The sequence below is a fragment of the Populus alba genome, chromosome 11 (genome assembly GCF_005239225.2).
Source record: "Populus alba chromosome 11, ASM523922v2, whole genome shotgun sequence".
Lineage (NCBI taxonomy): Eukaryota > Viridiplantae > Streptophyta > Magnoliopsida > Malpighiales > Salicaceae > Populus > Populus alba.
Window position 1 is genome coordinate 21,242,389 of NC_133294.1, and position 140,580 is coordinate 21,382,968.

The 140,580-nt window shown below is 33.2% G+C and overlaps 15 protein-coding genes, 2 long non-coding RNA genes and 5 other non-coding genes across 32 annotated transcripts in view; 13 read left to right on the plus strand and 9 right to left on the minus strand.

Annotated features, from left to right (window-relative positions):
* The window catches only part of LOC140956121 (uncharacterized), a 3,935-nt gene extending 2,024 nt beyond the window's left edge, over positions 1–1,911 (minus strand). The window contains exons 1-2 of one of the 3 annotated variants that reach the window (XR_012171179.1): positions 1,710–1,911; positions 89–1,235 (exon numbers count right to left, since the gene is read on the minus strand). This is a non-coding gene — a long non-coding RNA (uncharacterized lncRNA). Of the gene's footprint in view, positions 1–88 lie in introns of all 3 variants that reach the window. The other 2 variants (XR_012171180.1, XR_012171178.1) reach the window with 2 other exon arrangements.
* Positions 1,912–13,502: 11,591 nt separating this feature from the next.
* LOC118040712 (protein PAT1 homolog) lies at positions 13,503–20,123 on the plus strand. 3 transcript variants are annotated; one of them, XM_035047718.2, is made up of 5 exons: positions 13,503–13,904; positions 14,451–14,596; positions 15,282–15,338; positions 16,487–16,538; positions 17,344–20,123. In XM_035047718.2, the coding sequence occupies exons 1-5, from the start codon at positions 13,847–13,849 to the stop codon at positions 19,428–19,430; spliced, it is 2,400 nt and encodes a 799-aa protein (XP_034903609.1). In that variant the 5' UTR covers positions 13,503–13,846; the 3' UTR covers positions 19,431–20,123. The 3 variants fall into 3 exon arrangements, with proteins under 3 accessions (XP_034903609.1, XP_034903608.1, XP_034903607.1); XM_035047717.2 differs by having other exon boundaries at positions 13,504–13,904; positions 14,454–14,596; positions 16,478–16,538; XM_035047716.2 differs by having other exon boundaries at positions 13,505–13,904; positions 16,478–16,538.
* Positions 20,124–28,012: 7,889 nt separating this feature from the next.
* Positions 28,013–29,404, plus strand: LOC118040714 (xyloglucan O-acetyltransferase 3). The gene is made up of 3 exons (XM_035047722.1): positions 28,013–28,142; positions 28,248–28,531; positions 28,625–29,404. The coding sequence occupies exons 1-3, from the start codon at positions 28,013–28,015 to the stop codon at positions 29,402–29,404; spliced, it is 1,194 nt and encodes a 397-aa protein (XP_034903613.1).
* Positions 29,405–31,355: 1,951 nt separating this feature from the next.
* Positions 31,356–33,844, plus strand: LOC118040715 (uncharacterized). Its single transcript, XM_035047723.2, has one exon. The coding sequence runs from the start codon at positions 31,739–31,741 to the stop codon at positions 33,440–33,442; it is 1,704 nt and encodes a 567-aa protein (XP_034903614.1). The 5' UTR covers positions 31,356–31,738; the 3' UTR covers positions 33,443–33,844.
* Positions 33,845–34,781: 937 nt separating this feature from the next.
* Positions 34,782–36,029, minus strand: LOC118040716 (uncharacterized). The gene is made up of 2 exons (XR_004686177.2): positions 35,765–36,029; positions 34,782–35,124 (listed from the first exon to the last, which is right to left on the minus strand). It is a non-coding gene; the product is annotated as an uncharacterized lncRNA (long non-coding RNA).
* Positions 36,030–39,706: 3,677 nt separating this feature from the next.
* On the plus strand, positions 39,707–42,369 carry LOC118040717 (uncharacterized). 2 transcript variants are annotated; one of them, XM_035047726.2, is made up of 4 exons: positions 39,707–39,995; positions 40,714–40,866; positions 41,054–41,108; positions 42,036–42,369. In XM_035047726.2, exons 1-3 carry the CDS (start codon positions 39,782–39,784, stop codon positions 41,086–41,088), a joined length of 402 nt encoding a protein of 133 aa, XP_034903617.1. In that variant the 5' UTR covers positions 39,707–39,781; the 3' UTR covers positions 41,089–41,108; positions 42,036–42,369. The 2 variants fall into 2 exon arrangements, with proteins under 2 accessions (XP_034903617.1, XP_073268563.1); XM_073412462.1 differs by lacking the exon at positions 40,714–40,866 and having other exon boundaries at positions 39,859–39,995.
* A 724-nt stretch (positions 42,370–43,093) lies between these two features.
* Positions 43,094–43,181, plus strand: LOC118040867 (small nucleolar RNA U31b). The gene has a single exon (XR_004686213.1). It is a non-coding gene; the product is annotated as a small nucleolar RNA U31b (small nucleolar RNA).
* A 74-nt stretch (positions 43,182–43,255) lies between these two features.
* On the plus strand, positions 43,256–43,343 carry LOC118040864 (small nucleolar RNA Z195/SNORD33/SNORD32 family). Its single transcript, XR_004686210.1, has one exon. It is a non-coding gene; the product is annotated as a small nucleolar RNA Z195/SNORD33/SNORD32 family (small nucleolar RNA).
* Positions 43,344–43,430: 87 nt separating this feature from the next.
* Positions 43,431–43,518, plus strand: LOC118040865 (small nucleolar RNA Z196/R39/R59 family). The gene has a single exon (XR_004686211.1). It is a non-coding gene; the product is annotated as a small nucleolar RNA Z196/R39/R59 family (small nucleolar RNA).
* A 36-nt stretch (positions 43,519–43,554) lies between these two features.
* Positions 43,555–43,702, plus strand: LOC118040866 (small nucleolar RNA F1/F2/snoR5a). Its single transcript, XR_004686212.1, has one exon. It is a non-coding gene; the product is annotated as a small nucleolar RNA F1/F2/snoR5a (small nucleolar RNA).
* A 1,555-nt stretch (positions 43,703–45,257) lies between these two features.
* LOC118040718 (uncharacterized) lies at positions 45,258–54,180 on the minus strand. Of its 2 annotated transcripts, none has more exons than XM_035047727.2 (15): positions 54,093–54,180; positions 52,976–53,008; positions 52,643–52,715; positions 51,884–52,037; positions 50,653–51,029; positions 50,314–50,497; positions 50,097–50,198; positions 49,687–50,016; positions 49,042–49,125; positions 48,786–48,944; positions 48,200–48,283; positions 47,447–47,584; positions 47,022–47,134; positions 45,989–46,128; positions 45,258–45,624 (listed from the first exon to the last, which is right to left on the minus strand). In XM_035047727.2, exons 2-15 carry the CDS (start codon positions 52,998–53,000, stop codon positions 45,524–45,526), a joined length of 2,064 nt encoding a protein of 687 aa, XP_034903618.1. In that variant the 5' UTR covers positions 53,001–53,008; positions 54,093–54,180; the 3' UTR covers positions 45,258–45,523. The 2 variants fall into 2 exon arrangements, with proteins under 2 accessions (XP_034903618.1, XP_073268434.1); XM_073412333.1 differs by having other exon boundaries at positions 48,786–48,965.
* A 6,431-nt stretch (positions 54,181–60,611) lies between these two features.
* LOC140956098 (uncharacterized) lies at positions 60,612–65,480 on the plus strand. Its single transcript, XM_073412296.1, has one exon. It carries the CDS (start codon positions 60,612–60,614, stop codon positions 65,478–65,480), a length of 4,869 nt encoding a protein of 1,622 aa, XP_073268397.1.
* Positions 65,481–65,920: 440 nt separating this feature from the next.
* Positions 65,921–73,276, minus strand: LOC118040719 (uncharacterized). Its single transcript, XM_035047728.1, has 9 exons — positions 72,852–73,276; positions 72,698–72,759; positions 72,491–72,605; positions 72,291–72,414; positions 71,845–71,925; positions 71,385–71,726; positions 69,881–70,047; positions 68,960–69,795; positions 65,921–67,989 (listed from the first exon to the last, which is right to left on the minus strand). The coding sequence occupies exons 1-9, from the start codon at positions 73,184–73,186 to the stop codon at positions 66,512–66,514; spliced, it is 3,540 nt and encodes a 1,179-aa protein (XP_034903619.1). The 5' UTR covers positions 73,187–73,276; the 3' UTR covers positions 65,921–66,511.
* A 1,035-nt stretch (positions 73,277–74,311) lies between these two features.
* Positions 74,312–75,947, minus strand: LOC118040720 (DNA-directed RNA polymerases II, IV and V subunit 12). The gene is made up of 3 exons (XM_035047729.2): positions 75,790–75,947; positions 75,593–75,685; positions 74,312–74,579 (listed from the first exon to the last, which is right to left on the minus strand). The coding sequence occupies exons 1-3, from the start codon at positions 75,827–75,829 to the stop codon at positions 74,557–74,559; spliced, it is 156 nt and encodes a 51-aa protein (XP_034903620.1). The 5' UTR covers positions 75,830–75,947; the 3' UTR covers positions 74,312–74,556.
* Positions 75,948–77,708: 1,761 nt separating this feature from the next.
* Positions 77,709–80,936, plus strand: LOC118040721 (PI-PLC X domain-containing protein At5g67130). Of its 4 annotated transcripts, none has more exons than XM_035047732.2 (9): positions 77,709–77,916; positions 78,023–78,075; positions 78,252–78,307; positions 79,230–79,367; positions 79,461–79,559; positions 79,649–79,952; positions 80,042–80,265; positions 80,378–80,464; positions 80,729–80,936. In XM_035047732.2, exons 2-9 carry the CDS (start codon positions 78,069–78,071, stop codon positions 80,759–80,761), a joined length of 948 nt encoding a protein of 315 aa, XP_034903623.1. In that variant the 5' UTR covers positions 77,709–77,916; positions 78,023–78,068; the 3' UTR covers positions 80,762–80,936. The 4 variants fall into 4 exon arrangements, with proteins under 4 accessions (XP_034903623.1, XP_034903624.1, XP_034903622.1 ...); XM_035047733.2 differs by having other exon boundaries at positions 77,709–77,906; XM_035047731.2 differs by having other exon boundaries at positions 77,709–78,075.
* Positions 80,937–83,524: 2,588 nt separating this feature from the next.
* Positions 83,525–86,797, plus strand: LOC118040723 (3-hydroxy-3-methylglutaryl-coenzyme A reductase 3). Its single transcript, XM_035047734.2, has 4 exons — positions 83,525–84,747; positions 85,307–85,488; positions 85,584–85,930; positions 86,120–86,797. Exons 1-4 carry the CDS (start codon positions 83,759–83,761, stop codon positions 86,366–86,368), a joined length of 1,767 nt encoding a protein of 588 aa, XP_034903625.1. The 5' UTR covers positions 83,525–83,758; the 3' UTR covers positions 86,369–86,797.
* A 2,246-nt stretch (positions 86,798–89,043) lies between these two features.
* TRNAK-UUU (transfer RNA lysine (anticodon UUU)) lies at positions 89,044–89,116 on the minus strand. The gene has a single exon. It is a non-coding gene; the product is annotated as a tRNA-Lys (tRNA).
* A 1,189-nt stretch (positions 89,117–90,305) lies between these two features.
* Positions 90,306–91,956, minus strand: LOC118040724 (thioredoxin reductase NTRB). Of its 2 annotated transcripts, none has more exons than XM_035047737.2 (2): positions 90,883–91,956; positions 90,306–90,768 (listed from the first exon to the last, which is right to left on the minus strand). In XM_035047737.2, exons 1-2 carry the CDS (start codon positions 91,940–91,942, stop codon positions 90,752–90,754), a joined length of 1,077 nt encoding a protein of 358 aa, XP_034903628.1. In that variant the 5' UTR covers positions 91,943–91,956; the 3' UTR covers positions 90,306–90,751. The 2 variants fall into 2 exon arrangements, with proteins under 2 accessions (XP_034903628.1, XP_034903627.1); XM_035047736.2 differs by having other exon boundaries at positions 90,306–90,586; positions 90,883–91,954.
* A 13,307-nt stretch (positions 91,957–105,263) lies between these two features.
* Positions 105,264–109,734, plus strand: LOC118040726 (serine/threonine-protein phosphatase 7-like). The gene is given in 6 exon segments (XM_073412364.1): positions 105,264–105,401; positions 105,403–105,705; positions 107,454–107,948; positions 108,437–108,583; positions 109,228–109,335; positions 109,439–109,734. Coding segments are annotated over 6 exon segments (1,197 nt in total). The 5' UTR covers positions 105,264–105,338; the 3' UTR covers positions 109,520–109,734.
* A 517-nt stretch (positions 109,735–110,251) lies between these two features.
* Positions 110,252–117,945, minus strand: LOC118040725 (AT-rich interactive domain-containing protein 6). The gene is made up of 13 exons (XM_035047738.2): positions 117,637–117,945; positions 116,425–117,202; positions 116,287–116,326; positions 115,745–115,797; positions 114,828–114,873; positions 113,611–113,748; positions 112,098–112,205; positions 111,955–112,006; positions 111,794–111,863; positions 111,615–111,681; positions 111,476–111,526; positions 110,849–110,941; positions 110,252–110,577 (listed from the first exon to the last, which is right to left on the minus strand). The coding sequence occupies exons 2-13, from the start codon at positions 117,192–117,194 to the stop codon at positions 110,476–110,478; spliced, it is 1,590 nt and encodes a 529-aa protein (XP_034903629.1). The 5' UTR covers positions 117,195–117,202; positions 117,637–117,945; the 3' UTR covers positions 110,252–110,475.
* Positions 117,946–127,649: 9,704 nt separating this feature from the next.
* On the plus strand, positions 127,650–130,904 carry LOC118040727 (protein PIN-LIKES 3). The gene is made up of 10 exons (XM_035047739.2): positions 127,650–128,038; positions 128,154–128,335; positions 128,437–128,516; positions 128,607–128,853; positions 128,945–129,142; positions 129,277–129,369; positions 129,572–129,672; positions 129,964–130,016; positions 130,143–130,328; positions 130,483–130,904. The coding sequence occupies exons 2-10, from the start codon at positions 128,201–128,203 to the stop codon at positions 130,605–130,607; spliced, it is 1,218 nt and encodes a 405-aa protein (XP_034903630.1). The 5' UTR covers positions 127,650–128,038; positions 128,154–128,200; the 3' UTR covers positions 130,608–130,904.
* Positions 130,905–133,993: 3,089 nt separating this feature from the next.
* On the minus strand, positions 133,994–137,338 carry LOC118040728 (protein PIN-LIKES 3). Its single transcript, XM_073412325.1, has 8 exons — positions 136,566–137,338; positions 136,149–136,228; positions 135,921–136,045; positions 135,373–135,494; positions 135,048–135,263; positions 134,774–134,866; positions 134,282–134,382; positions 133,994–134,174 (listed from the first exon to the last, which is right to left on the minus strand). Exons 1-8 carry the CDS (start codon positions 136,698–136,700, stop codon positions 134,060–134,062), a joined length of 987 nt encoding a protein of 328 aa, XP_073268426.1. The 5' UTR covers positions 136,701–137,338; the 3' UTR covers positions 133,994–134,059.
* Positions 137,339–140,580: the final 3,242 nt, after the last annotated feature.

Consider the following 140,580-nt stretch of genomic DNA (forward strand, 5'->3'; position numbering starts at 1 on the left):
CAGATGTGAAGAACAGCACTACAGCAAGAGAGGTCTTGCTTTGGATTTTACACTATAACAAGAAACAGCCATGAGGAGTGAGTCCCACCTGGAATGGAAGGCTCGGACGGCTGCCTAAGCTTTCATGGGTAGCTGACAAAATCTGTGATCGTGGAAATCTTGTCACAGAGCCAAAACCTCGACCTTTCCACATGGCCTCTGCAAATCGAATTGGCTAAGAGAATAGACGGCCAAATTTTATGAAGATCACCTGCGAAAAAGCATCTTGGTACCCTGTACATGCTACCTAGGCATGGGATGTTCTGATTCCTTGAACCTAAAATGATTAATTTGATTCAATGCTAAAAAAATAAAATTGTTTGATATGAATTTAAGAGTATTTGATGAGATATATATGTTCTCTGTTCTATGCTCCTGTCCAAACCTAATCTAAAGACATGCATGCTCTGGTTCATCACTGACCTAACCAAGAATGCCACTTGTCTCTTGACTCCTACAGCAGTCAGTGTCATGTTGGGTTCTTTCTAAATACAGAGAAACCTAAAATCAAAATCTAGCTCAGCCACACCACATTGTTGAGCACCCATTGGGTTTTTATAACCCTTTCTTGTAAAACCAGGGGCAAAGTAACATGGCAATGAGCCTTGGCCATGAAGACTTGTAGCTTGACGTGTTATTTTTATTATTATTATTATTAATATAGGTGTTTAAATTAGCTTACGTGCATCTTAATTAATTCTATAAATTTAACATTATTTTCTTAACACTTGTAAAGACCTGGATTTGAGTATTCCTATATTATATTAAAAAAAAAGAACAAAGAAAAAAGAAAAGTTGTATTGAGGGAAGAAAATGAGTGTAACACAAGGCCTGAGGGTATTCTTAGAATAAATGTACCTGATTGATCATTCTCTAATAATGGCTTAATTAAAAAGAAAAAAAAAAAATTCAGCCATGAAAGTTTTCGTAAAGCATAAACCCTCAATTCTCTAAAATTTGAGTTGACAAATTAAATTAAATATTATCATCTCCTCCTCCTTACCATCACTTATGCAGTTGCCACCATTTCTATAATTTTATTGTGTTCATCTCAAAATCAACCAACAATCACACACACCTCATCAATTTCTTGACATTTCTTCTTCTCCGTACGTATCGCCACCATTTATACATATTTTTCCTTCTTCATAATCATATCATGACGGAAGAAAACTAACTCTACAAGTCATGATAATCTGTAAAGAACAAGTAGAAAACTAATTCTTAATAGTAATTAATAAGAAGCAACTTGAAACAAAGATCAATGCAAAGGTCAACAAATTAAGTGCTCATGGCTGCAGCTATAACTCCCTATTTATATACTCTCATGGTGGTGTTTCCTGCAACCTACACTTGAGTTCATCCCACCTGCTCGCCCATCCTCTATAGTAAAGCAAACCCTAGTATTCATCCCTGATTTCTTTCCCTCCATGCTAGATATATTCAATTGTAGCAAGGATTATCAAAGGCCCAGAAAACAATTCCTCCAAGGCATCAGACTCTAAGTAAAGATTACAGAGAAGTATTGGCTAAATGATAGATAACATTATTTCTCCTTGACTGACTGAAACATGAAATCATCTTGAAAGAAAACACAAGGTGCGTATATAGGGAAAGAAAACACAACGATGGATCATATATCTTGTAATCAAACACGCAGTTATGCTTGCCTGAATATCTGTGCTGTGAACAGAACGGGTATATGCACCGGCACTTAAAACCCGTCAAGCCCACTTTTCTCCTGCAAAAGTTACACCTGTTTGCCACCGCCATCGGCCGTGGACACTGTTTGACACAGTGTTGATTTCATATTGAATAAAGTTAATTGTAGATTAAAAAATAGGGTTTACGTGAACTAAGAGGTTTTTTAGGTTTTTTTCTTTAAAAACAATAATTCAATTAAAGATTATAAGTATGCTGTAAAGAAGTTTAATGAAGAGTGGATTATTGAAAAGTGAATTATTGAAAAGTGGATTATTTAATTTTTTATGTAAGATAGTATCATGAAAAATATATTATAAAAAAATAAGCCAGATCATTTATTATTATTTTTTTATTTTTTTAAAATGTTTATAAAAATATATGAACCAAATCTTATTGATGAAAAAGTTGGAGGATGGAATCGAAAAACAAATGTAATTTTATAAATTATTTTAAATAAAAAAATAGTAATAAAAAGAACGGGGACCAAATTTGGCATGAAAAAGTTGGAGGAGGAAGAAATTGTAAAAAAAAATTATTTTATAATTTATCTCAAATAAAATAAATAATAGTAAAAAGAACAAGAATTAAATTTAAAAAAAAAACCAAATTTAAAAGATGCTTTGAAAATTTGAAAGGTCAAACGAAAAATCAAGGAGAAAAAAGAAAAGCAAAAGGTTGTTTTCAGTTTCACGTGCATGCCACCTAAACGTGGCTACACGTGTGACACATTAGCGCATCGATTGCATCTGCTAATCATTTTTATATTTTTAAATTATAATTTATATTTATCAAAATATTATTGCCCCTCAATCAACTTAGTTAGTATTGAAAAAAGAAAAAAGTAATATGAAAACATAAAAAAACCCTTGAATCCAGTTTAATAAATTTTAATTTTAAAAATAATTTTTTCATTTCACTTTATTTTGTTTTGTTAAAGATTTAGGCAGTATTTTTCCGGAGTTGAGAGAAGGAAAATACTTTTCTTTGGAATGACTTAAATTGTTTTTTGGACTCGAAATCACTTTTTATTAATCAAATTTTAAAAAGTTAAATAAACATGAAAAAATTTAAAAAGTAGTTTTTGAAAAGGTATTTTGCTCCAAACAAAACATGCCCCGAGTATTATTAATTTTTTTTTAAAAAAAATTATTTTTTAAAGTTTTGTTGGATCGAGATTGACAATCATTGTACAAAAATTGAAAGTGAGGTTTTATCGGGGAACATTGCCAATACAAACTAAAAAAGGCACTAGGAATTTTGACATCTCCATTTGTGAAAATTATTGTTCGTGTTTAATCTTATATGCCTAACTTATGCTGATTTCCAGATTAGAGGATAATTTCGAGAGATAAAAGAAAATAAAAAACCAATACAAATATATAAATAACAAAGAAAACGATAAATCAATTACAGAGAGAAGATTTGTGTTTAATTTTCTAATCACAAAAAAGGAGAGAACAAGTCGCTGAGAGGGAGAAAAGAAAATTGAAACTATGCATTTTCACGTAATTCGATTAAGTTTAATAAATTCAATTAATTTAATAATATATAAACAAACAATTCTACTTTAATAATATAAAAATCAAGTAAATTCAACTAATCTTTTACACTTGAGTTAATCTTCTTATATCGCAACTCGTAAAATCTAAAACTCAATTTAATCAAGAAACTTAATTTCTAATCAATTTAATATTAAAATATAAAAAAAAATCAATCTAAAAAACTTATCAAAGCAAAAAATAACAATAAAAAAAGAATGATCAAACAGAATAGGAAAAAAAATGGAGGATGAAATTGCACAAAAAAATCAATTTTAGAAATTATTTTAAGTAAAAAAATAATAATCAAAGAAATGAAGACTAAATCAAAGAGATAAAAAAAATAAAAATTGGAGGATGAAATTGAATATAATTTTCAATTTGATGTAATTTTTTCAAATAAAAAATTACAATTTAAAAACAGAGACTAAATATAAAGGAAAAAAAAATTAAGAGCTAATCTATAAATTTAAAGGGGCTTGACATGGATTTTAAATAGAAGAGAAAAGAAGAAGGAGAGAAAAAGATGTTGGTGCCAAACCGGAAATCTGCTAACCACACACATCATCTAGAGAGAGAGAGAAAACATTGAGACAGATCAAATGACATGAAGAAACAATGATTTTGACAATTAGAGTCAATCGCACAAGTCGTTCGAAGTTAACAGGATAACTGATGCATGGATGCATGCATTATCAACTTTTTTATTAATTTTTTTTATCAAAATATTACATTTCCCTTGGAACAAATAATTATTATGAAAAAAACTATTGTGAAATTACATAAAAGTTCCTGTAATCAAGCTTTGAAAATTTTGATTTTAGAGCAATAAAATAATTACATTATGCTTAAAAAAGTGAAATATCAAAAAGCTGAGCTAAGTGTTTTTTACTTTTAAAGACAATCAAGTTATTTAATTGGGCAAAAAATTGCAAAACAAACTAAAAAGCCCCTAAACAATTCTAAAATGATAAGTATTTTACCCTGAAAACTAGTTCTTTATGATTGTTTTTTGTTAAGGACAAAACCATGGATCCATTGATACAATCCACCGTGATTCACGGCATCTTTACTGGGTTTTTTCCACATCCTTCAGGTTTTTGTAAAGATTATTTTTGTACTATTTTAAGGTTGCGAGTATAGTTTCTTTAACGACAGAGGCAAACCATGGAATCTTACTTTCATAATTTCATCGTCACTGATGTTTTGGTCTTCTGGATAAGCAACCCAGTAAAATATTTTCAAACGTTTTTCTTAATATAATTTCATTTTTGACATTAAATTTAAAAAGTTTTTGTGGTGCTAAGCTGCTAACGAATTTGGGCAAGGAGGTGCTCAGTGGCATTGAAGTGTAAAGATCATTTGATGACAACCAAACAGTGATCACAAATGAACCAGCTAATAATGCTAAACGAGGGTGACGAGTTTTGAGGATTGGAAGCAATGAAACTTCTTTCCAGCTTAGCTTCCAAGTGACAGATGAAGAGATTTGTGTTAGCTTAGAAGCAAAAGCATAATCCATCACAATCAATGGAGAATCTATGATAAGTCAAGGTCCCACTGTCACAGCTAAGAGCATAATCAAATACAAATGATGCTATCAGTTGGAGACAATGACAATTGACCATGAGTTTGTACAGGTTTGGAGAGGCTTTCACATCTGCAAGTTAGGGCAATTGCTTGTGCAAAATTGTGAACAGATAGCATTATGTTCTTGACGAGAATTTCAAGCTTTTGACCAATCTCAGCCCCTGATGATGCAGAATGAGCTTGTCAACATGCCAAGAATCATATATTTGAATATGGAGACCTGTGGGGATAAAATATAACCACATCCAGTAAATTCATTTTTTTCCCTCTAAGAAGCAAACGTGATAGCAGATTCAGAACCCAGAATCAGCAAGAAAATGCATCTTCTGACTTCTGTCCAGCGCCTGAGGTTACTCAAGATGCTGTCAAACCTTGATAGCATCTTATCTAGACCTTGTTCTTGTACAATATTCAAAGAATACTTGTTAGGAGAAAGTAATCTTCTTACTAATTTACATCCGTCGGTAAATATCACCGTAAATTATTGACAAAAAAAGATCAAATTCTGCTGGTTTTAGTCAGATTTCTGGTAGTGATGCCATACTCTCAACTTATCTATAAACTAATGATTAAAAACAGTTGAGACTGACTCCATGGCACAACTTATACATGCATCCCACATATAAAAGACTTAAACGAGTAAAAAAACACATTTTTCTCTCCTACAACAGTCGATCCAACTGATTCTCAAACTCCAGTAGAACAAAAGATTAAAAACATGTTTGAGATTGTGATAAAGATTGTTTTTCAAAATATTTTTTGTTTGGAAATATATCAAACTAATGTTTTTTTTTTTTTTTTAATTTCATTTTTGATATAGCACATCAAAACATTTCAAATATACACAAAAAAATTATTTTCAATCTAAAAAATGTAAAAATTTTCAAAAGAACGATTCAACCACAAATATTGCCTAACATTTGCTTCACTGTGTCAATTTGAAATAAGAAAGTTCAGCAGACAGCAAACTAACCTGAAAGTATGGTCCAAGCTTTTGTTTCCTGCAGAGAATATGAAAATACTCCTTCAAATAATGAATACATAAAGTACATTCAGAAAACCTTTTTTCAAATTCTCCAGAAGCAAAGTGTGTACGCAACCCCAAAGGCTATATGTTGCTCTGATGAGGTTCCCGAGGCAACTTTCACTAACGCCAAGTGAATTAAAAAAATTCACTTCGTTCTTCAAATGGCAGTTCTGTAAGCTCTGATTCATCCTGCAATAACAAGAATCCTCAGATTACCTGCTTCATGCAACATCTGAAAATCGACAGTTTAAAGGTCACAACAGGTATGTTGATCTGAAAAAGACAGCACAACACATGTATTGAGGTTAAATTTTCTAAAAGGAATCGCCACACCTGTGCAGAAATTGTCGCCAGTCCAGATTGTAATTCAGATGCAAGATTCATCACTTCTTTGACATAAGGATTAATTTCAGAATCAGCTAGGTCAGATTCTGCAACATTTTCCACATATATGACCGGTTTCATAAGTAAGCAAGCAAAGATGATTCACTGCATCCTTTTCAAAATCTGTTAATGTAACAGATCGTGCTGGTTTTCCATCCATGAGGGCATCCCGAATCCTTTCCATGGCAGACTTTGCAGCGTCTTCCTAAAATAAGAAAATTGCATTACTTTGTATATTGAAACAGCCATACTTTATCCATCTATCAAAATTGAAAGCTGATAGGCTGCTTGCATAGGCATTGAAAGCAACAGGACGTTATTTGACCTGGAGTTTAGATTGTGAATCCTTTGCCTCCCCTTTCTTAAACTTCTCTAATCTTTTCTCGATCTGCATTTCTTGTAAAATGCATGAATTAGTTCTTTCAGCTTACTTGACAATGATTAACAGATGTAACTGTAACAAACAAAGGTTATCTTCACAAGGAAATTTCAAGTAAATGCAATTGAAAGACAGAGGACACTGCTGAAGAACCAGAGTACAAGATCCCATTTGAGCACCCTATTCGCTTTATTTTTGCACCAAGTAATGTGTTAGACCTTAAATACTATCACTAAAGTAAATCAAGATTTAGGCAAGGATTTAGAAAATCCTCAAACTATGTAGGACAGCAATAAAATGAAGTCCTTGTATAAACTTCCAAAAAACCAAACACTCATACCAAAAAAAAAAAAAAAAAAAAAAAAACAGTAATCGGTATAGAAATGTATGGCTATATTTGAGGAAGCTACAGGCATAAAATTTGGTCAAAGGAAAATGAAGAAACATTGAGATTTTAATTGCACAGCATCTTCCCGGTACTGCTGAACACTGCCATGATAGATGTGTATTTTGAGTTTTAGATATGGCAAATTGATAATGATATCCCTCACTGCTGAGTATTAACATGCTGGAGAAGCAAATTTCCTAGCTCTATTCAGCATATATACCTGTTCCAAATCTGAGAAAACATGCTCTAAGGTGATTACATCAAAATCCCATTTAGGATCGACTTTGCCATTTACACGAACAATGTCATTGTCTTCAAAACAGAGAACAACCTGGAGCAATAGTGAACAGGCCTTCAATACACAGATGAAGAACATAAAAACTATCTGTACTTATTGTCTAGCAATAGCCTTCAGGATTTTGTGAGAAAGTAGCCTTCGATTGACATTCGAACTAATAAACATGGTTTTGTAAGCTAAACAAGTCATTCAAACTAATCTTAGCTTCGAACCTAAAATGGTTTGGGATTCGAAAGGCAGGTTAATTTTACCTCCAGGGCAACTTCTCATGTCCCAAATGCCTCCATAGGGCTCTTGAGATCATCGCTGCTCAAGAGGCCAAAAGGTATCGTGAAAAATATTTAAATTTAAAGGTCTCCGCAAGGGACAAAGGTTGTCTTGACTTGCCAGTGGACAACTGACGTAGCTCAGCTGCTCACAGAGGCAGCAGGACATCAAATGGTCGTAGCATAGGTCGTAGTTCAATTTTTTTTTTTTTTTTTTATTTACATGGGTGTCCGGATCAGCTTGCGCGCACCACGATTAATTCCACGGTTCACTGAACATCCTGCAAACTCAATGAACATATAAGATATCGTGGGGATGACAGACATACATACTAAAACTTGAATTCAGGATGCATTGACAAGAAAACCCTTATCATCACTGTGCTACAAGCCTGGTGTTGATTGGAGTATTGTCCTTAAATGGAGGGGGGAAGTCCATTTCCCGAGCTTCTTTCTGCTCCTTCCACACTAACTTTTTCGCCTAAAATTTTATGGCGGCAACGTAGAGTGGAAGTAGCAGCGAAAAGCTTGCGTGGAGCATTCATTTGGTAGGCAAAGTCAGGGAGGACAATTAACTTGTTGGAAGACTGTCTTGCAGCACCTTTTTACTTTAGGTGTTTTTGTGACAATTTTTTTTTTTTTTAAGAAAAGGAGATGGAAAGAAAGTGATAAAAAAAAAAAAAAAAAACATAAGTTAAGGTTATTAGAAAGAAATAAAAAGGGGGTGTTTTTGAAAAATCATTTTTAAAATTAAAATAACTATTTCAAAAATACTTTTTTTTTTTAATCTGAAAGATTCTACCCGGTGGATTATCTCTCACTAGCTTTTCTTGGCTATTCGGTGAAAGAGTAAGATCGTCCGGTGTGTGAATGAAGAACTTCTCCATGATAATGTCAGTAGCTCGATACAAACCAACCAATAACCCACCATATTTCAGCCACCACTCATCTGACCTCCACTGCACAACCATCTTCTCTACCATAAACTCAACAAAACCCATAAATCAAACCCTACCCATCTCCCCCCTCACTCGCATGCCGATCTCCCTTTTCCCTTACATAACCATACGCTAACCCATATCACAACCCACCATCGCCTAACTTACCATCACCATTGCCCTCGCCTCTCACAACATGAAACCACTAAACCAGCCTCTATCTAAAACCAATATAGAATTGGCCTAAAATCCCAGCCACGCACAACACCATCAATGCACGAAAACAATAACACGACCCATTATATTCTCTCTAGCTGAAAAAGTGAATTCATACATTGATTTTTACTATAGTGGTTTAATTGGCTGTGTTTTTCTGCCAAAATTCAGGGATTTTGATATCAATATCATTGTAGAATTATGTTTTCACCCTGTGAATTCATTACATTTATGAATGAGATTGATGGCATACTTGCTTGTCAGCGGTGGAAAGGGATTGTGGTTGAAGATGGAGGATGAACGGATCAAATGCACTCTTGTGAAGGCAAGCTAAGGTTTTGGTGAGGTCAACAGGGACGGGGAGAGAAGTTTCGGTGCTGGTAATGAATTTGAAGGTGTAGGTGGCGGTGAAGCAGTGGTCCTTGAAGGAGTTTATTAGGGAGGTAAAGGAACACGTGGTAACCTCTGATATGGTAGGTGGTGTTAATGATCAATGGAATAATTTGAATGTCTTAGGCTCAGTTTGTTTGGAGAAAAATAAATTTTTTTTGGAAAATAAATTTTAAAAAAATATTTTTTGATGTTTGATAGTTTTATGGAAAATAAACTGGAAAATACTTTTCAGTGTTTGGTTGTATTATAAAAAATAAATTAGAAAATAATTTATTAATTAATTAATTTTTTTTCAAATTTATCTAATATATATAAAATATTTAATCACTTGCAATAAAAAAAAAAAATCTAAAATGTAAAATGATGAATTTTTTTTTATTATATCCTATATTCATACATAGCTTATTTTATAAAATATAACTATATATATCATATTATATTATAGAGAAATAAATTTGTGAAATATTTTTTATGTAAAACTATTAATATATTTTTTTCAATTTTAAAAGCTTAAAATAAGTTTTTATTTCCAGTTATGATGCCTGTTATCGCAGTAGACCATGCACTGTAATCCTCAATGCCACGTGTTGTAGTCCTATAGTAGAGTCCACCTATCAGGTTCCTTTGCTAGAATGAAATGGGACCCAGCTAATAATAAGTCTCTCAAATTTTTGACTTGGGATTGGGCCCACCTCTGACCACCATTGTCTTTATGAAAGGAAAAAAAAGGAAAGTGTTTTCATTTCTTTAACAGAAAAAAAAACAATTTTTTTGGCAACGTTATAATTTTTTCATTACTGGAATTCATTTTTCTTTGACTATTTTTCCTTGTTGTCGCCAAACATAGAAAAAGCAGGAAAGTGAATTCCAGAAATTCACTATCCTGCAATCAAGCACGGCCTTAATGTCAAAGTAAATTAAAATAATAAAATAAAGTATTTTTTGAGTTATTTTGAAAAATAATATCGTTATTTTAAAAAAGAAATTAAATGTGACACAGACTTCCAGGTAAAAAATAATCTTTTAAAAATATGATTGTAACTATATTTTTTTTTACATTTTTTGATGTGTGTGATTTTAAAAATAATTTTTAAAAAATAAAAAAAATATTATATTAATATATTTTAATATAAAAATACTTTAAAAAAATAATTGTTGCTATACTTTCAAATATCCCATAAATCAATAAAGAGAAAATGTCATAATCAAGACATCAAATAAAAATACAAATCAGTCCCGTGTTGCGGTGCCACTAGTAAGCCATTATAACTGATAATGATATCACTCCATCAATTTGTAATAATAATAAAAAAAAAATAGAAGGTTAAAACATTGTGGCCATCGATATATTTTACTATTTATTATGACAATATAATTATTATTATTTTCTCTTTCAGGGGAAAAAAAAAAAAACAAAGGTTTTAGTGTTGAGGGTATCTTCATCTTTTTGAAAGATTCATTGGTTATTACCCTAATAATTAAGAATAAATTGTTTTTTTTTTTTTTTTTTAAACATGCTATATTGATTTAATTATTTTTAAAATCAAAATCTTTAAAACTAGCATTTAAAGACTTTTTTAGTCCTCATTTTTTTAAACACGGTAAAATAACTCAATTACTTTTAAAAACAAAATTTTCAAAACTTGAATTGGTGAACCTTTTCATCTTTTCATTATATATTTTTTTTGTTTGTTATTATAATGCCAAGTATGGAAAATTTGACTTTATAATAAATTTAAAATATTATTTAAATGAAAAAGTTGATGGTGCTTGTAATACAAGCATTAGTGTGTGGGAGGTGTCTATAATATTTTGGTAGCACCTTCTAAAGGTCAAAAATTACCTTTTACAATGTCATTGGAATTGTCATTGCATCTTCTTCTTGGTGGGCCAATGCATGACGACGATGACATGATGATTTATCGTAAACAGGGCTTTTATTTGTACTTTCTTTTCTCTCTCATCCATTCAAAATTCATGTTGCCCATTCAAATTTTTTAATTTATATTTTAATTTTAATTCTTATTATTTTGATTTCTACTTTTTGTTCTTGATCTCTTTGTAACTTTTTATTTATTTTAAATTGCATCATTCAATTCTAATTTATAATATTATGTTTTCCAATTTGGTTTTTATTTTTTTTATTGTTTTTTTCTTTTGTTAAATTAATTTTTCTTTTCAGTTTTATCCTTCAAATTTTTTTATAGTTGTCATCTAATTTGTTTTTTATTTTAATTTCGATCCTCATTCTTTAAATTGTTATTTTTTTTTTGTTATGGATCCTTATATAATTGATTTTTTTTTTAATTTTACCTTTTAAAATTTGATTGGTTAGGGATTGAGTTTTGTGATTTTTCAGGTTATGATGCTTCTGGTTTAATGATCTAGGTTACGGGTTTGAAAAATTAATACAAGTTGATATATATATTTGTTTACTTCTTTTCAAATTCAATTTAATCATCCGACATTGTTTTTTTTTAATGGGCTTTGTGGGTTTTTTTCTTTTCTTTTCTAGAGAGTTATCATTATCTCATGACTTAAGTCATAAGTTTAGCAGATTAATTCGGGTTAACTCACCTTTTATTAATCTAGTTGTAGGGTTGTCATGTTAATGTGGTTTACTCATATTTTTTTTTGTCTTTTTCTTTATCCAACTTATCATTCTATATTTATTTAATTGATTAAGAATTGAGCTACATAATATATATATATATATATATATATATATATATATATAATTTTTTTTTGTCTATTTACTGTTATTTTTTTTTTTACTGTCTAATTAAAATTAGTTTATTTGACCTAATTATGTTTATAACCCAAGTTATTTTTTTTTTTCTTTTTAATAGGTGTTTGCAATATCTAAATATTATTTTCTTACAAAAAATAATAATTTAGCCTTGTAATGTAGGGCAATCTCACATGTAATATTTAAATAAAATTGAATAAGTTTACTTGAATAATGGCTAACGTGTGTTGTCCTTGTAGACTAACAGGGTGTTATTGTCAAGGTCTGTAATTAATATTGGTGGACAAAATTATACAATAATTAATAATTGGTTAGTAAAAGGATTTTTGTTTTTGTGGTTGAAATCATGTTTTGTGATTTTTATTTTTTTAATTAAAATTATTATATTTTTGTGGTTTTTAATTTTTTTAATGTGATAACATCAATAATATTTTTTTTTTAAAATAAAAAATATTATTTTATGTATTTTTAAATAAAAAAAACTTTAAAAACAACTACTACATCACTTCTAAACACAAATAAATACTTAATTTTCAAGGAAACGTTTCATTAAATTCCATAATCCTAAATCTACAAGAAACATTAGAATTCACGACTAATAATTTAAAAATTAAATATTACTATAATTGTCACATGCCGAACATCCTATTGAACCTTCATATCAACATATCTATTCTTGAAAATTAAATCTCTAATGGAAGAAACCCTCTTAAAATCAGATCAAGAAAAATCTCTGCCTACCTTTCCCTGGAGCACAAACCGTCCTAATTTTTTAATTAAAGAAATCACTAATCCAAAACAATCAACAACATAAACCTATCTCCATCACAAAGCTCATGACACTCACATCTAAATAAATAAATAAATTTGTATTTAATCACATCATATTTTGAGCTCCACCATCATCTATACTAATTATTTGGAAACATGTTACAAACAGTGTTTTTTAAAATTAATTTTTTTTGTATATTTTGAATCGTTTTGATGCACTAATTTTAAAAATAATTTTTTTAAAATAAAAATATATTATTTTAATATATTTTAATATAAAAATACTTTAAAAAGCAATCACAACTACACTTTCAAGTATAGAAAATATAACAACAAAACTTCTATTTCATAAATGAAAAACACATAAAATATGAGTAGATGCCCCTTTACCTTTCTCTTTACACCAAAAAGCAAAACCACCACACCTAAAAATACACCAAACAAAACCAAAACCACAAAATCAATAAAAAAATATATTTTAACTCTAATTTTTTTTTTTCTAAATAAATCATTAAGCTATTTGCAAATCATTCAATAACTCAAAGATCATTCCAAAAAATATTTTATCACCCAAAACCATCCAATTTTAGAAAGAAAAAAAACCCAAAGACACTAAATTGTTGTGAAAAAAAGACAACAATATTATATTTTTAAAAAAAAACAAAGAGAGAAAGAAATGGATTATTCTTTTTTGACAAATACTCACCGTCCTCTCTCTGTATGGTCTATTTATATTTCTACTCTCTATCATCCATCAATGAAATTATAATAATAACTATTATTGTGGGGTTTAAATAGTATTATTAATAATAAAAAATATATTTTTTAAATATTTCTAATCGATTCGTTATCTCTTTCTCTCTAGGGCTCCTCTCTTCCTTCCTTTATAACCCAAAAAGAAAAAGGAAAAAAAAACGAAAGAAACTTTATAGCTTAATTAATCAGCATGAATTATTGTTGTCGTCTAAGCTGCACCCAATTCTCACTGTACAGAAACGGATCCTTCTCTCAAGAAAAACCCTTTAAGGGTTTTTAGCTTTCAGTGCCTTTGTTTTGTTAGATTTAGATTTTTTTTTTTGGATTAAGAGTTTTGCAGTTTTTTTTTTTTTATTTTTGTGGGGTTTAAAGATTTAAATAGAAATAAACCCAAAAGAAAGAAAGTGTAGATGATGATGGACGGGGGTGGCGTCGAGCAAACTCCCAAGATTGGAGATAACTCTACAGGTTTGTTTTCTTGATTAATTTTTCGAATAGTTGGAGATCTGTTTTGTTGCTGTTTGTGTTCGTTTCTCGATAAAATGAAGGAAAACATCATGGGATGCTGTGTAAATGGTTTGTTTAAGTTGTTTGGTTTTGTGGGTCAACGTTAAAAAATTATGGGCTAACTTTGAATTTTAGCATGATTTGTGTTTATAGGATCTGCTTTGTTTTGAGCTTAGTGGAACTTGATGGGTTTATTTGAAGTTAAACTGAACAGTTGTATATTAGCTTTAAATAGTTAAGTTTGTCCTTGGATTTTGCAAATTTTGTTGTTGCTTTTGTTGTTAATGGCTGATAAGGGAATGCTTTTTTTGTGATTTATTAGTTAAGATTAGCTTCAAGGCTGAGCTTAATGTAAATTATTAATGCGTTCTTGCTCAAACACTTGCCATCCATTTGTTTGATGCATTTTTGGTTTTGTAATGTGAGTTTAGCTTCTCTAAACATGGAGCGTGCACCATTTTATTGGAATTGACCTGGTTTTCTTACTTGGATTCTTTTTGTGGGCAGAAGGCACTGTATTTGATGCATCTCAATATGCATTCTTTGGTAAAGATCTTGTTGAGGAAGTTGAGTTAGGCGGATTGGAGGATGATGAGGAGGAGTTGCCTGCAGTTGATTTAGAAGAGGAGGAGTTTTTCTTTGATAAACAAGAGGTTCCACTCTCTCTTCGTTTTGATATTTTCTCTACTTTTTATTTGATTATTTGATTTACATTGAAATGGAACCATTTTGGTTCCTAGGAATGTTTACATATTTTATCAGAAGAATTAGGGAAGTGTTCCATTTTGTTGTGGGTTCTTAATATAAGAATGAGGATCATCTGTGGTGTATGAGTGTCACTCTGTACTCTGGCAGCGTCAAATTACCAATGAAGTTTAGACAAGGGGTTGAAATTAGGATTATAAAATCATGTTGTGTGGAATTTTGAAATAGGTCCCTAAACTAATGAATTAACACCCAACGCTTCCATTGACTTTTTGTTATGTCATCATTCAAAAAGTGAGGCCTGTCAGTTGTTTTTGTTGCACTTCATGCCAGCTATATTTGTTGAAATTGTGGACTAAAGAACTCCCAACTACTGATCGGATGTTATATTAGAAGTTTTTGTAGTTGTGGGATGTAATTCCAATTGGATAATTATTGAGGGGCCACAGTTACAATCTTTCCTATTTTCTTGGTGGCCTTTTCATTCTGAGGAGGTGGGGTTCAAGATTGGGTCCTAAACTCTAGAATAATGTGTGAATCCCTAGTCAATTTATAAAAGCTAGCAGTTGATCTCTGTTTCAAAAGTGGTAGCTACTTTGATGGTGCCTCTAATTCTTCCTTTCTTATTTGCAGGGTGAGGTTTTAAGATCCCTATCTGATGTTGATGATCTTGCAAGTACATTTTCAATGGTCAGTCTACTACTCATTTATGCTATTGTGTATGCTATGAAGGTTGTCAAAAATAAAATCTCGTTGATAAACTTGCATTACTTGGATGTCTTTAATTTATCATTCTTTTTCATGTTTCTAAGTGTAAGTTTGTGTTTAGTTAGAGTCCTTTGACATTAGGGATAGATACAAAAGGGACAAAGATAGAGACATGAAAGCAAATCTGTCTCTGACATATTTTTGGAGTGAATGCCCTTTAAATCCCCTTTATCCTAATTGTCTCCATTTTGTCTCTTCTGTGTTGAGATAGTAACTAAATACTATTTAAAAGTATCTAATAGGCAAGAAGACAACCATCTTATTCATGTGTTAAGTGCTTCTGACAGTTGAAGAAAACAAATAGTTGGATATTTAGGCAGAATTTTCATTGGATTTGAGTTTGCAACTATGTAGTTAATATGTTTTTAGATCACCTTTTATTTTGGCAAGTTTCAACTTGCTTTATGCATGCGATTCCTTTTTACTCAATTCTCCTGCACAGCAATTGGCCAATTAGTCACATGTTTAAGGACCAACCTTTGGGTGAAAGTTCTTCACATGAGGGATTAGTATTTATATTAGCACCAGACAACATTGGTCTATACATAGCTTCTTGAATGCTGTTACCTGCCAATAGCCCTGCCCCCATATCTAGAGAGGAAAAATGGAGAGCAAAGAAGGAAAAAACCCTTCTACTTATGAACAAGTGTTTTCATTGATGTCTTTTCTGAAACAAAGTTGAAACGTGCAGGTTTATGTGAAATTTGAAAGTCAGTGTATGCTTTGATACTTCGACAAGTGTGGAGAACCTTTTGTTTTCTAGAGGATGGTTTGAATTTAAATAAGGAAAACAATAGTGATGTTGATTTTCAGTGTTGGGCCTCTACTCTGTTTGGTAAAGGAATGGAGTGTTATTGGGGCATATTGTAAATTTAATTCTTATCAATTTGAAAAGTGAGGGGAAAGGTAAATTAACCAATATTTTGTTTACTTTGGGTCTTATTGGCAGTAGTAGGTATATTTGCTGTTTCATATCTTTGTATCAATGTGAGAATATTTCAAAATATTAGATTATGACGGGTTTGCTTAATTTTGTATGCTTGATTACTCATTTATTTCAGTTGAACAAGGTTGTGAGTGGACCAAGCACTGGGATAATTGGTGATAGGGGCTCTAGAGAAAGTAAGTATTTGATTGCATAATTTTATTTATTAATGTGAAATATAAGATTGTAACTTAATCAATCCATAAATTATAGTTTTTTTCCCAGCTATTTTTAGTATTCTGTTAAAACATTCTTTTTCATTCCTGTGTTTTGTCACTTTGTCATGCTATGGTTTTTGCTGAAGTCCAGCGATTTACTTTTTTGTGTTTAAGATTGCATGTGGATGAGGCTGTTCTACTGCACTATTGTCCTAGCATATGTTATATGATGTGTGCAGTATGGAGCTCTTTTGTTATGGTCAAAATAATAACATCAAATGTAAACATTGGAGTAGAAAGTTATTGGTAATTTCTTGTTCAAGATGTATACTTTTTGCAAAATGAAAAGCAAACATGTACCCATGTCACTTGTTATTTTATAGAAATGTAACCGATATTGCTTTAGTTTACATGAATGTTTCAAGAAGATTTTTTATATGTTCCTTCAGCCTTATCAATTGCATTTCAATGGAATGGGATAAGCTATGTAATTGCAGTGCAAAGTTATACCAACAAGGTTGTAGATTTACCATCATGAGAATAAAGGGAAGTGATCTGGCTAGTTAAAATTCTGGACTTGGCTGAACTGAATCTATATGCTTGACATTTGTTCTGCATCATGATATATCGAAATTCTTTATGATGATTTCCTTGTATCCCATTTATTTAATCAGTGTTCAAAAATTTAGTAAAATGTTAATCCTTAAATTGTTTTAAAAAAGAATTTTCCAAGTTTGGATTTGTGTAAAAAATATAAATGAAACCTGTGTATAAAACCTTCCAGGTTCATCTGCTGCTGAATGGGCACAGGGAGAGGAATTTCCTAACTGGTTTGATCAGCAGCTACTTGATCCAGATGGCGTTCAGGATGGCAAAAGATGGTCTTCACAGCCATATTACTCTACTGCTCACCTTGCAGAATCAAAGCCTCTGCACAGAACCTCTTCATACCCTGAGCAGCAGCAGCACCAACAACCACACCACCAGCACTACTCTAGTGAACCTATTCTTGTGCCAAAATCTTCCTACACTTCATATCCTATCCAAGGTGGACAATCTCCACAGGCTTCACCAAACCACAGTCATCTAAATATTCCATATCTTTCTGGTGGCCACCAGATGGCGTTATCTTCACCAAATCTCCCTCCCTTCTCTAATTCTCAGCCTCTGCTAAGCGGCTTACATCATGGATCACCCCATTATGGTGGGAATTTGCCTCAATTTAGTTCTGGTCTTTCTGCTAATAGCCGGCCACCAAGCCAATGGGTCAACCATACAGGCTTATATCCCGGAGATCATCCCAATCGCATGAACAATATGTTGCAACAACAATTATCTCATCAAAATGGGCTAATGCCTCCACAGTTGATGCCACAACTGCAGTCACAACAGCATAGGCTGCACCCCTCAATTCAGCCATCATTGGGCCATCTATCAGGGATGCAGTCTCAAGTATTTAATCCCCATATCCCTCCATCCCTGCCTATGATGAACAACTTCGACACAATGCTTGCTCTTGCTGATAGGGATCAACGACCAAAAGCTGCTCAGAAAGTTAGAGCAATTATGCGATATCCTCAGCAAGGCTTTGATGCCAATGGTCAGAAGATTGATATTGGCTGGCCACAGTTCAGATCCAAGCATATGACCACTGATGAAATTGAAACTATTCTCAGAATGCAGCTGGCTGCAACACACAGTAATGACCCATACGTGGATGATTATTACCACCAGGCATGCCTTTCAAAAAAAACAGCTGGGGCAAAGCTCAAACATCATTTCTGTCCAACTCACTTGAGGGATCTTCCTCCCCGAGCACGTGCTAATAGTGAGCCACATGCTTTTCTCCAGGTAGATGCTCTTGGGAGAATTCCTTTCTCTTCAATTCGTAGGCCTCGCCCACTTCTAGAAGTTGAACCTCCAAATTCATCTGTTGGTGGCAATGCTGAGCAGAATTCTGTTGAGAAGCCCCTAGAACAGGAGCCAATGCTTGCAGCAAGAGTCACAATTGAAGATGGTCTCTGCCTTCTTCTTGATGTAGATGATATTGATCGTTTTTTAGAATTCAATCAATTCCATGATGGTGGAGCTCAGTTGATGAGACACAGGAGGCAGGTCTTGTTGGAAGGGCTGGCAGCATCTATGCAATTGGTCGACCCGCTTGGCAAGAATGGGAATACAGTTGGACTTGCTCCCAAGGATGATTTTGTGTTCTTGCGATTAGTATCTCTTCCCAAGGGACGGAAGCTTCTTGCAAGGTACCTTCAGCTTCTTTTTACAGGCAGCGATCTCATGCGGATTGTTTGTATGGCCATTTTTCGTCATTTAAGGTTTTTGTTTGGAGGTCTCCCATCTGATCTCAGAGCTGCAGAAACCACAAATAACCTTTCAAGAGTTGTATCTTTATGTGTACGTCGCATGGATCTTGGTTCACTTAGTGCTTGTCTCGCTGCAGTGGTTTGCTCCTCAGAGCAGCCCCCACTTCGCCCCCTTGGAAGCTCAGCTGGAAATGGGGCTTCCCTCATTTTGATGTCTGTTTTGGAGAGAGCAACTGAACTATCAAATGATCCTCATGATGCTACCAACTATAATGTGACAGACCAGGCACTTTGGAAGGCCTCATTCGATGAGTTTTTTGGCCTCCTTATCAAGCATTGCGTGAATAAATATGATAGCATCATGCATACTCTATCAGATTCAGATCCAGCCGAAGCTATTAAGAGGGAACTACCTATGGAGCTCTTACGTGCAAGTGTTCCCCATACTAATGACTACCAGAAAAAGCTATTGTATGATCTTTCTCAACGTTCCTTGGTTGGTCAGGATGGTGGTAATGGTGGCCACATCAATTCTCAAGCAGTGCTGAGTTAATATGAAGCTGCATGAAAGTCTAATACCAGTTCACTGAGAAACATAGTTCTGGTAATGTGAATATGGCAGGAATTCTGTTGGAGCAGCAATATCACTGGGGATTTGCTTTTAATTTGATGTCCACATTGTGACTAATTCAGAATACACGAACTAAATGAAGCAGCAGGCTTCGGGAGCAACCTGTCATAAGAGTCGGCTTAGTTTTTTAGTTTCATTTTTTTTTGTCATTTCAAATCAATTCCGTCCTACTGCCTCGACAAAACCTGTATAAGGCCTCTCCTCTGTTGTGATAGAATTCTGTTGGTTTTTGTCACTTTCCCCATCCTCACAGTTCCTTTTGTCTCGAGGGCCTATTTTGATGCTCTGTTGTGAAATTCCTGATATTGAGATGTAGTGGGGTAGTTTGTACAGGGTCTGCAAAAAGGTTTCCCACTTTCCTCTACTATTTGTTATCAAGGAGGTGGGGTGGATATGATTTTCATGTTCTAGTACGGGCACTGTGACATCCTAGTGTAGTAGACGGCAATAAAGCCAGGCAGGTGCTGGTGGCTGTGTCGTCGAACACGGCAGCTATGGAGTTTGAATTCTTCGAGTAATTACCAAGTTGAGCCTGTTACATTGCCTGCCAGTTTTTCTCATAACAATCATTTATATTGCATTAATGATATACTGCATGCGTTTCTCCTGTTGTTATATGATTCTTCCATCGAGCCATGTTTAATCTGTGGAGAGATATCGTCGTGGTTTTTTTTAGAGTGCTTGCTGGTGTATGTTTATGGACAATCAGAACTGACAAATGCTTGCATTCAAACTTTCCTCCTGTATTTGATGGTTTTAAAAGGGATTGTTTTTTTTTAAACTTAGAAAATGGTATTCTTTTTAAAGTAATTTTTATAGAAAATAAATTTTTGAAAAGTAAATTATTTTTTGATATTTGAAAGTGTTATGAAAAATAAGTTGGAAAATACTTTTTAGTTTTTGGCTATATCATGAAAAATAAGTTAAAAATAACTTATTAATGATTTATTTTTTTTCAAGTGTATTAAAAGAATGAGGATTAAATCTAATAAATAATAAAATTAAAAAAAAATAATTTTATAATTTATTTTAAATAAAATAAATATATTTAAAAAATGAGGAACAAATTTGATAGATAAAAAATTTCAATCGATAATAAGATAAGAAAAAAAACAAATAATAATCAAAAGAATAAAGATGAAAGTTAATATAAAAATCAAATTCTATTGGAATTTTTTTTTTTAAAAAAAATCAAAACAAAATATATAACAATAAAAATAATGATGATCAAATTTGATATAATCAACATATAACAAGATATTTTTGAATTTTTTTACAATTTTTAGAAAATGTTATCCATAAAAAACAAAAAGAAAATACTTTTTCTGTAAATCAAAATAATTTTTTTTTTAACTAAAAAATATTTTTCATTGAGCTAACTTTTCTAATAATAAACAAACACATGAAAATTTTAAAAAATAATTTATAAAAAATTACTTGCTTTAAAAGATAAACATGATGAATCTTTTGATCTTTCTATTTGCTGCCATTTTTCATTTCTATGGTTTTGGAAAAGAAAAATGTATTGGATTGTTGAGTTTTTGATGCAGTGGAAACACAATAAAAATAGTAGTAAGCTTAGAAAGAAGAATGACCACTCAAACTAGGGTTAAACCTTGATAAAGTAGAAAACATTATAATCTTAAAATAAAAGTGAAGGATAGCTAAAAGTATGAAAATAGGGTTTGCACCACGTTCTATGTTTTTGCCTTTGTCTCTGTTAGTTAACTCATGTAACGACTTGATACGTCTATACGAGACTGGTTCAACAGATTGGTATAAGCCTTACAGGTGAACGCATTATTGCTCCCCCGCCTGAAAAGGAAAAGGGTTATGATTTGGACTTATGTGCACTTAGATTTAGGGTTTTTAGATGTCATCAAGATTTTGGAACAGGAAATCTTGGTAATGATGTTCTTGAAGCTGAGGAGAGCACACTTACAGTAAGTCTTGATATGGCGATGATTTCGCAAAGTGATCAAATTGAAGACATTCCTTCCACATCCTGCCTGCAGAAAGCTAAAATGCGGCTGCAGACTTCCTGATTGCTTGGTGACTTTCAATGCTTTTTGGATCACATAGCTACCAAATTCGTCTTTAGAAGCATGCAGTGGTTTGTTGGTTTTACTAAGAAAATCCTCAATTACCAACTCTTCTATTCTGTATCCAAGCATTTTTGGGCGATATGACTGCCTCCTTTCTGCAATGAGATGGTTGCGTAATAGCCTCAAAGCAGATGACATATTTCTTTTGTTTAGTGATATGACCTTCTGAACCACATAGTTCCCTTCCGGAGCCTGTGAAAGGAACACTGCAATTATCGACAGATATCCAGGAGTCGATATCTTTGCAGACCTTGGATGGTGTTAACGAACCTGATTAAGGCTATGGATCCTTCATGGTCTATTGCTAAATCAAGACTACATGCAATGGCTGCTTCATTTAATAACCTGTTATCTTCAGCACCCAGCTGGTTAAAGTACTCTGACACAACATATGAGCCTATCTGATTGGTTATGATAAGATAAAATGCAGCTCACAGAATGTTTGTCACTAAAGAAACCAAAGTTGATCTCCTGAGTACTCGAATGACCTTCTTTATCGAGTTTAAACCATGTGTGTGGACTGTTAATGCAACAAAATCGTATGAGTCCTTGGTCATCTCACATCTCACAATGTAAGTTGATCATGCATGAGTTCGAAAACAATGGGGAGTCATCTTGATGACGAAGCCAGCACTTTCTTATATATCTCAGACGTAATGTCTGGGTTCCTCGACCTCAATCAACCATGAAGTTGTTTATTTAGGTTGAGGAACCAAGAAAAATCCTTAAATTGTTGAGCTCTTCTTGATTCCGCACCATACTGAAATCAGTGCCTCCTAAGTTTGAACCTACTCTACTTGTTCCCTCGTAAAGGACAGAACCACTCAGAGAACTGAGATTCAGAACAAAACTTCATGCGCCGGGTTGCAGTATTGAACCTTGAAAATCCCCTCCATTTCCCAAACTGTTTGATCCTAGATAGTTTGAGGAAACAGTGGGAATGGAACTAAAGTTGAACTCGTGAACTCGGCCGATATTGTTGGAGCCCATTCATCCTGGTATCTTGAATGCTCGGCAAAGAACCACCAATGTCAGCCAAAACATAGTTTTTTGTGCCACGTATCCCTTTTTTCAACGCAAAGCATAAGATTTTCGACAGGAGAGCCTGAAGCAGCAGCAGACATTGAGTTTGAGCTTTCAGGACCGTTACGGAAGAACCTGAAGATTTCTCCATTGAAAAAAATATGCAGAAAAGAGAGCAGGAATACAAGAATTGCAATACAAAGAAACACAAATCTGAGTAAACAACAATTCTCGTGGTTTCATAGAGGGAATTGTAGAGGAGAGAGCATTAGTCCTTGTTGGTTTAGGATTCCTTGTTTGTAAAGAAGAGTAGGTCTTTGTGTGTATGTGTGTTAAATTAACTTTTTTATTTCTTGTGGGACAACGTTTCCTAATCTGGAAAGGAGAAGGTGTTAATTTTCAGGGTTGGGTTTCTGTTAAACTAGCTAGTAAAAGCTATAACAGAAATCAAATCCTTGACGAACATTTATACGCATTAATGCTATGCTTCATGTGTTTCTTTTATTGTTTCAATTATGATTATTCTTCCACTTGGATTATGAACTTGCAACCACTTCTACTTGGGACTTCCTTGTTTTTGTATGTTTTCAAATTAATTAGTTCCGACGACGGCTTGATTTGTCTACGTGAGACTGGTTCGGCAGCTTTGCATGAGTTCAATTGACGATCTGACCTCTATACAAAAAAATACTTGCTTTTGATTTTGACAGCAAGCGATTAAGATTATATCATTGCCTCCTTTTCATGGTGATATGGGCAAGTAGATATTGGTGTTTTAGAGACTCAAATTGTTTCTGCTGTTATAGAGATTGATCATACTAATTCTATAAAAGCATAATCTTGAACAGAAATTCTTGTTACAAAGAATCTATTTCTTCTTCTGCAACATCTATGGCTTGTCAAAGTTGTGAAGTTCTCAGAAAGGAAATTCTATTATTGTGCAACGAAAAACTCTGTATAATCCTGAAGGAGAAATGATATCTATGCAAGGCTAAAACCTGAAGGAACATGATCTATCATGTTTGTTTCATGCAAAATTTCTAGGACATGTTCTTCTTATCAAGATTATCAAAAAAGAAAAATGTTTCTCATCAGATCGATTTGTTACTTCCTGTAAGCAGTGATGCTTCGTTTTTCTCTTGTAAGTATTGGACTTTTGGAACTATATAGCTTGATCTTATGCAAGGTATAGTCTCCTAAATCATCCTTAATGATCATTAACTTCCAATTTCATAGTTGAAGATCATCATCCAACAGCTAGGGAGTGCGCGCAGATAAGAACGAGCAGATAGCAATGGCTGACTTTCCCACTTGATGCAATTACATTGAAACCTATTGTATCTCTTATCATATTCATATATTGCAAGGCTTACTCTAGCCATTAACAACAAAAAGACAACAACTACTTGTGTTAATATTTTCATTTAAAGTGCTAAACAACATTGTATTACGAATCCAACGTACGTATGACAAGGACTAACAAAATTGCTTACAAAACTGGACAGAAGGGGGGGGGGTTTACAGCCTAAATTCTCTGAAGGCAAAAATTATTTCGTCAAACACTAAAAGACACTAACTCTTACATACGAAGTAGCAAAGTTAAGACACAATGAGAACAAGACAGAATCAACACCAACCTACACTTTCTTAACTGACTTTCTTCCGGTGATGAAATTGAAGACATTCCTTCCGTATCCTGACAGCAGAATGCTAAGATGTGGTTGCAGGCGCAACAAAAGTTGCTGGTAGAGTGGATTGCCTGATTTCTTGGTGACTTTCAATGCTTTTTGGATCACATAGTTACCAAATTCGTCTTTAGCAACTTGCAATAGTGTGGTGGTGTTGCTCAGAAAATCCTCAATTACCCAACTCTTCCATTCTGTATCCAAGCATTTCTCGGCGATATGACTGCCTCCTTTCTGAAGTGAGATGGTTCCATAATACCCTCTGAGATGATAGCATATTTTTTGGGTGAATAAAGGGTTATTGAGTGATATGACCTTCTGAACCACGTAGTTCCCTTTCGGGTCCTGCGAGAGGAAGGCTGCATATGTGGACAGGATATCAAGGAGCCGATATCTTTGCAGACCTTGGATGGTGTTGATGACCCTGATTAAGGCTAGGGATCCTTCATGGTCTATTGCTAAATCAAGACAACATTCAATGGCTGCTTCATATAATAACATATTATCTTCAGCACTCAGTTGGTTAAAGCACTCTGATACAGCATATGAACCTATCCGATTGGTCATGATTGTAAAAAACGCAGCACGCAGATTGTTCGTCACTAAGGTAACCAAAGGCGATCTCCGGAGTAGTCTGATGACCTTCCTTATCGAGTTCGCACCATGTGTGTCGAGAGTTAATGAAACAAAATCGTCCAAGTTCTTGGTTATCTCATATGTAATCGATTTCAACTGTTGATAGTTCAATGCATCAATTAGTTCACCAAAGACATGCCATCCATGTTGATCAAGCATCAGCTCCAAAACAACAGCGATTCCTCTTGATGACAAGGCCAAAACTTTATTATATATCTCACCTGTAATCTGCGGGTTCCTCAACCTCAATAGACATTGAATTGTTCTTGAACCATGTTGGTCTGAACAATAGGTGACAACGCTATCTCCTTGAAGCAAACCAAGAAAAATCCTTACTTTCTTGAGCTCTTCTTGATTCTGCACCATACTATTATCAACGCCTCCCAGGCCCGAACCAGCCCTACCTGTCCCCTCGTCAAGGGCAGAACCACTCAGAAAATAGTAATTCGGAACAAGACTTCTTGCCCGAGGTTGCAATCTTGAACCCTGAAAACTCCCTCCATTGCTCAAACTGTTAGATCCCCAGACAGATTCTGAAAACAGCGGTGGTGGGAGCAGCATTGAATTCTCAAACCCGGTCTGATACTGTGAGAACCCATTAATCCTGGTTTCTCGAATTCTTGGTAAAGAACCACCGTTATCATGCAAAAGATAGTTTCTTGTAGACAAACCGTGATGGTTATTTGTACCAGCGCTCCCTTCTTTCAACGAAAGATTCTCAACACAAAACAACAGGTTTTCAACAGGACAACTTGCCGCAGCAGAAGAAGACATTGCGTCTGAACTTTCAGGAGCAATGTTATCAGAAAAACCAGAAGATTTCTCCATGGAAAACAAAACAAGAAAAATACAGAAAAGAGAGGAATATTCAAGAAAGGGAAGAGTGAATAAAGAACAAGTCTCTCCTGGTTTGTGTTTTTATAGGGGGAATTGTAGAGAAGAGTGCATTAGTCCTTGTTGGTTTTGGATTACTTGTTTGTAAAGAAGAGTATTTCTTCCTGTCTTTGTGTTCTGAGGGAAAGGTCTTGCTTCTTGTGGATTAATTTTCGGAGTTATAGGAGAAATTGAATCCTACTGCAGTACTGCATTACGGACAGAATAATAAATAAATAAAAAACAGAAGAAATTATTTTTTTTTTATTTTTTTTCATTAATTAAAGGAGAAAAGGATTAACAAAAAAAGTGGGTTAAAAAGGTTAATTATGAATACAAAATATGTAAGACGGGGTTTAAAGAGGTTTTTAATGCTTAAGATATCCTTGTGTTTTGATTGAATTCAAACTTGAGATCATAATATTGAAAGAAAATCCTTTATTTATTAGAGTAAATGCATATAAAAAAAAAATTGCGGTGATTTTGAATTGATTTAAGGATTGAAAAGAAAAGGAAAAAGGAAAAAATAATAATTTATCAGCATAAGCATAATTCCACCCAAAAAATGTCACATGACTCGTATTCAATGCGCATTCTTCTTAAGGAAATTTTGGATCTTTACATATATAAAAAGATTTTAATGCACAATAAATGCAGAGATAATAACCTCCAACAATTTCATTTTAATTTTAATTAGTTCTCGAAAAAGTAGGTAAGTTTGGACTATTATTAGAGATATTTAGATGATGGTTTTTTTAATGGTTTCTGTTATTTTGTTATATTTGTTGATATGTATATCTATTAGGGAAATTTATTAATTTTGAATTTTTTCTTCAATCATGGGAACACGCTTAAATAAATTTTTATTATGGACTGAAGATTAAAAAAAACTAAAACTGGTGGGTGTTTCCTGCTGCAATTTTTGTAGCCTATCTCTTACATAAATTGTGGCTTTGCATAATGTCATTGTTTTTTTTTTTTTTTTTCATGTGACTTTTTTTTCTATTTAATTTAATCCTTTTATATATGTTGATATGTTTTGCAATTGGACTTGGTAGTGTAAAGGAAGAAGAAACAAATCACATTGTGGAATCCAAGAGAGTGAGAAAAAAATACAAAAAGAAATGGAAAGGAAAGAAAAAAAATTCGTCGGTTTCTCATTATGAAGAATAATGTTACAAGTGCTATTAGAAAGGGAAAGGAAAAAAGAAGTGATAGTTGTCTGATTGATTAAGCACATTATACTTATGTCTACAATCCGAATCATGCATTTAATGTTCATTTTGGTTGACCATGTATGATCTAATATGTTGTCATTCAAATATTAAAATAGAAGAAAAATATAATTTTTTTTAGACCGGCCCACATTTTCTTATGTCATCCAAGATGGTTTTGGACTTACCAAATCATTTGTCTTTCATGTGGTTTAATTTGAATCTAAACTTAGACAAGCATTCAGGTTAAATATTTTAAGGTTCGGTTGTCCATATTTATTGATATTGCCAATGAGTTTCTCAATACCTGTCTATTTTTTTAGATTTTTTTCATGATAAATGGAGTTTGATCATTGTTGACTAATGGGCATGAGTAACGAAACTAGTTTAAACTAAAGTAAAAACTGATTTTTTAACTATTATTAGGCCTTCTATTTGAATCCTTTTAAAGCCTCATGTAAGTGAAGGCTTTACATAATGCTTTCAAGCAAGGTTTGGATGCAGGAAATAGAGAAATAAAGGACATATTTCATATACTTCATAGTTTAAAAGAAAAAAAACCACTTTAAAACTGTCGCTGAAAAAAAATTATTTTATGTCTTCATTACCAACACTACTCAAAGGCAACCTGGTGATCAAAAGCTATCATCGAAGTTTTGGATTGGTCCAATTGTGCATGTTAATGTTTGCAGAGTTCTGATCTAAGATCTTCTGCAAAAAGAGGGACATAAATTTTATTCGGAAAATGTATGGACAATAAGCATTGCCCTCATTTTTGGTGCAACTTTCTGTATATGTTCACTGCCACAAATGCTGTTCGATCACCTTCCATGTCGACTAAAAATAGGAATCCTTGATAAAAATTATTTCCCATTTATAGCATTCGTGCTTAATAAAGAAAAGCATTTTTCCCTTTACATCCATCAGCCATTGATGCTCTCTTTTCTCCATTATTTTGATTCTCCGACATGAATCGTTTCTTTTATACGGTAGGGTTAATATTCCTCTTCAGCTTCTTCATACTCTACTCTCCGAAGACATCCGACTTGTCAAATAACGTGGACCTTCATCAACAGCTATTGATTTCTCTACAGAAGGGTAAATTTCTGAATTCTGATGTCAGGAAAGGAAAAAAGAAATCCCATTTCTGTTTGTTGATTTTTTTCCTGTCAATCCTTTTCTTCTTCTTTTTCAATTCCTTAGAAGAAGAACGATGTGACTTGTTTAGTGGACACTGGGTTCAAGACCTGAGAGGTTCTCAATATACAAATGTAAGCTGTTCATCTATCCCTGAATCGAAGAATTGTTTCATGCAAGGAAGGCCAGACTCAGGATTTTTGCAGTGGAGGTGGAAACCTGACGGGTGTGAGCTTCCAAGATTTGATCCCGGGACATTTTTTGAGATTGTCAGGGGAAAGACGATGGCGTTTATCGGAGACTCGGTCGCTCGAAACCATGTAGAATCACTTCTCTGCCTCCTGTCATCGGTTAGTTCATGTAATTCTTTTCCTGTAGTTGACTTGGAACGGAATCCCCCATTTTTATGACCTCTGTGTCTAACAGATTTTGAACTTTTTCAGGAAGAAATGCCACTGGGCATCTACAAGGATGCTGAAGATCGTACGAGAACATGGTATTTTCCTCACAGTAATTTTACCCTAATGGTCATCTGGACTAGATTCCTAGTACTTGATGAGGAGAGGGTGATTAATGGTAGTGTTACTGGTGTTTTTGACCTGCATCTAGATAAGATGGACAAGAACTGGGCAAGCAAACTCCCAGAAATAGACTATGCAATCCTATCGGATGCTCATTGGTTCTTCAGGAAGAACTACTTGTACGAGAAAGGCAAGAACATAGGATGCATATTCTGCAGTGAACCAGGCATCAAAAGCTTGGACATTGATTCCGCCCTCCAGATGGTAATCAAGGTTGTGCTCAATTATATCAACAACTGCAAAAAGTGCAGGAATATTTTGACTGTGTTAAGGACATTCTCACCTGCACATTTTGCGGATGGAGCATGGGACACAGGAGGGAGCTGCAACAGAACGCATCCACTCGGTGAGAAAGAGATCGACTTGGCAAGTTTAGACTGGAAAATCAGAAGCATTCAAGTAGAAGAAATTAAAAGAGCAAGAACAGTAGCAAGGAGAAGGAGAAAATTTGAAGTTTTGGATGTCACCAAGGCGATGCTGATGAGACCTGACGGGCACCCTAACTCCTACTGGGGTAACAAATGGATGAAAGGTTACAACGACTGTGTCCATTGGTGCATGCCAGGACCCATCGATGCATGGAATGATTTCTTGATAGCATTGCTTAGAAGACATGCATTTACCGATTTCACCTGGTCATGACCTACAGGTTTGCATGGGGAATAATGATACTTCTGTCATTTCTTTCCCAGATATAAAAATGATAGTTAAATTTCTTTCTACCATGCAAACTATATTGAACACCATGGCAGAAAATGCATCCATCCTCTCAAAAGCTCCTGGAAGCATGAAATCCTAGGTGCTAGTATAATCCAACTCTTTAAAAAAAAAAAATGGAAAGACTAATGCAAACTCAGCAGTGTCCTTGAAAAAAAAATTTTAGATTCGAGATTTGCAAATAAGGACCCTCCAGGCTCCATCAATGTAGGGTCAGTAAGTCATGAAGTAGTAGCGCCTAAATTCAAGAAACACCATCGTCTACTGCTATTTCCAGAAATGCAAGAAACGACGACCCTGATTTTCCCAAAATCATCTGATGCAGCAGAAGTACATGCAAAAGTCTAAGCTGATCATGGATATCCATTTATGGAATTCGATTAATCATTGGTTAAGTGAAATGATTCGCAGAAGACCAAGTATCAAAATCTTACTTCATAAAAATATGACTAATCCAACTATACATGAACTCACCAGCAGCTAAACACATTTGTGTACCTCTGTTCCATTGCATTTGAGATTCTAAGTTTCAACTTCTCTTATCCTTGAAAATCTAAACCATCCGAGGAAAAGTAAATCAATTTGAAAAGTATCACTGCCCTTCTTGAAGCATCACGAATCATATCAACTAGCTCTTCATTTAGCGCTCCAAGATCACCAGAGTGGCATAGCTGACGGTAGAAAGGGGTAAGGTAAATTGCAGCAACCTCAGCCAATTTCCAAGGAGAAAATTCTGAAGCAATATTGATTATTTTAGTAGACAGGTGTCTGGCTGAATCCAGAAAAGATACAATCACTTTGTAGCTGAACGTTTGGATTCCTTTTTTTTGGTTAAAAATGTTTGAAATCCAACAACAAGACTCACACAAAATCTAGATTACAAATTAAGAGAATAAATTTAAATTGTGTAATAAAACAATATTTTTTTTTTTTTTAACCAGATAATCAAGCCATTCATCTTAATGGATTGATGAATTTAACCTGATCAACTCACTCCCGAGTTGATCCGCCAGTGAAGTCTATAACAATAGGATTTGAAAAGCATGGAACAAAAGGCAACCTTAATTTAGTCAAATTAAAACCATTAATTAACATCAACTTGATATTATCACTTCTTTTCTCGACTTTCTTGAAGCAAACAAGAAAAAGAATACAAGAAAACGGTCCATTAACATTCCTCAACCTTTGGTGGACGCAATTGTTGATCCATATCATTTTCATGGTGAGGCTGAGACTGGTCAGGGTTGGACATTTTGGATGTAGCAGTATGGGTAGGCTTATTATTTCATGAAGTCTAGAAAAGATAGATCAGGATCGTGAGATTATAGCTTTGCCTTTGCAGTTCCATGATTTGCTTACTCTTTGCCATCTTTCTCTCTATGATCTGTCTGATATCTGTAATTTAGGAAATGTTTCTCCTATGTCTTTTAGAAGATGCATATATTTTTTTTTTTTATATATATATAAAGCTTGTATCTTATTTTTTAAAATATTTTTTATTTGATATATGTATTGAAATAATATATTTTTTAATTTTTTAAAATTTATTTTTAATATTAGTATATCAAAACAATGTAAAAATAAAAAATTAATTTAAAATAAAAATAAAAAAAAAAATATTTTTTAAAAATTCGTATTTAAAACGTAATACAATGGAATTAACACTAAAAAATTTAAAAGAAAAATGAAACGATTGACTCGCTTACCCATAAGTTAATCTTTAGACTTTTTCTAGTAAGTTTCTTACCAGGTCTGACAGCTATGCAGAGGACTAGTAATTAGGTAAACGACAGCGCGTGCCCTACACCACGAGCATAGTTTGAAAAATAAGAGAGTGGAAACGTCTCTCTCTTTGGTGTTTTTGATGGTATCCTCTACAGCATACACTTGGAGGAGGATAATGAAATGAAAGGCTGCAAAGTTACGGATAGAATGAGACTGGACTGAACCGAACCTCAAGAGCAGCACAAGAAGATCCTCCTTCAAACACAGCTAGCTTTCTTCTCCTCCCTCAACCCCAGTCCTCAATTTTCGGCTTCAACTTTTTGCATGGTATAAGTGATACTCAGTGTATGTTAACACTTTTTGTTTCCTTCAATTTTTTCCTTTTTTATGTTTTTCTTTTAGTTCGTTATTGCTTAAAGTCTAAAGTTTCAAGTCTTCAATCACTTAGGGAAACCACAAAGTTTTGATCTTTTTGGTCTGTGCTAAAGAGCCAAAGCTGAAATTTTGAATTTTGCTTTTCATTATCTGTTGGCAATGGCAACTTTGGTGAATTCGGTGTCTCCTTTAACAAACCCTTCTCCAGAGACTGCGCGAACAGCTTGTGGGTTCTTTTCTAATGTCCCAAAATTCCATTCTTTTTCACTAAACAAAGGTTTCACTAGAGTTTTGGCATCAACCCAGATCACAATTTCACCTAAAGACTCTGTTTTGACACTGCCCAATTGGAAGGTTGGTAGGAATGGCACAAGAAATAGGGAGATCAGGCTTAATGATGCGTTTTTCCATTTGGAGTTTATTGTTGAGAAGGGTCATAAACCTGATGTTGCTCAAGCAACACAGCTATTGTACGATTTGTGCAAGTCGAATAAGATGAAGAAAGCGACGAGGGTGATGGAAATGATGATTGAGTCTGGTATTATTCCTGATGCAGCTTCTTATACTTTTTTGGTGAACAATTTGTGTAAGAGAGGAAATATTGGGCATGCAATGCAATTAGTTGAGAAAATGGAGGAAAATGGCTATCCAACCAACACGGTTACCTATAATTCGCTTGTTAGAGGGCTTTGCATGCATGGAAACTTGAATCAAAGCTTGCAGTTATTAGATAAGCTGATGTGGAAAGGGTTGGTCCCGAATGAATTTACTTATTCTTTCTTGCTTGAAGCAGCTTACAAGGAGAGAGGTGTGAACGAAGCGATGAAGCTTTTGGATGAGATAATTGCGAAGGGCTGGCAGCCTAACTTGGTTAGTTACAATGTTTTATTAACTGGATTATGCAAGGAAGGCAGGACGGAAGAGGCCATTCGGTTCTTCAGGGATTTGCCATCAAAGGGTTTTAATCCGAATGTTGTGAGTTATAATATTATACTCAGGAATTTGTGCTATGAAGGAAGATGGGAGGAGGCAAACCAGCTCCTGGCTGAGATGGATTCTGAGGAGCGTTCACCTTCTCTGGTTACATACAATATACTAATTGGTTCGCTTGCCTTTCATGGCAGGATTGAACATGCATTTGAAGTTTTGGATGAAATGGTTAGGGCATCATTTAAGCCCTCTGCCACAACCTATAACCCTATAATTGCTCATCTTTGCAAAGAGGGGAAGTTGGACCTTGTGATTAAGTGTCTAGACCAAATGATTCAGCACCGCTGTAATCCCAATGAGGGAACGTTTAATGCCATTGCTGTGCTTTGCAAGCAGGGAAGGGTGCCAGAGGCATTCTCCATAATTCAAAACTTGGGTAATAAGCAAAGGTCATCCACCCATGACTTTTACAAAGGTGTGATTACGAGCTTGTGTAGAAAAGGGAACACGTATCCAGCATTTCAGCTTTTATACGAGATGACAAAGTTTGGATTTGTTCCTGATCCTTATACCTATTCATCTTTGATTAGAGGGTTGTGCATTGAGGGAATGCTGGACGAGGCCTTGGAGATTTTCAGGCTATTGGAAGAAAATGACTATAGGCCTATTCTTGACAATTTCAATGCCCTTATACTTGGATTTTGTAAATCTGGTAGAACAGATTTGTCCCTGGATATTTTTGAGATGATGGTTGAGAAAGGATACACACCAAATGAAACAACTTATACCATTATAGTAGAAGGGATTGCCCATGAAGAAGAAAAGGAGCTGGCAGCAGAAGTTTTAAAAGAGTTGCTCCTCAGACAAGTCATGAGACGAAATACAGCGGAAAGACTTGTTTTGCAATACAACCTCGAGGCTTTACCAGTATGACATTGTATGCATCATCCAGATTAAGAACACGAAAGGGGAACATGGAATGAAGATACTTTGAGCAAGCGCGTTCATCAATACCAATGTCCATGCCTCTTCAGAAATGTGTATTGCGACATTCCGATCAAGACTGGGAAATCAAGGATTCTGCGTATTGAAATTGAAAGAGATTGTCACAACACTGGAATGTGTTGAATGTTTTGAAAATGAGAAAGGAGCACAGGTTCAAACAATAGGATTCTTGGCTATGTACTTTTATTCCTGTATTCGCTTCACCCTGGGTTCTGTGAGCTGAACATTGTACAGAGAACTTGCATCTTTATTTTATGCTGTGCAAGTCAAATTTCACGATTCATCTGGCATATGATCGTACAAATTATTCATTATGACTTGGGTTTTTCACTCGTGATCGAAAATGCTTGTGGCTCCGCTCCCCTTATGTATGCAGTATGATCCTGGCTGACCCCTAAATTCTTGCAAGGTTCTGCATCTGATTTTGTGCCATTTGTGTTGATGTAAATTACTTTGCTCTGCAATATGATAGCATATATCATAGGAACAATCTTGTCTGCGTGCCTCGCGCATTTTACTTGTTCGTGTTAATGTTCATCTTATGCCAGAGAGGCAAAATCCGTTGATTTCAAAGAGAGCGAACAAGATCCTGTTTCACCGCGGCTGGCCATCAAGTTGACAAGGCAGGATCACCCTTGCCATATCATTGCTAGACTCGTTCCTTTTGCTCAGTATTCACAATTCCGTAACTGAGATGAGAAGCCTGGAAAAGCATTCTCCAAAATCAATCCAGCAGTTTACGCCACCATGGGCAGTAGTTCATGAGCCTTTGCCAACATAATTCGAACATCTATCACCATTCCATGTTTGTTTATGTTTTTGTCTTTCCATGGACAGCAGTTTATCAACTTTCAGAATCTTTTTGCGTTTTTCTTTGGGGGAAGGCTTGCATAAACTATCCACCCAAACATAGCAACTCATGAATCCAAAAAGGCTTACATAAGCCATACAACACAAACAATCCTCAGACCACTCTAGATTCCAGCCACTTTGCGTAATGGGGTAACAACTAACAATTAAACTCAAATTCAAAGCAGGCGAAATTCAGTACAAGGCAGATGTAAATCAAGAAGGTTTGTGATTCCATGGCATATCTAATGGTTAAATCCACCTTCGGATGCCACATCTTGCATTCCTACTGTATTAGAAACCTATCGCCTATCAGAAAGGTATGTTTAAAAAATAAGCCACGAAATGATTACCTTCCAGCATTCGGACGTCAAGACTCTAAACCATGCTCAAACTCTAGTAAAAATCTTGATAACCATTGTGGAAAACAATTCATTGAAGTTCATTTCTGTTTTAATCATTTTCTAACAAAGTTTCATTCATCCATCCATAAGCAATATTAAAGTAAAGAAGTCAAATACAACACAAAATTAAAGCCAACAGAATACTAAAAGCAGAAGCAGTCTTAAAACCCTACAAGATGAAACATTCCCTAATACACATCCCTCATCCCCACAGCTTCACGCAGCACAAAGCCATAAGCATCATAGGCATGTACCAGTAGAAAAAAGATCCATCTTGTCCAAGCCCGCAGCCTACTTGGATCTCTGCCTCATCTTTCTGCGCTTCCTCTTCAACCTCCTCATACGCTTCTTCTTCCACTGAAAGGAACAAAAAATAACAAAACAATTAGCCTCCTCGCAATGTAGTCACCAAAACACAAGGCACCAGCAACAACACAAACACAACCGCAAACACCTTCCGAAACAGATCCCAAGAATTCCACAGCGGTCACAAACTCAAAAACGCTTTACATGTTTAAATAGGCACCAAGTCTTGAAAGAATCAATGGATCTCAAATCAAACAAACCAGGTTAACGAACAAAGACACTAAAACCAGCAAAAGAAAAAACTGTAAGGCAAACTCAACATCGCATAAAAATAGTGTCTAAATAGAGCATTAATAACATTTAAATTCCAAGACTAACGAAATCATATAGCAAAATCTCTTGTTTCGTTAAAAAAGAAGCAAAAACAAGCATTCTTCCAACCTAACAAATCACAAGCTTTAGACTAGAAAAGCACACATATTGGATTATCTAGCTAAAAACTACAACCCCAGGTTACAAACATAAAGAAAGATTCCACAGGAATAAAAAAGAAACGAACTTGAATCAGAGTTTAAGAAACCATGATAAACATTCACTATATATACCAGATTAGATAATCTAAACAACACCCGTTGCACAGAATCATTATGAGTTAAAACCCATTAACGGTAATAAAGAGAGGAATACGTACCTTAGCTCTCATCTTGAATCAGAGGTATCTGTTTCCTTGTAGATCTCTTTCTCGGTTAGCCGATGTAGAGCGGATGAGATTCCTGGAGAGTGAATTTTTGAGGGAAAGATGGGGTTCTATGCATTTTATAGGCACAGGGTTTTTAGGGTTTGAGAGTCACGGTTGAGGGGCAGTCTTGTCCAATATGTTTGCTCTTTTTTATTTCTTTTCCTTTTCTCGTTTTGTGATTTAATTAGCAATTTTTGAAGGAATTCAACCTTGTCAATTCTATTATGCTTTTATGTTGTATTTTTTAATATTACCAAACATCTAGAAAAAAAAAATTTTCAATTTGATTTTTATTACAAAAATAATAAAATTAAAATTAGATTCAAACCGACCGATTTCAGGTCGGTTCGGTTTTTTAGAACAAAAATTGGTTTAAATTGGTTTGATTTTATTTTTTTGGTTTGGCTCGGTTATTTTCAGCTTTGCTTAATTTTTTTTCGGTTTGGTTCGGTTTTTTTTATTTGGATTTCGTTCGTTTTTTTTTGGTTTCAAGCTTATAAAACTAAAATCGAACCGATTGGTTTTTTCAAAATTTTAATTGATTTAATAGGTTTTTTTTATGATTTGATTTTTTCAATTATTTTTTTTTCAATTTTTAAATTTTTAGTTTTTTTAATCGCTCCTAAACACCACCATTATCTAATCTAGTGTTAACATTATAACGTTGCAAGTGTGTTCAAGGATTAGATTAATAAAATAAAGCTCCTGAAAAAAATCTGATTGCATGAAATGTATAATATCATTGAATTGAATTAGGTTAGATTTTGCTAAATTATTTTATCAATCTAGTTCCATATAAGGATTAACTTACTATAATCAGCTAAGATCGCAAAGACTTTTTAAAATTAGGATTAGAAGGTATTATTTTATTATTTTAATTTATTTTTAGTTAATTTTAATTTTAAATTTTTTTCTAATTAGCTTTGAATTCTTTTAGTTAAGTGGGTTTTTCTTTTAGGCTGTATTTATTTTTTGGAAACTGGTTTTTGAAAAACACTTTCCAAATTTTCCTGTATTTGTTTGATAATAGAAAAGTTGGTCTACAAAAAATATTTTCCGGCTAACAGAAAACACTTTCCAGTCAAAAAAAAATTGACTTGTTTTCCAGAAAGTGTTTTCTTTTTATTTTAGATGGAAAACACTTTTTGGAAGTTGTGAAAAATTTAGAAATATCATATTATTTGCTAATTATATCAAATTTGATCGTCAAATTTTTTATTGTATATATATTTTGTTTTGAATATTTATTTTTGAATTTCATCTCTTAGAATTTAATTTTTATATTAATTTTGGTCCTCATTTTTATAATTTTATTTGCTTCTTCCTTATCATTTTTTAATTGAAATTTTTTATCTATCAAATTTGGTCCTCATTCTTTTGATTATTACTTATTTTATTTGAAATAATTCATGAAATGTTAATTATTATTATTTTAATTTCTTCATCTTTAATTTTTTTTATTTTTTAGATTTGATCTCTATTTATTTTGATTATTATTTATTTTATTTTAGATAATTTATGAAATTACATTTTTTTTTCAATTTCATTTTCATTCAAATTTTTAATTTGTAAGATTTGTTTCTAATTATTTTAATAAACTTGAAAAAAAATAAAACATTAATAAGTTATTTTCTAACAGCTTATTTTCCATGACATAACCAAACATCAAAAGCATTTTCCAACTTATTTTCCATTACACTACCAAACATCGAAAAATAAATCACTTTCTTGGAATTCACTTTCAAAAAAGAAACTACTTTCCAACAAACAAACGAGGCCTTAGTTAAATAGGTTTTTAACTTTGTGTAAATAATTCAAAGAATTTGTTTGAATATATTAAATTTTTATATGTATATAATCATATAACTTCATAGCCTTAGTTTCTATTTATGCTTTACATTATGACTTGTACTTATAAATAGCTAAAATGTATATTGAATATTATTCATTTACTAAGTTGGTTGAACTTACCCCTTTATTTTAAATATTTCAGGCTCTTAGCTTTTGTTAGCAGGTAGACTTTGTTGAGTGTTCATGCTTCTTCAGTTTGGTCGATATGCTTTATTTATTTTGCGAGGCTTTCTTTCAGTTTTGATTCAATATTTTAGACACTCTATTATTACATTGTTTTATTAAAAGTGTAGATTCTGACAATGTAATAAATATTATGGATTATTTGTTTTGTTTTGATGATGAAATATTTTGGAAGTTATTAAATGCTGTGAATTTTATATAATTTGTTTTATGATATGTACGTTCTGATACTTAACATAGATTGAGTGTCTTTATGACACTACTTCTACGTTGTTGATCATAGACTTGGGATTTAGGTTATGATAAAGGTGATATCAGAGTCTGGTTATGTTAAAACCCCTGTAATATGCATGATAAAGGTGGTATCAGAGTCTGGTTATGTTAAAACCCCTGTAATATGTGGAGCTTAAGACCTGTCTTGTTTTGTTATCATTCCTCTTTAAATTCTCCAAACATTATGTTTAGTATGTAGTTCATGAACTCTCGAATAATTATGTTAATATACGTGCATTATTTTAGGAATATGCTAAGTGTTGGACGTGTAGTTAATGTTGACCGTGTCAATAATGATTATGAGGACATTGTTATTGTTCAGCTCAGGAATGAAAGGCGAAGAAGGAGGGGTAGAATCCCTTATCCTCAATCTATGGAGGCAGAAGTTCAAAATGATGTTGAGTTTGAGGAAGACTATGGTTTGGATGTTGGTCAAGACCAGAAAAAAGAATCCTATGATAGAATGCCTAATGCTGACAATGCTCTGGATAAGATTGGATAGGTCATACAGACACTGACTAATCTTTTAATTGAGAGAGAGAAGGAGAAGGATAAGAATGCATCTTTAATTTCTCATATTATGCATGGATTGAAGGTGTCATTATCAAAATTTCTTAAGGTGACACCCCTCACCTTAGGAGCTGGTAACTCTAAGGACCCATTATAGTTTTTTGATGCAGTGTGATGTAGATATAAGGTCATGGGATGCATGGATCATTGTGTATTGACTTTTGCATCCTTCAAGTTAAAAGGTGGTGAGGTGATTGTGAACTGATATGAGTCTAAAAGGAATATAAAGATAGTAAATCCTCTATTAATGGTGTGGAAAAAGTTTCTAATATGTTTTTGGAGTACTTTTTACCTAAAAGTGCAATGGATGGCCGACTATATGAGTTTGAAAAGGAGGTTCACGGTTATTTGATCATGACAAAGTATGAGATGGAATTCACGCGGTTATCCAAATATGTTGATATTTGGTACAAATTAAAAAGAGGAAGATCAAGAGGTCTATTCAAGGTCTTAATAGCTACAAGTTTAAACCTATTGGAGCTCACAAGTTTAAAACGTACTTGATTGTAACGGATCATTTATTTTGAAAAGCAAAAGTATTTTTCACAACTTATATATTATGGTAAAGAATACTTCTAATTAAAATTGATGAATATTTATAGGTTAAATCTAGAACTACATTGATTCATTTTTTAATGAAATGATTATCCTTTTAGATAAAATAAAAAAATTAATCAGATCTTATTTAGGTTTCGCTAAATTAACTAAAACAATTAAATTTGAACAGATTAATTTTCACATCAATTTGAAATAAAACATAAAACTCAACATTGACCAAGGTTCGAATAGCCAAGTTATCAAATTGATATTATTTAACCTGATAATCAAGCGATACAAATTCTTTTTCAAATCAACTTTATATTGCTACCGTCAGAACAATTTTCATTTTATCCTCGGTGGAGATCTTTTTTTCTTAAATAGCCCATTTTCAACCCTAGACTTGCCCATAATGGGCCAGACCAAATACTCAAGAAGAAGCCCATTAGAAAATCCAATTCCCTCATAAATGCCATTTCCTTCCCCTGGGAAAGGAATTCCACTCCGCTGAAACAGAGCAAAGGGAAAGGGCTCTCTTGCTGACTGGCATCATAGATGGACCCATCAGTTTCTACGGGTGAAAATCCGGATTCCAACGAAAACAATCCTCAAGAATCTGAATCTGAATCCAATAACAGCCGCAGTGATGCATTAGGCAAGGCTTTATCAACGATGCTGGCCAATGTTATTAAGGATCTCGACTCTAAAGCTCAAGACACTCTCAATAGCCAAGACAAACTTAATTCTGCTATTGATCGTCTTACTAGAGGTAAATTATTCTTCCTTTTTAATCTCATTATGGTCTTGTAATTCTATGCTTTTAGAAAAGGTGCTTGAAATAAGATAAGTAGCTTCTTCTCCTCGGCTTTTTTCTACTTGTAATGTTTGCAAGTCACCTGGTTTTGCTATAAAATTTTATTCTTAGGCCATCTTAGGTTGCTAAAATGAGACCCTTTTGATGGGTTTTTGTTTCCAAAGTGATTTATTTTCGTTTGGAGAAATGCTTTTGATCAATTTAGAAATGGACCCAGTATCATAAATGGTCAGTTTAATCTGTCTCTGTAACGTGATTAGTAAAGATTTTGCTACTACTCAGCCCTTTTTTTTATGCTACTGAATACACAACAGTGATTTGATAGTAGCAACAAGTGGGATAGTTATCAGAGTTTCTCATTTTCTTTATCAATGATAATTTGATGGATTTAACATGAGTTTTTTCATGCCCACATACCTAGTTATCTTTAGGAGCATGTGATATTTAATAAACAAATATACAGCGACAACATCAATAATTATATTGAAAGAATGGAGCAGCTCATTTAGCTCCAGTATCAAGCAAATCAAATCAAGACGGACAAAGCTTCCCACAGTGGATGCAATTTGAATTGGTCTTTATTCTTTTTCTGCATTGATCCTTAAGGTGTTTAATTATTCTATGTTATTGAGCATTTGAGTCTGGATCGTCAATAAAAAAATTGTGTTTTCAGAGCTTGATCAGTTGTTGGAAGATGCACCCTTGCCGTTTATCATGCAGCATGCAGCAAAGATTTCAGGTGTTCGAAAGAGAGTTTCATCATTGAATTCTGTTCTAAAATCAATACAGAAGCGTGTTGACAATATAGACCGACTGCTATCTGCAGGCATGTAGCTATATCTTTTCTTATGTTACATGATCTATTTTTATATCATTCCTTCAAGTTTCTTCAGCTACAAATTCTATTGTTACATGTTAGTGCTTATATCAAAATACTTTGCAAATTTGTTTATGTAGTTTTGTTGTTGTTGCGTCATGTGTTTTGAACTCATAAAGTTGGATATAATTTGCAGGGAAGACAACTCTGGACAGCTCATCGCAACACTAGTACTAGTCTTGAAGGCTCAGGTACCTTATTTAGTTATGGTTTCCTATTGTGTGGTTTGTGCATCACTTTCTGCCGTAAGGGGCAGTGACTATAGGATTATGAACCAGTATATCTCCCAGAAGTTTTGCTGCTAAACTAAGGTTTACCAAATGCAAATGCATGTGTTTTATATGTTTAGATGGCATCCAGTTCCACAAGTTAAGATCAAGGGTGAATGCTTATCAATCAATATCAACAAAACTCAGCCTTGACTCAAGGACATGCTATTAAATTCCATAGAATGTTTTGATTTTTGTTGATTTAATTGAAATTACTCTGTTGATTTATAAAATCCAATTAATGCTCCTCTCTAACTCTACCTATATCATCAGGTTAGCTTGTAAAGGGCATCACAACATAAAGCATTTTTCACAGAAGCTATGAAAAGCCTCTCAATTTTCACCATTCTTCTGCTTGTCATCTTCATTCTTCCATATAAATATTTCCTATTTGGTTTTAAAACTATGTGCACACCTCTTTTCAAAAAAATAATTAGAAGTGGAGACCTCTATAGAGGCTATTTATTTTTACATTTGAAACTGTACTGTTATAGTGTGTTTTTAAAGTGAATTTGGTATGAAAAAACATTAAATTTGTATTTTTTTTAATGTTTTCTGATGATTCTGACGTACTTGATGTTAAAAATAAAAAAAATCTGAAAAAAAGTTTATTGTAATGTATTTTTAAGGGAAAAATACTGTTGAAAAGCATATGCTATAGAGCCATTGCAGGCTTTATAGCCATCCTGCATAGCAATCATGTTTTTTTTTTTTTTTTTTTTTTTCTAACGACTAGCAAGGAATAGAAACTCTCATCTAACAATATTTCGATGATTTTGTAAACACAGAACTCCATGTAACTCACACAAGCTTGTGGTAATATTTGTGGATATTGTTGAATCCATGCAGGCGAGGAGGAGAACGTTGAAGGTGGTTCTAGCCTTGTTATGGGCGACGAGAAGCTATGGGGAGGTGGCTGCAATGACTCACAATGCCATGCTGCTTGTGTACAAAAAAGACCGGCAGAAGGTGCTCATGGGTTTTGCTTGACAATTGAAAACCCTAACGACTCCTGTATTTGTCGTTACCCTTGCTAAAAAAGTTACCAACATGTTTATGCTTCATTGAATTCTATCCCTCGAAGGAGCTGATGTTAAACTGAATGCAATAAATTTTCATAAGAAAATTGCATTGTAATGGTAAATGTAACTTAAAATCAATTCAAGAATATTTTTACTGTTTATATTATTATTATTATTATTATTATTATTATTATTATGATGTAATGAAAGCAACATTTATTGTTTTAATTATTAGAAAATTATATAAATTAATTTTTATCTGACATGATATCAGAATTGTTGACCAAATGATAACGAGTTTAAATTTTATTAATTTATTTTATTTAATAAAAATTAACCATAAAATCTTGTGATTTTAAACAAGTTTTAAGCTCATTTTATTCTATTTAATAAAAATAAATTTATATAAATTTAAAAAGTTTTCATTTAAGAAATGTGAAGAAAAACTATATAAAAAGTTTTCTCTTTAAGAAATATGAAGAATAGTTATAAGGCTATTATATGTTTTGGGTAATACTTTTTTTTTTTTTTTGAGTAAACAAGATTTTACTTGTTATTTATTTTTTAAAAATATTATTTTGTTAGCATTTTATTTTTTATTTATTTATTGAGAAATAACATATTTTTTATAGCATGAAGAGTAAATAAAATATTAGCCATAGGCAGGCCTAGAACCCATAGATTTTTTCTGAACTTGGGCTTGACAAACCCACGAAACCTCCAAACCCTAAAAACCCTAATATCCCTCTTTAAATACACCCTCCGTTTCTTGTTCAGCCACACAAACCTGTCCGCAGGTCATCTCTCTGTTCTTGCTAGATCAACCGTGTCTTTCTCGTCCATCAACGTTTTCTTTGCAATGTTGTGATGCGTTTTGATAAAGAAGAAAATGATGATAGTCATTGTCGCCCCAGTCTTACAAGCATCAACTCTTTGATGCTTTATGGTGTTTGACTACTCATATATCTGATTCTCTTCTTCACATAAAATTTTTTTTCCTTTACTTTTTGATTTATTGTTCAAGTACTGCTTGTTGAGCATGCAAGAAAGAAAATATGATGATGTTTATCATAGAAAATTCTGTCATCAAACTACCATGATGATCTCAAAAACATGCACTACCATCTGATTTCTCTTGCACCCTCTTGCTCTCTTCTTGTTTCTTTTTTACTATATAAATCTCTTGTTGAAGATAAAAACTTTTGGTTTTCAAACGTATTTATGCAATCTGTGATGTAATTACTTACCCAGTAACTGATTTTACAGTGATTAACATATTTTACAATCACCATCTTTCGACTGAGATTGCACAATTTGCAAAGACAAAACCCTGTGATTTGATTTATGTATGCCTGAGGTATCTAATGCCTAGATTTCATTTACATGGCTAGGTGTTTCGTAAAGAAGGCAGAAAGAAAACTATACAGAACAGGTCTTGCGACACAGTTTGCTTCTTATTATAAGCTTGCTGTTACTTTAACCCTGTTCACATTCTCTTTCTCTGTATAGGAAATCTATGCAGAACTTTGACAGTCCTTCCTTGGATTCGGAGGATAAGTTTAGGTATTCAAAAGAAGAAATTGACCATCCCATTATTATTTCCTTGCTCAAATAACAAAGTTGTACAAATCCTGCAGAATGAATGTTGTCAATTTGTTTCAAATATAATATCGTACAAATATAATTTTAAAATTAAAAATATTTTTAAATAATTAAAAATTAAATAAAATTTTAACTTAAAATATTTTTAACTTAATAAATTATAAAAATATTATAAAATTAAAATGTTTTAACATTTAAGTCAATATTGCAAGGTTAATAGAATCTAATGCATCATTATTATTAAAAAATAGTAGTGAAAAAAATAATTATTGTTTAATTAATTAAATTGAACTATATTTAATTTAATTTAATGACTTTTCAAAACCGGAATAAAATATATAAAATGAAATAAAAATTTTTTAAATATAATGTAATTGAAAAATCCAGAAGATTTTTACAAAAATAAATATTATATTTTGTTTTTTGAATTGACATAAAGTACTTCAGCCATTTCAAAAAGCTTCATTTGCAAAGAACAATTGTAAATATCCAGAGCACTTGAAAAAATGATGCAACAATTCAGGTTTACAGCAACAGTTATAATTCTCAATCTGATCGTTGGATCGGGCTAATATTTTATGTGAACTCTCCAGACATATCTTACTACTTTGGTTAGGATTCTTTTCCTACAAGAATATAACAGTTGGCTTTGAGAATTTCCTAGTTCCACAAGGATCTCCAGACATATCTTACTACTTTGGTTAGGATTCTTTTCCTACAAGAATATAACAGTTGGCTTTGAGAATTTCCTAGTTCCACAAGGATCTTTAATAAGGTGTAATATAATCTACAAGTGTGGCAGATGGTATTTAATGACAAATTATTTATTTTTATTATTTTCTTTAATGTTTGGACTTAATTAAAACTTTGTTTTGAGTTAGGGAAGGCTTATTTGGATGCTTTCCAGTTTAGGGTTTTGGGCCAGTTTTGAGTGGACCTCATATAAGTCCACATAAAGGGTCTATTAGGGTTAACTTTTCAAGAACTATTTAAACTCATGTAAGCCACAATTTCAGAAGCTTTGATGATTATTATTCTAAAATTTTCAGTTTTAACGTGTGAGAGTGATTCTTATATTCTTCAGTTCTTGAACGAACTGAATCTGACTTATCGAATATTAACTGGCTTCGTGGCGTTATTCCATTTATTCCAATAGTGTTGCTGCCTTGGAGCAGGTTTTCATTGTGTCACACTTCTATCAGGTCTATTTCGGTTTTCCAGAATCAGATCTCAATCTTGATTGTGGGTTGCGTGACCACGTGATTCGCATAAGAAGTGATGATTGGGAATTTGTTCCTTACCATGTACTAAAAATTGTTACTGCAATGAAAACAGGAACTAGATGGGGCATGTTTGTTTCTCCCCAGTCCTTGTCTCGGCAAAGAACAATTGTAAATCCCACAATACTTGAAAATGAGTGATGATTCGGAAGTTGTAACTCAACATGTACTGCAATAAAAATCAGTTTTAAACCTTAATACGAGTAAAACACAAGGAACTAGTGTCTAGGAACAGGATATTGTTCTTCTTTACAAAAGATGGTATGGTTGGAACTGGTTAAAACCAGTGAACTAGTTACAATTGGGGATGCTATGATTTATACGGAGAATTGTTGACCTATTCTGGTATCTTAGTTCTATGCAATTGCACTATCGCACAATTCAAAACAAAATTGTATCAACATTTGATAAAACCAGAGTTACCAACCAGTTATCAAGGTCCCTTCTTACAAGCCCTCGGCAGTCCCTTCCTTAACCTCTTTAAATCTCGCTTGCCATCCCTCTCGGTTTGATTAGAATCTTCATCGCTAATACCTATTACAAACCAAGTATCAGTAAACCTGGAACACTTTAACAGCGTTTGACATTAGCATAACCAAAAGTGGTTAGAATGGGGATTGTTCATTGAATCAACCATCATAGATTTTAACTGCATAGTGAACATCATAAAAATAGCATGTCATTCCATAACATATCAGAAATGATAAGAGTGGAAGTACACCAAGAATTGGATACTAACATGCTGCAATCCAACGATGCTTTCATGAATTGATGCACTGAAAGAAAAGGGATACAAAAAAGAGAAACAAAGAAAACAAAATTTCCAAAAGTGTAGGCCATCCCAGAAGATATTTCAATTTTCTACAAAATTTATTAATAAAAGACTTTGATGGCTTACCATCTGAACTGATCATAACATCATCATCAACATCTTTTATATCCTGTCTAGTTTGTTTTGCGGACACTGTGATCACCCCACGATCAACCTTTCGCTCCGGAATTTCACATGATCCATTGAAAGGACCCATATAACAAAACCTGTTACAATAGAAGCTTACAGTTAAAAAAAGATGCATTATCACCTGTTCAACAAAAACAAGTACACAATCCACGGACACCAAAATGCATATAAATGCAGACCAATCCTTCTCATAATGAATGCAAGTACATGCATGTCTGCTAATATTGTTCGATAAAATCTCTAGGTTGCATACTAAGTCAGCATTTTTGTTCATCCAAAATAAACTTTATATAGGTAGCGTAACAAAGATGACATTCATTGTTTCCTCTGCAGGGAAGAGCCAATGCATAATACAAACAGAATATAATATACAGCAGGAAAAGAAAAAATTGTCGCCAACAGATGACAACAGGTAAGGACACAGGAGGAGCTGAAGGCATGTGAAGACAATGTCGCATCCAATTGAAAAAACAACATTGTCACATTAAGCAAAGATCTATTATGGTGAGATGAATATTGGGGACCAGAAAAGACTATTCCCTTTACAGCAGAGCATACTCCTGGAGTGCGATAGCAAGCCTCTCCCTGGTCGAGAGCATCCAGGACAAGGGGGTATCAGTCAACCATCCACCCTCAAGACTCAAATTTGATGAATTGATCTCCTTGTCCTGCCAGGTCGCAAACTATATTCTACCAAGGAGCAATGAAAATTCAAAACATTCCCAACAAAAGAAATGGATCCAGCTCTCCTATACAGCCACAAAGTTACTACAAAATTGATCTGGCTGATAGAAGGAATCACAGCCTTCACCGCATAGAATAGGCAAAAAAAAGGCAAAAGACATCCTCCTGTCTTTCGACACAATCATTTCTACAAGACAAGCACAAGAAAGAGCATTCAAGGATATGAATGAATGAATGATCTACTGTCAACAAATGAACAGTTAAACATATGATGAAATGTAATTACCATTCTTCAGGTAATGTTTTAACATCAAACCCCGAACTCAACATCCTCCACTTCCTGCACTTATCACACTGCACCCATTCGTGGTCAGGTTTGTACAGGGAACCACCTTTTTTCTGGAGAAGTAAAGAGTGCATAAATGAAAAATGTCTAGGGAAACTGGAAAAAAAATAAGGAAATCCATAAAGATTCATTAAGACCACGTTATGAGTGAATGTAAAAAATGGGGAAACTGACAAGAAAAAGTTCTTGCCGCACTATTAAATATTTGAATCAATCCCAAATCTAAGATTGTTTCATTTTAAAAATACATGGCAACCAGTCATTGCAAATCAAAAGATAGTTCATCTTCCCAATACATAACCTCTATGCTTGGCATTATAATTGGGTTTTTTTTTTAAATCCCACAATCAATAAAAGGTCCTTACCAACTTCAGCGTTTCAAAATTAGTAGTCCAATACTCATCTGCCTTCGCTCCCAGCCACGCCTCTAGTCGGGCATATGGTTCACAATCAAGGAAAGATTGCTTGGCATTATGCACGCCCACCCGGCCATTTCCTTCATTCTGTTCCAGTTTGCCAAAATAGGTTTATCAGTTGAAATGAACAGATTCGTGACATACACATATCCTTGGTTTTATCAACCAGCTTTTGGTTAATTAATAGTTAGATTTCAATTTCCACAAAATCAGAAAACTAAAAACATAAGCCCACCATCATTATCTTCCCATGCATCCTATAAAATGAATGCAAGTTGGGGGCAAGGGCATTCAAGATCTTGTATGAACAGATATACCAAATTTTCTTGTAAGCATCATATCCATATTATTACTTTGTATGAACAAAACAGGACCATGAACTCCAAATTTGTGCTCTGTTTGTATCCATGCACCATAGCACTCCATGCACAATTAAATTTTATTTGTAAACTTAAAGTATTTATCTCAGACTTTTAACAACTAGAAAAGAGTAAAGGTATCCAGGCTCATCTTAGATTACCAAACATAATAGTGTTGCAAGAAATATATGTCTACATGTTCTTCAAACCAATCAAGACCGAAAGCAGTCTAAGAAAGCAAGTCTTCTTGCAAGCATCTCTATCCTGTACCAAACGTGCAATGGGAAATAGAACATACAAATAAGCTAAACAGCTAAAAGTATCTAAAAAGAAACATTGCTACCATTAAATCAGTAACGTCAATGACACCAATCACACCTCGACCCCAATCACCATTGTGAATCATGCCACCAACTCTCTTATAAGCCTACAATGGGAAGACAAATGTCAGATTGAAACAATGAAACCTGATGGCACATTAATAAAAGGAATGTGTTGGAATTGATTTGAGATTATAAGGGAAAACAATCCTGCCCCAATAAGAAATGGAAAGGCAACTATAATCATATATAAAAATCTGTTTACAAACCAAAATCAAGAGCATTCATGATTAGCATCTCCTTCCGGTTAGAAAGAGAGAGATCCCTGTTAACATAACTTTTTGGACAGTTAATACAATGTAAACTTGAAACTCAGCTATAGAAATATTGGAAGCCCTAGCAAACTGATTAACCATGAAAAATGATTCCAAGGAACAGAAAGGTAATATACATTTCAATGAGTATCATAAAATGCAAACCAAAGCTCAATTGGCTCCAATGTCATTAAAGAAGATAGGTGAAAGGATGAGAAAAGTGATAACACACAAGAAAGCAAATGTCACAAGTTGTAAAGAATGGATAAAGTAACATCATAAAAAAGAAATTCACCTCAATTAATCGACCATGCCAATACAAAAATATTCCACAATTTGCCTGCTCAAATTCCAACTGAGAGCGACCAAGAGTTAAATGAACACGTTTCCCCATGATGTTACCAGTTGCTTCCGAAGTCTGATTCAAATATTTTGCCAGTGGTCGACTTTTAACCTTTTCAAAAGATAATGACCACTATGAAATGAGAAAGGTTTATAGTTAATAACAGACACTACCTAAGAACCAAGGGATTTTATTAACAAGCACATACCAATGAACCTTGCAGATAAATCCTTATTCGTGGAACTAAGAAGATGACTTCAAGATATGACCTAAGTGAGTAATCTAAAAAAACCTAGAATTAAAGAAAACACAAGATAAGTAAGATTGAATATAGAGCATAGACATTGAGGCACATGGTGTGCATTTGCATACATATTTCCCAACACAAAGTAACATGCATGGGAATTATAGTGTAAATGAAGAGAGAGAAAAACAATTGTAAGAAAAAAAAGAGTGAAAGCAGAGAATTTCTGCGGTAACAGATTTTCAGAATTTTAAGAGTGATGGAAAAAAGAAAGTGAGAAATTTCAAAATCATACCATCTCATATTATCAGTAGTTTTATACAATGTTCTTGTTAATTATCTATTGACTGTGAAGTAAAGTTAAAGCTACTTGTTTTATACTTGTTTCTAAAAGTGAAAACAAAGAATTTCTGCAGTAACCGGTCTTCTGAAAGAGTGATGGAAAAAATAAAGTGAGAAATTTCAAAACCATGCCATTTCAAATTAGCAGTAGTTTTATACAATGTTCTTGTTAATTATCTATTCACTATGAAGCAAAGTTCATCGCAAACCAAAGCTACTTGTTTCTACTTCACTATCGAACTAAATCAAGAGAAGAGAATACACTACCGTTTTGCTAATCTGGCCAGGACGAGATCTGAGCCTTCTAGAACGGATCAGAATGTCACCTTTATGAAAGGAGCTCCCACCAGTCAATCCACGATCCCATTCCAAACAATATTGTGATCCCCATTCATCTAAGTTCCATATGAAAATTTGTGTCCCTGTACGGTTTTCACGGAATAAACCTGCTTTTGCACCAATCAAATATTTATCAAAAGGCGAAAATTCCTTAACAACTTTCAGGTTGTACTTTGCTAAAGCTTCCGACTGGACACTAGTGTCGACTTCCATAAACTGTCCTTTTCTGCGGTAGCTTACAATGGGTATCTCAAGATTCTGCAGAATAAAAAATTAAGGTGAAAAAACAAATATTAAAGCTAATTAACACATAAAAACAGAAATAGGTGACTGCGTACATCTTTTCCTTCATTTAAAGATTGTGAAAGAAAGGCTATGGATCTGGAATCATTAGTTTGAGTTATAACCAGAGCATCCCTGCCTAATCTCATTGCTCCAGTCTGAGAAACCCACATCCAGATGATTGCATAGGTGTTAGTAGTTGATCAATACAATTTACAGGCACTTAGAACAATTTAGTACTAGAACCGCAAACATAAAACCAAGAAAGGCTACCTTGAATCCAACACCAAATCTTCCAATGCGATCCGGATCATCGGCCTCAGGTTTCTTGTGCCCAAAACAAACCATTTTCTCTACCTCTTGATGGATCATGCCATGACCATCATCTATAACTGACAGCATAGGAATTTCTTTGCCAGCTCTTTTTGAATATATTTCCTCAATAGAAATGTCCAGTCTGTCAAAAATAAGCCAAGAGATTAGAAGCACATCTAACAAAATCAATAACACAATGAAAACAAGACAAGTCAAATGCAAATGTACAAATTAAAGTTTATGCATATGAAAGAAGAGGAAAAGAAATAATTAACCAACTGGCTCAATTTAAATTACCTAGTTGCTTCAGCATCCCTGGAATTATCAACAAGCTCAGCTATTGCACCAAAAATCCATGCATAATGCACTTGACCAAGAGTTTCCAGGTAGCTTGGATGTGCCTGAGCATAATTTTTCTCTGACGGTGGAACCTGTTTCGCAGCAACAGGCTGGTGTCTCCGACGAGTTTCAGTTGCAGTATTGCCACCATGGTGATCTTCATTAGAGCCTTGAAACCTGTCACTAGGAGAGCCATTATCTTCACAGTGTTCTTGACCATCATTCCCACTGCATGTTTTCTCCACCCGATAAACAACTTGGACATGGCTAAAATTTGAGTCTTTATCAGGAGGAAGTATGTAGAATTGACAGGACTTAACTTTTGCAATTCCAACCTACGAAGGTTATGATGTCAGTTCTATAAGTTATGCTTCAGGGAACAAAACATAACACACCAATAGTGATAAATTTAACTCAGTCAACATAAAAAGTAAGCCTCATTTTTCCAAACTGGTAGAAGCTAACCCTATGGACTTTGCTTTCTCCATTTCACATGCACAGATAAAGACTACTTTCTAAATTTTGCTACAGAAAGATCAATGGTTGTAGTGCTCCGTTACTCAGAGAAAAGTAGAAATTTAGAGAAAAATACCCATTGGGAGGGGGGAAAGAAAAACAGTTAAAGGAAGCTAAAATATCAAGACTGAATAAATTTCATCCAGAAAATAATGATCAATGTTGGCATCTACAACAGTGTATTTTACATAGTAAATTGCAAGTATGTATTTCTACTATGGGAGGAAATTTGTGCCACAAGGTCAGTCGAGGTAAAATCATTTGGATAACTGTCAACTCAAACACAACGGATCAAATATTCACATCAAAACCTGACACAAGCATGACTTATTTATCAAACAGGTACTATGAGAATCCAAGAAATCCATTTGATAAACCAGTATGTGTCAGGTTGGCACACCTATTTAACACAAAATAATGGTCTCCGTTTATTTTTCAGTTTATATATTAGTTACACAAGGAAAGTGTGCCACTAGCATTCCAACTGTAGTTATTTGAGTGACCCCATGCTATCGATTTATAGCTCAAATTTAGATAATTAGCAAAAAAAATTCAATTTACATTTTTTTTTTTTGGCTAGTACAGGATAAGTATGCTCATATGGATAAGTCATTAAAATTATTAACAGGTCAAGACATATGTTTCCAGTCTTGAAATAATAGGCAGCCCTTACCGAGTCTTTCTTTTGAAGATAAGTCAAAAATCTGCCCCATTCAAATCTGTCACGAGAAGACTCTGGAGCAGGACTCAAAATAAAACTAGGCAGATCACCAAGGACATGTACACTGGCTCTTGGAACTATATCACTTAAACTCCAGCATTTTGGCCTGACAATTATCTATCCGTCAGAAAATTCAAATTTCTATTCATCAACAATATTGTATATGTTCAGATGTTGAATCGAACAAGTATATCTATTCCATGATTTGCACTTACAATTAAAAAGGTAATGGCACACAATAACAAAAAATATAAAACAAAATACCCCTGTTAACAGCAGAATTCCTGCAGAGAACTAAGCAATTACCTGACTATAACAACCTGGAATATGAGCATTCGAAAAGAAAAGTCAGTTTCTCGTATTAGTATTATCACCCACATGATCGCTTTTGTTAATTCATGATCAATACATGGTTGAACACTAGCAAAATGACCTGTCTTTTTCTTGTATTTTCTCTGCCTCATTGTATAGGACAAGCCTTTTGCTTTAGTCTTGTTTTTCCTTTTTACAGATAAATATCTATTTACACAAAGAGATGCAGAAATGACTCCAAGTACAGCAGACCATAACCAACCATTAAGGTATACAGTGAGCCCTGGATTCTACCTACTAATGATGTGGTGATGAATCACAGTTAATTACACTCCAGAACAAGTTTAGAAAATAGTATCACAAAAAAAAAAATAGAATGATCAGAGAATGAGCGCATACAGTTCTGCAGGAGGATTTAGGCACTGTGTCCGGCATATAGGTTTGTGGTCTTTCATAAGCAAAACGTACGGGTCTGGAAAATCAAAATTACCATGTCAACACAGACTTCATGCAAAGGAACCTTCCATGTGCAGAAATAATAATTTCTGAATCCGAAACACAGCTTCTATATAGTATTTAAATATGATGTTCACATTGACTTGGCACTTACAGGGTACTTGCCACTTTCATCACTCATTTGTATTTTAAATATCAACACAACAAGCACCAACATGGGTAAACTCTATCACGTAACAAAATTGGCTTTTATTACACAAATGGATAAAAACTAACCTGGAGCCAAATTTGCTTCTCCCATTTATAAACCTGCCAAATCAAACCAAATGCCAACCATAAGATAATGGAATGTTAAACCAAAAACAACAGCACGAGCAAACAACATTGTTAAGAACTACAAACAAACGACAGCATCAACTATTCTCCGAAATGGTGCACAGTCAACTGGCATCCCTTCAAGCCATTTTCTTCAGAAATTCTTGAAAATATACTGAAACTTCCCAACTTCAAACAAATAAACTTTCTTTACTTTTCTTAACCATTTAGGAATCAACATTGAATTTCCATAAGATGATTAACCTGTTTTCAAACGTTGCTAAATACACAGAGAACCAAACTAGAATTCGAGCCCAATCACAACTTCCAAAAAGATTTGTCATTGAACTTTAACAACAAATTAATAGTATCACTGCATGAAATATCAATTTAATGCATATCATATGCATATGAATTAAAAAAAAGGCATAGAATAAATGAATCCATCTATACAATCACATTATATTAATTTCAATAAATCCTCACCCAAAAATCATACTAATTTCTCATAATCCAGATAAAAATCATATTTTAAGTAATAACAGCATCTAAAACACAAAATGTAATAATCAAACTCGCAATTTTCCAATTTTGGTATACAGTCACTTAGAAACCCTAAATGTAAAGGCAAGTATACATGCAAAAAAAATCAAAATGTAGCACCATGCAATCCCATTCTGAAAAAAAAAAATATTACGACTGATTTAAAAAAAAAAAAAAAAAAAAAAAAAAAAAAAAAAAAAACCTAGACTAAGCCAGTTGCAATACAGAAATAAACTTGCTAGGAAAATCAGAATCCTCCTCGTCTCTCTTTCTGAAGAAAAACCTTCTCGCTTACTACTTTCGGATACGTAGAGAATGTAATCGTCGAGAAACACTAAAATTAGTTTTTTAAAATTGATACTTTGAGAACAAAGAAGTTAGAAAGAAACAAAAACAAGAAGCTAAAGAGGTTTTTACTAACTAATAATGCTGCTAACAGGGAAAAGAAGACAACTTGAAATAACCAACGGGAAAAAAAAAAAAGATACGTGAGGAAAAAGAGAAGTGAGAGAGGAAGAGGGAAGAGTGTAGGCACCGTTCAATGCGGCGGTTTTCCTGAGTAGTGGCGGTGGCGGTGGTGGTGTGTGGTGTGGAGAAAAGCACACGTCCTGCTGACTGTTTTTCTTTGTTTCGAAAGGGACCGGAAGGCAAAGAGACTTTGAGTGCGCTGTTTTTTTTTTTATTTTTTGGATTGAATAATTGATGCTGGTGGGCGGTGGCAGTGAGTAATTGTAAACATTTTTTTTAACTTTTAAGTCTTAAGGTATATTTTTTTCATCCCGTGATAAAATTAAACCTTAAATATTTTTTTAAGTATAAAAAGAAACAAGCAAAAAAAATGATATAATTTTATTATTTTAATGTGTTTATAAATTTTATTATATCATTTGTTATTATTATTTATCATAAAAATTTTCTAATGATTTGATGGTTTAGTATTTTTCACTTGTATCACAAATTTTTTTATCTTATAATATTGAAGAAAACCTATAATCTCGACTTTCATTGTCAAGTGTTTAATGAAAGTAATTTTAATGTAAAATGGATTGTTGAAAAATGAATTATTTATTTTATATTTAATAATTTATAGGAATTGAGATGGAAAACACTTAAATGTTTTGGCCATGACATGAAAAAAAATAAAAAAATCATTTATTAATATTTTTTAAGTTTATGTGTGTATAGAAAATTACATGTAATTATCTGATCACGTCATTTAATAAAAAAATAATACGATGTAAAAAAGTATAAGGATAAAAAAAAAAGAATTTATTATAGCATGTATTTATATGGAGTTTATTTTTTCAAGATGTAAAAAACTTTACATATAATATAAATATTTTAAATATAATATCATAGACATTTATATATTTTTTGGTTTATGGAGACCACTGAGAATATATTTTTTTTTTGAGTCTATTGTGTCCTAATTCATAACAACAAATTTATATTATTTAAAATATATGATTATTGTATAATATGACATGCTTTGTATTTAAATGTATTTTCTAGCAATATTATCTAGATTAAAGCATTATGTGTACTGATATATTCATATTAATATACTTTTATATTGTATATTAATATATTATTTTTCTATATAATATATTAATGAATATTATTCCTGATAAGGAAGTATTTTTATTAATAATTATTGTTTAATATATAAATTAAAAATTAATGAAATTTGTTTTTTATATTGTATATAATATATTATTTTCATTTTTTTAAACCCATAAAATACTTTTTTTTTTCATCCAAAACGTGCAGGAAATCCACATGCCAAAAATGTATAGTGAATCCCCTCATATGGTAAGTGGATGGATTATTTATAATGCATTTTTTTTTCTTTTTTATTATTAATTTTGCCTTTATTAAATCAAATTATAGACCAATTTGTTAAGAAAATAATGTAATCCAAAAACAAGGAATCAAAATAAAAAAAAACATGGAAGAAATGAGTGGTTTTAACAAAGTTTGGCAAAAATATTTATTGTAATCCTCATACTTTTTTAAAAAATTATTAATATTTAGATTCTTTTTCAGTTTTAAAAATTTAAGAGCATGATTAAATTTTTTTTTTCTTAAATTTTATTTATTTAATATTTTTGACCCCTGATCAAGAAGAAGTTAGAGGAAATTGCTTAAAACTAGTGATTGAGATAGAAGATTTTTGTTGGGATCAATCAACCACAAAAAAAATCCAAATATTATGTTATATTGGTTTAATTTAATGATAAGAGTTTATTATTAGGTGTTTTTTTAAAGTTGAAATTATCTAAAAGAAAGACATGAGCCTTGTAAGATTTTTTGTTTAAGTTTTTTTTTTTGAAAGCTATCAATAGATTTATAAAGCCGCATTAAGATATTTTGGGTAAAAAAATCGGTTTTGGGTCAAAAAAAAAAAACTTATTCTTATTTTCCAAACCATTGTGATGCAAAAAAACTAAACAGTATTAGATGATATATTGTTTTACTTAAGAAAAAAATAAACAATTTAGGTTGGATGATCATTCGCTCACTCAAAAAAAAAATTAAGAGTCCAAACACACACACAAACCCTAACATGCCAAGCTCAATAATGCCTAGTCTTTTCTTGTTTTTTTTTTTTTAAGAATTTTTTAATTAATGCCTTTTTTTATATGCAATTTTCAAATAATTTTAAAATTTATATGTAAATTAATGCCTCTTCTTTCTTTTATCTTGGTTATCTAGGTTCTTTTTAAATAGCATTTATTTTTAGTTATTTTGTATGCATCTAGTTTTTTGAGAGATTATTTTAATTATCTATAATTTTTTTAATGTTTTATATAAATTAAATTTATTTTAAAAAATTAATAATATTTATTTTTAGATAATATTTTTAATAAGTGGCAAACATTGCATAATATTTTTTTTTACCTTTTATTTCATTTAATCAATTTTATTTGTGTCTATTTTTAATTATTATTTAATAAAATAAAAAAATTAATTTTTGTGAACAAATTCGTTAAACATAACCGTCTCAAAGATCCGAGTTGTGAGACTGGATATTTTGGTCTATACATGACTTTCAACTTTTAAATATTTATCTTTATTTATTGTTAATGATTTTTATTTATTGTTATTAACATACATAGTTCTGAATTTAAAAATTATCATAAGCTTTTTTTATTTTGATTTTATATAAAAAATGTTGAGAAATCTGTGTGTGTATGTGTAAATCATCCACAAATAAAAATACATGTTAAATAAAACTAGTAATTATTTAAGCATGTATGAAGGCCATCGAAATTACAAGAAAAAGAAGAATAAATCAGGTCAGAGGCCCTTCTGCCCTCAAATCATGCAATTGTTTTCTATGCTAATGTTGTGTTAATTAAGAACTACGCGCGCCTGCGGCTACATTTTAATTAAAATATAGTTTGTAGTTATTTGATTAAAAAAAGTAATATATTATTTACTAGGCCCCACATACTTTTTTGTGTTGGAAACACAGTAAAAGAAAAGCAAGATTCCTTGCTTTCTGCACTATTCATGTATAATTATATATACTATTTAATGAACAATGTATTAACATAAACAATACACACAGTTATATTCATGTTAATTATATTATTTAATGAACAATATATATTAAACTAAAACAATATACAGTTTATTCATGTTAATTATATTATTTTATGAACAATATACATTAACATAAATAATATACATTATACATCTGTTTATTGTGAACAATGCAAGAGAATTACACTGCTCACTTTTGCACTGCATGACTTTTTTTTTTTTAAGTGTTAATTTTTAAATATTTTTTAAAAAAATTAGTTTAGGGTGAATTTTATACCTGATAATATTTTATTTAATTTTATTATATGCTAAAAAAAATTATAAAAACTGTAATTTTTGTCCGATGTATTTCGTACGTGATGAATCGTTAGATGGTTTCATGGAATAATAAAAAAATTTAGTTTTATATAAAATATGATTTATTTCAGAATGTAATAACAATAGTTAAATCCGCAATATTTTAAATTAAAAATCATCAATATTAATATATATAATATATATATATATAATATATTTTAAATTATTTATAACCTTAATTTTAAAAACATTCTTAAACCAAACACATTAAAATTATTTTTTTTCAACCTTAATTTTTAAGCTATAAATTTTAACCAAACACCTATTTTTTCAAACCAACCTCAATTAGTACTTTTTTATAAATAATTTTTTTTCAAATTACAATTATAACAACTACCATGATACTAAATACATTCTAAGTATACCTTCCATATCATCAAATTACGACACTGCACGCATACCTATATTAAACCTGTTTGGAAACATGTATGTATATATTTTTTTTAAAATGAGTGATCTAAAGGTGAAATGCAAGTTGCATCTTGCCTGACTAATGTGGGCTGGATGATCAAAACCTCAGAGGCTTTTTCCTTGCAGAGACTCTATCTCCATCATTGCGCTGTCTTAATGACCATGTAGCAAATAAATTATTCAAGGAGAACTATTTTCCATCATGGACACCTTTATAGGTGGAAGACAGATGTAGAAAGTAGAAACTAAATTTATAATGTATGAGTCGCCTGCATAACTGACCAGAAATCGATTTTCCATTCTTGATATGAATATGGGCTATAAAATGGAAACTGAAAACATTTGTTTTGGAGTATAGCCAGAGGCGTGTAGACTTTCACATCTCAACAATTATTAATTATTTATTAAATATTTTTCAACGAATTCCTTATAATTTAATATCATACAAAATCGGTAGGTCCATCACCTTGAAAGAGAGAGAAGAGAGCCCAATTTAAAAGGAATAGCTTTACTAGTAGGTTTTAAATTTATTTTTTCAAAATTATTAGTTTAATTTTATAAATTTTAAAATTACTAAAAACTTATATAATTATTAATTTTAAAACCCATGAAATTAAACAAGATTTGCACAAACTAATCCAAATACCACATTAATCTAAAAAACAAAAAGTGGAAGTCGAGATCATGTTCCTCCTACTTCTTTGATGTGAAGTTGTATCTCTCTATCTTGAATAACAATGGCCGCTCCGGCGGACCTTGCAGGTGATGGGATTGTTCCTCATCACGCGCTACTGGGTAAAACACTGGGGTTTTTAGAGACTCCTATGAAGGAAAAATATTATGCTTATTTTTATATATATAAAAAAAATCCTTGGATGCGTTCAAATTCTTTACTGCTCAACCAGAGTTATATAACGAGGATCCGTTTTCAGCTTAGTTTCACTCAAAGATATGGTAGGGGGAGGACTTGCTTTCAAATGGAAATGGGTTAATCATCTGATGGGGACACCAGGCCCACGCCACAGATTACACGAGTATATGGACGGAGACGACGTAGGATGGCCCAGCCTGTCACGCTTTGGTTGGGAGACTAAGCCCATTGGGCCTATCTCATTGTTGTTTTTATTTATTTAGCCCATTTGGGCCGGCTCATTGTAATTTTATTTATTTAGCCCCTTTGGGCTTGCTCATTGTTATTTTTATTATTTATGTTAAACAGTTTGGTTTGATGGGCCGAGCCCAATAGCAGGATGTTCTAGGTTGAGACTATTTATATGCTCTTTTGTTATTTGGGAAGACACTTTTGAATGAATGAAAAAATGCAGATTTGCACATCTCCAACCCCTCTCCTCCTCTTCTTTAGCTTCTTTCTTCTTTAAAGCTTCTTTCTTTTTCTTGCTTTAATTCTTTTACTTATTGTTCCGCGTCAAATTTGGTATCAGAGCACGGCTTTTAATTGTTCTTACAATTAATCGATCTATGTGTTACAACTAATCTGAAAAAAAAAAAAAAAGTTACTGTTCATCCGCGACTAACTGGGTTTCCAGCAGCGGTGCCCTTGCCATCTGCGACGTCTCAGCCAGTCACAGAGGCACCCCTGCCATCAACGGCGCTTCTACCATCAGCGGCGCCTCCACCCGTCACAGCAACAAACCCACCACCGAGAAGACCTGCAAATCCACCGATCCACGCCGAGTTGCTACCTCCGACACAGACCAGCGGCAACCACCAGACTGACACCGCAGGAGACAAAACCATCAGTCGCAACCATCGGTATACCTGCACATCAATCCCACAGAGCGATCGGCCATTCAACATCAGCGCCGGTCACAACCAACGATCAAAAGGACACGCCGATTCACTGCCTTCAACAACCCGCAGCGCCGCACCCACAACAGTTCCTTGTCTTCAGTTCCAAACCAACAGCCGCAACCACCACAGACCCACCGGCCTCTTCCCTTGCAACGCCAGACCCATCAGAACCAGCAGGCTTCGTGCGCCGCCGCCGACAGCAGCAACAATAAGTCACAGAAGCCAGCGGCAACAGGTCGCAGAAGCTAAGGAAGAAAGTAACAAACGCTGGATTTTAATTAACCGAGACACGTCACCTGCCACGTCAGTGTTGACTGCCACGTCACTTGCCACGCCAGCGTTGACTGCCTCGCCAGCGTTGACCGCCACGTCTCCTGCCACGTCAATGTTGACTGCCACGCCAGTGTTGACCGCCACGTCACCTGCCTCGTCAGCGTTGACTGCCATGTAACCCTTCACTGCCACATCATACGGTCAGAATTTTTACCCATTGAAAATCATCATTCTGGTATGTTTTACACTTGTTAATCAGTTAGCATTAATATTATTCCTTGTGCTTACCCATAACTAGATTACATAGCCCACTTTTAAATTAAATTACTTGAGTCATTGAATATCTGATCCTCTTAGTTAATTGTGGAGCTTGGTTAAATTAGTGGGAAAATTGAGACATTGTGTTTGGATTACTTGTGTGCATTTAGAGGACTTACGCTGCTTGCTTGCAGTTTTCCTGGTTTAATCTATCATTACTTAGTTTCAAAAAAAAAAAAAAAAATATTTTTCTTTATTTATTTTATTATTATTAGCTATAATTTTATTTTGCGTTTTACTTGCGAGTGTTATTTTGTGATCTCAATCTCAGGGTTAGTTTTGCATGCATTTACGTAGTGGTCGTCTAGTAAACAATCCAGAAGTCATCACTACCATGGACCCGAACTCCAGTAATGTTCTTAGAGATATTCAAGAACAATTACAACTTATGCGAACGGAAATGAGCAACATGTCTAATCAAATGAACAATCTTTCTGGGAGAATGGAGTCCATAGAAACTTTGCAAGTAAGACAATCTAGTGAGAGTGAACATTCAAATGACAACCCTAGAAATCCTCAAAGACCAGTTCCTCGTAGGAACCGACATCATAACCAACGCCAGGGTCACAATGACTTTGATGACCCTAATGATAGTGAGCATTCCAATGACTACCATCAAAGACCAGTTCACCCTAGGAACCGTCAGTACAACCGCAATCAAGGCCATCACGAATATGATGACCCTGACGAGCGAGTCATGAGGCATGTTAAGGTAGAAGCCCCAACTTTTGAGGGTCAACTTGACCCATGGGTTTTTGATAGATGGATCCGTGACATGGATCAATTCTTTGGCTGGTATAATCTATCTGAGAATAGAAGGGTAAGATTTGCAAAGATGAAACTTGGTGGTACCGCTCGACTCTATTGGGAAAGTGTAGAAGAGTCTTTGATTAGGAGGGGTCAACCCCCTATCACTGATTGGGTTGAAATGAAGACTAAGTTAGAAGAGAAGTACTTGCCTCGTTCTTATAGAGGAAATCTTTTGGACCAGTGGAATAACCTGAGACAAGGAGGCAAGTCTGCCAATGAATATGTGGCACAATTTGATGAGTATAGGATGAGGTGTGCAGTTAGGGAGGATGAAGTGATGACCCTAAGTAGATTTCGAAAAGGCTTAAATGATGACCTTAGAAGAGAGGTTGTGCTTAGGGGTGTTTATACCCTTGATGAAGCTTATACCCTAGTACAAAATTACGACTTGGTCACAAAAAGCCAATGGACAAGACGTCAGGACACTCGTAATACCCCTTCTAGGCCTCAACCTGGTAGTAATAACTCCATATTAGGTGCCCCACCTCGTAAACCCAATCCTTTGATTTCCCAGATACCTAGAGAAGACAAGGGTAAGGGTATTTTTCATGAAGCACCTAGAACTTCAAGAATTCAGTGTTTTAAGTGTCAGGGTTTTGGTCATATTTCCTCTAGCTGCCCTAATAAGGCTTTGTTCATCAAGGGGCAAGAGGATGTAGGTGATGAAGATAATTGTGATGATAAGATATATGAACCCAATCCCGATGATTTTCAAGATCTCAATGATGAGGATGATGAGTCTCACTTGCTAGGATGTGTTAGGTCTATACCCGCTCAAATCAAGACAATCAGGTTAGGTGTGGTTAGATGTGCTTTAACACAACCTAAAGGAACTGAGGATTGGAGAAGGACTGCTATCTTTTACACTTACATTAAATGTGGAGATAAAGGGTGTAAGATCATCATAGACAGTGGTAGCTGTATCAATGCAGTTTCATCGGGTAGTGTATCCCGCTTAGGCCTAAAGTCTATCCCACACCCTAAGCCGTATAGTGTGTCGTGGGTTAATGATACATCTATAGCAGTCAAAGAGAGATGTCTTTTTCCCATTAAGATTTTTGACTATCATGATGAAATTTGGTGTGATGTCATTCCCATGGATGTGGGGCATGTCATTTTGGGTAGGCCTTGGTTATATGATTTGGACGTTACAATCTTTGGACGATCAAATTCTTGTTCATTTACTTTTCAAGGTAAAAAAATCCAACTTATTGGATTACCTCCAAGGCCTAATGATAATAGTCAAAAGAAGAATAAAGTGAAAGAAGGAGGACTTAACATAATAAGTCCTAAGGAGTTTGATAAGGAGATTTGTGAGGAGTCTGTTGTGTTTGCTGTAGTGGCTAAGGAGATTGTAGATGACTTTTTAGAAGAGCCACCTGAAGAGGTACGAGAAGTGTTGAAAGAATTTCTAGATGTTTTTCCTTCTGAACTACCTGATGCTTTGCCTCCTATGCGTGATGTTCAGCACGCCATAGATTTTGTCCCTGGGGCCACGTTACCAAACTTGCCTCACTATAGGATGAACCCGAGTGAACATGCTGAGTTGCAAAGGCAAGTATGTGAGTTGTTACAAAAGGGATTTATACGAGAGAGTTTGAGCCCTTGTGCAGTACCTGCACTGTTAACACCCAAGAAAGATGGATCATGGAGAATGTGTGTTGACAGTCGAGCCATAAATAGAATTACAATCAAGTATCGTTTTCCAATTCCTCGATTGGATGACATGCTAGATATGATGGCAGGAGCCCAAATCTTTTCTAAGATTGACTTAAAAAGTGGGTATCATCAGATTAGGATCCGTCCTGGAGATGAGTGGAAAACAGCTTTTAAGACTAAGGATGGTTTATATGAATGGCTAGTCATGCCTTTTGGCCTGTCTAATGCACCAAGCACTTTTATGAGAGTAATGACACAAGTGCTTCGGCCATTTATGGGAAAGTTCTTGGTGGTATACTTTGATGATATTCTTATTTACAGCAAAACCAAGGAAGAACATTTCGATCATCTTATTCAGGTTTGTACCACCCTAAGAAAGACAAGTTTGTTTGCAAATGTCAAAAAGTGTTCATTCTTTACTGATCAAGTGGTCTTTTTAGGGTTTATAGTATCATGGAAAGGAGTTTCTGCTGACCCCCAAAAAGTTCAAGCGATAGTAGATTGGCCGGAACCTAAGACTATTCATGAGGTTCGTAGTTTTCATGGGCTTGCCACTTTCTATCGTCGTTTTATTAAGGGATTTAGCACCATCATGTCACCTATTACAGATTGTTTGAAACAAGGTGAGTTTAAGTGGAGTAAAGGAGCTAATAGGGCATTTGAAGAGGTTAAGAAGAAAATGACGGAGGCCCCAGTAATGCGGCTACCTGATTTTACTAAAGTGTTTGAAGTAGAATGTGATGCTTCGGGAGTTGGCATAGGTGGAGTACTTAGTCAAGAACGTCACCCTGTAGCTTACTTTAGTGAGAAACTTAATGAGGCAAAACAAAAGTACTCAACTTATAATAAGGAGTTTTATGCGGTGGTTCAGGCCTTGCGCTATTGGCGCCATTACTTGTTACCACAAGAGTTTGTTCTTTACTCCGATCATGAGGCCCTTCGCTATCTTAACTCCCAAAAGAAGCTTAATCATAGGCATGGTCATTGGGTTGAATATTTGCAAGCATACTCATTTGTTTTGAAACATAAATCTGGAATAGAGAATAAGGCTGCAGATGCTTTGAGTCGTCGGGTGACGCTGTTATCTGTAATGAGTGTTGGAGTCACAGGATTTGAGAGACTTAAGGAGGAGTATGAATCTTGCCCAGAATTTGGAGAAATATACTTGACATTGAAGGATGAGCATCACCGTGTTATAAATGGTTATCACCTCCAAGATGGGTACCTATTTCGAGATAATAAGCTTTGTATCCCGAAAACATCTGTGCGTGATTTTTTGATATGGGAGATTCATGCTGGAGGTCTCTCAGGACATTTTGGAAGGAATAAAACCATTGAAGAAGTGGAACGTCAGTTTTTTTGGTCTAGTTTGAAAAGAGATGTCGCCAAATTAGTAGGTCAGTGTCGAACTTGCCAACTCGCTAAGCATAGAAAACAAAATACTGGTCTTTACACTCCATTACCCGTGCCTACTTGCCCTTGGCAAGATGTAAGCATGGATTTTGTGCTTGGGCTTCCACGTACTGCAAAGAAACATGATTCTATTTTTGTGGTTGTCGATCGCTTCTCTAAGATGGCCCATTTTATTCCTTGTACTAAGACCACAGATGCTTCTAGAGTCGCAAAACTCTATTTTGACGAGATTGTCAAGTTGTACGGCCTTCCCCAAACCATAGTTTCAGATAGGGATGTTAGATTTACAAGTTATTTCTGGAAAACCCTTTGGCATATGGTGGGAACCAAATTGAAGTTTTCTACTGCTTACCACCCCCAAACTGATGGTCAAACTGAGGTGGTTAACAGGAGTTTGGGTAACCTTTTAAGGTGTCTAGTGAGTGATCATAATCGGAATTGGGATCTGATTCTTCCTACGGCCCAGTTTGCCTATAATAGCTCCATCAATAGGTCAATAGGCATGAGTCCCTTTGAAGTTGTACATGGTTACAAGCCTAGGAAACCTTTAGATCTTCTTCCTATGTCCCTTCATGCTAGAGTGTCTGAGTCAGCCGAGTCTTTTGCACATAGAATTCAGGATTTGCATATTGAGATCACTAAACAAATTCAAGCAAGTAATGCGCAATATAAACTTCAAGTTGATGCACATAGACGACATAATGAGTTTAATGTTGGAGACTATGTTATGATACGGATTAGACCCGAACGGTTTCCTTCGGGAGCTAATCGAAAATTGCATGCACGTAGTGCCGGGCCTTTCAAAGTGCTACAACGGGTTGGTCCAAATGCTTATGTTCTTGATTTACCACATGATTTTGGCATTAGCTCTACATTTAACATTGAGGATCTAGTTGCATACCACAAACCACTTCCTATTCCAAATGACCCATTCGAAACACCACTTAACCCCCCTCCTGATGATCCTAATGAAACCTCTATCCCTTTTACCTTGACATCAGCACAAAAGGATAATATTGATGCTATTCTGGATGAACAAGTTGTTTTTAACAGGAATGGTGAGATTCAGCGGTTTCTAGTTCGCTGGGTGGGTCGACCCGACTCAGACTGCACTTGGATTACTAGAGATACTTTGCAGCAGCTTGACCCAGATCTTTGGGAGTACTATCAGAGTCGGCCACTGCTACACTCGACAGGGTCGAGTTTCTCTAACCCCGGGAGAGTTGATGGGGACACCAGGCCCACGCCACAGATTACACGAGTATATGGACGGAGACGACGTAGGATGGCCCAGCCTGTCACGCTTTGGTTGGGAGACTAAGCCCATTGGGCCTATCTCATTGTTGTTTTTATTTATTTAGCCCATTTGGGCCGGCTCATTGTAATTTTATTTATTTAGCCCCTTTGGGCTTGCTCATTGTTATTTTTATTATTTATGTTAAACAGTTTGGTTTGATGGGCCGAGCCCAATAGCAGGATGTTCTAGGTTGAGACTATTTATATGCTCTTTTGTTATTTGGGAAGACACTTTTGAATGAATGAAAAAATGCAGATTTGCACATCTCCAACCCCTCTCCTCCTCTTCTTTAGCTTCTTTCTTCTTTAAAGCTTCTTTCTTTTTCTTGCTTTAATTCTTTTACTTATTGTTCCGCGTCATCATCATTCTAACATAATTAGCACAACCACCAATGGCATCACTGGCTCCTATCATTAGTGGACCGTTTGAAGAAAGGGAGATGGCTGTTGCAACAGAGAAGAAAATCACCCCTAATTTACCATGTGCATCAATGTATTTCCTTTTCACATTTTTATTCTGAGAACATTCCAAAAAAAAAAAAAATTACAGATCTAACAGCGTGATTAACTTTATCTATCATCTGATGCAAACCTCGACTCCCATGCTGGCACTGCAAAATCTATAAATTGACATCTAGCAAACAGGACTCTGTTGTCAAATTAACACCTACTTGAGGTTGCACATTGCATAATATTTCCTTTGGAATATAAGAATTTCCTATTAGGAAATCAATCTTCCCAAACATGCAAATCATTATCTGTACTAACCATAACAAATTAACAATGACGATATGACATACCAGGATGGATGAGTGTGCATTTGTTGGAAAAAAGCACCAGGATCCCAACTCAAGCTCTCTGAAGAGATTTCATCCAATTGGAAGACTTCAACAGGATTATCCTTTTCAAGTCTCCAGAACGATAAGGTCCAATCAACAACAACGCATCCTCCCATAGGGCAGACCAATGATACATTGATTAGTAAGTGCATCCTTCAATGACTGGACATGGTTTCTGCAAAATATTTACCAGCAAAGGGAGCATTATTTACTCGGCTCAGATGGTTTCCAGTTTATTGTCTCCCATATCAGTTGTCGTGAAATGAGGTTTAGAGGGGAAGACGAAGACAGTAGATGCAGCAATTGAGGGTTGAAATGTAGCTGAATATCTTGCTGAGGTCACTGTAACTCGAGGCAATTGTTGTGAACCTGAAGCCAATGGCACAAGCTTGTAGCTAAGGGTGTGCTCAGATTTTGGAAGAACAAAAACTGTGTCACTGTGAGACCCAGATGACACAAAACTCTGTGCATCTGCCAGTGAGTACTTGACCTCTTGAAGCAACTGTGTTTGATTCTGAATTTTAATCAAGTACATAATGGGATCTCCAAGAACAGCATAAGGAGGACATTCCAGACTCAATACCAATGGGGGCGACTCTACTTTTATGTTGGGAAGTTTATGCTTGGTCACAACCCAATCTTTTTTTGCATCAGAAGTGGACAGATCTTCCTTTTCATAATTCCTCCTCCATCTTAGAGAAACTGACCCCAAATCAAGACTTGTAGATTCCACTTCAGGAATGACAGTGAAAACCTTTTTGAACTCTTCTCCAGTAACTAGACGGGCAGGACTTAAAAGATCCATGCCACTATGTTGCAAGGTACATGGCCTCTCAACACCATCATCCACTTCAATAGACATTGACTGTAATAGCAAAGGAACCTCACTGCTGTTCTTGGCACCAATGACTAGTACACTAGTTTCATTAAGAGGAAGTGACGCCAACTGATCTGATCCATGGACAGCCTTGATTCTTGAGAGCAACAGTGGATCCTGGCGGAATGGCAACATAAACTGATGGCTAAACACAACAGCAGTCTTTCCTTCAATTTGCAAGCTCTTGTGGACATGGATTCTTTGTGAAGTTGATTCATTGCTATCTGGAAAATAGCCTAATGATACAAAGAGCATAACTGGTTTGGGTCGATGCCACTTAATTTCTAGCTTGCAGGACCATGATTCTCCATCTTTTAAGACCGGAACAGAAACCAAACCAAAAGACTGCTGAATTTTCTTAATTTTGTCAGGACCCACTAGAGATTCATCTTCTCCTTCCGGCCCAGAAACTCCAAGAAGTTCAACATGATGGCTGTCCATAGAGAATGGTTCCTCTTCCCTGGGACTAAACAGCCCACCTCCTTTTACATCTACCAGATTGATTTTCAACTCACCAGAGAATATGGCATGATCCTTGGAGACCACAGTGACAGGAATTTTGAAGCATTCCCCAACTAATGCTGGCCCGGCACCTCCTAAAATAAGATCCACTTGTGGTTCTGGTTCTTCAACCTGGGCAGCCTTCTGACCAGAAAATGCAAGAGCGGGATCCTTCGTTGGAAAAGTTTCAGCACGGTCTTCAAACTTCCAAAGAGGTAGATCCTCCATCGAAGCAGGACTTTCAGCACCACAACATATTGTGAAGTGGGGTCTCATTTTTGCAATGACATATATGCACTCTAGCTTCCCACTTTGTTCTGCATTAAACCAAATGTGGACATTATTAGTATACGATCTCACCAATCATACTGCAAGGTGATTGTTAGACAAGAAGATAACATGATAAGAAGCTCCAAATATTCAAATCTTCAACAGGATCCATCATCTTTGTCAAGTAGGGTAAGGTAGTGCCAATTCGACCCAGTCAAATTGCTAAATGAACTGTATAGGGATTTGAGATTCATAGGAAAAGGAGCACACAGTAGCACCAACATGTATGGACTATGGACATATTTTATAAGGTAATTTATATTCAAAATCAACAATGAATTCATGACAAGTATTAAGTAAGTCCCTCATAAAACCATGCACAAGGACTAGGACTAGGACTAGGCTAAAATTCAAAATGGGAGGAGAGGGGCACACCACCAGATTATGGAGGCATAATCAATATACAGCAATGCCCAGATCAAGAGCATGAAATGGATCACCCCTACGTACTACGCATTATAGGAAATGAAATAGGAGTTGGGGGGGGGGGGTAGAGAAGAGAAAGAGGGAAGTGGGAGCGAAGAAAAAAGCAGGGTGATAGAAAAACGAGAAAATCATTAGAGAGAGAAACAAACTTTAATCTCAATCTCAATGCTTAAATTACAACCGCAAAAATCAGGGTGATAGCTGCTCTTATTTAGGGACCCAAACCTACTAACAATATGAAATATAATAGATAAAGGGAATCCTAACTAGGAAATGGAATAGACCTGATTGACACATACTTCAAACACTAGATAGGAAATAAAACAAATTTCAAAATCTCAAATAACAATTAAAAATCCAATGCAAATCATCAAACGGTCAAATAATAAACCCCAGAAGTCTGGATTTGTTCTCCTTCACCACCTGGTTCAAACTTCCCAAGTGAAACCATTTCTTATTTGTGTGAGATATGACTTGTGTAAACTGTGATGAGAATGTAAATTAAAAATTTCATAAAATAAATTAACTGACCTGGTTTGACGTCATACGTTAACCTCAGCCATTTGTTTGTAACAAGTGCCAAAGAAGGAGCACTTTCAATTCGCCAACCTTGTTGGCCACTGGATACTGCAGCTGATGGGCTTTCAGAATTTGTGATGACAAAGTTACACTCTGATTGATTAAACTGTACTTCTAATTTATCAATGTCAACAGGTAGAGGTAATTGTGATAGAAGTGACACTGTAATCAAGGTGGATGCTCCTGGCTTAGTAACTGGTTCGTGAAAAGCAACTGAAGCAAGAAGTACCAATCTAAGGGGACTAACGAGATCAATTTCAAGATGCAGTGGATTTTCTCCATTCACTTTGAGATCACTATTCCCTTCAACTGACTGTAACCCGGTTTCTCCGCTAACAAGCTCAAAAACCTCCTTGTGTATAATTTCTCTCTGCGCAAGACTTGCAGGACCAGCAGGACCACATTCTTTATACCTGAGAGACTGGATCCCAGAATCAGATGATACAGGCAATGCAGCCAATTCAAGAGAATACTCAACGAACTCTTTCACTGTACCAGATTTCCTTGAGCACTCTCGCAAATAACCCAAGACTTCCCACAACAAAGTGACCCAACCCTCTTGTCTGTATAGAGATGCAACAGCATCAAGTAATTGTTTTGCGTTACTTAAATCACCTACCCCAAAGTATTCCTTTGCCATGTGGAACCCACATAAGTGGGCCATCCTCTGGGCTTTGAGATTAGAGAATGTTTCATAAGCTTTTTTAAGAAGAGCAATAATTTCAAAGGAATCTTGAAATCTTTTTCCTTCTGCAATAGCATAATGAGTGTACTCTTCATCAGTAAGGCTGCAGATTGAATAAACAACACAAATAATTAGTAGAAGTGGAATACGCAAAGCAAACATTTTGAATACTAATCAGTCAAACTTACGATTGCATGATTAAGGCATCCCCTTGCTCAAGTAACCGAGCAAACTGACCGACATAAATAGAAGGTGCTACAGATTCAGCATTACTATCAATTTCATCAGCAGTTTCAGACATTGTTATTGAAAGTTCCAACGTAGTTCTCTTCTCCTTCAAGTAGTGTGCAGCTAACTGTTTTGAGATCAAATGTTGTGTTCAACTCAGTAAAAAGTAGAGCCTGATTAAAAAGTACAAGTTTCTAGATGGTAAACAAACATGTAAAAAATTAAGTAAATAAAGCAAGAATGACATTAAGTTGGCTCATACATTTAATTTGCAAGTTATGCAACTAGAATCTTCAAAATGAAGATGCAATCTGAGAAGTTAAGATATAATAAAATCAACACCGCTTGCCCAGAGATTGGACTGACTAAAAATCCATTCAAGTGTAAACTGTACCTTTTCAATGTGAGGTGCATTTGTAGATAAAATATTGACAAGATATATAAAAAAACATCATTGTCCATGTCCTTGGAAAATGATAATACAATACACTGACAGTGTAGTCATGGTTATTAGATTGTTATGGTTACAGCTATGGGTTAAAGTATAACTTCAGACTGAAATAAAGAAAATATATTATGTATGGCAAATCCATGAACCATCAGCTTAAATTTGAGATTTAAGATAATATCAAAACATGACATCAAGACTATCATATATGGTCACACAAGAAACTCCTCTATGTTTATCTCCCAAGTGGCATCAAAGCTCAAAGTTTGAATGGATGCATGCCATGATGCCACAAACACTACCCTGGTTACGAGGTTTTGCATGGTATAGTGGTTAAGAATGAATGGTGATTCCCATGGTTTCTCCTCCCTCGGTTGAGTAGCCTCTTGGTGATCCTCAAAGCATCATTATCGAAGGATTTTGCTCAAGTTGGGTAGTCCCCAATGTGAATGGCACTAATTCTTAAGGGGGATCTTTATTAGCAACAGGTATGGGTAAGAATTCTACATTAATTAAAAGTCAAGAAAGTTAGACATAAATGGATCCATAACACCTTTGCCTTTTATGCTCAAGGTAGTGAACGAAAAAATCATTGAGATTCTCCTACATTTTCTCATAAGAAACTTTCCAGTGCTCACCTCTCCATAAAACTACATGCAGGACAAGCACAAAACATGAAAAGAAAAGTACCCCCTCTTCAAAAAAGGAAAAAAAAAAGAGAGAGAACAAAAAGGAAAGGAAAACAAAAGAAAAAATATGTCTGATTAATTAACAACTCAGCATTGGTCAAATCTTGGACTGCAATAACCTGTCCCCTTAGGATTTCAAAACGAGCATGCCAATAAGATGCTAAATTTTTTGGTGAAAATCATTTCTCATCTTTCCTTTTGCTGCTCCTTTTTAATTAAAAGACAGGGTGAAAACATTCATATATCAACTGTAATATGGGGAAACAGCAGTTGCTCCCAAACACAATAAGAAGTTAAAATACCAGGAAGTTATAGAAAGTCACTCACCTGATAATAATAAGCTGGTAGAAATTCCCACTCAGTCAAAGCCAGGTCTGCAGTGCCTAAAGTTGTATTTGAATTGCTATGAATAGTTTTTGAGCTTGTCTCGAGCAATTCAGCAAACACCAGAAATTGTCTGCTCATCCATTCCCAGTGAAGAAACGCAACATCTGTGGGTCCTACAAGCCTCCTGTATGAAACATTATGCTGGCGGAACCATGTAATTGCTTCTACCACCTTTCCACCATGCAATAACAGGGTTGCTATTTTGAAATGCAATTGCTCTGCAACAGTTTTTATCTGAATCAGGCGTTGAATCAATGGCAACTTCTTTGCTGTCCCAACCATCTGATGACAAACTTATTAGTCCAAGTAAAGGAATAGTATCTATGAAAACATTCTGTAGAATGAACATGGATAAATGAAAAAAAGACGTGTTTGGAATTGTATGGGTACATGAATATACCTCCCGCAATATTTGATATGCATCCTCATAAAACCTCAAAGCTTCAACCCAATCTCTCCGGAACTCTGCATATACAGCAACCTAGCAATTCAAGACAACAAAGTGAGCAATTTAAACTGACTTACACATTGATTGATATTTAAAATGACAGACCTTGCATATTGTCTTTTGTGGAAGTACTAGATTACATACATTATCTATGCTTACACAAATTCATAAGAACAAGCAACAAAATACTGCAAGCTCATTCCAAGTTAGCAGTGAATCAAAGGTTTGTGTTACATTTACTGTTGAAAATAATCAAAGGATTCTTCATCACTCAAAAGAGCGCTCACTAGCATGACACAATTAAAGTCATAATATAACCATCCAGGCTTCACCAGCACAATTCAATAATCACATAACAAGTTTTAATCTCTTGATCAAACAAAAGTGAAAACCCTTACTTTAAAGCAATAGCGAACATTCAACTCATGAGAATTGAAACTCTTCTTTTCAACACGAGTTTTAATCTTCCGCCCTTCATCTTTATAGTACACATTCGCTAATTCCGCAAACGTGCCTCGCAGCCTGAAAAATCCGCACTCCACATTCACATTGACCATAAAAACACATAAATCACAAACAACAAGACAACAAAACATGCCTGTCAAGTGATTGTTTCAGTAGCAAATCATCACTAGCATTGAAAATAACAAGATATTTCGCATCAATTTCCGCACGCTTGCGTAACGCAATCATTCGATCCTCACTGATCTCATCTGCATCATGATCAGTAACAATCTAAAAATTATCAAAATCATCAACTTTACCATCTCAATTAATTAGAACATTACAGGATAAAGAAAATTACCATTCGAAGAAGATTGCACAACAACAACAATCAATTTAATATTCTTCGGCCGAGTCGCATTTCTGCTCACCAACAACACAACAAAAATAATTAGCAAGACGAAGCGGAATTAATAGAAAAGAAAAGAAAAACTGCATATTAAGATATTATTTACTTGATATTTTCAATGTCAGTACAAACTTGAAGCCATTGAGCAGGATCGCCAGAAACATGACCGGAGCTAAAAAGAGCAGCGACGACAGCCGGAACTCGAGTTCGATGTTTAAGTAGCCAATCTCTCTTTAAAATTCCTCCATTATTAGCTGGATCAGATTTGGTCGGCTTGGAGAGGAGGAGAGTGATTTTGGAGAAATCGGGTAAGGCTAAAGTGTTTATCGGCGGTTGTTCAGCGTTGAGAAAAGAGGAGATTAGCGAGTGGTGATCCGTGCAGCCTACTAGTGAAACCAGTGCTACCGGTGGCGTGCGTAATTCTTCTGGATATTCTTCCATTGCTGTTGAAATGAATTGATTTGGATTTGGATTTGTGTCAAAATCTTCAGTCTGTTTTCTGCCGGTGACGATTTGAAGGAAGGAATGGACATTTCTTTTTTTTCCTCCTATCACATCTTTAGTGGGCTGGACTGGACTGGACCATGTGATCCACCAGAAGCGGATCTGTTGACTGTATCCAGCATTCCGGCCCACTAACTTCTGGTTTTCCCTCTCTCTTTTTTCCCCGATATATTTTGCCTACATTTTATTTTTTGTGTTATATATATATATATATATATATATATATATATATATATAGAAGAGTGCGTTTGGAGAATCCTATTGACTGTAGCTTTCTCCCTCCTCAGGGAAAAGCATGACCTCTGTCGCCCAGCAATCTCACAGTTATTGGTCTGTGAAGATACATTGCCAGTTGCTTCATTTTATTTGAATAAAATGTGCTTGAGAGTTTGATTATAATTGCTTTTTAAAATATTTTTTATATAAAAATATATTAAAATAATATTTTTTTATTTTTAAAATTTATTTTTGAGATCTGCACATTAAAACAATCTCAAATATATAAAAAAATTAATTTTTAAAAAAATATAAAACAGCTCCCGTTTCCAAATTAGCTATAAGCTAAACATAAATTTATGCTTGAGAGGTGATTGTCCATGTACTAACAAGAGAGAGATACTAAAATAAAAAAAAAAGAGTGACGATGGCCTTCTAAACTGCTTGAATCTCACAAGTGAACAGAAAATCTCACCTGAGTTAGACCCCATATATCCTCCTTGTGAGAAGTTTGGTTTCCAACTCCGATTCCTCCTTGTGAGAAGTTTGGTTTCCAACTCCGATTCAACTAGGAAAAGTATAACATGCCATGGTGCCTTAAACTATCCACATCTCAAGTTGACATTGATTGATAGAATTTTTTGCTACGTATGAACTACTACTAGTGAGGAACATGGACTGGAAGCAGAGCTGATATTTGCCCGCTCTAGACCATTCTCGGGTTTGAGAGAGTTAGTTCAGTTCAGGATTGGGGCCATGGGAGGGAGCATAGCTGCTGGGACTTGGGAGTACCTTTCCCATAATTCAAAGCAATTCACTTTCTGAAACAACTTTAAACACGGACAGCACATAATTAACAACCTTTCATTATATCAGAATGTCACAAGCACAAACTTTTAATCTTCATCCATTAACAAGTTGCAAGGTCTAATAGAAACACTTCACATTATACATGGTTCATATGACTCCAATACTAAATCAGCTATACTGCTGGTGGTCTCATGAAACTAAAAGGTAGACATAACACATCCAATAAGCCAAACATGCCTCGATGCTGATTCAGGCGCAAAATGCACATCCCCATCCATCCCTCAGCGTGCCTCATATTGCACAACTGCAACAAGAAAATTTACATGTCAGACACATGCCTAAGCACCAATTCCTTAAAATCATCGTGTCCAGGGGTTGTGGATTGCAGTTCCAGATACAAATAGTCAGAATTATTGATGGCAAAACCACACATAGGATAAAAACAAGCATATGATAGATAGGTAGTTAACAGCCACATGTGAAAATCATCAAGAAATAACATAAGTCCTAGGTAGACCAAAGTGATATATCCTAGGTACTAAGTGCATAGACTGGCATTGCATTACATGAATTTAGGAAAAAAAATCTGAAGTAGGGTTTCCAATGCTTTTTTGACCGATGCAGCATACATTGATGAATCATTTACATATAGAGACATAAATGCTTAGCCAGCCAACCAAATTATTGTGCCTTGCCCACACTTTTTGAAGTCACCACCTTTGCTCTTCATTTGCGTCAATTACACATATTGATTTTGAACTCCTGCCATTAATTCTAAATACAACACACAAGCATAATCTTTAAAGTTCTACCATGACGAACTATCTAAAACAATATAACTTGATGTGTACATCATGCACAACAACCACTGAAAAAGAAAACAAAAACTGAGCTGCTTCACATGAATTGTGTGAAACACTACCGACCACCACCATGATTGAAGTTAGCAACTATTTAGGAAGCAGAAACAACCAAACAGCAATGTGACCACGTCAATGAACCAAAGCTCCTTAATTTCTACGCTAAAATGTACATTCATGACACCACCAAAATGCAACATCTACAAACCACCACCCTACCAAAACCCGCAAATTAAACACAAATACCTAGTTCATCGAGAAAAAAACATTGCAAATTCTTAACCAACAGGAACCCCTCAAAAAACCAAACAAAACAGTGATAGTGTTCAACCCCCCCCCAAAAAAAAAAAAAAAAAAAGAAATATTACAATAACCACCTCAAAAACTTAATCTAACTAACACAAGCCCACATAAAAAACATGAGGGAAACAACAAAATAAATAAAATAAAAACGTACTTCGACGAGTACGCTTCTTGTAAAGAATACGGTAACCGCACTCTCTGCACTGAATAACATCTCCTGGCTTTAATGTATTCTCCATTCCACAATCTACAAAAATTAAGAAATATATAAATAAAACATGATCAAAAGCAAAATTTAAAAGAAACCCACGATTCTATTTCATTGTCAGTAACAGAACGTGAAATTCTTGCCTCCACAGATGTAGCTGACAGGTTCTGGTTGAGGATCCATAGCTCAGCAGAGAGGGTTTTAGGGTTTCTCTTTTTTTTGTTTGACAATTTGACGACCTGGCGTGCGCGTTTGAGTTTTATTTCAATTTAACGACCTGACGGGCCTGTACTGGATCACAGTTACTAAACTTTTTCTAAATAGTTAATTTGGAATTCGGCTGACCCAGCCCGTAGCCCGTGATAGATTTCAAAAAATTAGTCAACTCAAAGTTCACTCAATCACGGATTAACATATGGTCGTTCAAAACTTCATTTAGTTTTTTTATTTAATTTTTTTTAAAATAATATTATTTTTATTGATCTATATTAACTCACTCAACCTTTATTTTATATCACATCATGAACAAAATCTGATGTAATAACTTCAAGATTTATTACTTTGTATTGTTTAGAATTTAAAAATTATTAAAAAATTAAAAATTAATTTGTTCTTTGAAAAGCAAGTTATGAAGTTTCACCATCGTCCAAAGTAGTTATAATTACAAAAAAAATCTAAAATGTATCATGTTTTTATTATAGCAATTCGTGATGAATTTTTTTTTTACAATTTAGTCCTCAAATTTTATTTTCCCAAATCTTTTCTAAAAACAAAAAAGAATGCAAATTAAATTTTTACCATACAAAATAAACTAAATCAATTTTAAAAAAAAATGATGTGTGAGGACCAATCCTTAAACCTAGCAATCAATCCATTACATGAACAAAATAGATTTTCAGAAACAAAACTGATAAGCATGGGACAATAGTTAAAAATAAAATTACACTAGTTGTCAAAAGTTATAACCAAGAAGAAGACATTGACTGTGAAAAAACCCATGACCAATTTAAGTTAAGGAAGGACAAAATTGAAAATGAGGGGCCCATAGTATAAAACAAAAACAAAAAAATGGCAGTTTAAAAAATGGGGTAAAAATTTATCTTGTCCCTCCTATATTTTAAATTATAACCTTTTTGGTTCCTTGATATTTTAAAATTTTAATTGTGGTACAAAACCTGCTTTTCAATCAATTATTTGAAAAATAAAAGAGAAAGTCACCGGATGTCGGTTGTAGAGAGAGAAAGTATTGGTTGACATTAATATAATCCATAAAAAAAAAAAAATTTGATTTCGATATAAATGAATTTCATTAAATGAGGGGAGTCAAATAGATGTTCTTTGGCCTCCCATTTTCCAGGATTGTAGATCTTAGCCTTAGAAAGTTTTTTTTTTTTTTTAGTTTGATTTTAGATCAATTTTTAAGTTATTTTGAGTCGTATCAAGTATATAAAGTGTTTGAGTTAATTTTTTTAAAAAATGGATGAGAAATAGATGTTTAGGTGAAAAAGTCACCACCTTTGATTTTTAAGCCATAACATTGGTTACAATCCAGGGACAAGCAAATAACATGTTGTCTATCTTACCAGGCAAAATATCATCAACTCTTTTTTTCTCCAAAGGAATCTAGTAGTAGAATATAGATCATCTACCCTTAAAAACCTAAAAAAAAAGAGGAAGTCAAGCCAAGCATGATAAGCCACCCAAACAAGGTTTGCGTGCATGGGTATTTTTTTTGTTAATTTATTTTTATTAATTTCATCATCTAAAGTTGAATTTTTATTTTATTTTATGAAACGTTGTCTTTTTTTATTATCATTTTATTAAATAAAATATTATTTCCGTATTGCCATATTAAATTTTTTAATTTACATCCTTTTTCATTTAATTAATTAATTATGCATGGATAAAATTTTGAGTTTATCATTTTAATCTTTTTTATATAAAATAAATAGTTAAAAGAGTGCATATTTATTTTTCTTTATGTTGAAAAAAAAAAAAAAAAAAAAACCGACGCTAGCAAGTTGATGGCCTACACACGTTAAAATATCTTGTTTTGCAAAGGAAGTCGTAGAGGGCCAACTCCTCACCTGTCTTGTTCCCATCCGAGTTTCGTGAAGTTTTTGTTTTCTCAGCCACAAAACAAGAGAAGTTCACATTAGTTGTCCAGGAAAAAATCAAACAAACAAAATCCATCGTTTCAATGGCACTCGACATACATCTGATACAGTGATATAGAGCACTGAATATTACTCGCACATATGTATGTCCAGGTCTCTTCTCTCTCCTTAATTTATTAATTCTCCTGTAACAGCTGCACATCCTTTCGTTTCCCTGTCAACATGGGTTTTTCTCAGAACTTGTTTCTGATCATCACAGCTTCAGTGATCCTTGTTGATGTTGCTACAGCTTGCTCTAATGGACAATGCAAGGTTCGTGTCTTCTCTTTTACTTGCACGTCATCGAGATTAACCATTTTAAGCTCTGATTGTTTTTGTTTTTTTTTTTTGCTAATCCATCTCTGTAAAATTCAATATTTAGATACTCGATGAATGTTCATCGAACCAAGATTGTGAAGCTGGACTCTATTGTTTCTCTTGTCCAGCAGGATTTTCAGGTTCTAGATGTGTAAGATCAACCATCACAGACCAATTCAAGCTTCTGGTACTTCCCTATTTCTCTTTTTGCTCAATAATTATGAGGGTCACGAGTTTGCTAGGGCAACATTTAGTTCGCACACGCTTGATTGATTCATCTTGAGTGGTTTGTTTTGCGTTTTTTCTTTACACGATGAACACTTGACAGACTTTTGGTTTAGGTCTGTTGCATGATGATACCATGAAGATGGGGAGGGTGAGTGTTACAAATCAAAAGAGGAAAAGTAATAGATATAGGCCATACATTTTCTTCATCAAGTGAGAATTGGAATGGATATTGATCGGAATGTTCTATATCAACCAAGGATTTCTTTCCGGGCAGTTTCCAGGAGGGTCATCAACCACAACCACCAGGAATTCACTCTGCACCACGCAAATTGGACGAATATTAGGGTGGCTGGTGTACTGTTGTTTTTGAAATGGAGGGCCTGCCTTGGCCATGGCCCATTTAATAATAGACTGAGACCTGCCTAAATAAAAAGGGGCCCTCCTTAAGATGGAGGAGTACCGACTGAATTTCAGTGACAGTTGATACCGAGTTGCAGAGTAGAAACTGGTAGGTTCAGAATTATAAAGAAGCTGGGAATTCCGAGTGGAAAGCTGCAGAATTGGATATTGCATCATAAATTGAATCTTTTGTTCGTAATATCATTTTCAACTTGAATCATTGTTATGTTTATAGGGTGCACCCGTAAATAAATGTAGTCTAAGAAAGTGCGTATTTGATATTGCAATAGCTTTTGTAATTATAATTTTTTAAAAAAATCAAGATTTTAAAAAAGAATATGAAGTAAAACATGGTGTTTTTATTAACCAAACACTTTTAAATTTATAAATGTGACAAAACTTAGATCACACCATGTGAATGATTTCCTATTTAACTACCAATACACAAATTAAGTAACTTTTCTTCTTTCTTTTCTTAATAGAACAATTCCTTGCCGTTCAACAAATATGCATTTCTGACGACCCACAATGCATTTGCTATTGATGGATACCCATCTCACACCGGAATCCCTCGAATCACAGTCACCAATCAAGAAGACAGCATCACAGAGCAACTAAATGTAAATGTTTTTTTCCTATTTACACTTTTTTTTCTTTACAATGTTGGAACGTTTTTTGTTAATTAACAAGTTCCATTAATAATCTGACTGCAGAATGGAGCTCGAGCCTTGATGCTTGATACTTATGATTTTCATGGAGATGTATGGTTATGCCATTCATTTAAAGGACAATGCTATGACTTTACTGCATTTGTATGTACATTATTCCCTACAGAGTCATCTGATTTTATTTTTCCTTTTATTTTTAATGATGTGTGAAATGTAAATGTTTGCCCTAGTAGGGTCCAGCTATTGACACTCTTAAAGAAATTGAAGCTTTCTTATCAGCAAATCCAATAGAGATTGTTACATTAATCTTAGAAGATTATGTTCAAGCCCCAAATGGACTAACCAAGGTCTTCGCTGATTCTGGGCTAATGAAATATTGGTTTCCTGTGTCAAAAATGCCCAAAAATGGTCAAGATTGGCCACTAGTTAGTGACATGGTCCAGAACAACCAAAGACTACTTGTTTTCACTTCAATTCAATCCAAGGAAGCAAGTGAAGGCATTGCTTACCAATGGAATTACATGGTTGAAAATCAATGTAAGAAACTTCCTTTCAATTTTGTACTTGTAGAATTTATGATTCCATATGCATATAATATTAGTTTAAACACTTTTTTTTTATGGCAGATGGGGATGATGGCATGAAAGCAGGAAGCTGCCCTAATAGAAAAGAGTCCTCATCTCTTGACGACAAGAGTAGATCATTGGTGTTGATAAATTACTTTAGGTCTATTTCCAACAAGGAACTCTCTTGTGAAGATAATTCAGAAAATCTCATAAACATGCTTCGTACTTGTGATGGTGCTGCTGCCGGCAGATGGGCAAATTTTGTTGCTGTAAATTATTACAAGGTATACTTATCACATGTAAATTATCTAATAATTTCAAGTTCAATTAACATTCAAAACAAAATACAAGAGCTCAAAAGAAACATAATTTTTTTTTTGGTGCATGGGGCTGCAGAGGAGTGAAGGAGGAGGATCATTTCAAGCCGTGGACTTGCTAAATGGAAAGCTATTGTGCGGGTGTGATGATATCCATGCATGTGTGGTAAGTTCTAACGAGGATTTAGCTTACTAATTGCCATATCAAATTGATTTTAATGCTTGCATTACTATTCCAAACCATATTTTTGTGTTTATTTTACAGTCTTGTGATTGCATGAACTTATTCTTCTTGTTTGGACTCATGTGGATAGTAGGGCATATCAAATTAGTTCATCAAATTTCTTACCCAAATCAAGTTTTCCATGATAATGTAATCCCAATTCTGAAAAATTTATCTAACCATACAATGTATTTTCTTTACTTGCAGCCTGGATCCACTTCAAAAGCATGCTCTCTCTAATAGCAATGACAACCATCCATAACCCAATAGACTAGGAATTTGGGAGGTTTGTATTTTGTAATAAAATTGATCCAATATTACTTTAGAAAATGTTATACATTGTGTAGTTACAATGTTGGAGCCAAAGAATATTACGTCAACCAAATTGAAGAAACTTCCTGCATGTTCTAAGAAATTTACACCCCTAAACTCCAGTGATATAAGATGGGTTCACGAATAGATATGAAAATTTAATATGAAGTTAATGAATACTAATCTAGCCTCATTTTAATGAGTAGATTTTTTTAAGATAATACTTGATAGGTGATGGATACAATATAGATATTATCAAATTTGATATAAAACCCGACTCAAAATTAATTTGAAATATATCGCGCGTACGAGCGCACGCGCGTGTTATTTATTTTTTGTTGTGTAATAAATAAAAGTTGAATAATCGATATCTACCTGTAGACCTTAAATTCAATGAATAAGAAATGAATATTCAATACATATAAAAAACACGGATAACATTAACATTTTTACTCGCAAACGCATAGAGTACATCCAACTTCATAGCATGTGGACCTCAATTCACAAATCCAACAAGGATTTAAAGTACATATTTAAATGTCGGTTGCGTGATGGAAACCAATCAAAAACTAATAGATCTAGGCTTTATGTTATTAAAATGTGCTTTAATGTTTTATTTTAGTTAATTTATGCACATTTTAAATAGAGGAATGAGCATGTGGGATGCAAAATGCTTGCAATAAGACATAAAATTACATAACAAGAAAACAATAGCAACCATTGTCAATTGCTAATTGATATCATTGAAAACTGTTTAAGTTTCTTTTAAAGTATGCTCAACTTGTTTCATTGTTTGTACAATGTAAAGTTTTTAAACTTGATCCAGTAGTTGACCCGATTCAAGGCTCAAGTTATGAGTTTTGACTGGGTTATCACATGTTGATTCTATTTTTTATAAATCAAAACAATATTATTTTTGTTAAAAAAAGTCAACGGGTTGCATTAGACTTTTAATCAAATCTTGTCGGATCATTAAGTTAACCCAAGTTTTTTATCAGGTTACTCTTGTTTTTATCTTTTTTTTTTAAATTAGCCCAGTTTCATCTTTGAATTAGCCAAGCCCTGGGTCAACCCATTAGGTTGAGCCAAATTTGATTTTAAAACTATGGTACAGTGAGCTACAAAAGAAGAGTGCTAAAATTATAAAAGTGGATTTGTTAGAAAATGAAAATAAATCCCAAAAATGATCAACTATATATGGACTATCCTTTTAGTTAGTACTCGCGGGTAATGAGCAACCAACGGTCTATTATCCAACACAAAAACTCTATAAGATTTTCTAAAGTTTTTTAAGATTTTTTAGTTAATCAACCCTAATCTGCAACTTTCATTTCCTCGTATTCAATTTATGTGAAGATCTAAGCAGTTATAAAGTATTGTTCTAAAAAGTGTGGCTTTTTCACTGTACAATGCTCCACTATTCATTCTCTCACACATTACTGTGGATAGACTGTGCAAAATTTTATGTTTTTTTTAATGGAGTCCTCAAACCTTTTTTTCCCAGCAATTTAGTCTTAATTGAAGACCAATTAATTTTTATTTCTTATGAAAATATGAGATTAAAAAAAAAAGACCAAAATAAAAAGGACATCAAACATAAGTGACATGCCCTAAGTTTTGTAAGTCAGAGTATTGCTAAGGTTGATGCATGAGACCCGCATAAATACACATTTAGGTCCTCTAATAGTTATATAATTGAATTTATCATTCTATAAAATGATTATTTAAATATATTTTTTAAATTTAGAGTGTTTGAAAGGTCAATTTCTAAAATTCTTGAGGTGAGGGATGATTGTAGAATCCTGCAAATTTTATAAAAGGATAGTATAAAATCCTCAACATTAACCTAAGAAAAAAGAGAAAAATTCTAATATCAACATCAACAAAAACATTATGTTTCCCATTATAACTAAATAGGTGATATATCCTTCCACAATTTATTATTTTATTAGCAATCTCTCTTACATGTATTAATATATTCATGGATCTTGAATTATATTTTTTAAAAATTACATTTTATTAAATACACCGAGTCAATATAAGATTAGGTTTTTTATCATCATTTTTAAATCTCTTCTCGAGCTTAATTTAGAACAAAAATTTAGATTTTTGATTGGATTATACTAGATGAATTTTCCTTTATTTTTTTTTAGTTGAAACTCATCTTAACTCGGTCAATATTTCAAATTACCATGTCATGTCATGGATAAAAGTCGGTTTTTAAATCAATGCTTCCAATATTATTAGAAAACAATTAATTTAATCCTGAAAATTAAGTTTAAAAACACTTTCGAGTCAACGGACACTTTCCGGTCACAAAAAAAAAATTGACTTGTTTTCAGGAAAATGTTTTCCTTTTAGCTGTGTTTGTTTCCCGGAAAGTGATTTGCGGAAAGGAAAAAATGGAAAACACTTTCCACTGAAAAATTTGAGGGGAAAACACTTTCCGGAAGTTGTGAAAAATTTAGAAACGTTATTATTTGCTGATTAGATCCTCAAACTTTTGATTGCTATATATATTTTGTTTTGAATATTTATTTTTCAATTTCATATGGTATTTTCTATTTGCTTTTTCTTATCATTTTTTATTGAAATTTTTTATTTATCATTTTTGAAAACAGAGCCTAAATCGAAAACACAATTGACCTAGAACAAGGAAAAAACCAACTACAAGACGTGATAGTTACCAAATTGGTATTCTAATTTTTGAAAACAGCATGATACAAAAACATGCCGTGCATGTGAGCTGCTATACAGCGCGCGCCCACCTCCAAAACCGTCCTATCTCTCCGCTCCGCCTCTCCTCCTCTCTGTCACTCTCTCTCTAACATTTCTAATATATGTTTTTTTATCACTATCTTCGCCCTTTGAATCGGACTTTCAACGCACGAGGTTCGCCGGCTTCAACCCAAATCCGACGTTCACATGGACAAAGCCGCCGGCGAACCCCTGAAACAATACCATCGTCAGCGTCACCATCACAATGATCATCATAATTTACCAACTCCGACGTCTTTAAGGGCGTCGGATGCTCTGCCATTACCACTTTACCTTACGAACGGTTTGTTCTTCGGAATGTTTTTCTCCGTAGCCTACTTCCTCCTTCACCGTTGGCGTGAAAAGATCCGCAACTCCACTCCCCTTCATATCCTTACTTTCCCTGAAATCGCTGGGATAGTTTGTTTGTCTGCTTCGGTTGTTTATCTTCTTGGTTTCTTTGGGATTGGCATCGCTCAATCTCTTATCGCTCGAGGGTCACAGGATTCTTGGGACGTAGAGGAAGATCATATGGTGGAGAAAAAAGGCGGGCTTTGTGCTGCAGAAATATGTCCAGGTCCTGCAAAAAGTCCTGCTGCATCACTTGCTAGCACTCTTGCTCCGGTTCCGAGTGCGAGAGCCATTAGCACAATGTTTCAAAAACCATTGTTAGGCAGTGATGACGAGGAGGTTATCAAAGGAGTAGTATCTGGGGACATTCCTTCGTATTCTCTCGAATCAAAGCTTGGAGATTGCACAAGGGCAGCAGTTATTCGTCGTGAAGCGCTTCAGAGAATGACAGGGAGGTCTTTGGAAGGACTGCCACTGGATGGGTTTGATTATGAGTCAATATTGGGGCAGTGTTGTGAGATGCCTGTTGGGTATGTGCAGATTCCTGTGGGGGTTGCAGGGCCTTTGTTGCTTGACGGGAAGGAGTATACGGTCCCAATGGCTACTACTGAGGGTTGCTTGGTGGCCTCTACAAATAGAGGGTGCAAGGCTATTTATGCATCAGGTGGGGCTGGTTCTGTTTTGCTTAGAGATGGCATGACTAGAGCTCCTATCGTCAGGTTTGGGACTGCTAAAAGGGCTGCTGAGTTGAAGTTCTTTATCGAGGATCCTGCAAATTTCGACACCCTTTGTGTTGTTTTCAACAGGTTCTTGTTTTTCTTCTAATTCTTAGATTTTTTCCCCTAATTTTTTGAAGAAAATAAATATTTTTTTGGTTAGATATATATTTAATCTTCCTTTTACAGATTTAATCCTTGTCTTTTTAGTCTTCTTTGGCTTGAAATGATTAATTTATTGATTTCTTGAAATTGAAAATTGTCCATCCCCTAGGTTAAAAAGATTAATTTCATCCAATGAGATAGAAAGTTGGTACCATATGATTTTGGATATGGTTTGGTTTTTTGTTTTTTTTTTTTAGTATGTCTCTGTATTTTTCCTCCTGGTAGAGATTTTCTTGTTCTTTTGGAAATATTTTGTTGTTGGTGGATGAAATCTTATTGGTTTTGATGGGTTCTAATTTTCTTCATTATTATTTTGCATTAGTTAATCATTATCTGCCTATTCTATATTTATCTACTACAAGATTTTCTGTTTTCTAATGCTCTTGTTACTATTAGGAATATATTTATATTCCAAAAGGAAAATTAGGGCTGGATCATTTACTTCACACGAGCATAGTTGTTTAATGTGGTAGATGATATGCAGGTCAAGCAGATTTGGAAGGCTGCAAAACATTAAATGTGCAATAGCAGGAAAAAACTTGTACATGAGGTTTAGTTGCAGCACAGGTGATGCTATGGGAATGAACATGGTCTCCAAAGGAGTCCAAAATGTCCTTGATTATCTCCAAACTGATTTTCCTGACATGGAGATCATTGGCATCTCTGGTAGAATTCCCTGCTGCTTAGTTGCCATTTTTGGATTCACTGTCAGGTGATAGTCAATGATTCATTATTTTCAATCTGTGTTTTGAATTTTTCAGGCAACTTCTGTTCTGATAAGAAACCAGCAGCTGTAAATTGGATTGAAGGGCGTGGAAAGTCAGTTGTATGTGAGGCAATCATAAAGGAAGAGGTGGTTCGGAAGGTATTGAAGACCAACGTAGCCACCCTGGTGGAGCTTAACATGCTCAAAAACCTTACCGGTTCAGCTATGGCTGGTGCTCTTGGTGGGTTTAATGCCCATGCCAGCAATATTGTTACTGCAGTCTACATAGCCACAGGGCAGGATCCTGCTCAGAATGTTGAGAGCTCTCACTGCATTACCATGATGGAAGCTGTTAATGGTGGCGAGGACCTTCACATCTCAGTCACCATGCCTTCAATTGAGGTAAAGATTTATACTATATAAGCCTAAAATATTTATTTCCAATTTATTGGTTTAGCACTTTGTTTAACAGGTCTGTTGAAAAGTACTAAAATGGTTATGCATTAAAAAAATCTATTTAATTTGAGCTCTGGCATCAAGAACAAAGTTCCAGCTCCTTGTTTCTAACAAGGTATCGACTATTTGGTTCAGGTGGGCACAGTTGGAGGTGGCACCCAACTAGCATCTCAGTCAGCTTGCTTGAACCTACTTGGAGTGAAGGGTGCTAGCAAGGACTCCCCAGGATCAAACTCAAGACTCTTGTCCACCATCATTGCTGGTTCTGTTTTAGCAGGGGAGCTGTCCCTGATGTCTGCTATTGCAGCTGGGCAGCTTATCAAGAGCCACATGAAATACAATAGATCTAGCAAAGACGTGTCAGAGATAGCACCCTCAAATTGAATACTATCACCCCATATTTGATTAATTGATATGACAAGACTTTATCTTATAATGAAAATCAGAAGTAAATCTTCAGCAAAAGGCATGTGGGAAGTACAAAAATCAAGGGTAGTTGTTGGCTGGTGTCAAGGACTTGAGGGGACAGGCAAGGGGAAGTCCATGTGGAGGAACTAGTACCTAGAAAATAAACAAAGCCTGTTCATGTTGCCGGATCCATGTGACTCTGGTGGGTATCTCTTTCAATAGTGAATTTTTTTTATTTTTTTTCTTTGGAGGGGGTGGTGGGTTGTGGTTGGGACACCAAGACACATAGTATATGTATGCCAATTGTTTGCATCACACCAAGACTTGGTTTCTCTGTTCCAGCCTGTGATCTTCACCAGCATTGTTCAAATAATTTAATCCATGTTGTTAACTGTATTTTAGATCTGTATTGACTTCAGAAAAAGAGCATATCTTAATCAGATTTAGATCTGTTTTAAGTGTCTGTTGTTTGTATTGTAACTTCACTCATTGACTGCTGTCAGGCTAATCACATGGTGTTAGGCAGGAGATTAGTCTAGGCTTTGTCCAAATACTATTTAATTGTGCTGGTTAATTGGTCTACAAGGTATAGGATGCTTGAACATAACCTGCCCCAGTTGCTTGATTGAAAAAAAGTTGGGGATACAAGAGTAATCGATGATGTCGTGTGTGTTTATATAAAAATATGTTTGGACAAAACATATAACATAATGTTTTTTCCCATGTTTGGGGGATGTGTTTGTTTTGCTTCTCCTTTTACATTTACTATTAGAATACAATCTCTTGAATAATGTTGTTAAAAAAACAATTTAATGTGTCAAATCAGATTAAAACTTGAAAATTAGTAAAATTGACCAAACTTGATAAAATTAAAGTGATTTTACAATTTTGAAAAAATATAAAATTGTGTATTCTGGTAATCTACACCTTAACGTTTTCATTATTTTAAATTTATCTCTTGCAAAACTTGTATAATTTGATAATCAAGGGCTTGATTTTGACTATAATTATTATAATTTTTTTAACGATACAAGTTATTTGTGGATTTCATTTCCATAAAATTAGAATATCTATTCATTCTTCACAATTTTTTATGTAAACTATTAACATATCAATTGATATATTACTCTGTTTTAACTTGGCAAATATATAGAATAAAAATTGTAAATTGGCATGTTCGACCTTTAGAGTAATTAATGTTAAATAGTCTATCAAAATTTGAAGGGATTCATTTCTTGTAAATAACAAAATAAGTGGGTCGATTTGTCCAGGAAATAGAGGAATCAATGTGAATAAAATAAAGGTGTTTGGAACTTTTTATTGTTTATTTTATTTTTATTTTTATTGTGGTATATTGTTAATTACTACTTAATTGAAATTGTTAATATATAATTAGTTAAAATATTTTATTTATAATTTTACAATTCGAGCTTATATTGTATATTTCGTGTCATGTCATAAAAACATTTTTAACAACCCTCGAATATACACTAAGAACATCTAAATACATTTAAAAAGAATAAAAACGAAATAGAAAACTATGCAGTGACCTTTGAAGTAATTAATATTAAATTGTCTATTAAAATTTGAAAGGACTCATTTCTTGTAAATAAAGTAAGTGAGTCAATTTGTTCAAGAAATAAAGGAATCAATGTGAGTAAAATAAAGGTGTTTAGACTTTTCTATTGTTTATTTTATTTTTATTTTTATTGTGTTATATTGTTAATTACAACTTAATTGATATTGGTAATATATAATTGGTTAAAATATTTTGCTTATGATTTTACAATTCGAGTTTATATTGTATATTCCATGTCATGTTAAAAAAATATTTTTAACAATTTTCGAACATACACTTAAAATATCTGAATACATTTTAAAAGAATAAAAAAAAATCAGGAACTTTGCAGAGGCTTGACCTTTGAAGTAATTAATGTTAAATAGTCTACCAAAATTTGAACGGACTCATTTCTTGTAAATAATGAAGTAAGTGGATCGATTTGTCTAAGAAATAGAGGAATTAATGTGAATAAAATAAAAGTGTTTGGACTTTTCTATTGTTATTTTATTTTTATTTTTATTGTGTTATATTGTTAATTACTACTTAATTAAAATTGTTAATATATAATTAGTTAGAATATTTTACTTACGATTTTATAATTCAAGTTTATATTGTATATTACATGTTATGTCAAAAAAATATTTTTAAAAATTCTCGAACACACACTAAGAACACCTAAATACATTTAAAAAAAAAATCAGGAACTTTGCAGAGGCTTGACCTTTAGAGTAATTAATATTAAATAGTCTATCAAAATTTGAAGGGACTAATTTCTTGTAAATAACAAAATAAGTAATCGATTTGTCCAAAAAATAAAGGAATCAATGTGAATAAAATAAAGGTGTTTGTACTTTTTTATTATTTATTTTATTTTTATTATGTTATATTGTTAATTACTATATAATTAAAATTATTAATATATAATTAATTAAAATCTTTTACTTTATAAATTTATATTATATATTCGTGTCATGTACAAAATACGTTTGTAACAACTCTCGAACATACATTAAGAACATCTGAATTCATAAAAAAAGAACAAAAAACAATCGGGAACTGTGCAGAGGTGTATAAACGAAAGATACTGCCTCGCCGTCTGTGGGAATCGAACCCACGACCACATGGTTAAAAGCCATGCGCTCTACCAGCTGAGCTAAGACGGCTTGTCTGGAACCTTTTGTCAGAAACCTTTATATAAACCTATATTACAACGAACAAAATACTTAGAAAAGTAAATTGGTTAATTGATTCATGTTTTAGCCCTATAAAATAATATCCTTTCGTTTAAATTTTTCCATATTAATCATGTCTTTTTCAATAACACTCCTATCCGCTAGCAACAAACCAACCATATATTATAATTTTTTTTGAGTTTTTATTTTTAGTGTGATATTGATTATACAGGTACAAGAACTTGGAATGAAAAAGGTGAGACAAAAAAGGCTATCTCAATTAAGTAGGTTTTGAATACTATCTTGGTATATAAAAGATAAAAATAACGAGATAAAAAAGACATGTTTACTTGTATTTACTAGTTTAAAAATATTAAAATTTATTTTAAAATATCTCAAAAACATATTTATTTTATGTATTTATATTTTTTTTCTGTATTTGTTTTTTATCTTAACACATATATGCTAATTGAATTAAAAGGGTGTTTGAGAATGTGGTAACAATTGTTTTTTAAAATATTTTTCGTTTAGAAAAATATCGAAAATAATATTTTTTTTATTTTTAAAAATTTAGTTTTTACATCAACACATTAAAATGATTCAAAAACAATAAAAAATTAATTTAAAGTAAAAAAATTAATTTTAATAAAAAAACAAGTTAAAATTCACAACTAAAGTTTAAATGAGTACTGTTGAATCTATAGGGACTAAACATAGCTTACTATTTGCGCCATCTCATAGAAAATAAATACTCAATCCAATCCAAGATTTTTGAAGACCTGAAGGTGTAAATAATATAGCGAATCTATACAAGAACATGCTCATCCATTGTTTGGCATGCAGACTTGGGTGCTTTTCAAAATAAATGTCGTTTGACAAAGTAACAATTTAATGGCGATGGTTGACAAAATGACAGCAGGACATCAACACCTCACTAGACAAGAACTTCATGATATTTACCTATGAGAGGTATGGATTAATCGATAAGTTCTTGAGTTTATTCTTCTGATATCATGAGTTTTTTAAATTTTAAGGTTATTACTTAATAAAATTTTATATGATTATTAACTTTAAAGTTTAAAATTTAGAATTAATTATTAGGCATGGAGCATGGTTTCTTAGCTCATCCTTCCTTCGATTCATAATGGGAAAATTTCCATGTATCATCAGGGAAGTGATGGGGAAAAAAAGGCCTAAAACCAGAGCGTCTATTATCCAAACTAATTAGCAATAAAGTTTCTGATTTACTGTTCCAATTAAGAAAAAATAATCACAGAATATGGAAGAAAAGATGGGAACATAGAGTATGTGGAGCAAATCTTATTTTGCAACGCAGTGATGATGGGAGTGATATATAGTAAAGTACTAATGCTTTTCATATCTTGGATAGTCAATCACTGTTGCCATCTCCAGCTCCAATCTCTTGCAGGTAATGCTCTGCATCCAGCGCCGCCATGCAGCCTGCATCATCATCAAGTGATCGCTCAGTCCCGGCCTCAATGTTAGCTCAAAAATAATTTACCGATGAACCAGGTAAGCAGGTTCAGGTCCAGAGGGGGGTTATAAGAGAAGTTTTGGCACCCAACATCAAAAAAGACCGATCCATCAGCATCAATCATATCACAATCATCCTTTAGACACCTCTGTCATGGGTTCAGGGTTGGAGTTATTGCAGAGAAACCATGAGATACGACTCTTGAAAACCAGACAATAAAATTGATTATAGGACATAAAAAGTCTAAGTAAGTGAAACAAACCAGTGCCAGCAGCAGTAATAGCTTGTCTATACTTCTTATCCTGAACATCACCGGCAGCAAAAACCCCACGAACACTAGTCTTTGTGGTCCCCGGCTCAGTCACAACATAGCCGTCAGAATCCAACTCCAGCTGCCCGTCCATAAACTTAGTCGCAGGCTCGTGTCCGATAGCAAAAAACAACCCGTTAACCTTCAAATCCGAAACCTCCCCGGTAACCACATTCTTCACTTTGAGCCCACCTAAAACCCTCTCTCCATAAGCCTCCTCCACTGCAGAATTCCAAATAACCTCAATCTTCGGATTCGACAATGCCCTGCTTTGCATTATCTTAGAAGCCCTAAATGTATCCCGCCTGTGAATAATATAAACCTTGGACCCGTACTTCGTCAAGAAATTTGCTTCCTCCATTGCTGAGTCTCCCCCTCCAATCACAGCCAATGCCTTGTCTCTGAAAATAGGAGCAGCCCCATCACACACCGCGCAAGCCGAAATCCCTTTATTCCAAAACTCTTCCGACCCTGCAAAATTCAGCTTCTTCGCCACCGCCCCAGTAGCAACAATAACCGAATCCGCAACAACGCGTTTAGAATCAGTGAAAACCTCAAACGGGGTTCTCGAAAAATCAACTTTTGTAACCGTTTCAGTAAGAATTTGGGTCCCAAAACGAGCGGATTGAGCCCGAAACTTCACAGTCAGCTCAACCCCCATTATTCCTTCTGGAAAACCAGGAAAGTTTTCCACGTCGGTTGTGGTTGTCAGCTGGCCTCCGGGGGCGATATCATTTGCCATCCATCCTTCAAACAGGATTGGTTTTAGCTCTGCTCGTGAGGCATAGATTGCTGCCGTGTGTCCAGCGGGTCCGCTTCCGATAATGCAGACACGGGTCTTGAGTTCTTCCATGGCGGTTGAGGTTGCGGTGGTGGAGAAGGATGCGGCGGCGGCGGATGTGGTGGCTAGGCCAAGGAAACGGCGGGCTTTAAAGAGGAGGGATTTTATTCTGCTTGGGGTACGATTCATCCCTCCGATTTTATTATATTGTTTATATGGTTTTCCTTTCATCTCCTTGCGGTTATTTAAGGCGCGGTAAATGACCACTGGGTCAGTTTCCCTCCAAAAAAGAGGAGGGCTTTATACTTTCTTGTTAATGTTGCTAAGGTATCGTATCTTTTATCACCTTTTATGAAGGGATGAATTGATGCCTTTCCTGGATGATTTAATTCTTTTAATCTCGTGAATTTTTTTTTAAAAAAAAACTTTCTTAAAATTAGATTGAAATTTAAAATGATAATGTACATGAATAAACTCATATATGACAATTTAATAATTTTTTTAATTTTTAAAAAATTTGTTTTTGATAGGACAATTTAAAAATATATAAAAAATAATTTTGATTGAAATAAATAAATTTTAAACAAATAATATTTTACCGCAATAATTTTATGCAAGAGTTTAATGAAAGTTACAAGTGGATCAACACTTGAACTGACAACATGATTCTATTCCATTTGATTCGTTGCCTCGTTTTCATCTTCCTCTTCAAGCTTTTGTTATCAACTGGTGGACGCTTGCGCTGCGGGTCCTTCAATCTTTTAAAAAAGTAAAAAAAGAATATATTCAAAGTTTGCTGATATGTTTTTATATAAAAATAATAATAATTATGAACTTGAAATGTGTTGTGTATTAGATATTTTTTAAAAATATTGATATTGTAGTATATTAAATGATTTTTTTTTTAGATATTGAGACAATGATTTATTGAATTGACTCGAGTTACCTATTAAATTTATGACCTAGATTATGAGACCGTGATACTGCTAATAAAAGTATATCAAAATAAATTATAAAGTCAATTTTTAATCCATTCATAATTGAAGAATAGAATAAAAAAATATTAAATAAAAAAACTAAATTAATCAACCACCTAAATTAACTTGCAAAACACATAATATGAGTCATGAAATCGAAATAACTTCTTGAAAAATAAATTACAAAACGTAATTTTCAATCATTCTAATGAAGAATGAAATAAAAAAAAATCAGTAAAATAATTGACAAAAACAAAACTCCAGTGAAAAAGTATTAGCTCGCAAAACCTACAATCTAAGTCATGAAACCAATATAATTTCATAAAAATAAATAAATAAAGAGGTTACAAATCTCAATTTCTAGAAGATTAAATGTTGAGATTAAAAAAAAAAAAATCCACGAGACCATGAAAACTCCAAAAGAAAATTGAAAATAATTTTTACAAAATCTAATTTTCAAACAACTTGACAAATAAAAATAAAAATAAGAATAAGAAGATTGAGTTGTTGGAGTATTAAATTGAAAAAAATATATATTCAAATGAAAAAAACTCAACAAAATAATCAAGTTAATTTGGATCAATTTGCTAACCTGCGATCTTATTCACAAGATTAGGATAACTACATATAAAATGAATAAAAAAATATAAAACCCGTTAAAAAAACATTCTATTAAAAAAGGATGAAAAAATAGTTAATTTAGTTCAACCTATCAAACCTGAAAATTAAGTCATGAGATTAAAATAATATCTTATAAATCAAATTGAAAAAAGAATAATGAAGTTTTATTTTCAACCAACCCAATATTAAAGAACTGAATTAGAAAAATAAATTATAAATAAAAATAATAATAATTTAAGTCAACCTGTTAAACCCGCAATTTGAATAATAAGATGAATATAAATTCACAGAAAACAATTTAAAAAAAAATACAATCTAATACTAAAAATTGAAATTGAGAAGAAGAAAAACGAATCCATCATGCTAGTGCATAATTTTTTTTAAAATAAAATTATGAAGTATGATTTCTTAAAAAACATAATATTAAAAAATAAATTTAAAAAAATAAAAAAAAAATTCAATAAACAACATTTTGAGATGTGACTATTAGATATCATGTAAAGTCGAGTTTTGGCTGTGTGACCTATATTTTTCCTACATGCAAATATGAAATACTAGGAAATACCATGTTTGCACGACAACAATTATACTTTTGAAATCCAACACGGTTTTATGGGTTGATTTGAGATCCAAAACTAAAATTAGATCGAATTGAAAAAAAAAAAAAAACAGCATAACCTAGTGTCCCAGTTAAGATCCAGCTAACCTGATTAAAATTCAGCTACAAATCTGTTGATTTTTATTTTATTTTTTTTTACTAAAAACAACTTTGTTTTGTGTTTTTAAAAATAATTAATTTGATCGATCCAGTCAAAACCCAACGATCCAGTCAAAATCCGGAACTTAAATTAGGTTAGTAACTGGACCGAGTTTATACTAAACAGGGTCTTGAAACTAGTACAAGAACTCATGACTTCTGATCAGAGCTCGAATATAAAGTGCGTCTCTGTGAGAGGGAGCACAGTAGCTGTCTGTTAATTTGACGCTGGGGCAACAATGGGCTTGATTTTCTAGCAGTCTGGATTTAATGTCGTACCGACAACATGTATTATGTCTTGATTGTCCTTTTGTGGGCCTGCTTCCTCTTGATGTGTTAATATCTTTCTTCTTTTTTTTTTCTCCCTTTCCTTGACATGGAATAAAATATCCCATGTCATTTTGATTAATTAAGATTTTGTTTGTTTATGTAGTTATATTATTTAAAAAAAATTATTTTTTTTATTTTCTTAAATCATTTTGATATGTTTATATTAAAAATAATTTTTTAAACATAAAAAATATATTATTTTAATATAGCACCAACAATGCTATCTACTACCTGAATAACTTGCCTTGAAATTGAAATTCAATGTGAGCTTAGTTTAGATGCAGTTCGGTGTCACATGGAATTGTGTTGCAGTCATTGTTTTATGGTGTAGATCATTTTAATCTTTTAACCATTGTTGTTATCAAATCTATAATTGACCTGACCATGGGTCAGGTTCGTGGTCAACTTTAAAAAATATATAAAAAAATATATTTAAAATTTTAATATTTAATATAATTTTTTTAAAAAAATAATACATATTGATGTAGAATGACGAGACTTTACTGATCATTTCTTGGAGCTGGATGGGGCACTACTATATGTTTGTTTAGTTTTATCTTTTATGTTTTCAGTGCAAAAAAATATAATTAGGTATCTTGGTATATATTAAATTGTGTTTTATATTGTAGGGTCCACTAAAAAAATAAATTTGGAACGCAGTTTTTGTGAATTAGATTTTACATGTTTTTTTAACCAAGTTTTTTAAAACTCTGTTTGTTTTTGCGTTTTAAAAACATTTTTTTAAAAAATTTTATTTTTTTTTTTTTTTTACTTCAAATTAATTTTTTCTTGTTTTTTTAAATCATTTTGATGTGTTGATATCAAAAATAATTTTTTAAAAAAATATTTTGATACATTTCCAAGTAAAAAACACTTTTAAAAAACAATTACAATCAAACATTTTATACATGTTTTTTGCTGTATATAAACCTCAACCATAATTTTTACCAAACACGTATCTAAATCCAACTATCCACGCCAAGCTATACTTTTTTAAAATTTATTTTTTTTAAAACCACAACTATAAAAAATTACCTCAAAAACAAACACACTTACATTTAAGCTGAGCTGAGCTTTGGACGTTCAAAGGTTTTATTTATTTTTTGAATTTTAATTTTATTTTTATTTTTTTAAAATAATATTTTTTAGTGTTTTTCAAATCATTTAAATACATTGATATCAAAAATAATTTTTTAAAAATAAAAATATTATTTTACTATATTTTAAAATAAAAAATACTTTAAAAAACAATAAAGAACAAAGGCAGGATTTCCCATGTGTACAGTGAAGCTAACTCACTTGCAGATTCATTGGCTTCTTTTTGGCACAGATTTGGTACATGCCATGCAAGCTTTTTTAATGAGCCATCAACTTTTATAAATGATGGGCTCTCGAAAGACGATCATTTTTTAACCCGACTCTGCCAAATGAATTGAACCAGAAGATTCGGGGTTTAAATCCTAACTTCATTTGAATTTTTAGTTAAATCAGATAAAATATTAATTTAACAAAACATAATTGACTTGGCAGGGATTTTTAATAACTTGGTTAACTTAATAAAATCTAGTTCAAATTTGATCTAACAAACACCAAAAAAAATAAAAAAACAATGAAATTACATTATTTCAACTCTCATATCAATATCAATGGATAAGACTTTTGTGGAACAAGATAGGTTAGAAATGATCACTTGTAAATAGGGTAGTGTTTGGTTATTTTTTGAGATAAAATAGATAGAAACAATAAAACTAAAAAAGATATAAAAAAAAAATAGATGATTATAAAATTATGTTTTGTAGTGGTGTAAAAGATAAAGTGAATGTTTGTATATCATGTTTGGTTATGGTGAACATGACAAAATAAAATATAAAAATATTTATTTTACTATCAAACTTATATATTTTAAAAAATAATAAGATACTTTTTTTTTACTTTAATTTATATTGAGTGTTGAATTAATAATATTATAATAACCTAGTTATATAACACGAACTAATTTGATGGGTCGACTTAGTACTGATCAACTTGAGGCCTTAACTGGTCTGAGTTTTTAAAAAATAGAGGAAATGATGACCTGACATGATCCAATCAAAAAATCCAGGTTGATTTACAACCCAACTAACCCAGGATAAAACTCGGGTAAAAAACCATTTTTTGTTTTGTTTTTTGTTGAAATGAGGATACTTTGATTCTTCTTTTTAAAAAACAAAAAAAATCAAGTCAACTCAGATAAATTCTTGAGTGTTTTAAAACTACGATAATACTTGTTTTTATTTCTACATCGACATGGAGTAACCTGATTTGACTTGCTTGACCCGTGACTTGGGCTTTGTCCTAGGTTGACCTTTAAGTCAAATTTTAAAACCACGTTAATAATCGTTTCTATTATGAAGTTGATTCGAATCAAGTTTTAAAACTATAAGAATAACCACATTTATTCTTACATTAACTCAAACCAACCCGAGACTTGATTCGTGACTCGAGCATTGCCTTAAATCAACTCTAGAATTAAGTTTTAAAACTATGATAATAATAATTTTTTTATTTTTACATGTTTTAATTGAATGAACTTGATGTTATCTAGGAATAAAAAAAAAATAAAAAAACATTATTTTTTTGTGATATATCCCCTCTTATCTTCTATCTTGAATACATTTAGTTTTTTATATATTTTTTATAAATAAATATATTTTTATCTTTATTTCCCCGCCATTCGCGGCCACCGAGATTTTTTCTTTCTTTTTATGTTTTGTATGGACTCAGGCCCCGTTTTTCTGAAAAAAAAACAGCTCACGAGGCCACGACTTCAAAAAAAAATCATCCACAACCATTTTCAATGGAAGGAATGTTCAGCCATTGTAGAATGACTCAAGCTCAGCCTATTCCAATTTCAAATCAAACGACAGCTAAGCCCAGCCTAAACAAGAAGTGAGCAGTGGCTAGCCCATAGTCAACATGAAATAAATGCAAAGAGCTCCAGATTACAAGAAAAAGGAGGAGGAGCACCATCATTGGTCATCATCGAGATACCTTCTCTTTAAGTAAAATTAATTGAAAGGATTAATAACATCATCATTGAGACTTTAGCTTGCTAGCTTTATAGAAAGTCCAAAAAACAACGGCACCAAGCCCTAAATTTCAACAAAAGCTTTGCCTTTTGTCTGAAACCTGACTTTGTTTAGTCAAATAATGACAATGTGTTAGGTTGTAATTATAGTAACTTTGATTAAAATCTTCCTTTCATACCAACCATGATCCTTCCCAGGATTGTCTGGTCATATCACCTCTGCTAATACTCTAACAACTGCCTTGGAAGGCCGCAGCTGTGATCAGTTCCTGCAAATTACATCCTTAACTTCGACGACTGTTCATGGTGTTGCTCTAATATTTCTTCTGGACAATATGCTAATTGCTAAGAGAGAAATTCATAACATTCTAGCACTTCACTTGTACTTTTCTCATCAATCTTCGCCAAACTTGTCTTGCTTCTTTTACAGAAAAATTCATGGCATCCCAAAATTCTCGATTACATATATACACAAGGTGAGGAGGGGAGCAGGCACAACTTTCAAGCACTCTTGAAGATCAGGCAAAAACAAAAAGGGGAGGAGGGGGGGGGGGATCAGAATCTAACACATAAAAAAGTACAAATGAAGGAGACAGAAATACTATGATGTTTTATACAAAATCATACGATGGATAAAATTATCTTGGGCTGACTTGTTTTTGTTCCACAGAAATGGAGGACCTCTTGATGAACTCTAAGCAATCCGCAATGGCTTCAGAGTAGAAAGAATTTGATCTCCCAAATGATCTGAACCTGTACTGATCATCAACCTTTCCCATGTAGTGGCAGCTGGTTGCATCCATCATGAATCCCCTCTCGTTTCTGCCACATCTTTCGATGATGCTACTATTTCTATGCACGCCTCTCTTCAAATATTGTACTGCTCGTCCATAAGAAGATCTCCATCTACTAAAAAACCTGAATAAGTAGAAAAACCTTGCTCTTAATCTTTGAACTGAGAATCTTCTGGGACACTTTAGCCTGAAACCTCTGGTGCAGCTGGCTCCATGACGATTATGGCTTCTCTTCCCAACCCTGGTGTAGCGCATATGACTCATTCTTTGATGCTTATGCAACCAAATAAAAACTGACGCCCTAAGTTTCCTATATAAGTAGGGTTGAAGGACGACTTTTTGGAGGGTGAGTTGTAATGATGAAATTTAACAAGCGACCTGGAAAATGGTGGGTTTTTTTTTTTTGGCCTTTGAATGGTCTAGCAAGGAGAGATTTATGCGTTTACAACGTGGATATCATCAGATTATATGTGCCTTAAAATAGTAGCGATCAATTTAAGCAGTAATTGAGACAAGTATGAAGAAAGAGCAAGTGTGATATGATTGGTATGGTAGGGCCAAAGGGGACAATGAAAAGAAAAGAAAATGGAAGTGTCCCTTCTCATATTAGGTGACAAAAGTATAGCCTTACAGGACAAGATCATAAGAACCAACTGTATCAAAGAGAGAAATCAGGGAAGAGCTAGCAACTTGCAATTGTGTGGGAGACATGGCATTTCCAGATAAACATATTGAATTTCTTACGTTAAATATATACATGTCAGTATAACAAAGTTTGACCTATAAAATGTCTTCTTCTCATAGGGATCACGGCGTCTTCTTCTTGATTTGTTATCTGTCCTCGGGGCTCTGTCAATCTACAGTGGGTGTTCTCCATACAAACACCAAGGAAGACAACGGTGCGATTTGCTTCCTTTTTCTGTGATTAAAAAACGCTTCTTTTTCTTGTGTTTTGCAAAGCTAGAGAGTAATTTCCACGAAAGAATTCAATTCAAAGTCGTTTGGAATGACCGATTAGAAAAAAAGGGGTAAAACTTGATTAAATATACTCTTCAAACTATAATCCCAATCTTGATCAAAACGTCAGAGATTTCTTTGTCTTCACTGGGTTTTAATTTTTAAAATCTTCAAGGTTTTATATGAGCTTCAAATCCTCCAGTACTCCAACGGGCTCTTGATTAGATTTGAGATCTTAAAACATAAAATTTCTTAGACGAAGTTTGTAAATGGACATGAATGCAAGGATTCAAACGGGAATTTCTGCATCTTTGTCAATCTATGTTTTGTTTTTTTTTTTTTTAAAATCTAGGGTTGGTGAGATACTCAACCAAGAATCTCCTTTTCTTTTCTTTTTGTAAGATTTTAATACTATTTCTCTCATCGGGATAAATATGATCCCCTTTCTTTTTCTCGCCTACTGCATTTGTGGGATATTTTATAAAAATAATATTTTTTTTATGAACAGTTTGCATCAGATGTTTACAAGGCAACTACAACTACTCGAGCGAATTATCTCCTCCACAAGAAATGCTGGCAGCCATGGAATTGGAGCTTTCAAACCAATTTGACCAGGAGGCTTAAAAATAAGAAGACTTGCAATTTGTATCCAGTTAGAGTGTTTCAATTGAAGAACATTTTGAAAGTAAACGAAATGTATGGCTGTTATTAGTGTTTGAATCAATTTCTGTTGTCTTGCGGAGGCAGGCAGCCCAGAAAATCTGCACCCTATATTTGTCCACGAGGCATCATCTGGAAAGTTCACTCTCGTGTACAGAAGAGATACGCCTCCCAGCCCCCTTGCCTGTGCTTCTGGAAAATGGCTATAGCCTCTCCCCTTTTCATTTTCACACTACGGGGTGTTTGGCGCTGTGCCTAGGCTGTGTTTTTTAAAATATTTTGATTTTTTTTGTTTTAAATTAATTTATTTTATATATTTTTAGATCATTTTTGATGTGTCGATGTTAAAAATAAATTTAAAAAATAAAATAAAAATATTATTTTAATATATTTTCGAACAAAAAATACTTTAAAAAATAATAACTAAGCTGCTTAGTTGAGAATAATTAAGTAGTAAAAAATTAATAAGGAGCAAATGCATTTTTAGTTCGAATCCTACCATTTGCATTTCCAAACTTAAATATAAATATGTGATTGATTAAGAACTTTGAATTGACTGGTTTTTTTTTCCTGTAATTTGATTCTTAAAAAATGTTATTCACATGTTCAGGAGTGTGTCTATGATATATATAAAATAAATAAGATGATCATATATTATTTTAAATTGAACACACCAAAAAAATAATTTTATGAATGAGATTAATTGAACACACCTTATTTCAAATTTAAAAACTAAACTCAAATTAAAATTTCAATATTTTTTTTTATATGATCCAGTCAATTCTGTTTTAGGATCTCCATTTCACAAAGCAAAGTTTATATTTTTTCTGTACATAATTCTCAATATTAAATATTATATCAAGAAGTAAAGTTTTAGTTAATTTTTTTTAAAAAAATTAAATAAAACTGTTATGCTTTTGATGAGAATAAAAAGGTAATTTTTAAATAATTTTCATGATTTTATTTTTAAAAAACTTCTATATTCATCAGTGTGGAAAAGTATTCCTCAAGACCCATGGATTGCAGTTAGCCACCACACTTAGTTTTTCTCTATTTTAAGCTATTTGACTACTTTATCTTTTGTGTGGGGGCCAACAAAACGATTTTTGGACCAGTAAGCATTAAAGGATGAAACCGCGTTATATTGGAAATGAAAATTATTTTTTTGCTTGTAAATTTCCACACAAGTTCTGGATTATTTTAAATTTTATATTTTTTAATCATGGAAAATATATAATTAAATTAAATTAAATTGATTCTATAAGGACAAGCTGTGGTTAGTTGGGATAAGCACAAATAAATCCATCTCTCCGGGTTTTCCTAATATGATCAGAAATATAGAGTGATTTGTTGATGGCATGAAAACAAACAGCCCAATACATGAAGCCCAGAATGAATCCTAAGTAGGTAATTAAAAGTGTTTTTATGGCTTTATAGGTCATTATTGATTTTAATTAGTAATAGCTTGGTGTTTCCCCATTTTTTTACATAATAGAATTATTTAAATGTCCTTAAAGGCAAAAAGTTTGTTAAATTGGGTCCAGGGCTCATTGGACTTTTCAATTTTCTAACCATGATGTAATGGCTATATAACCTTTATGTTTTTTTAAAAAATTAACCTTCTTTTTAGGGGCTTATTAGTAGTTTCATCTTTTTTCTCTCTCTCTCTTCGTGTTAATATAATATTAGAGGCAAATTGGTATTTTGACTATTATAAAAAAATACAAAAGGTGGTTGGTGCGTGTAAGCTGCCATGACAAATTCAAGGTGACTCGTGGTGAATTTACGATGGTCAAAAAATAGCTTTTTAGGATGTTTTCTAGTTCATTTTAACGGTGGGCTACTTATATGAGTGGTGTGTGTATTGTAATTCCAACTGGTTTAGACCATATTTGTTTTCTGAAAAGTAGTTTCTGGAAAATTATTTTCCAAAATTTCTGTGTTTGTTGTCATTAAGAAAGTCGTCAACGGAAAAACTTTCCAGTTCAATTTCAGTCAAAGAAAAATTGACTTGGTTTTCAAGAAAGTATTTTCCTTTTAGCTGTGTTGTTTTTTCGGAAAGTGGTTTCCGGGAAATCACTTTCCAAACTTTCTTGTGTTTGTTTGCCAGTAGAAAAGTTGGTTAATGGAAAATATTTTCCAGTAAAAGGAAAATTTGACTTGGTCTTCAGAAAGTGTTTTCCTGAAAAAATTTGAGAGGTAAACATTTTCAGAATTGTGAAAAATTTAAAATGTTATTATTTGCTGATTATATCAAATTTGATCCCTCAAACTTTTGATTGCTATATATATATTTTTTTTTTTGAATATTTTATTTTTCAATTTCATCTCTTAAACATTTTATTTTTTATATTGACTTTGGTCCTTATTTTTTATAATTGCTATTTGCTTTTTCCTTATCATATTTTTATTGAAATTTTTTATCTATCAACATTTTTGTCCTCATTCTTTTTGATTGCTACTTATATTTATTTGAAAAATTATGAAATGCTGATTATTATTATTTTAATTTCTTCATCTTTCAATTTTTTTAATTTTTTAGATTTAATCTCTATTATGTTTTGATTATTATTTATTTTATTTGAGATAATTTATGAACATTATTTTTTTTTTCAATTTCATTCTTATTCAACTTTTTAATTTGTAAGATTTGTTCATCATTATTTAATAAACTTGAGAAAAATAAAATATTAATAAGTTATTTTCTAGCTCATTTTCCATGAATAACCAAAATACTAAAAAGTGTTTTTTCGACTCATTTTTCATTACACTACCAAACATCGGAAAATGCTTTCTCGGAATTCACTTTTCCCGGAATTCACTTTCGAAAAGGAAACTACTTTCACAAACAAACGGAGTGTCGATGAATTGTTCCCTTCCCACTTCGTTTAGCGTGCTGCTCCTAAAAAAATATTACAACATCCCTTCAATTTTATATTTTTCTTTGATTTAGTCCCTTTTATTTCAATTGCAATTATTTTATTTTAATTAATTATTTCAAAATTTAAAAATTATTTTCAATTTCATCCTTCAATTTTCATCTCTCATATTTGATCTCCATATTTTGATTTTATTATTATTATTATTATTTATTATTATTATTTTTGTTGTGAGTTTGAGCCTTCTTTATTGAACTCAAGTCTAAGATTTCACGAGTTTGATGAATTTAAAAGATTAACTTATGCTTAGGATAAGATTCACCTGGGTTTACTTGGTTTCATTTATATTAAATTAAGGTTTTTTTTAATTATTATTAAATTAAATCATCTTTAAACCCAATGACTTAGTGACACGAGTGTCGGATTTTCCATACTTATTTAGAATCAGGTTTATTGAATTTGGTTTTTTTTTTTTTTTTTTTCCTTTAGATTAATGTATTTATTTTTAACCATCAATATTAATTCATCATGCGATTGACCTTCTTAGTTTTCTGTAAATATTTCATGGGGTTCATTACCATTTTCCATTCCTGAATCATGAGTTCGCATATAACAATGATTGACTAGTAGATTTTAATGCACCCCATCTCTCTTTTTTTTAAAAGCAATTCCATTAAATAATATTATGAATATTTTAGAAATTTATTTTTTAACTACAGCATCAAATTTTTAGACTTCCTAATATCTTTATATTATTTTCAAGATTAGAAAAAAAATGATTCGACCCGCTGGCTAAGCAAGTAAAAAATAAACTAGTAAGAAATCTCTAAAAAAGACATGAAAAACCATTGTTTCCTCACACCCATATCACAATAATAAATCACCGTGGATTTATATGACATGTCTATTTTTTTTTGTTCCTCTTTCTTTTTTTTTTTCTATTTTTTTATTACACCCCTATAGCTTTAATTATTGCCAATAAAGCTTCATATTAAGAGGGCCAAGATTCAAAAACTACAGGGACTAAAATTGAAAACATGAAAAAATAGGATGTTTTAAAACTTGGAAATAAACGTACCTTTATAGTTCTCCATCCTTTTTATTATAAACTTTAGTCTCTAACGAATTATGAAAATTAATTTTATCCTCAAAACTTTATTTTTCTTATTTTTATCCAAATTTAAACAGAGGAAGATAAATCGTCTCAAATTACTATGTTTAAGAAGAAAGTCTGATAAGACCTTTTCAACTATGAAACACATGATTTGACAACGCAGCGTCCTAGCGTTTAATTATTTTTTTTTTGTATTATTTTGTCTGTCAATCAATGATTTGTAAAAGCTTTATATAAGATGTTTTCCCTCCCTTTTTTTAAAAAAACGCCTGAAATTTTATATCTTAAACAAAAATAAAAATTTTTTAATTTTGGATGATTGTAGGTTTTAAGTAAATTTTTGGGTTGCTTAGAAGTTAGATATATATTTTACAACGTATTTAAGGTGTGTTTTTAAAATTAAAATATTGGTTGGAAATGAGCAATTTTTGATGACCGAAGATGGCTAAATTGGGTAGTAGCCAAGTGACATCATCACCTACTTTGTATTTTCAAAAGCATATTGATCTAACCAATTAAGAATCATAAAAAAAAAATAAAAAACTAAGGTGTGTGGGCTGCTCTAGGTTCGCATGTCTAAGTTTTTAAAGGTCCAAAGATCTTTAGGCCTTTTCCATTTCCCAAAGAACTAGGTCTATTTTTGCCTCTTTTTTTCAGTTATTTATTTTGATTTTTATTTTTATCAATTTATTTTACAATTGCATTTCTTTCCTTGTTTATTTTTTATAATTTATTATTTAAATATTGTGATTATTATTAATTGAAAATATAATTTGTTTTATTTTATTTTTTTTCCCTAATCTCATTTTGATAATTTTGTTGGTTTTTTATTTATTATAGCGTGTTTATTTTGGATAAAAAAAAATTATAAAAACAATAAATTAAAAACTTAATTGAGTCATCAATCTAAGTTACAAGTTAACTAAAATTAACTTTAGCTAAGTAGAGACATCAATTTGATAAATTGTTTTTTTGTATATAAATAGTTTTCAATTGTTAGTTGAATATGCAAAATTTTTTACTTACTTTTTGATTCCAAAAACACACAGGAATAAACCCATTACATATATATAAAATACTCTATGTAGTAGTGATTAACATACGGTTCCCATTAAGTTTTACACAGAATACTAGTTTAACATCTCACATGAAAAACCAGCCAGGTAAAAACACACAAATCCTGTGTGCTAAAACGTAAAACCGAAAAGTAAAAAAAAAAATAAAATTCAACAGCTAATTTTAGCTTTTGACCGGGAGACACGCAATTTTATACACCCGGCCGTAGTCTCGTAAACACCCCTCCAATAGAAGGACCATGTCAGGATTCATTGCCATCTGGCCCATTCGTCAGGATCCCATAACCCGCCACCGCGCACCAATTCACCACGAAGCTACGACCACCACCTCCTCCACGACAACAGCAGCCTCCACCCCAGAAGGTCCAACCCACCACCAGTTAGATCCCTCTCTCATGCCTGCCGATTCTTCCCTCACCCTCGAGTGGATCCAAAACCTTATTTCTGCCTTTGATTGGTTCTTCCAAAAAACCTCTCCCATCTGAACTTCCTTTAGTCCTCCCTGTTCCTGTCTTTGACACTCTAGTCCTCACCGCCTCGAAAATTCTTCACAAAGAGGCTAATTGTGTCAGAATTGATGACTGTAATGATAATTCAAGAGTTGTAGTTGTAGGAGATGTTCATGGGCAACTTCATGATGTCATTTTTTTGTTGCAAGATGCTGGGTTTCCTAGTGAAGATCGTTTTTTTGTGTTTAATGGAGATTATGTTGATAGAGGAGCGTGGGGTCTTGAGACTTTCTTGCTCTTGTTAGCTTGGAAGGTAATTTTCTCTTAAACAATATTGTCTTCAAGAATTCTGATTCTCTTTCTTGAAAGATTTTCTCTTTTTTGTTTTTATTTATGAAGAAAAATGTGAGATACTTGGATATTTAATGAGAGTGGAAGTGGTCGAAAATATACTAAAATGGAGACTGGGGTGAGTTGGGGTCGGGGTTGCTCCGGTGGAAACTCACTCAGATGCTTAAGTCAGTTATGTGTGGCTAGATCAGTGTAACGATAATTGATAACGGGAAGCTAAAGAGTGCTTGAAGGTATTCGAATTCGGAGAAATGTGGCAATTTATTATAAACTCTTCCAAGCAATGTGGTGTGATTCAATTTATATCTGTTGTTTACTATGAACACGATGAGTTAGTGCCGAGTGATTATAGCGTGGTAGGCAGTCTAGGTGTATTAGGAGAGTATCTTATTAGAATCACATAAAGCACTTAAATGTTGTGAATTATGATTGTTGGTTGATGATGATAATAGTGTTACCGTTATGTAATCATCATGGATTAGTAAGTTATTACCTTTGATTGGATCATGAATGGTAGACGAAGGATAATAAAAGTGTGATTGTTTTTGCTTTAAAAAAAGTGTTTTTGAAAATTTTTGAATTACTTGAAATTATATTTTTATGATTTTGGATCGTTTTGATGTGTGCTGGTTGTAAAAATAAATTTAAAAAAATAATTTTTTTTTATTTTGATGCATTTCCAAGCAAAAAAATACTTTTAAAAAGCAACCGTTACCACAATCCCAAACATTACCCAAGTGGTCTTGAATGGAATTTTGGATACACCTTATATACTGCAAAATAAGATCATGAAATGGTTTTTTTAATGGGAACTGGTCCAAGCTTCAAACCAGATGCACCTTGGAGGAAGATGGTGGAGGGAGGGATCAATCAACAGGTTCAATGAGTGAAGAGGAGTGAATCAGGGAGAGAGAAAATGCCAGTGGTGTCTGTGAGAGAGTGCACGGGTGTGAAAATCCCTCCTTAAAGATACTCTTTTTTCCTTTTATTTTAGGCTTATTTTAACCAAGTATTTTAGATTCAAACTAAATGGCCTCTTTTCTTTCTTGTTAGTGATGTTATATGCCCACTTCTTATTAAGCTATAAGCCAATATATCATCCAGCCTTAGTTATAATACCAAGTTTCTAATCTTTCTGGACTATTTGTGTAATCTTAAGACAATTTAAGGTTGATGTGGGGTGATAAATGCTCTTTTGATAAAAAAAAAAGAATTGTTAGACAGGGAGGATTTTGCTATATGGAATTGTGGATTTGTTTGTTATTGTTGTCATTTTCTTTGTCGTACTTGCACAAAGTGAAAAAAAAAAAAAAAACATTTAGGCCCCAAATTTGACATTTGGTTGTAAAACTTCAATTGACTTCATATTGCTAAGCGGGTACTAGGTAAGACTGTGGCGGGCAGGTGGTGCTGCTTCAGTTAAATAACTACTTCATTGTTTGCTAAATGTCCAAGTTCCATGCTTTCCTTGTTCAACCTAGGCTTACTTCACCTTTCAAAATTAGTACTCCTCATTAATATTCTTTTGAGTATGCTAGATGTCCAAGCTCCATGTTTTCCACTCTTTATATTAATAATCTGTTTACATGCACAGATGTTTATCTGTTATTTATTTTTCCCCTCTTTTCTAAATCATGAATTCTTACTTAAAACTCAAATCTTTTTTTTTTGGTCAATTGAGTAATGTTTATGAATTGGTACCTTGCTTAGGTATTTTTGCCTCAGAGGGTATATCTCCTCCGTGGCAATCATGAATCCAAGTATTGCACATCTGTTTATGGTTTTGAGAAAGAAGTTTTGGCGAAGTATGGCGATAAAGGTAAGCATGTTTATCGGAAGTGTTTGGGCTGCTTTGAAGGCCTTCCCTTGGCCTCTATTATAGCCGGACATGTATATACTGCTCACGGAGGACTTTTCCGCAGTGTGTCCATCACTCCATTGAAGAGATCAAAGGGAAAGAAGAATCGAAGAATAACTCTAAATTCTGAAACCAAACCATTATGTCTTGGTTCCTTGGAGGAGTTATCCAAAGCACGAAGATCGGTTCTTGACCCTCCATGGGAAGGTCTGAACTTAATTCCTGGAGATGTTTTATGGTCGGATCCAACAATGAAATCTGGACTGTCACCAAATACAGAGAGAGCATTTGGTTTATTATGGGGACCTGATTGTACTGAAGACTTTTTAAAGAAGTTCCAACTAAAGGTTGTGCAAGCTCAAATTTGCGTTTAAGTTGATGTGATTGCATTGGTTTATTCTCATTATTGAAATGTTGTTGGGAAATCTTACTACCTTGTCAAATGCTCAATTTTAATTTTTTCAAGCATAGATTTTAAAATAAACGACCTATCCCCAATCAGAACTATAAGAAACTTTCTATTCGTGTGATGTTGATATGATGATTCCTTTTCTTTTAGTCACGTGTTTCAATCATGATACTGGTCCAATTTGACATTATATTGAAGAGGAAATTTATCAATAGTTACTTTGGACTTTGAGCACTTTTGGCAATTTATGTTCACAAATTTAAGAAGAATTGGTCTGTTTTCTGCATTTATGAACAATAGAAAGATTATGTGTTCGTGCATTTTTATCTATGTCATGCATTTCAGCAATTCATGCTACTATCAAGATGATGTTTTACTATTCAAGAATTGACACTGTAGTTAATGGTTCATGTTGTGTTGCCTTAGCTAATCATCAGATCACATGAAGGCCCTGATGCAAGGGAAAAAAGGCCGGGTCTTGGAGGAATGGATGTAGGGTACACCATAGATCATGTTGTACCATCAGGAAAGCTGATTACTCTCTTTAGTGCTCCAGACTATCCACAATTTCAGGTTTTTTTACAACTCTTCTCTCCTATACCTTTTGAATTTCATACAAGATCTCCAATCTCATCTTGAAAAGACAGTTTTGCATCCTTTGGCTTAAAATATCTGATACATTTAGGGTCGAGCGTGGGTTCCATGATGGTATCTTAACCTTACGCTGAATAACATGTTTGGAGATGTTAAGCTTTTGTATATGTTCTTGTTTGGCTTCCATATAGAAACTGTGAGCTATGCTTTCTTGGGAGATATGATTTCCGAATTTGACATCTTAATTTCCTGGTTTTGATATATTTAACATCCTTTCGTAGTGAAACATTATGCATATTGGACAATATTTTAGACCCTGTTTTCATGTTAAATCATATTAGGTATACTTGAAATGACGTGATCTACATTAGATAATCAATCTGGCTTGAGCTTCTGAAGAGGCAAATTCTTCTTTAAATAAAACACATTCCCTCCATAGCTTTTAACTTTGTTTGATGTTGATGACGTGAAAAAAAGACTTGAATTAGTTATTAAATATGATTACATAGGTTGAATTACTTGGCCAGATGAAACTAATGGATATCATTTGATTGACCAAGCATAATTTAACATTACTTTGGCCGCATTTTATTATTTTTGTAACAAATTATTTTGTTTTTTAGGCGACTGAGGATAGATTCAACAATAAAGGAGCATATATTGTCCTAAAACCCCCTTATTTTGATGTTCCGGAGTTCCACACTTTTGAAGCAATTACTCCGAGACCAGTGGTATGAATTTTCACCAATGTCCCAGAAACTAGCAGACTGATTGATTCTCTTTAATGGACTTTCCATTGCTTAAGCAAGGTCCTAAATTCGCTCTCCATTGCAGGTGAATGCTTATTATGATTATGAAGACGTGCTTGACTCTGATGAAGAATTGGACTTGGCGTCAATGGTGACTGCTACTTAGAGGTCGTCACCCTTCCTTTTTCTAATGGAGGAATTCTGAATATTTTGAAGTTTAACATGTATTTTCTCCATGATTTTGCTGTGTCTTATCATTTATTGCTTCATTGTGCCAAAAAAATATTGGTTCATGGGGGTGGTGGTGCCCTTGACGCATGTATAAAATTGTATGTAACCTCACACAGATTGGTTATAGTGCAATTTTTTGTTGTTGCGTAACTTCAGTTCGTTTCTTGTTTTTACCCGTGTCTCTGTGATGCATACACTACCATGGTGAAATGGCATGTTTTGTGCAGCCTGACTCGCGGAAATCCATCTTCAACCCCCCCTGTTCTTTCCCGAGCTGTTTTTCCTTTACTGTTTCTCAAAAATTGCACCAGCAACAATTGTTTCACACAACAATGGATCCTTGAATCGTAAGCTGCTCTGCTGTGTAGCATCACACAGTGATGGGAAATAAAAACTGCGTTCATATTTTGGTTTCATGGTGATGGATTGGCTAGAAACCTCAGAGCTAGGTTGTTGAGATGGCCAAGATGGGTCTTGGGGCTTAATTTATACCCCCATTTTTCAGGGAAAATCGTGATGCATGGAATTTCTGAGCTGGGATTTTGAAAGAGTAACTAATAATTAATCCAAATCCTGATATAAAGAATAAGCACAAGGGAGAAATAATTCAAGATTCCAATTTGGAAGATCATAGTAAAGGAGAGCGGAGAGCAACTAGGTAGAACCATTGTGAAAACATGTAGGTTTGATTTGGATAAAACTGAAGCTAGAGACATGTAACAAGTGCCGTTGAGAACTCAAGTTGAATTAAAAGACAAGCCTCCTACCTCGATAGCATTAACACAGTCGGGTTCAAGACAATCACAACCATGACTGAAATCCATTCAGTTACAACAATTCACTGCCCTAACTGGGAGTCATTAACAGCCATGGCCGACATTTTTTAACTGCTTAGTCTGGCTGTCCAAATGGGACACGGACGTACAATTGTCCATGCAGGGTGACCACTGCTGTTGTCTGATGTGGATCAATCCTCGAGGGTAAGCTGACAACCTGAAATCAATGCCGATCTTAGTGACTCCACATGGAAATAGCAGAATCTAGCAAGTCTTAACTGACTACGGCAATCAAATTACTTAAAAAACTAAATGGCGTGCTTGGGTGGGTGTTTTACTGTAGCCCAAATCTCACGGTAAATAGCTAGTATTTGCTATTCATCAACAGGTAAAACCATGAAACATGCTTACAAGGATTGTATCATCTACTCTATCTGCCCTAGCATGGAAAATAACAGGCATTGCAAAACAAGAAAAGGAACAAGTACCTTTTTGAATGGTGCGACACCCCAAGGATTATCCTCATGCTCTGGTTCACCACTGATTACGACGCGCCCCGCTGGATCTGATTGAACCCGTACCTGATTTTGCAAAATTACAAGGTCATAACACATTTACTGATGTCTTGCACGATATCTACATAAATGTTGGTGTTTCTAGTTTCAACAAAAAAGTGATATGTATCGACTATAAAGCAATGGATTGACATCCAAAACACTACCAGAAAGTCATAACAAAAATATTTTTTTCACATCCAATCTTGCAGACGCATTCTTATATCTCTGAAATAAGTATAACGTTAGGCTGGACTCTTTATCGAATTAGAGGCAATCTTGTGGCAGCATGCTCATCAAGGTGGCGGTATTCAAAAACCAGGCACCCACTATCTATAGATAATGTTAAGCAGTTCACCAAGAGTGTAGAAATGGCCTTGGCAACTTTGCGTGCTACTTAATTATAATCAAGATACCAGGCAAGGTAAAGAGGTGCTTTCTAGTCAGGCAAGAATCTCTAAATCAGCTGATAAACAACATCAGATTACTTTCCATGATAAAATGAGACCTATGTGTAAACTGATGTAAAAATGAAGACAGAAACAAGAATTTGGTACTCACCTCTTCGCGGAGGAGACCTGGAACTAAAGCATACACCTCAAAACTATCTTCCTGTAGACATAATTATCGTTCCAAATTAGAAATAGTACAGATCTCAGTGTTGCCCTCTAATGGGGAAAAGATTCATGCAATAACTTACTGTTTTCTGTACATTGATCTTCACCCAATCAGCTGGGGTTCCAACATCAGTCACCTCCACATCCAATCTATTAAAAAAAATCCAAGCCAATCGAATCAATGCCAGTATGTATTTCTCATGAACACAAATATTTGATAACATTGGGTAAATCTAACGAACTGGGTAACTAGAATCTTAACCGTGCACTTTTGGAGCGTGGAGATTTGACAGCATGTTCCACATAAGATGGTTTCTTACGTTTCAGTAGACCTGAGCCAAAAGGTCCAGATTTAAAAATTGGTGTAAGCTACCAACATTTTAGGAAGTAAAAAATTGAGAAATTGATAAACCTGTCACTCACCAAGGTTTTTTAGCTCCTTTTCACGCTTTTGCACAGGTATAGCATTCTTGTCCTACAAAATACAGATACATCACTGTAAACAATGGTTGCACGAAATACTATGTAAATAAAACAGAAAAATGTTCGACATGATTTCAACAGACCTTAACAATAGGGCTACTAACTTCTCCGTTACCAAGAAAACGGAGTGAGTGCCAACCCTGCATTGCACGTGCTGCAGCATCCCTACGAGTTCTACCCGATCCCGATGCCTGAATATCACCAGCAAGTAAAGACAATGTAGGCACAAGGACAAGAATGAAAAGAAGAGGGTACTCAATGCCTAAGGTGAAAAAAGAAGAAAGAAAATATCATGCTAAATGAGCAAAATATCCTTAGGTACATATTGAGTCAATCTCCAAGCCAGGCATTTTCACAACAAGAATGACATCTTAAGTAAACATGGGGCACAGAATTAGCAGGCATTTGTGTTTGTGGTAGAATGATAAGAACAATAAAACAAAACAAAAAAGTCAGAAGCAACCCAATCTCTCTTGATGGCATTGCCTTTAAATGAATTTTCAATGGTAAATGGTCCAGGTTAATCCTTTTTGAGAAAGGGATGAGTTTTTGTCCAGTTTATACTCAGCTGAATTGTGTATCAATAACATACTTAGTTATTGATGGTATTATCAATCAAATGAAGTTTCAATGGTGAATGGTCCGGGCTACTCTGTTTTGAGAAAGGATGGCTTTTCTGTGGCCTAAACTCAGCTGAACTGTATATAAATAATAATTCTTACCATTCTTACATTTTAGTAACATAAAAAAAAAGGTATGGCATCTATGGTACCATGATGTCAGCCCAGAAAAGAATTCATGTTCACATAAAGTTATGAATTATTATGCCAGATGTAGATTATGTACACCATCTGATTCCACAAATACCTGGAATTTGCGTTTAATGGTCCATTGAAAAAAAATTCGAAACCAACAAATTCTCAGAATGATCAGCCTCCAGTAAAATTTAGTCCAAATCACTTCAACATAAATAATTTCAGAAGGTTGGTTCAGTTAGTCTGAACACTGACCAAAGGAAAACCAATTCAAGCTAGACAAATTGGAAATTATACCACCTCAAACACTTTATGCTGTTTCTGAAAAGCTTTGGGAGGAGCAAAAGACTACAGCATGCTCTGGAATTATGCTATGTGGCATGTGTTATAAGGAGTAGAATGCTAAAATATTTAGCAACCACAACCTATCAAAGAAGCTTTTGTGCGATCAAATGTTTTTTAGCTCCAATATGATCTTCAACTCATGAGGTCTTTAAGGAACTTCTCTAGTTAATATACAAAGAAACTGGAAAACCATAATGTGCTGAGTTTTGTTAGCTCTTTGATCCTTTTTTTTATTTGGATAATGCATCATCTTTCTTCTGTACTCAACCCTTCTTCTTTTCTTTCATGAGAATTTCTTATTTTATCAAAAAAAAAAAAAAAACACCAAAAACATTTATGTGCACCCCTTGATACATTATAAACACTTGTCTTCAATACACCAACCAGTTTTACATGGTATATTAAAAAATATTACCACCAAACAGTAAACAAGAGGTATCATAAAGTTATGATCTATATTGAAAAATACAGACCCATAAGGAAGTTTGAAATTTACCTTATTGTCAACATGCTTAGGCTCTGACTTGGGCAGCTTTGGTGGTTTCGGCAGCTTGGGCTCAGACTTGGAAGCAATGGGGACGCTAAGCTCACCGGCATCAGCATTTGTTATGTGTCTTTCATAATCAAGGAGTACCTGACGAAACACATAAATGTATAAGTCATAAATTTAAATAGAACTTTCATTAGATAAGCAAACAAAACACTAAATAATAGCAAAATTTGTAGCCAGAGAAGGATAACCAAAGGACAGAGAAAACAGAAATGCCATATTTCAGGATTTTGAAACAAGTTCAAGTTATATAGCAGGAAAGTCAATCTACTTGAGAAAACTATCAATCTGGTGTGACTTGATTCCAGTAATACATCTGTATTTCATGTACATAGGAACCAAAATAACAACATTGCTTATTCTTATACTATTAAAAAAAGAAAATAATAAGTAGTCTCCTGTTACATATTACCTCTACTATGTTCGCATGTTGTTACAAAAATTTCAATTATCTAGACAGGCTTAAATTAATCATAAAGCTAAATGAAAATCAATTTGCTAAGTTATCCACATTAATCAATTTCACTAATGCTTTTCAAGTTAATCTTTTTAATCGTTCCTTCTCTACCTGATTTTGTGTAAATACCAACTTTTTACTTTATTTATCTATGTTTTTCCATTTCTTGTTGTAAACCAAGATGTTTTCATCTCTTCTCCGTTTCCTCTCCCTAACTGCTCTCCCCTGTTTTGGCAATATTTTCCCTTCTATCAGCACACATATTCCATCTCTACTCTTATTTCCTCATTAATAGAACTTATAATAAAAATAATCCCTTACAGTATTTTACATTCATATTTTAAAGGACAGTGTGTTGAACCCAGTATAAACATCTATATATCCCATTGCATTAGAAATATCACAGTAAAAAAATAGAAGAGAAAACAACAACTCAGTGAACAGAAACTCAAGTGATATTATAAACTACAAACATTATACAACAGCAACCAAGCCTCAATCCAAAATTAGTTGGGGCCAGTTATGTGGATCCTTTTGCGCCATTCCCCACGATCAATATACCAAGACCATAAACATGTACATACAGTTATGTTTATAATTTAGATGCACATCTATGTAAAGTTCAAACTATCCACTAATTAGCAATTAAGGAAATATAATGCAAAGGGTAATGCGGTATATGCACATGTTATCAGCATATAGTCACCTTCTCATAAAACCCTCGAAATGTCCATGAAACTGTAGTGCATGTCCTGCAAAGGCAGCGGAAAGGGGGAAATGACATTAAAATATAGGCAAATAATGTAAGGGCCATTTGTTCTGGAAACAAAGGTAACATTGTAAACATGTGGATGTGCCATTTGATGGTTAATTGCAAGTCTTAAAGAACCAATATACATCATACAAATCAATATTATGAAAACCAATCTCAGTTTCCAGATTTCTGGAGTTTCCATGATGAGTCAAAAACTAATGCAATTTGAAGTGAAGTGTTTTGCATCTAAGAGATGAGCCAATGTGTTTGGTTATACAGATACTTCATCTGGCTCTTTTCTGTTTTTGTGTCCCACCATCATTAATCTGTTCCCCAAAAGGCTCACTTCATATGTCTTAGATTCTCCCCTTTCATTGATAATCTTGCTGGGCAATGATCTTCCTTAGACATAGTTTCTGTCTTGACAGTTATATCCAATTATCATCGTTTACTAATTAAAATGAACTTAAATTGGCTTTCCTTAACAAAAGAAAATGGGTATACAATGTTGTTGATCTTCTAATAATCTTATATCCAAATATATTTCTTTCCTTGACAATAATGGTAAATGTTGGTCGGGAAGCAGCAAGTAATCTGTAATGGTGTCTAATAGTTCCATAAATGTTAATTTTCAAACCAAGTAACTGTTTCATGGATTTGGATAGTTTCCTTACTATCACCTACGGTCGTGCATAATGCGATGCTTTTCAAATCTTTTTTTTTTTTTACTTTTCTCCACATGCTAGTTTAAGAAACCTGCTAGAAAATAAATGCAAGATGCTCCGGAGTTTAAAAACATGAAAAATGGTTGATCTTGGAACAATCAGTATTCAGTAACACAATTGAACTATATATATATTGCTCCTTACTTTGGGGGGTTAAAGGACTCTCCTACTTGCCTCCACAGCTTACATGAGGTCACCTGTCAATCAGAAAGAAGCCAAATATATGATCATTAGAAACAGACTGCAAGAAAATAAAAGGTGTCTGGGAAACAATCTCCAGCAATTATAGCAACTGAAATCAGCTCAAATTGCATGACCAACCACAGCAAAATCTACAATCAAGATAATTTGATAAAACATGAGAATGAAAAACACCGTTCACCTTTAAGATTCACAAGTATTTAACAACAGCTTTTAAAATTTCCTGTCTATCTGACATTAAATAGAAGGTTAAATAGAAGGCCTCCACTTCCATGAAAATAACTTCCAAATTGTGTGTATTCAAAATCACTTAAATGCATTTGCATGCTTGTGTGGGTTATTATGCTTTGCCCTAGCTCTAATACAATCAAGTTTATTAAATTTACAAATAAACACCAAGCATGAATAATAACTAACAAAGAAATTAATTTAAGATGCACGCTTAAAAGGAAATGGTTTTGAATCATGGGTAAGAGGATATGTACCTTGTCATAGCCACCCAATCTCATCACAGATCTCCATAGCCTTTTCACCATATGAGGGTACATATTAGAAACGTATCTCCAAAAAAGACAATAATCTCAGAAGAACAACATGAAATTCGCTAGTCATTAGAAACTTACTTAAGACAGTTTAAGAGATCTCCGTAGAACTTGGGAGGTTTGAACTCCATGCCCTTCTCACTAAAGAAACTATGAAGCTCGCTCAGAAAATCCTTTTGTTCCTCTTCTGTCCCTGTTTCACTACCACCAATGTTTTCATCCAAAAGAAACGAACGCCTTGGTGTTAATTTTCCATTAGTTTTTGGTGATGTATCTATATCATCTGATTCTCTCTTGTCATCAACTTTATCTTCAACATCTGAAGATCCTGCCTGAGGCGCAGCAGGTTCGTTACTCTCTTTAGGAACTTCCACAGGATCACCTCCAGATGTATCCTGTGATATGTCTGAGGGTTTGTTTTCAGTATCTACAGTGGGTTTAGCAGTTTCAATATGACTACTTGAAATAGCAATTTCATTGCCAGCACACGTTTCAGGTTTCAAATCACTATTTCCATTGGCTTTGACATCTTCCACGGATTCAATTTCAGGTGTGACTAAACTTTTTTCATCATCTGATGGAGATGGGGGAGCAGAATCTTGATGGGGTTGCTGTGGGATGGAATTCAACTCCCCAGTGCTCCTACCAGCAGCTGCATCAGCCTGAGGTGAAGGATTCCCATTATCCACAGGGTCTGGCACATCAACTTCCACAGTGTCAGGGTTAGGAGGAGGAGGAGGAGAATTATCAGCTTTTTCAGCAGGAACTTGTGCGTTAATCAGCTGCTCTGTCTCTAAAGTACTAGGCGCCTGATGAGCTGATCCGTCCTCATTTTCCTTGGTATTACTCATCTCTAATTCTACACACAACACATAAAAAAAGAAAAAGAAAAAACATAAAGCCCATTTTCCCAATAAAAAATCCTAACATAAAGACCCCCACCTTTTCAAAGAGCAAAACAAGTTCTAAACCACAATTAAAGCAGCAAGAGTGGTGCTTATCACTCAAAATCACAAAATTTACACACCCTAACCTCCATTTTCCTCATTCATTCAAAGTTCAAACCCTAATTTTCTCCATTTCCATTTGTACTCCTCTTAACAACCACATGCACAAACACACATGCATAACAAAAGAAAAAAAAATAAAATTGTTATATTACAGCTAAGGGCTGCTAAACCTAATTTTCTTTTTAGTGCCATTACACTACAACTTTTTTTAAAAAAAAAAACTCCGACCACAAAAAGGCAAAAACATAAAAAAAACAAAAAAAAGAGGGAGAGAGAAACTTACCTGCAATGCAAAGGAAAGGAATGGTTGAGCAACAAAACCAGGAGGAGGTGAAATTTGCTGTCTAGTGATTCTTATAGGCTTAAATAGCAAAGAAACAAACATAACAAAAAGAGAAAACCCTAAATCTTGAATGCTCTATTTAGCCTTAGCTGCTGATACTGCAATATCTGTGTGTTTTTTGGCGAGCTAGTTAGTGTTATGAGCACTCTCCCCCCCTCTCTCTAAGAAAAAAAAATATCTCCCTCTGCTTTGTCTCTCTCGGGTTTTTTTTTTCTTTGACAGAACAGAACAGAATGGGACATCCCGAGTTACCTTAAACAGATAATACCACACGTGTACGTTTGTTAATGTTTTTCGAGATTCCTTCTAAAATATGATGTTGGATTTTTGTTTGATTCCAGTCATTTGGATCTCAAAATTGGCCCAAAACAGTAGTGGGTGTGCCTCTCATTCACAATTATTAAACCAGATTTGAATTTGTTTGGGAATGAGGTCTAAAACAAAAGAAAAGAGTTAGAGTGTGTTTGACATTGAGTAGCTTTGATACTTTTAACTTAAAGACTATGTCAACTAGAAAAAATTTTTTAATTGAATCAATTTTTTTTTTATTTTTTTTTGTGAAAAAAAATCCAAAATAATATAGCCCTAAATCAACTAGGTTTTTGGATTTGAGCCACCATGCCAGTTCAATTTTTTATATTAGTAATCTGAATTTTGTTTCTTAATAGTCTATCCAAAAGAAATAATGGACTTGACCATTATTGAATATGTATTGAAATGGTCATGGAACGACCATGTGTTGTGAAGGTAAAAAAATTTTACATATAAAAAATGATATTTAGATGCTGTAAATATGTTTTAAAACAAGAAGAAAAATTAGTGACTTCAGTTATAGACCCGACTGAGTCAAATAACTTGGTTTAAAAATAAGTAATGACATCATATGGATCAATTATTTAAAAAAAAAAACAAAAACCATTGAAAAAAGAAAATAATGAAATTAGGTAAAAAATGACCTCATTTAACTCGAATTAGCATAACAAACCTATAACTCGGATATTATGCATCGAGTCAACCCAAGTTAACTCACCGAACACGTAGTCTAGATCATGCGATCAGGATAACCCATTAGAAAAGAAAATAAAGAAGACCATAAAGCTCATTTTTTTAAAATAAAAAAACTATATTGTTGAATGATAAAAGCCAAAAAGAAAAAAGAAAACAAAAAAGATGTTAATTGGTGTTAACTTTTTAAACCTTTGATGGATCCAAAAAAAAAATAGCAATAAAAGATATTAGGATAAAAAATAAAATAAAAAATAATTTTGATTTTTGATGGAATAGTGAAATTGAAAAGAAAAATCAAAAGAAACCTAAAGAAAAAAAATTAAAAATAATGAGGATCAAAATTAAAATAAAAAATAAAAACAAATTTTAGACTAAAGGATGAGATTAAAAAGAAAAATCAATTTAACAAAAGAAACTAAGAATAAAAAAACAATAAGAAAATGAGGATTACATTGAAAAAAATAAATATATCACAAACTAGGATCGAATTACATAATTAAAAACATATCATAATTTTAAAAAAAAGACTAATAAAAAATTTAAAAATTAAAATAATAAGGACTGGAGTCGAAATATCAAAACATTAAGGGATAACTCTGAATTTTTGCATGGGCATTGCGATTTTTTGAGGGGGAGAGAAAAAAATGGAGGAAAAGAAAAAAAAAACTATCAACGACGAACCGCATCATCATTTAAAAAAGAGAACATGACAATGCTTCTAACGACACAATAAAAATTGATTTTTGTCCTTTGAGAGGTGTGGATATGCCGCCTTAAAAAGCACAGACACCTCCAATGCACTTGTGCATACCCTACACATGCCAATCACTTTTTGTTTTTTATTTATATGTTATATTTATTAAAATAATAAATTTTCCCTTAGCCAATTTAATTATATATATAAAAAAATCAATGTGAAAAGACAAAAGCACCTCTAGATGTTAGTTTTAAGATTTTTTTTTTCTTTCAATGACATTTTTGTTATTTTACCATGCTTTCAAAATGTGAAAAGATTTTCTTATCTCTGAACAATCTGATGCTTCGTGTAAAGACCAAACTATCAAAATTGCTAATTTAAAATTTTTTTGTGGAAAGAGCAAAATTATCATTACAGTATTCTAACAAATAATGTTCCTAAATATGGATGAATAATGTTTTTTCAAGGGTTTTTAGCTTTTCTAATATGGTTGAGTATATTATAAAAAATATAGATATGTTATAAGCTTTTTTTACATATGGCACATGTGTTGGAAAGTTTTTAGTAGTTGAATAGATATTGCATGACGTGTGTGTGTGTGTACACACACCATGGAATATCTATTCAAGTTTTATAAAGAGGATTAAAAATGGGCTCAATCATTATATTTAAGACTTTTTAACAATTTCTTCTTAATAATATTGAATGTAATTGAAAATAAATAATATAATATTTGTTGTTAATTTTATATTTTTTTATATATAAAAAACTAGTCATAAGTAATAATATCAATCCCCTTTTCTCATCCCCCCTTTAAATTACATTAATAATTTATTCATAATTTATACAAAGAATTAGGGTAAATATATGTTATAAAGAAAACTCATCGATTTTAAAGGATAACTCAGAGAACATATATATGGTTGTGGAATAGAATAAAAAAAAAGTGACATTTTAATTATAATTTGTTAAAACCATCTTGATGACATAATTATTATTCTTATTTCCTTTGTAAAATTTTAATTAATTGACTTTTGCAACTCTATAATACAAAGGGTGTTAAGTATTGTGATAACTTCTATTTTTTGTACATTCACTTTTTTAAAAATATCTTGTGATTAAATAGCTTTTAACTTCTAGTTTTGTAAAAGCTAAAATAATTTTCTTTTCATTCATAAAGGTTTGCTTTACATTTATTTTGCTAACAAAAATTCATCTCACAATAATTTTAACCAAACATATATTTTTTAAATTCACAGCTAAAAATGTTTTTTTTTTCTTAAGCCTACTCTTTTTAAAATACAATCACAAAAGCTACCACAATCTCAAACACATATTTATAAGTGTGTGTATTTTACATTGTGGTAGGTATTACGGTTGCAGCTTGAAAACATAAGAGGAAGAAAAGTTATAAATTTTAGCTTTTTCTAACGAAAGTTTCAAAAGGGAGTTTTTTATGGGATCCATACAAAATTGTGGTGTGTGTTAATAAGCAAAATACTTTAAAAACCATGATTGAGACAAAACATAGTTTCAACCACATTGTACCATACTTCCAAATGGACTTTTAAGTTGTAAATCCAAAAATGAAATAGAATCATTTATATATCTTAATATCTTAAATTTAGATTAAAATTTTTAATTTGAAAATATAAAAAATAAAACTACCAAACAACATTCAAATGATCTTTTAAGTGATTTTAGTGACAAAAGGGATGAATGATATTAATGGTGTGGTAACAATGGTATGCTAGTATATATGTCTTATAGCCAATTAGTTGATTATACGTAACATTGATTTTGTTCATGTAAACATATTTGATGTTTAATAAAGGCTTATTTATTTTTAATATTTATCAAATATTTAATTAATGAATTAAGAGTAAAGATAAAGTTTATAAGTCAAAAATATTTTGCAAAAATTATAAAATTGTTATAATTATGACATTTCTATTGCTTTAAAATATTATTCCTAAATGTTCTTGGTTAATACTTTATTAATACTGGATATTAATTAAAGCTATTGAAACTGATACATATTATATTTTTTATTTATGAAATGAAGCCATTGTTTTCATAAGTTGAAATATGAGAGATACTTAAAACTAATATGTAGATATTTGTCAGATGATATATACTTTGAACTGACTCGTATAAAAATTCTATATAGAGCGATCACATGTATCTATGAAAAGGTTCACATGATGATTGTGTAAATGATTTTTAGACTTGAAATCCTCAAAATATCTTATATTAGATGTTATGGTTTGATCTTGCTACATATTATCCTAATAAAGGATAATAAACAACTAAATATTGAATATAACATGAAATATATAAAGATAGAAATTAAGATATGATTCATTATTTTAGATGAATTAGAGAAAATATTTTATATTTTCTCAAATAGTATTGATTATAAATCATTGCACTAAGATAAATTTTTCTTTGAAAAGAGTGTCATATCTTTTTAAAACAATCTATGACAGTGGGATCAAACCTTAACGGGAGTTCATTGTTCAGGAATTTGCTGTAATATTCTCATTGATCTTGTTTTTATCCTTGTTTTGACTTGAAAAGAGGTATCAATTCCATGCATGGTTCTGACAGTGGGATCAACCCTTAGTGAAAGATAGGACTAGGGTTTCTAAAACCCCACGATTTCAAAGAAAATTCTATTTTGATATATTCTGAAATTCAATAATTCTCAAAACTTGTTCCGAAAATAACTTATAAACTGTTTAATAAATAGGTGCTAGATTAACTTAAGTTAACGAAATCATATAAAATCATGAAACCCAACTCGAAAAGGAATTAGAAAATAACTAGAAAAATAATCAACAACAGCTTTTGAATCTAACGAGGACGGGGAGAACGAACCGAAACCATGAGAAGGCGGCCACGACCAAACCACCCCTGAGCCTCAGAGATGAACAGCCGCGAAGCCAAATCAAGCACACCCACAATGCAGAGAGTCTAGGTTTACGATTCCAAAACAGTTCTTCTCCCATGCGATTTAGAGCTTAAGGTAATTTTGGGACGAGGACGATCTTAGTGGGCTGTAGCCAGCTAAACTCCTATAGAACCAGATTTGTAGAATGTGATGTCTAAATTTCAGGTCCTTTCATAAATATACAAGAATGGCTTTTCTTCGACATGAAAGCCATTTTGACTCTTCGTTTAGATAATCTTTTGCCGCTGCAAAATCAAGAAAAAAAGGCTAAAAAATTAGTTTTTTTTCAACTGGTTCTTCTTTAAGTCTCCAATTGGAATTTTTTCTTAGCAATTATATATAGCCATTGGTATTGTTAAAGCAGCACAGCATTTGTCCAACAGATTTCTTTATATCAGTTTATCCTCTTGCTTCAATATGCACTTCCACCTGCAATGTCTACAGGTATGACAACTTCTTCAAGCTCTAGATATGTTTAGTCACTGCCATGTCTTTTCTTCTTGATCTGTTGTTCTCCTGAAGCCTGCTATATATTTTTTCAACTCACACACCTTGTACAGTTGCCCACTTTTCCATTGTAACTCTGGTAAATTTGCTATTTGTGCTGTCAAATAAGTTCTCACTGATATTTTACAACAAAGTCCAGGGGTATAGGGCCACCACAGGTGCTGCTAAAGGCAGCTAAAATGCTTCCTCAGGGCTAGCAAATCTCTGCTACAGTTTTCCGGTGGCTGTAAAGTTTGCGGCCGGCACAGAAGCCTGCCTCAGGTGGAAGGCATTACATGGCGTGAAACGTATAGCTAGGTCCAGTGAAGAAGAGTCTAGGGTCTAGCCTGGGCTGCATGGGCCCCGATAAAAGCTTAAATTGAATCGCTTCTGATAAATCATTTTGTAAAATATGTGCTCTGCTCATCGACGAGGCAGGGGCCGCTGCACAGCTTTCCAGGGCTGGCGAGACAGAATGTTCTGTCATTATACTGTTGTGTTATGTTGTGTCCCTTTACATGAGGCTTTGTTGTCTTGTCAAAAAGAGAATCGAGCCCGCCTTCGCCAACAGCTATTATTCCTGGGTCAGGCCATATATAATATATTTAGATCGCACTAGATTTTTTAATATTATTATTATACTAGATGTAATAATTTAAATTTAAAAATTCTTGATCCCACCTTTTATTTTATTTAAGCTTTAAATTAAATTATATGAAAATTATCTTTAAATAATCTTGTTGACTTGTCAAGTTTAAATAAAAAAAAAATTAAATCAAGTTTACATCGATTAGTTGATAAATTGGTGATCTGAATTATATGAACTTAAATAAATTAAATAATTTTTTTTTTATTTTATTATATAATAAAAAATAAGAAATGATTTACCAACTCCACATTGAATTATAATTTTTTTTTAAGAAAACTAAAAAATAAACAAAAAATTTTAAAAAAATTAAATTAAATAAAAACTTCATATTAAAAAATAAAAATTTTTAAAAACAAAAAAAACGTGGGCATATATCTACCCCATCAACACGCGATTCAATCAACTGAGCTGCTACATAAAATTACTATATAATAATTAAAAAATATATTAAACCGGCCCTCAGTTCTTTTAGTAGTAGTAATTACAAATGTAAATAATTAAAACATAATCATATAAAATAAAACATGTTATTCTTTTTCCAAAGCAATTCGACAATATATGAAATCAAATAAATTTATTTAAAATTGTTTAACCGATACTTTAATTAGAGCACTTGAGGGCCACGAACTCCATGATCAATTAGTTTACTAAATTTTTCTTTGCGACTAATCAAAGAGGAAAGCGATGCCAAATCTCATCTACTCCATACTTTTAACTAAGATATGCAGCAAGTGATGAGCTTTTAATAGTTCTTGAAGAAAACGATCCAACCATATAAGGATTATTTGATCCTGAAAATCAGCGATAAGATCTTACCAAATGGATTTTTTTTTTTTTTTTCAGAGAACACTTGAAAAGGTTAGGTGACTTTGAGCTTGTTTGAAAGTATGATTGCGGTTGTTTTTTTAAAGTATTTTTTATGCTGAAATATATTAAAATAATTTTTTTATTTTTTAAAAATTATTTTTGAGATTAATGCATCATAATGATCCAAAACATAAAAAATTAATTTTTAATAAAAAAAATTATTATAAAAAATAATTTGCATCGTGTTCTCAAAACGGTGGTAATTGCTACTTATAATCAAATCAATTAAATAAATAAAAAACCAACCAATGTGTAGGGCTGGCCGGTCAAGCACACATGGCATTAAAAAAAAAAAACTATTCAAAATACTTGTCTGCTCCATTATCTATCATAAGTTCATAACAGCTTCTTAATTAATTAATAGATTTTTATACTGATCATAATAGTTGTTGTTTTTAAATTAAGTTTTTTAAAATATATTAAAATAATATTTTTTTTATTTTTTAAAATTTATTTTTAATACTAACATAAATTATAAAAATAATTAATTTAAAAATAATTAAAAATACTTTTTCAAACAATAACAAAGGAATTCTAAGTTGAACTAGAATTTTTTTTTTTTTTTTTTTAATTCAGAGTAATCACTAGATTAGACGTGAAAGAAGAAAAAAGGTACAGTTAATATGAGGTCATAATTTAAAATACTAGCAAAATATTGTTACAAGGTCAAGCAAAAAGAATCCCAATAGATAAAGAATTGAATGATTATAAAAGAAAAAAAATCGTCAACAATAATGAGAACAATCACGTGACAATGAATCATTTATCTTTTTTTAGTTGTTTTTATAATATAGTTTATATTTATAATATAATATAAAAAACTGCATGAAAGAAGTGAGCAAATTATTAAAGCAAGGACCACCATATGCAAGATCAATCAAGAAAGTCCTTCAACAAGAAGTCATGCCTGAATTATTTGATTTTGAATATAAGTTCCGGTCCCACCAACACATGAAAAACGAGGAAGGCAATGAAACTCTCTAGCTAATTATTAGCATCAAATTAAATGGATTACTGTGTATAGGTGGTTAAGATGTTTTTAAAAATAATTTTTATTGAAAAATATATTAAAATAATATTTTTTAATTTTTAAAATTTGTTTTGATATCAGTACATCAAATCAAAAAGAGATAAAAACATCAAAAAAATAATTTTAACTAATTTTATTTTAAATTTTAACAAATCTTTATTTATTTATATCAATCCCAGACAATTTCTATTTGTTTGGTGTGAAGCCAACCGTGGTGACTGTGAGGTGTGTTGGCTAAGAAAAAATAAAAAAAATTTAAATTTTTTTTAAAAATATAAAAATAAATAAAATCTCTCGTTCCCACCAACCAATCTGTTTTCAAAGAAACACATGAAAAACGAGGAAGGTAATGAAACTCACTAATTATTAGCATCAAATTAAATAAATTAAATGGGTAATTATGCGCAGTAATGATTTAAAAAAAATAAATTATATAGAGATGTATTAAAATAATATATATATATTTTTATTTTTTAAAATTTATTTTTAATATTATTACATCAAAATAATAAAAAATAAATTTTTTTAATTTGAACTATATGTTTTTTTAAATTTTAAAGCGAATCGTGGTGACCGTGAGGTGGGCTGGTCAAGCGTGGTGTCCAGTGAAACACAAATGTCTCGCTTCTTAATCAATCAAATGACTGTGTGTTAGAAAGTTGACTTAATTATAATCATTGCATAAACTTTCTGTAATTTAATTCTTAATTCCTAAATCGACAGCGCCAACACATTTTACTTTTTTTTTGCATGAAAAAAACTTCTGTTGCAGGTGTTAATTCCTAAATCGACAGCGCCACAATTTGAGTGTTAAAAACTACACGATAACAGCTTTTATAATTTTTTTTAATGTATTTTAAGAGTTTCTTTATGGTCGAGTTGCAGGTGTTTCATTCACGTTTTATCTAGAACATTACAAGAAATTTATTCTCCGATCTACTTTATGTTTTTTTAGATAGTTTTTGTAGCTTTGATTTTTAAAATATAAGTTTTAAAAAATATAATTAGGTGTGGTTAGTTAGATTTAGATAAGTGTTTAGTATAAATTGTGTAAAAAAACATGTATAAAATATTTGGTTGTGGTTGTTTTTTAAAAATGTTTTTTACTTGGAAATACATCAAAATAATTTTTGATATCAACATATCAAAATAATCTAAATATATTAAAAAAATAAAAAAATTGAAGTAAAGAAAAAAATAAAATAAAATTCAAAATAAAATAAAATACTTTTGAAACGCAAAAATAAATAAAATTTTATAAAACTCAGTTAAAAAAGCATTTAAAAGCTGCTTCACAGAAACTGCGTTTCAAACTTAATTTTTTGATAGGTTTCACAATATAAAACGTAGTTTAATATATTACCAAACACCTAATTATATTTTTTATACCATAAACACAAAAATTAAGACTAAACAAACACACCCTGTAAAAGGGAAACTCATTTAACTCCCAAGTTAATATGTACAAGTTCTTGAAAAATAAATATTTAGACCTGAACGAATATAATAATTTAGGTTGAAAGAATAAAATTAAAAAATCATTAAATTTTTTTTATTAGGAGTGTATCAGCTTTTTTCTAATGTTTCAAAAATAAAATTTTTTTTGATTTCTATGCAAAGAAATAGGTTAAGATATAATAGGTAATTTAATAGTAAGAGCTGGTAATTAAAAAGTTTGTTCTCTTGTGATTTTAAGTTTAAGTTTTATAATTGCTAATATAATAGTAATTAAAAGCTTATATAATTATTAATTTTAAAATTTATAAAATTAGTTAAATTACACCCGAATTAATCTAAATACCTACACTAATAATAATAATAATAATAAAAATAAAAATTCAAAGTTTTTGAAAAAATAAATAGTTAGAGACGTGTAAACCATGATATTAGGACATGATTGCGTGAGGTTGCTAACCGGCAAGATTACAAGGTTTGATGGCAACTTCAATGAAATGTCTTTTCTAAATCATACTCCTCTCTTTTTTTCAATAAAAAAACAGTGTTTATCGTACTTTTATATTTTTTAATACTGTGACCTAGCTTTGAACTCTGTTCATGAACAGACAGGAGTCAAATCAACCAGCTATCTTTTAATAGTTTGCCTCACTATAACTTCTTAAATAAATAAATAAATAAACCTAAAAAAACTAGAAAATAAGAAAAATAAAGCAAAAGCAATTAAAAGATAAGAGAGAATGCCGGGCAGATGAGAAATGCATTAAAAGATGTAGAATTTTTACAGATTGAACCAAAGGGCCTTCAGAGAACACCAAAAATAGCTTAGACTTTTTACAGCTGAACACACTTAAAAAAAAAAGAAAACTACCACCTTCATCTACCAGCTAGCTTCATCTACAAAATGATTCCGTCGACATTTTCACGTGTGAAGATACATATAATGTTTTCCACTAAAGAAGACAAAGAGGAACGGAGCACTTGATTAAGTGGCCCGTAAGGGGCATTTTTATTTTTTAAAATAATTATTTCCTATATAGAATATCATGAGCAGGATTCAGGTAGTATTTCCTATTTAAATGATCAGAATTCTATTAGCTAATGTCTGTAAAAAACAAGCAGTTTCTGTAATTCTTGCCTCCAGAGTATCAACAGAAGCTTGAGTTTGCTCAGGACTATCCAAACTTGTCAAAAGAGGTACACTCGTATCCTTTTCTTTCCATTAGATTCGATTCCATAGTTTTCACTCCAATGTTCTTAGGAAACGCTCGCTTTCATATCTGTTGAAAGATCTTCCTTTTCTTTTCCATAGGAGTGTCAAGAGATCAACTTGCAAGTTTTGCAGAGAAGTTGTGTGTAATGGGATTTCTTGATCTCTTTGTTGTGGCATTAATGCCAGTTCTGAAAGTACTCTTGATTACTGGACTTGGCTTGTTCTTAGCGCTAGATCGCATAGATCTCCTGGGAGCGAATGCAAGACACTACATGAATAATGTGAGTCCAACATATGTGTTCTTACATGATTCTGTTCTTTACATTTACTTCTTCTTGCCCTCCATCTCATCAAAAAGGAAATTTGCTTCGTGTATTTGCAGCTCGTATTCTATCTGTTTGGTCCAGCGCTTGTGGTTAGCCAGCTTGGAGAGACCATTACTTTCCAAAGTTTGAGTACCTTGTGAGTGATACAGTTCACACAAATTTTCACCCTTAAGGCGATCTTGAAACTAACTCTTGGCACAAATAAATTGTTGTGGTGATGGTGTAGATGGTTTATGCCAGTAAATATCCTTCTGACATTCATAATCGGGTCTCTACTGGCTTGGATTCTCATTAAAATCACAAAAACTCCACCGCACCTCCAAGGCCTTGTCATTGGTTGCTGTTCTGCTGGAAATCTGGGGAATCTGCTTCTGATTCTTGTTCCTGCAGTCTGCATGGAGTCAAATAGCCCATTTGGAGATTCAACTATCTGCTCCACTAATGGAACAACTTATGCTTCTCTTTCCATGGCGGTATGATCTGTCATTCTAGTATTCTTTTCAGTTTTGTTATAGAAGGAATTACTTTCATTTTTTTATGCTACTATTTATTCTGATTATGCAGGTTGGAGCTATTTATATATGGACCTATGTGTATATTATTATGAGGATATATTCAGATAAGAGTGCTGAAGATACTGATACAAATCAATCCATATCAGATTCTGAAAGTTACAAAGCATTACTTCTTTCAAGAAAAAACTCTGGCCCCAGTGGCTGTTCTAAGGAAGATGAACTTCCTGTAACTATTTCTGAGGAAAAAGTAATATTTCCTTGGCCTTAGTTTCTTATTTCAAATGCTAGCATCTGTTTTTTTTTTTTTAAATGCAAAACGTAGCTCTTCCTCTGCAGATATTGGATGGCGTAACCTTGCTAATTAGATTCTTTTGATGATAGTTGACAGTTATGGAGAAGATTTTTCAGCCTGTTAAGAAACTTACAGCAAAGATCAACCTGAAGATGGTGTTTGCACCGGCAACAATTGCAGCGGTAGGCTAAAAATTTATGATAATTTTTCTCTCTCTAATCTTCAATATTATTCTTTGACAGAGATAATCACAAACCATACAAGTCTTAATGATAAATGCAGAAAAAAAGGAAAACCAGAAGAGTAATTTTGTCCAGTTGGTCAGTGCCTAATCTACCAATGTACATGTCACTAATTAGCTTCGTTTTCCTTAATTTCCTTCAGATTTGTGGGTTTATAATTGGCACAGTCTCTCCAATCCGAACACTGATGATCGGGGATAGTGCTCCTCTTCGCGTGATTGATAGTTCTGCATCTTTGCTGGGGTAATAAATCAATTATGGACTTTGTTTGGCTCTTGATGATGGCAAGTCTATCTTTGACCATTATAGAACTAGCCTGGCTGGTTAAATCTTAGTCTAATCCAATGGCCGGATCAAAAGTTATACGTGTTTTCGTCAAAATACTCTGTTTATCTCGTCCACACTTCTTGAACTTAGATTTGTCCATACACGTCCTGTGTCATATAACCCAGAATGTAACTTTCTTCGTTATTTAATTAGGAACTTACAGCAACATTGTTATTGATCTTGTTTATACAATTTTCTGACCTGCAGAGAGGCAACAATTCCATGCATGACACTGATAGTAGGATCTAACCTTCTCAGAGGTGATTTCCTGAATCTACCTGGATCATCTCATGCTTAATTTCCTTTACATGAATCCTGCCTCTAGTTGCTGAAAAATCAAATTTACATCCTCAAGATTTCTAATCACTAACTCCATACTCTTTCAGGTTTAAGAAAATCAGGAGTAAGTGTATCAGTCGTTGCAGGGATTGTAGCTGTGCGAAATATTTTCTTGCCGATTATCGGCATCGGTATTGTCAAAGCGGCACATCATCTCGGCATGGTTGAATCAGACTCCTTGTATCAGTTCATCCTTCTGCTTCAATATGCACTTCCACCTGCAATGACAGTAGGTATGGCAACTTGATACTAAAAGTTGGAACTAATATTTTATTTTTCCGATTCAACGGGAAGAAGTATCCTCGAGCCAGCTACAAAACCAGTGAAAAATTACCTGATGAATACTAAACCTGCTAATCTGTTTGTTATTTGTTGTTAATTTGACAGGGGTTATTGCACAGCTTTTCGAGGCCGGTGAAGGTGAATGTTCAGTCATTATGCTGTGGAGTTATGCTTTATCAGCACTGTCTCTTACCCTCTGGTCAACCTTTTACATGTGGCTGCTGCAGTAAGCAACAATTAGGGTTCCTTCTACTCCCCGGAACTACCCTGCCATGACAAAATGAGGCCGCCGCGAGCTTATCTTCATCCTTCAGGCACGTCGATCACAAGGGGCATCAGGAATTTACTAGTAAATTAAGCTCATGAAGCTTTGTTCCATGATATTTATTTAATTATAGCCACCATATTATTTGATTAAATTTGTAGAATATATAGAGACCGTTTTTCTCTGCGTTTGCACCTGCGTTTGGTGCAAATTTGAATTTTTTTTTTTGTTAAAATTGAGTTCGGTTTGTACTTTTTGGATCGTTTTGATGTGCTGATGTCAAAAATAATTTTTAAAAAATGAAAAAACATCATTGGCATGTATTTCGGCACGAAAAGCTATTTGAAAAGCAACCACTACCACACTGCCAAACACGCTCATAGTGTCAATCATTTTGGGATATGGACATTGTGTACTTATGAATTGTGATTCTACTATCGTGGATTTGGGCAATGATCCGACTAATAAATTGGAAGACGTGACCGGACCACCCGCTGTCTGCAGGCTCTGCTGCTGGCAACCGGGGAATTCGAAACATTGATTTCCTCCCTGCTCAGCCTGTTTTTCAACCTGACAGCCCGTTGTCAGCTCTAAATCTGGAACGACAATCGTCACGATGGATTTTTTCATGTAATTGCATTCTAATAATAGCTATTAACCCTAATATGATTTAATAGGTAGTTTTAAAAAATTTCATGAATCTTATTGTAAAAGAATATCTCAATTTAATAGTTTAAGCTTTTAGGTAAGCTATCAAAATATGATTTATATTACTCTTTAACATACCCTCTAAAATAAAAAAATTTAGATTTATAATTTGTCTATACTCAATTATTTTGTGTTTAATTTTTATCAAATAAATAAAGATATTGAGATTCAAACTTGTGATCGCTTGATGATCAAGGTTCTGATACAATGTCAAAGAATCATTTTAACCTAATAATTTAAGCTAGTACGTGAGGTTCAAGATATGATTTATATTATTCTCTAATACATCATTAAAAATGAATTTTAAATTGAATAAAAAAAATATAAACGTAGTTAATTTGAACAAGTTTAGCAATTTGATTGGCCGACAAAACTTGTAAAGGTTAACTACAAGAAATTTAGAAATATTATTTCAGCTAAAATGATGTATTTCGTGTTAGGTAAGTCTCCCAACTACGTCAACAACCAATTAGATGCATCTATAATTATCACGTGTAGTGGAAAGGATTGGGTGATCCAATTTAGATTTTTGTAAGAATATTTTTCTTTTAAATTTTGTATTTAAATTTCTTGAAGAACTTTTCAAAAATTATACTTTGGTAAATTGGAGAAAGAATCTCAAATATCCAAGTAACCGCAACTTTTTAAATCAAATTTAAATACTAATAATATATGTAATTTGAAAATATAAAATTATATAATAAAAAATCATTGATTATACATATTAAAGATATCTTTTATGCTCACAATTTATATATAATGTTAAACTATGTGTTTATTATTTATTTGATTGACTTGTATCTAGAATTTTTTTTTTTAAAAAATACTTCTATTACGTATTACAAGATAGGTATTTAATGTTCGAGATTTTTTTTATAATATGTAATTTTATATTATTGGGTTTAATTTTTAATCCAAATGGTGGATTTGATTAAGAATTTACTAAGATATTCTAGTGGTTTTATGAGGTTCTATTTTTTATAGGATTAAAATTTTAAAGTAATTGAAAAGATTGGAAATGTCTTTTGATAATGATTCCTATATTTTTCTAACAGGTTTAAAATTATATTTTGTATTTGAATTAGATGTCTTTTATTTTATTTTTTTGGTTTTATTTAAAGCAATTTTCCAAATTTTTAGGACTTTCATTACTTTTCTTCTATTTTCAAGTTTTCTTATTATTTAAGTAAATTTTTAAGTTTTTTAAGGAATTTTTACTACTTGACAAGAAAATATCAAGCAATAAAATTTTAAATTAGGGTTTTTATTTGATCCTTATTTTATATAATTTAATATTTTTAATCATGTTTGTTATCTTTCTTGTGTTGCTTCGTCAATGTCAGTTAGTATCATTAACCAACTATCATAGATTATGGTTTGTTATATGCTTTCATGTGCCTTTTCATAACTTTTAAAATATTTAATTTTATTAATGAATTGAGACAAATACCCTAAATATTTAATTTGTATATAAAAAATTGATATTCCTATTATTATAAACATATTCAATAAATACACATTACGCTATTTTAGATTATATTTTAACCTTCTCAACTTTTTATATGTAACTCTGTTAAGTATATAATTGATAGTCAAGATTATCTTCTCACAAGTTATGAGATGCTGTCAACTTTATTAAAATGATAATCATTATTTTTTTTTTGGAATTTGGTTTTCATGAATCACGATTAATAATATTATTTTATTGAGATGAATAAAGTTTAATAGATAATACTATTTTAGAAACAAGATTTACTAAAATATGCCTCATTCTCCCAATATCTCTTCTCATTACCTTTATTTTTTTTTGAACTTCATTCATTCAATGCTTATACATTTCAAATATCTTATCTTTACTTCTAAGAAAATACATATAACATTATTTTTTATAATTTAACAATTTTTTTTCTGATAAATTAAATCTAGAATTTCACCTCTGTTGAAATTCTATTTTATAAAATAATATTTTTTTTTTCATTGTAATATTACATTGAAAATATCTATGCTAATATTAAAGAATAATATAAATTATATCTTCAAACCTTACCTAACAACTTAGATTATTGAGTTGAAATGATTTTTTAATATGGTATCAGAACTTTAATAACTAAGTGATCATAATTTATTTAATAAAAATTAAACACAAAATAATATGAGCTTATGAAAATTTTAAGCTTAAATAACCATATAATAGATTGCCTAGATTGTGTATGTTGGAAGCGATCCACGAGGCGAGTGATAGTTATTGGACGAGCCACATGAAGAATGCTGACCAAATCATCACCGAAACTGAGGCCAAGGCATAGGTCCATAGCATGATGACCGAATATTCGGCTTCGCCAGCTCCAAACAACTGGGTCATTGTGCCTGCCAAATCAGGACAAAGAACATGCGAAAAACCGATTTCTAGTTAGGAACCGATTCAATCTGTCTCCAGATAAGGACATGGTTGAACTTTGCATAAATGTTAAAACCTATGTTGATTGCTGGAGGCAGTGCAAATTGAAGCAGCAGAACAAACTTGTACAGAGGATCGGAGTTCACCGCCCCCAAATGGACTGCACATTTAAGGACACCAACTCCCAATATCGGCAAGATTATATAACGGACTGCCGTGATACCAATAATCACAGAGATCGGCACCTTTGACCCCCTGAGGCCTGAGAACACATTCCGGTCATCATTGTATCTATGCTCCGGGAAGTTCAACTAGTGAAGAAGGGCAAGGTAGTGAAAATAAGCATGATAAAAATCAAAATGATGGCGATTACCCTTCAGAAGATTTGCTCCTACAATCAAAGTGGTGATTGTAATGGCTGACTCCCTGCAAACACACAACAGAAAGGAATTCTAGGGGAGCATGTTAGGTAGCTGAATGTTTTTTGGGTTTCTCGGGAATGTTCATACATATCATCAAAGAGGGATGCTGACCCGACAAAGTATGCAGAGTCTTCAACCACACGAAGAGGAGCACTGTCACCGATCAACAATCTTCGGAAGGGAGGGATAGTACCGGCTATAAATCCAACAATCTATAAAAATAAAGCAGTAAGGGGGGTCAATACTCGCATCGATACTGAAACATAAAGTGGCCTGTTTAGTCTATTCAGCATTAGATGCTTTAAATGTGATCAAGAACCGAAGAGGGGAAAAAATCCAGCTTAAACCAGCAAGCTGCTTGCTAATGGCTGCTTCATGGCAATGTCTCCATAAATGGTCTTTAAATTTCGATAGGGCTCAAAGATCAATGAGGCATGTATGAAGAGCAGGCTTGTTGTAAATAATGCTTTATAAAAGAAAGGCTTGTTCTAGAAAATTCAAGGAAGGAATGGAACAGTACTACAGAAGAAGTGGACTTGATCCTATATGAAGTATGAATTTTTGGCCAACACAGAAAAAAATAAGAACTTGCCATTAGCGTACCGCTCCATTAATTGAAGGTGAAAACATTCTCTTCAGGTTGAGTTTCTTCAGAACCTTCTGAAATCCTTGCTTAATGTTTTCTGGAAATGGCACCTGTCAAGAAATCTTGATTGGTTGGTTGATGATTGCTCTCAAAAACATTTTATTTAAGGGAACAAGAGGAACCAATAGTGTCGTGAAAACTTCAACATGTGCTCATAATGAGCATCAAACAATATATGGAAAAGGATAAGAGAGTTAAGAAAGAAATGAATGTATAATGTTTTCAGGCAACCTTCGCCTTCCCCTTTGACACTGCACGATCAAGCTCAAAGTTCTCCATACCCTCATCGATTGAGGGCTCTTTTAAGAAAAGCATGGGCCCTGGTGTTATTTCTCGGGCAGACTCTATACCCTCTGGCAAGGCATCCGGTTTGGTCTCATCAGAATCTGTACTTGAATATATTCGCACAATATTGTACACATATGACCACAAGAAGATGGATCCAATCTGAAATATCAAGAAAAAATGGAAAGAACTTTAAACAATTCAAGACCTATTATACTGCCTTTCTTAGAGCACATAAAACATTAAATTCAAGTAAGAAACATTGTCATACTGCCAAAGAGAGCGTAGCATATGCCAATCCATGCATTTTACAGATACTGGCGTCGCCAAATGGATTCCCTTTTTCTTCACAGGCAGCTGGAATGATTATGAGAGGCATGCTTCCCAGATTCCCTGCTCACATTCAACCGCCCATTTAAACTAGAAATCAGGTACAAAAGGATGTAATGTTGTGCTTCACAATACCAAGTTGCTGGAGAAGGAAAGATCAGCGTGCAGTAACTAGACCAAGGACTTTCATTTCAATTCAGCAGGAAATGGTATGCACGGGTTAAAAAACTTGTTTCTTTTAGCTGGAAGGATGATGATCAGTTAACAAAGCAGAGGCCTCCTTGACATGGAATTAATATCTGACAAGAAATCTTAAAGAGCAACTAAAAGATGTAAAAACCTGCACTTCACATCACAATCATCTTCTCTCTTATTTCATGAAGACTTCGGTTAATCAACAAATATTTTGTGAAAATTTATAAATCAGCAAGGAACACTCAAAAGCTGTGCATGTATCTTCTTCCTACAGCCAGAAATAATGAAACTCACCAGCAGCACAGCAGGCCAAGATGAGGCCCCGCAGGTGATTAGGAGCTTTTGTAATTTTTATAAGTAGCCATCCAAGCGCTGAGCCAGCGATGAAGGTGATAAGAATATTGAGTGGCATGAACCACCTACATAACAATTCAACCATAGTTGATTGTAATAAACTAGCAGAAAAAAAACCACATTGAAAGAACACAGCTGCAGAAAAGTCGATTAGAGAAATTAACTCACAGCAAAACTATGCTTTTCAATGTTATGAATTTCGCCAAGTTGCTACCAACAAGTGCTGGATTCAAGACATAAAACACAAGCTGCACAAGAATTGAAATAGAAAATCCACATATATTCTCAGGACAACTAGAGCAGCATTGAAAGGAGAAAAGCAATTGATAAATAATTTATCTGCAATTTTTCCCACTTCGTATCGAACACACACACACACACACACACACACACAGAGGTTTTCATTCTTGAAAAGGGTGATGTTATAATAGATGTTATATATTTAAAACTATAAGAAAATCTGTCACCCCCCAAAGAAATTGTCTAGTATACATTGGCAGACATCTAAGTGATCCTTCAGACCAAGTTCTTTTGTTAAGTTTATCATCTATTCTAAAATCCATTTGGAAAAATATTGGTGCTTACACTATTCAGATGCTTCCTCGCATCCGTTCCCAAAATATCCATGCGCTTAGTTGCAAGAAATACGCCTACTGCAGTAATCAGGAGCACCTTCACAACTGGCATCAGTGCAACAAAGAACAGTTGCCAAAGCCCCATGGAAACTTAAGCAGGTCTCAGATTCAATCCTACACCTTACTGAATAAAAGGTAACAGCACATTAAGCAGGTCTCAGACAATTACAAGTCACTGAAGATGATTCTCGTAATTAACATTTCCGAATTTCTGAAATATAACTAATGATTGCAAGTGGAGTCAGGCGTGTGAGGGTGTCAACTGCTTTAGAACTCACTGACCAGTTTGGAATAGTCTGAGGCCACAAACATCCGCAACCTGTAAGCCAGTTCTTGATTCAGAAACAGGAAAATCGATTAGAAGTTCAGAACACAAGGTATTTATAAAGAAAATATCTTCAAAAACAGGGAATTTAGACTTATAAAACTAATAAAATAAAGCCAAAAGAGCCAAGTTTTTTTACGGGAGTGAACAAAAAGGGGTGGCTATCATCATCAGAATAAAACTAAAATAGAGCAGAAAATGACACATGTAAAGAATCATACCCTTGCACTCGAAAACGATATATAAGAGGAGAAGAAAGATTAAAACGTAACAAAGCTTGTACCCCAACAATATAGAAACCGCACAAATATCATTTATGCAAGGCAGGCACGCAAGCAATGAGAGATCAAGCATGCACGCTATGTTCTCCACTAACTTTTGAAATGCCAGAAATGCTTTTGAAAATCATGCATGCCAGAAACTACTATGTGACAGAAATGCTTTTGAAAATCAATCAGATAGAAAGATGGTAACAGAAAGAATTGATAGAGGAAATGAAAATGACCCGAAAGAGAGAAAAAGAAAGCAAAACAAGACTGATAAAGAAAGAAGTTAGGAGTCTTGAAAAGTTACCAGAAAGTAGAAGAGAGCCTTTCTTTTCTTGCGACTATCGAAACGAGTGAAGGCAGTTTAACACTTTAGCCAAACAAGAGATGCAGAGAAGAAATGCACACTCTGTGAAGTGTTTGACAAAACCAACAGAAACCCCCAGCTGTTTCACTTCCGTATGGACTAGCTACTGGTGATTGCTTTTGCTGGCAGAGGGCACGAATTTCATATCTGAAAAGGTCTGAAACTATGGCACAGTGTTTTTAGGGTGGTGTATTGTTAATGGGAATTCAGGAAGATTTTATGGGAGAAAAAACAACTGTTTTCTTTGCCTTTTTTTCGTTTATTGCAAGTGCCAAATGGACTTTTGGAACACAGACGGGTGTAATCTCCTTCTTTTCCATCCTAATATGAGCTCGATTCAATGTTACAACATGTCATTTTCCACCTCTCATTAAGCTTATTGGATTAAAGCAAATCAAGATTCTGATAGAGGACAAGTCATTAGAAGTCTTGAAAAGCTGAAGAGTATTTCTTTCTGTGTCAAGCCTTAAAATGACATCACTGAAATTTTAATGTCTTCGTTGGAGCACCCATGCATGTTCCTTGAGTCAATAAGATGGTTCAAGCTCTACACAAGCTAACTAATGGTAGAAAAAAAAATACAATTAAATGTATTTAGTGCTCCATTAATGCTTAATGGAAGCTCCTTTAATACTTAGTGGAAGCTACGTCAATTGATTCTTATGTGCACATTGCTCATAAATAAACAGCATGTAGAGCAAGGAAGGACAAAAAAATACATATACATAGTAGAACACTTGTTTTCTTCATTCACTATTACCATTGCCTGTTTCTAACGTCCTTGCAATATTTTCTACAAATCTTTCCACAAATACACAAATATAATCTGTTACAATTTTATCTCATTACACACACATTAATAGATGATAACTCTTTATTCACTCTTGCTTTTGTTTTTTCTAGCACCCTGTGACAATTTTACAAACAAATAAACTTGTATATGATATATTTCTCCCCGTGTTTTATTAACTTAGCCCTATACATAAGATACAAGATCTAAATTATATTTCCAAACCCTTTTGTCCGTCGAGGAAAGCCCAAATCCAACAAAGGTTTTTTCTCAACCTCGTTAATTGTGTTGTTTGTCAAAAACTAAATAAAAAGCTGCTCATTCTTATTTTTATTTTATCAAAATACTTTTCATAATTAACAAAACGGTAGAACAAAGGGGGAGTAATTGATTTCCCCCTATATAAACTCTTGCCCTTCCAAATCTCTAGCAAATCCCTTCCAAATGCAAATGCTAAACAATATTTTTAGCGGTACAAGAATAGTATTTTATTTTTTGAAAGGGAAATATAGCACCCAACTCTCTATTATGTGTACTATATGCATAAAAACAATCTCAATTCCATGAAGGAATTAGACAAAACAAAAAATAAAAGGGGGTATAATTCTCTAACTTTACAAAGGAGTCACTCTTTCTATCAAAATCACTCCTCGACATGTTCTTACCATTAACATAACTATCTCTATCAATCATCTCATGAGTCTTAATCACATTCTCCCTATCATAAAAGATTTAGACACGATATTATACTAACTCATAAAAACAAGAATGAACACCATTTTCACATGATGAAAGACTCTCTACTTTGTCACATAGTATTGCATACTCACCTCTTCAAAAATTGTATCACCTTGAAAGCTAACTTGGACAACTATGATGACTTTATAGATCCTAGGGAATACATACAAAATATAAGAAGTATCTTAGAACTTATAACACATAAGAGTGATGCTATATATAAAATTTTTCGTATAACTTTTCATGGATTTTTAAAGGTATGGTATCATAGCCTTGAACCCAGCTTTGTTCTTGGCCTTCATAATCTTTGTGTGAAGCTCATCTCTTACTCTAGTACAAACATTCTAACAAAAAAGAATATGATAAAGCTTTTCATCATCATCCAACGAGACGGTGAAAACACTAGAGCTTATTTCCAAGAATTCATTGAAGAAATGTCAAACATGGAGAACTGCTTGAATCTATTGCCATTAAAGCCTTAATTAGTGAAATCTATAACTAATTATAGTAACATCTATACTCTCTCCATGAAAAACTATTATTAACATGAAACAAGTAATGAAGAACCATATTTGAGTAGAGGAAGCCAACATAACTAGGCATGGCCACTCTTATTTTTAGATAGCAACATCTCCACAACACCACTGATCTCCCACTAGAGCAACCAAAGAAAACACCAAGGGGCATATTTGTGACCATTTGACATTCCTCAAGCTCTTAATCACACCTCTCATCACCACACATAATGAGGTATTGGTCGTCATCATGAAAAAAAACTGCGTGCAATAACCATCTCTTATGAAAAATGGTTTAATAACAAAAAACCCTAATAAATTATATCTCTTTCATCATGATTATAAAAATAACAATGACAAATGCCATGATCTAAAAAAGGAGATTGAAATATTGATTGCCAAAGAATACCTTTAACAATTTATGAAGAAAGAGTTGTAACCTGAATAAACAATAAATTCCAATCTTATCAATTAAGCTCAAATTAGGCTTTTAGACTTAATTTTTCAACAATTAAATCCTTAATGAAAGTAATTTGACCAATTCAAAGTTTAATTAAGTCATTACGCTTAATTAATTCTTTTAATTTATGTCTAAATTAATTTATAGATTTAATTAAATTCTTAATTAAGCTGATTATTAAATCAAATTAGCCCATTAAAAATTTAATTAATTAATTTCTTAAACTTAACTTTTATACAACTTTGTTCAAAATTCATCTTGTATTGTCTTCGACATATGATTTTTTCAAAGGTATATTTGAATTTCCAAAATTACCAAAGATTTAGTTTTGTTACTCCAACTCTTACCTATATATCATTCTTCGACTTGTTCTTACCAACCAAAATGCTTATTCATTTGTCTTTTTAGGAATTCAAACTTGGATTATGATACATGATCAGGTAGAGTATCAATACACATGGATCAATAGCTGACTACTTACCAAAGGAAAAGTCCATAATTTCT

Excerpts from the sequence above, each read along its gene's own strand:
- LOC118040712 (XM_035047716.2), top strand. The coding sequence starts at position 13,847 with ATGATGATGGACGGGGGTGGCGTCGAGCAAACTCCCAAGATTGGAGAT. Across the intron at positions 15,339-16,477 it reads TTGCAAGTACATTTTCAATG|TTGAACAAGGTTGTGAGTGG; the intron begins GTCAGTCTACTA and ends CATTTATTTCAG. Across the intron at positions 16,539-17,343 it reads TGATAGGGGCTCTAGAGAAA|GTTCATCTGCTGCTGAATGG; the intron begins GTAAGTATTTGA and ends AAAACCTTCCAG.
- LOC118040714 (XM_035047722.1), top strand. The coding sequence starts at position 28,013 with ATGAATCGTTTCTTTTATACGGTAGGGTTAATATTCCTCTTCAGCTTC. Across the intron at positions 28,143-28,247 it reads ATTGATTTCTCTACAGAAGG|AAGAAGAACGATGTGACTTG; the intron begins GTAAATTTCTGA and ends TCAATTCCTTAG. Across the intron at positions 28,532-28,624 it reads TTCTCTGCCTCCTGTCATCG|GAAGAAATGCCACTGGGCAT; the intron begins GTTAGTTCATGT and ends GAACTTTTTCAG.
- LOC118040715 (XM_035047723.2), top strand. The coding sequence starts at position 31,739 with ATGGCAACTTTGGTGAATTCGGTGTCTCCTTTAACAAACCCTTCTCCA.
- LOC118040717 (XM_035047726.2), top strand. The coding sequence starts at position 39,782 with ATGGACCCATCAGTTTCTACGGGTGAAAATCCGGATTCCAACGAAAAC. Across the intron at positions 39,996-40,713 it reads TATTGATCGTCTTACTAGAG|AGCTTGATCAGTTGTTGGAA; the intron begins GTAAATTATTCT and ends TTGTGTTTTCAG. Across the intron at positions 40,867-41,053 it reads AGACCGACTGCTATCTGCAG|GGAAGACAACTCTGGACAGC; the intron begins GCATGTAGCTAT and ends TATAATTTGCAG.
- LOC118040718 (XM_073412333.1), bottom strand. The coding sequence starts at position 53,000 with ATGGGAGAAGCAAATTTGGCTCCAG. Across the intron at positions 51,030-51,883 it reads ATCTTCAAAAGAAAGACTCG|GTTGGAATTGCAAAAGTTAA; the intron begins GTAAGGGCTGCC and ends TAACCTTCGTAG. Across the intron at positions 47,585-48,199 it reads TTGACGTTACTGATTTAATG|AATGAAGGAAATGGCCGGGT; the intron begins GTAGCAATGTTT and ends AAACTGGAACAG.
- LOC140956098 (XM_073412296.1), top strand. The coding sequence starts at position 60,612 with ATGGACCCGAACTCCAGTAATGTTCTTAGAGATATTCAAGAACAATTA.
- LOC118040719 (XM_035047728.1), bottom strand. The coding sequence starts at position 73,186 with ATGGAAGAATATCCAGAAGAATTACGCACGCCACCGGTAGCACTGGTT. Across the intron at positions 72,606-72,697 it reads TGTGCAATCTTCTTCGAATG|ATGAGATCAGTGAGGATCGA; the intron begins GTAATTTTCTTT and ends ATCATGATGCAG. Across the intron at positions 70,048-71,384 it reads TACCAGCTTATTATTATCAG|TTAGCTGCACACTACTTGAA; the intron begins GTGAGTGACTTT and ends ATCTCAAAACAG.
- LOC118040720 (XM_035047729.2), bottom strand. The coding sequence starts at position 75,829 with ATGGATCCTCAACCAGAACCTGTCAGCTACATCTGTGGAG. Across the intron at positions 75,686-75,789 it reads TGTCAGCTACATCTGTGGAG|ATTGTGGAATGGAGAATACA; the intron begins GCAAGAATTTCA and ends TAATTTTTGTAG. Across the intron at positions 74,580-75,592 it reads CAAGAAGCGTACTCGTCGAA|TTGTGCAATATGAGGCACGC; the intron begins GTACGTTTTTAT and ends TTCTTGTTGCAG.
- LOC118040721 (XM_035047730.2), top strand. The coding sequence starts at position 77,986 with ATGGGTTTTTCTCAGAACTTGTTTCTGATCATCACAGCTTCAGTGATC. Across the intron at positions 79,953-80,041 it reads TTACATGGTTGAAAATCAAT|ATGGGGATGATGGCATGAAA; the intron begins GTAAGAAACTTC and ends TTTTTATGGCAG. Across the intron at positions 80,266-80,377 it reads TTGCTGTAAATTATTACAAG|AGGAGTGAAGGAGGAGGATC; the intron begins GTATACTTATCA and ends ATGGGGCTGCAG.
- LOC118040723 (XM_035047734.2), top strand. The coding sequence starts at position 83,759 with ATGGACAAAGCCGCCGGCGAACCCCTGAAACAATACCATCGTCAGCGT. Across the intron at positions 84,748-85,306 it reads CTTTGTGTTGTTTTCAACAG|GTCAAGCAGATTTGGAAGGC; the intron begins GTTCTTGTTTTT and ends GATGATATGCAG. Across the intron at positions 85,489-85,583 it reads GGAGATCATTGGCATCTCTG|GCAACTTCTGTTCTGATAAG; the intron begins GTAGAATTCCCT and ends TGAATTTTTCAG.
- LOC118040724 (XM_035047736.2), bottom strand. The coding sequence starts at position 91,942 with ATGAAAGGAAAACCATATAAACAATATAATAAAATCGGAGGGATGAAT. Across the intron at positions 90,587-90,882 it reads TATTACTGCTGCTGGCACTG|GCTGCATGGCGGCGCTGGAT; the intron begins GTTTGTTTCACT and ends ATGATGATGCAG.
- LOC118040725 (XM_035047738.2), bottom strand. The coding sequence starts at position 117,194 with ATGAGTAATACCAAGGAAAATGAGGACGGATCAGCTCATCAGGCGCCT. Across the intron at positions 114,874-115,744 it reads GAGTCCTTTAACCCCCCAAA|GACATGCACTACAGTTTCAT; the intron begins GTAAGGAGCAAT and ends CTGCCTTTGCAG. Across the intron at positions 111,864-111,954 it reads AAAGGAGCTAAAAAACCTTG|GTCTACTGAAACGTAAGAAA; the intron begins GTGAGTGACAGG and ends CTTTTGGCTCAG.
- LOC118040727 (XM_035047739.2), top strand. The coding sequence starts at position 128,201 with ATGGGATTTCTTGATCTCTTTGTTGTGGCATTAATGCCAGTTCTGAAA. Across the intron at positions 130,017-130,142 it reads AGGATCTAACCTTCTCAGAG|GTTTAAGAAAATCAGGAGTA; the intron begins GTGATTTCCTGA and ends ATACTCTTTCAG. Across the intron at positions 130,329-130,482 it reads TCCACCTGCAATGACAGTAG|GGGTTATTGCACAGCTTTTC; the intron begins GTATGGCAACTT and ends TTAATTTGACAG.
- LOC118040728 (XM_073412325.1), bottom strand. The coding sequence starts at position 136,700 with ATGGGGCTTTGGCAACTGTTCTTTGTTGCACTGATGCCAGTTGTGAAG. Across the intron at positions 134,867-135,047 it reads TGTCAAAGGGGAAGGCGAAG|GTGCCATTTCCAGAAAACAT; the intron begins GTTGCCTGAAAA and ends ATTTCTTGACAG. Across the intron at positions 134,175-134,281 it reads GACTCTGCATACTTTGTCGG|GGAGTCAGCCATTACAATCA; the intron begins GTCAGCATCCCT and ends GTGTGTTTGCAG.